Raw genomic sequence first — 115,217 nt, 5'->3', positions numbered from 1 at the left:
ACGTCGTTTGGACCCAGAAAGATTACGTGAGGCAAAAGCAGAATTTGACTTACAAAAACAGCATTTGTAAAGCCTCGAAAAGCTGTTGGGCAAGCCATTTACATCTCGTAAAGAAAACAGATGGGAAAGGGCGACCCTGTTGGGATTATAGGAGCTTGAATGCTATTACCGTTCCTTATCGGTCAGGAACCAAGATCCCGTGCCCCACATTCAAGATTTTTCAAATATTTTGTATAACAGAAAAATATTTTCATGCATCGACTCGCAACGGGCATACCATCAAATACCTGTAGCTCCTGAAGACATACCCAAAACAGCCATTTCAACACCATTCGGGTTACTTGAATTTAATTTCATGACGTTTGGCCTTCGAAACGCAGCACAAACGTTACAACGGCAGCTGCATTCCATCCTTGGCGTTTTAGATTTTGTTTTTACGTATGTAGACGATTTACACGTCGCCTCCGATATCTAAGAATAGCACCACCAACATTTGCGCATACGAACGTTTGAGCAGTGGCGGATTAAGGGTATCGGGGGCCCTAGGCGGTAAAACGAGTTGAGGCCCCCTGTAAATAGTAAATGGTGTTCGGGGCAATTGATTCGCCAGCCTCGGTGCCCCAACGTCCATCCTTCCGGGGGCCCTTTTCGCTAGTACTCTGTCCATACGCCATACTATAAAATGGCGATCTACGAGGCCCCTAAATCGGCGGGGCCCCAGGCGACCGCCTAGTCCGTCTACCGTTAGATCCGCCACTAGACCAAGAGGAACAAAAATTTTGGACAATGCAGAAAGTATTTCTCTTTTCGTTGGGGCCAACTTTTCCGATATCTGTGGGGTAATGAAAATAAATTCAGCCGTAGCAGGATTCCACTTGATACCCAATGTTTTTATTATTTCGTTTGCCATGCTCTCGCCCAACACCGTAAATGAATCTCGATCTTCTTTCGGCACTTCACTCAACAACACTTCAGAATTAGACGCCCACTTTTGCAAATGCATCCCAGCTGAATCGAACAATTGAACAATCTGATGCTGCACCTCTAACAACTCTTCCACATGGTTTGCACTGAAAAGACTATCGTCCACGTAGAAGTTTTCCTTCACTACACGACTAACCATCGGAAACCGTAGCTGTTCATCGTCAGCCAACTGTAGCAAGATTCTTGTTGCCAAGAAAAGGGCTGCAGCAGTCCCTTAAGTTACAGTTGTCAATTCAAAAACATGAATAGGACTTGATGGCATAGCTCGCCAAAATATTCTTTGTAAGGGCGTATCCCTCGTGTCAACCTTGATTTGCCTAAACATTTTGGCAACATCAGCATTCAGCACGTATCTGTGCATCTGAAACCTCAGCTGAACTGAGAATAAATCAGCCTGCACAGTGGGACCCGTCGTCATAACATCATTTAATGAAATATCATTCACTTTAGCCGATGCATCAAATACAAACCGGCATTTGGTGGTAGTTTTGCTGAGGTTCAAAACTGCATGGCGAGGAAGGTACCACCTGTTTACTTCGGCTAAATCGAGCGACTCATCCTCATCGCGACAATGGCCCATAGCTTTGTATTCCTCCATAAACATGGAATATTGCTCCTTCACTTCTGGACGACGACTCAGCTGAGCTTCTAAAGCAAAAAATCTACGTAACGCCATCGAACGTGAGTAACCAAGTTGGTCAATTGTTTCCCTTAATGGAAGCTGAACGATATATCTACCGTCCACATCGTGTTAATGACTTTTCTTAAAATGTTTCTCACATTGATGCGCTTCCGTTTGAACAACGCGCTCGTTAGAAATCTTCTCAATTTCAAAAAAACCTTTGCAATAACTAATCTAAATTATCAGAAACTGCTATGTTCGTATGAACACCTTCACCATTGTCACTGCTGTCGATAAAGCCACCAATCATCCATCTTAATTCAATATCCATCACAACTGGAAGTTCATTCGAGAATTTGACGAACCCTGACTTCACGATGAAAGGTAAACGATCCATGCCATTTAGCAAATCTATGTCAAGATCACTTGGTATTTTCAGATTATCAATACTGAAATATGAAGCTGAAAGTGTTCTTGTTAATTCATCATACACAAGACAACGCAAGCCAACAGTAAAGTTTCTACACATTGATTTTACAATCACCGCACAAAACTTATTTACTGGTGACTTAACGTTCTCGATCCCTGACACTGGCATGTTAGTATTCACCATTCGACACACCAATTTATTCACAAGCTTCCGTGTTATGCAGCTTATCTGAGAGCCGCTATCCAACAATGCTCGGTAACGCACTAACCATCCACCATAGGCCCTAGATAACGTTTACTAGAGCTGTTTGTAATATTACACGCACTCTCGGCAACGTTGAAACACTTGAGTTTTAGTTCATACTAAACACTACTACATCGGAATCTGGCAATTCATCGGATGTTGTTTGATTCACTACACTCTCCGCTTGATCGTAATGCATGATTGTATGATGAAAACCCGTACACCTTTCACACTTGATCTGTGATTTGCACCGATTTTTCTAATGACCGTACTTAAAGCAAACAAAACACAACCCTTTTTTCTTGAGCAAAGCTCCTCGTTGTTTCACATTCAATTTGCTTAGTTCGGGATACTTTTCCGTTTCATGTGCATCCTTACATAGCGTCCATCTTTGCTCAGTGATAGCCGTGTTTGCCTTGCATCTAGAACGACCGGGTTTATGGATGAAATTCTTTTTTGTTTCTCCGATTTACCACTACACTTGCAACACTCAAGCACTGATACACGACCCTTCAGGAACATTATAGTCGGCCGTATCGGGGAGCTTGTTCGTCGAAGAACGTTCGTCGCTCATGAGTGGACAGGGTTGTACCACTAGGTTGGGCAGAACTAAACCTAGACGGTTTTCACATTTTTGTTCATAGAGGGCTATGATATGAGTGAAATTGAGTGTCGCGGCGAACGTTCCCGGGAACGAACGAGCTCCCCGATACGATTCACCCAATTTTCAGATTTACCCAACACTAATGCATTTACAAGTTGATTTTTATAATACAAAGCACTGTTGAAATCTTCATACTATTAACCAATAGTTCTAAAAACACGTGAAATACTGCTAATTGTAAGCGAAATCAAATCTGAACGATTTAACATCCATTTTTTTTATATAAGCCGCTAAGAATTGTACATCACAATATAAGGTTTATTTTGCCCTTAAAATAACTTACAGTTTTTATTTTGAGTGTATTCAAACAACTAAAGTTCAATCTCACGATTCTGTAGAAAAAAAATCGATTTTTTGCAGATAAACACTTAGTTTAATCCACGGTTTAAGAATTGAAACAAGCAGAGTGCTTTGATCCTATTTATTGCAAAGCCCAAAGTCTTTTTTTCACCGTGCTATCATGTAGACACGCACTCTGTAATGGGATGGGATCCGAAGCCCCATTGAGGGATAATACAGGCTCTCCCATCCAACTCCTATTCCGACACGTCCTCGTCATGCAGAGTGGTAACATGTGTCACCACATATCCAAGCTTGGGTACACGGGCTTGACCCAACCCCTTGGGCGGATGGTGGCACATGGCGAACCAGGAGGGGGGTGGGTATCCCGGGAAACTGGGTGCCTGAACGTCGGGGGGGCAACCCGACGCTAAACAAAACGGTCACGTGGGCGCGGGGCCAGTCACCCAGTCCCATGAATCAACGACTACGGAAAGCCACAGAAATTTTCGAAACGGACATCCCGATACCGACCATACGCAATGCCCCCGGACTACTCTGAAAATGGGCTCATGGAACGTACGCACTCTAAGCGAAGCCGGAGCCTTGAAAAAACTTGATGATGCCCTAGCCACACTGAGCATGGACCTCGTAGCTTTACAAGAGATTCGGTGGCTAGGGAACGGTGTGCACAACAGGCGTGGTAAGCATTGCTACGACATATATTACAGCTGCCACGACCGCCACCGCGTGCTCGGAACGGGTTTCGCCGTAGGTCCCCGGTTGAAACCCGCAATCATGGATTTCAAGGCTATAAACGATAGGCTATGCACCCTGCGCATGCGAGGCAAATTCTTTAATATAAGCCTCATAAACGTTCACGCCCCTACCGAAGATAAAGAGGAAGAGGAGAAGGACCTTTTTTACGGCCGCCTCGCTAGAATTGTAGATGCGTGCCCCAGGCATGACCTCATAATCATCCTGGGGGACTTCAACGCAAAAGTCGGTAGGGAGCCAATGTACCGCCAATACACTGGCTGTCACAGTCTGCATGAGCACAGTAATGATAATGGTAGTAGATTGGTCCAGTTCGCCGCAGCGAACAATCTGGTTGTAGGAAGTACCAAATTTGCGCGCAAAAAAATCCACAAGATTACGTGGGCGCACCCGGGTGGAGAATCCTTCAACCAGATCGACCACGTGTTAATAAGCCGCCGACGACAGTCGAGTCTGTTAAATGTCAGAACATATCGAGGAGCCAATATCGATTCCGATCACTACTTGGTTGGCTTAGTGATACGTTGTAGAATCGCCCGCCCCCGCACCAATGGGGGCGGAGAAAACACGCAGGCTCGGCTCAACACGGACTCTCTAAGGGACATTGCTGTCCAACAGGAATTCAAACCCGCTTTAGAAGAGTCTCTACTACCAGAAGACAGATACGAAACTACGAGCGAGAGGTGGAACGCTCTAAAAACAAAAATAATAAACTGTGCAAGAAATATACTCCCACCACGTCGTGGCAACACCAAATCTGGCTGGTTCGACGATGAATGCAGACAAGTGACCGAACGTAAGAATACTGCATACCGAGCAATGCAGCAACGGCATAGAACGCGGGCATGCGCAGAGGAATATTCACGGCTTAGACGCGAAGAGAAACGAGTTCACCGCTCCAAGAAGCATGCTTTGGAAGAGCAAAACATGCGGGAACTCGAGCAAACCAGAGAGGCGTACGGACCGACACGAAAGTTTTACCAAGCGATAGCAGGTCACCGAAACAACGTTGTACCTAAGGTAACCTGCTGTCGCAACAAGGATGGAGATCTGGTCAGTAACCAGCCAGAGGTCCTCTCGCGGTGGGCTCAGTACTTTGATGAATTACTCAACGACCAGTTTAGCGAACAGCTAGAAGCGCCACTAGCAGATAATGTCATGCTACTGCCACCTAGCATAGAAGAAACACGAAAGGCTATCCGTCGGCTGAAAAATAACAAGGCACCCGGAACCGACGGAATTGCAGCCGAACTGGTCAAGAATGGAGGTGCACGACTAGAAAACGAGATTCATCAAATTGTTACTGAGGTGTGGGATAGCGAATCGATGCCTTGTGATTGGAATCTCGGCATCATCTACCCCATATACAAGAAGGGAGATAGGTTGGACTGCAACAACTACAGGGGTATTACGGTGTTCAATACCGCCTATAAAATATTCTCCCTGATCCTTCAGGATCGCCTTGTCCCGCACGTCGAAGAGATAGTAGGAAACTATCAAAGAGGATTCCGAAACGGAAAATCAACCACTGATCAGATCTTCACCATGCGGCAGATCTTGGAGAAGATGGCTGAATACAAAAACGACACATACCATCTCTTCATAGACTTTAAAGCCGCATACAATAGCATAGCCAGGGTAAAACTGTACGACGCTATGAGCTCATTTGGAATCCCGGCCAAACTGATAAGGCTAGTTAGAATGACTATGACCAACGTCACATGCCAGGTTAGGGTGGATGGAAAACTCTCAGGACCTTTTGCTACCACCAAGGGTCTGCGCCAGGGGGACGGGCTTGCCTGTCTCCTATTCAACTTGGCGCTAGAGAGAGCCATCCGTGACTCGAGGGTGGAGACTACGGGAACCATCTTCTATAAGTCAACCCAGATCCTGGCATACGCTGATGATATAGACATCATTGGTCTGCGGCTCTCCTATGTAGCAGAAGCCTACCAAGGGATTGAGCAGGCGGCAGAGAACCTCGGATTGCAGATAAACGAGGCAAAGACCAAACTGATGGTGGCAACATCAGCGGGCCCGCCAACAAATAATCAGAATCTACGTAGGCGTGACGTGCAGATAGGTGAACGCACTTTTGAAGTCGTCCCACAATTCACCTATCTGGGATCAAAGGTCAGCAACGACAATAGCATGGAAGCTGAGTTGCGCGCAAGGATGCTGGCTGCCAACCTGTCATTCTACAGCCTGAAAAAGTAGTTCACCTCAAAGAACCTGTCGCGACGGACGAAGCTGGGACTATATAGTACCTATATAGTACCAGTGCTCACATACGCCTCTGAGACATGGACACTGTCCAAATCTGACGAAACCCTCTTAGCCGCGTTCGAGAGGAAGATGCTCAGAAGGATACTTGGCCCCGTATGTGTGGAAGGACAATGGAGGAGCCGCTATAATGACGAGCTATACGAGATGTACGGCGACCTCACTGTCGTACAGCGTATAAAGCTCGCCAGGCTCCGGTGGGCTGGCCATGTTATACGCATGGAAACGGACGACCCAGCCCGTAAAGTCTTTTTAGGCCGTCCACAAGGACAGAGGAGGCGTGGTAGGCCCAAATTGAGGTGGCAAGATGGTGTGGAGGCGTCCGCCATTAAGGCCGGGATAACGGACTGGCAGACGAAGGCGCGAGACCGTGAGCGGTTTCGGACACTTCTGAGGCAGGCCAAGACCGCAAAGCGGTTGTAGCGCCGGATAAGTAAGTAAGTAAGTATCATGTAGACAGTGTTTTGTTTATAATTGGTTGGCGGTGGCAGGTGCAAGTTCGATACGTATTATGCCGAATTCCGGCTTGAACCAAGGACATGTGTTTGTAACAGCGTTTTGTATTGTCCTAATCATTCTTCTTCTTCTTTTGGCTCAACCGTTGTGGGTCAAGGCCTGCCTGTACCACTTGTGGGCTTGGCTTTCAGTGGCTTATTGATCCCCCCCCTCCCCCCATAGCAGGATAATAGTCAGTCATACGTATGGCGGCACGATCCATTTGGGGCTTGAACCCATAACAGGCATGTTGTTAACTTGTACTAATTGACGACTGTACCACGAAACCGGCAGTCCTAAACATTATTCGATAGAAAAACATTCATTTCAGGGCTCATGTTTGTTTATTTCAGTGTATTGGAAATTGTGCATAAAATGGCAATGAAGTGCGCAACAATTGGATTTTTGAATAGGTTTAAAAATCAGTATATATTGGCATTATTTATCATTTTTATCCCTAAAAAACTAAACATACATTTTTAAAACAATAATGATGCATGCTAGACACAAATTACTAGAATAATGTGGTTTTATCCATCTCAAACATGAGAAATACATTGGCTGTTCCGGTAAGTGTGCAACAATTGGCAAATTACCCTAAAACAGTTTTTCAGGTTTCTTTGATTACCACTTCCATACGAACACAATACAGGGTTTTCCAATTCAATTTCCAATGTCATCAATATGTTTCATTGCTTGCGATATGCAAATAGATATCAAATATTGAATTTGCATCACAAACATTTTCCAGTTCTTTTACATGATTTTAAATACATCACAAACTGGACTTCAGTTCAGTTTCAGAGTTTGACAGTTCTTTTTGATGTGTTGAAAATTTGTATATTTGTATATTTATTAATTCATCGATTTATTTATTCATCATAAGCGCACTCTATATACACAGGGTACAGTACGACTATGTAAACACATGGTTTACATAGTCTCACATTTAAGCATAACGCATTACAAGGACGCTAGACATTCAGACGATATGCACATAGAAAATTGATACGATAAAATACAGTTGCAACCGTCATGCCGGGCTCATATGCATCAGATTCATCATTCGCATCATCCAGAGCATCACATATGCGCCAAAACGGGTCTCGGGAAGCGAAAGATATCCTTTTCTCCGGAATGCACAATGGGCAGTTTAGAACAAATTTCGGGATAAAATTATTTTTGCAGAAATTGTTAGTTTTTATCGTTTGTAGTAAAGTGTTATGATAGTAAATAACATTTTATATGTAGTTTGCATCCATACCACCAGGTGGCGCTCCATAAAATAGTGTTTTAAGTGTTTTGTGTGTTTTTATTCTTTAATTTGTTGTTTCTAATAGTATGAACCATTTTAAAATATACTTTAATGTTCCATAATATATGAAAAAAAAAACATAATGATTTTGAATAAGATAATTTTTTTGCTTTGTATAGGACAATTGTAGGTAATTCTTATCACGTTTACTCACATGTAGTACAAATGTTAAAAAAATTACATACAAACTTAGGTGGATGCTATTACAAGCTCCTGACGTTTAGTTGACATTTCTAAAGACATGAATAAAGGCATTTAAATAATTAGATAGAGCAGGTACATTGAAATAAAGTACTTCCCAAATTCGTAATGAAAAGCAGCACATAACAGGTTGGCTGATAAGTCCCCGGTCTAACAAAGAAAAACACATTTTTTTGTCAAAATTCCTTTTTATTATTCAACATAGTTCCCTTCAAGAGCGATACAACGATTATAACGACCTTCTAATTTTTTGATACCATTTTGGTAGTACTCCTTCGGTTTTGCCTCAAAATAGGCCTCAGTTTCGGCGACCACCTCTTTCCCTGCGATCATCCTTTTGAGGTCTGAGAACAAGAAAAAGTCGCTGGGGGCCAGATCTGGAGAATACGGTGGGTGGGGAAGCAATTCGAAGCCCAATTCATGAATTTTTGCCATCGTTCTCAATGACTTGTGGCACGGTGCGTTGTCTTGGTGGAACAACAAAATAACAAAAGTTGCTTGACAAAAGACGATCTGTCTCACAAACTAATTGACATACAGACGTCAAATTTTGACACGAATCATTTGAAGGTTGGTACTATATAAAAATAATATGCATTTAATAATAGCGGCGCCATCTATGTGTCAGACCGGGGACTTATCAGGCAACCTGTTATTGTTTGTCTTTGAATATCATCCAATACTTTTCCAAGTCCTGTACTGCCTTCAGAAGGGGTAATAAAACTAAAAATCCGATGTTCTTGGTTTTACAACTATCCAAAAAAAACAGAATTCAACGATAGCTACAAACAAAGTATTTACTTCATTTGTAAAGTTAAACTCTGTCTTTGTTTTAGTGTGTGTAGCTACTGATATTAAACTGGTTAACGAATAAGGAATACAGCTCATTATACAAAATGTCCTTCTGGATGCATTTTCTTTCTTGCAAAATATTACAGTCAACTCTCTCTTATTTGAGAGGCTGATTAATTACAGAGGTTGAAAGTGGATGAAAGGTCCATACAATCAAGAAAGAGACACAACATTTAGTATGCAGCTTTAACTGTTGCTATAGGAAACTGCGAACAGGATTGCCAATTTGAGCATACATTATTCAATAACCATGGCAACACCATACACAAATAAGAGAGATACAGATTTCTGAGTTTTTTCCAAATTAGAGGGACAAAAATGGACTGAAAATCAAGGGACAGTAGAAAATGTTCAATTAAGAGAGGTTTTTCAAATTGGAGAGGTATCAAATAAGAGAGGGTTCACTGTATTTATAGAATACTCCCCTCTATCCTTGTATTTAGTTTGTCATGACTTTTGGGAGTTTCTTCTCCCAAAACGCCAATAGATGCTGGTGCATTTATAACGTTTTCCTGTTATGTGTATAATTTTAGAATTATTTTCCTTACATCCGTCTATAATCTGGAGTAGGACCAAAAGGTATTTGGTTCTGATTTGCTTCATTGCTTCATGCTTCATCAGATAAGCTGAAACTAAGATACACAGCTTCGTAATGGATATTAAAAGTGATCAAAAGCAAGTAGAATATATTTTTGTAAAATACACTAAATGCGCTACACTAGGCACTAGGAGCCGCCTAGTTACGCATGTGTCTGTTTTTAGAAAAAGTTGATGTGAAAAAACTTCAACAAAATCCGCGTTCACAAACTTTATATTTCTTCACAGATTGATAGTATATATATTACACTATTATGAGACAAATATGAGACAACGCCACTCTACGCCACTTTCATAACGGCATCAAGTCAAAAATCAAAATGATGAAAATTTTTAGGAAGTTTCTACAGTTATTATCGTATATTTTTGCATTAAATTAACTTAACTCACAATCTTCAATGTATTTATAAAGCTGACTAAATATACTTTTTAAAATGTCTTAACTTATCAAAATCGGTTCATATTTGAAAAAGTTACAAAGGTTCAAAGTTTTCCAAAACAGTGAAAAAATTTCTTCGTTTTTTTAACAAGTCTCGACTTTGAGAGGTCTTTTCTAGAGAACCAGAAAAGATTAGGAGCTCATATTTGGTATTTTTCTTAGTTTAACCCTTAGTAATAAAACCTATTGTTTGGAATTTCGCTATTACAAAGATGATTTTTTGAATTTCATCCCGGCAAATGCCCATTGTGGAATGGCCAGCATCGTCCGAGGACAGAGGGTTCTTGCAGGCAAGTACAGATGAATCGACAAGAGCAAAGTTGGGCAGTCAATGCTACCATTCAGAAGCCTAACAATGAACGCCAGTCTAGCCTTTTGTATCTTGTATTTTGTATTTTGTGTAAATCATGTGGAAGAATTGAAATTTTATTGTGTTGCAAATATACAAAATTTTCAAAGCCATTTTATAATGTAAACATTGTGCAAAATGTAATCCCACATCGATCTGATACTACATTTCCATCATAATAGTTTTTCATCGGGGTTTGAAGCCGGATCCCATCACCCGTTAACAGGTTGACTATTACAAATTGCACTACAATTGGTATACAATTGCATTGAATGCAAGATGATAATTTATTTCGATCATCATATTTATTATTTCTTTGTTCTTTGTGATGTTGTGAAAATCATGAGTAATAACTGAAATTTCATTATGAAGCAAATATAGCATTTGACAGTTGTTGAAAAATATCTTGGAGGCGGTGAATAATTATGTCAACATTCGTATTTGACTTGGACATCCCAGTATCAATTTCGTTGGTTTTATAAATATGCAACTAACTGTAGCTAGATCAAAGATCGTTGCAAGCCTCATCGAATCGCAATTGAAAGTCCGGCTAAACTTCAATCCCTTCCAACAAGCGTCTGAATGACTGTAGAAAGGTAAGCCAGTCTTTTGCATACAACTTCCTTACTCTCGCTACGATTACACGTTGCGCTAGGAAGTTCGCGAAGAGTGAAGAGAGATACATGAGTAAAATGTATGAGTAAAAGGGTAAAAGCGAACGGCAACGTACTCTATTCACACAGCGCTGTCTGTCGTAAGCCAGCACTACCGGTACTGGTGGGACTTAAACCCACCGATCATAAGATGAACCGTCGCTCTGCCAGTCAGATCGCGTCCGTCAGCAGTAAAACAAACAGAAAACATATGCTCTCATAAGCTTTCGACCTATGCTGCTCCGCGAACCAGTTCCCGCTCACGTGTTGTGTAGTGTAGACTTTAATTTAATTCATAGACCGAATTTAAGTTCAGGGCATTTTCTGAAACTCATGTCATAAAAGTAAGATAGTGTGGTGAATTAACTTATGCTACTGTGAAGCTACTGAAATAACATTGTAAAGCTGGTGTTAATGTGACAGTAGCAGCATATCCCCAATATTAAACGTGTAATTCCAAAGAAGTTATGATGGTTTCAATTATGATGGTGTTCAAAGAAAGAACGTAAGATCGGCCAAATTTGCAATTTTGCTTAAGCAAAAATCAAGCAAATAAAATACTACGTAAACACCGTTTGTGAGGATTTCAAATGCTAGAAATCGTTTAATTTGTGATTTCTTGTAATTGAAATGCCACCGAGTAATTGAAGCAAAGGTAAATATAATAGCAGATGTTCTCAAATGAAAAATATTTAATACGAAAACACTATTTTTACAATTATCTCTAGAGAAAAACTAGCAACATTAATTGACGTATTAAAAAGTTTTATGAAATGTGAAGTATGTTAGACCGACAAAAATAAAGAAGAATTATTACAATTATGGCAATCTATGCTTTACACGTTTACAACGCCAAAATATCTCTTTTTACCGTTACCGGATCCTGCAGATGAAAATGAATAGAGGTTTAAATACTTTGTTGTTGACAGAATTCAATCGCGAACAAAAGCCTATTGATCTGCTACTGTATTACATGGTTTTCCTATGTCTATACGGCTACTTACGGCAAATAAACACTGGCCAGGCAATGATAACTAAATGCATACACCAAGATTATGTGAATCTCAAATTTTATCATTTCACTTTCAATTTTAATAGCGTTCCGTTTAATCTTTGTTTTTATACTTCGAGCTCGTATTCACACTATGTTTGTGACATTCAGTGCATCATTGTGTCATTCAGAATGAAATAGCTAATGAAAAAATCTAGTGTGTTCAATTTAGAGAAGTTTCCGTTTTATAGTTTGCATTTTAAATGATTGCTGATACTTACTTAATGAATCATTCTTTACAAATTATACGACAAAATGAAGAATATTCAGAAATAAATAGAAACATACAATTACAGTAAATTCACTAACTAGGAAACGAGACTTTTGTTTTCAATTTTTTATTGTCAACCATTATAAACCATTCAGAAACCCAACTATAGCTGGAACCCAATATTTCATCGCATTTTAGTTGTTATTTTAGTTCAGTTTTTAATTTAATGTCAATTTAATGGCTGACAGCTCAATCAAATAGCAGGTGTTTGTATCAAAAACCAGGTTTAAAAAAAATGCAGCGTCAAAGCATATTAAGAAATGTATTGTTTTGGAAATACGCGTCAACTAAAAAGCCTTCATTAGTCAACTAAAATCCATTGAATTTATAATGGTTGGCAAGTAATCGCCATTCAATCAATGGAGGCCAACTGTATAAGCCTCCAGCAAATGCCGGTGAAAACATTACACTTGAGCCTTTTATTGTTGTTGTGTTAGTAATTAGTAATGTAAACAAATCCCAGTCAGCAAACTCTTACTGTACTAAAACTACCCCTTAATCATATAGCAAACAGAGATCTACGACATATTTTTAGCTTCACTCCACAATTTTTATTTATACATTTTATGGGTTGAATTTTGGTTATGTGTAAATCCCTAACTATGTTTACAAACAAGAAACAATTATTATCTTTTAACTATTTCATTTATATAATTTAAATTTAGTTGACTATCCATAGAGATGGAAAGTCACTATCTTCATAATCAGGTTTAACTGGATGTAGAGAAATAATTAGCTTTCATGATACGCTGCTGCACCTGCTGCAACTGAAGAATACGTACAAGCTACACCTAGGAGATAGAAACTTTAAAAGCATGATAAACAAATGCAGGAAAATGAAACAGCTCCTGGAGGTGTGGAATGTTATTGACACAAATAAAAATGATAGAATTATTTTATGGTTATCCGCATAATGAAAAATACTTACTGTGATTCTTTAATCCAACTGTTTTGAATGGCAGCTAATTAAGTATAGTATCACCCCGCAAGATAGATCTGTTGTAGTTGGATTGCTCATTAGTTGGTACCTGAATATCGTCTGCCAATCAAATAAGGAGCTTTGACATGCATTATACAGAATGTTTGTCATAAAGCTCTTGCTTCATAATTGCTCTTGCATTTCATTTATAAACATAAATTTCTTGTTGGTATGCATTAAAATCTCATCCAGAGAGGTCATTCTGTCCTTGTAATGCTGTAGAAACTTATGAAAACTGTATTATTTTTAGATAGGTAGATAGATAGATAGATAGACAGATAAATAGATAGATAGATAGATAGATTTGAAATGAAACTTGCCTACAAGTAAATGTATGTGTTATGGGTCTTAAGATCCATCTATGTAATGATAAATGTTTCACACTTATACCTTGTTATTTGAAAGCGTTTAAAAATAAGGTAGGATTTCAGATATTTAATTTTTTTAGACGCATAGAGCATGTAGGCTTCTTTAATCTTAATACCTAAATAATAAGCAATTTTCTTCCTGCAGCCACAAGATCCGGGATCGAATAGTTGAACGTGTTTTAGTTGACATTCTTTTAAGATAGATGTTAGATAGTTGGATGACAGTACAATGAATTACATGAGTTTATATGAAAACCCCGATCTAAAAAATAAAAAACAGTTTTATTTAGTATCGAAAAACATGCCAATTAACAACTACGAATTTGATAATTGGCGGGCAATTGAAGACCAATAAGAGAGTTCGGACTGTATTATCTGTGTCATCAAAACACCTTTTAAAACATTTCACTTTAATCCAAGAAATTTGAGCAGAGCAGATTTAACAATCTGAATAAATAGACATGCAACTGTAGACAAACTAACAAAAAAAGATTTGATGAACCCTTACACTTACAGGTGTATATATGCCTCAACGAAATAATAAGAAAAGCCGTATCTAAACGCCGACGTGAAATGATTCAGCACGGTTTCGCGCTTACTTAAGGTAACCTTGGTAATGAAGGGTATTTCAGCACGTAAAATAAAGGTAGCTAAGGCCAGCATGCTATGTACTTTCGCTTTCACTATCAGTCTAATTCTTCTGTTCACTAGCCACAAATGTGTGGGAAACTTATTTGTTCCATGATCATGCTTCGAACACGAAATGCGATTGAGATGATGCTGCACTGCGGATGAACAAACACGTTTCATTTAGGTCGTGTGTGATAGGTTTGACTTTTAGCTCGAAAAAATATCAGGGTGCATATTTGATATCCAAATTACTGATCTAACTGTAGTGGTTATCTCGATCAATGACAAATCTTACTAGATTTTTGAACATAGCTTTTTAAAAGTATACGTAAAGTAAGAATTGAATAATATAACCTAAAATCATATCATGTACTCAGAGCCCTTTAAAGTGCCGTGAATTTGTTGGGTTCATTCTTATACGACGAGTTAGAGCAGATTGTATCATTTTTTTTTCTTCATATTTAATTACAGAGCCATGGTTTAACTGTGATTGAATATTATTATGTTTGTGATACGTTATTACGTGTCATAGTTACCAGAAAAAGCAGCTGATAAATCATATATTTGCGATTGACTGCTCTTGTCTCCGATTTTTTACTGGTGTCACGCAGAATCAAGCAAAACTCGGATACTTCAAGATACACTGGAATTGATCAGTCTAACAAACGGTGCTTTCACGGAAATTGCATTGCACTACCATCCAGATTCTCCTGAAAACGACGAATGCAATAGCACACGACATCTAGCTGTAAAATGCTATCAGAGAATCACTTTAAGTTATGTAAATTGTATGCAAAACAGTAACCATTCCCGTGTTGCACTCATCTGAATCACAACGCTATTCACATAGTGAAATTCGCGACACTAAATAGGAGGTGAAATGAAAACAATAACAATTTAAGATACAAACACGCAAACGATTAAAGTAGACTTGTCATGCAAGCAAACAAATCCGGAAGTCTACCCATGAGGAAGTAATGGTTGTTACGGAAACCATCTGAACTGAGCACGAGAACGAAAAATCACTGCCTCGATTAGTACATCAACATGTGTTGTCATGTAGCACCAGTTCAAACACGATGAGAGCGGATTTAAAGAAAAATAAAACAAAGAAGACGAAAAAAGTGGTGAAAGTGAATCTCATATCGTAATCATGCAACTGCAGAAGTAACAGAATTTCTTCAATTTCTTTATGAAAACACTGGTCCAAAACTGTTGTATTACAGCATTGTTACAATCGTTTGCAAATACAAGACAACAAAAAGCATTATAAAGGATATAAGATCAGTCACAAAGATTAACGAAATCAAAATGCAAACGTACTTTTACGATCAACGTAACGACAAAGGAAATTATGTTCCGGTTTTGAATGAATATAATTAATAAAATTCTACATGTTGCTAAAGGAATTGTATAATCACGCAGCGAATAAATCGCGTCTCAAACTGGATCTCATTTCGGTGCAAGATTTTAAAATTAACTTTGCAGTCCCTTTCTTCGACGACTATAGCAATCGGCAGCATCAAAAACAGCGGATACAAAAAACACTCTCGGACAAAAGAATCATGCAAAATGCACAAAAAATGTGTATAGTCTATTTTCTGTTTGTCGTGGGTTTCGTTGGAGCAGAAAACATGCTATTTTCAGGTGAGATTCTTGATTACTAAGATGAATGATTTTCTATATATTGTGAACTTTTTTTCTTGTGGAAACATCGCAGTTTAATTTTAAGTAGAGTCTTGCTGGCACATCTATGATGCCTCATTTCGGTATAACACTCTGACAAGTCCTACAGGGTGTATGATGGAGTTTTGAGTAGCTGCACGCTTTTACTGCAGGCACACAACCGATGTTGATAAGCTATGTCTTTTTGAACAAAAACATTAAATGGAGTATGGACTAGGTGACATAGATTTAAACAGACCGGTGTTAGCTATGACAACCTGTTAAAATCAATCAATTATAATGCAGCTGCATTGACTTCAAATTTGAAACGCTGTAATTTCTCATTTATATATAAGTTATATTCGTTTAATAATTGTTTCATTGTCGTTTCATAATTGTTAATAACTTTTAGTTAATAATAAGTGTTATGGCATAGCAGTTCTTCCTAAAGAAAAAAAATGTTGAACTTATGTTTGTCACGACTATATTCAACTATGTAAAGAAATTTTTAATAAATTGAATAGAGTGCTAATTTGTTATATCTAAGAATGCATTCATATGATCAAAACTAATATATGTACTTATCATCTTCTACAAAAGGACCGTTATGAACTATTGTTCTCTGTATGCAAGCTAATAAATACGCTTACTAGTTTATATGCCGAATTATCTTAAGCTAAGCTTTTTCAATACATATAGTCTCTATTGCTCTAATTTTTCCAAACATCGTTATTTATGAATTGGAGTTGCCATTTAACAGCATGATCGTTATGAGTTCGATGCCCGTATGGACCGAGCCTATATGGGTTTAAACTGCTCATGCGTAGGACCTCCTACGTAGTACTTAGGGTACACCACAGCCCATCTTACAACTAACAGGAGATTCACACTAACAGGCATGCAGTCCACGTAACTTAAAAAGCAATATTTTTTACTAGTGAATAATTGCTTACACTAGATTTCAACTGTTCTTGATGTACATTTCTTGCTTGTGGCGCATAAGTCGATTGAACAGTTATTTCTATTTTCTTCCTACATGCTTTCAAATATTCAGGCTGCAGCATTCGGTGCAATCCATGTATATAAAGTAGGTTACTATTACCATGCTTTCCAGTAGCATACGTGTTTGGTATGATAGCAGTTTTGTGTTATAAACTTTAATATCATCTTTAATATTGCTTGAAGATAAAAAAATAACCAAACTTTAATTTAAATCATCATTCTAAGTCCAGAATGTTTATATACACTTGCACATAAAACATTAACCAACATCAAAATCGTAAAAATACTACAAAACTCAAAGATTCATAAACTTGATTTAATCGTCCAGTTAATGAGAAAATATATGTAGTTCACATATAAAAATGGAGGGTTGTGCTCTACACAAAGAAAATTATCTTTCCAATCCATGACCAAAGAGTTTCATTGCTTGTGTTATTTCGCATTCGAAAGCCTTTGGTTATCTTCTCGAATCCACCAATCAATGATTCTTTGTAAACACCTAATAAAAACGAAAATAATACATGAACTACTTCGCGAATCATAACATCGTTTTAACCTGGGCATTGTGGAAACTATGACTCTTCACAAATAAATTCATAGTTATGCTATGCGCTGTTGTATAAACGTGGTGGTTTGGTACGGGAGTATACCATCTGCATATTAATTAAAATATATTAAAGATCTTTGGTTACGCCTTGTGGTCCTCACCACAGTTTCTCTCGCGACTTTCGCTCGTACACCTCTTTGAGCGAATAGAATGGCCGAGCATGAGGGTAAGGAAGGGTATGTAAAACCAAAGTTATGCACAACCTTCCAACCTACAGCCTAGGCTCTCACAATGTGGACAGACGATTATGTAAACTGTGTTACTTCATACAAGGTGCCTATACCAGAAACTTTCACTGATTCACCCTCTCCTTAAGGCCTATTCTTTAAGTACGGTCGATGCTTCCGCTCGTCTTTGTTGGTACCTTCGATGTATGGACGGAAGTAACATGCGGATTTTCGCATGAGGCAATAAAAAATGGCTAATAAGCACAGTACAACCAAAAACTGAAAACCGGATCGACATATTATACTAATAAAATGTTTCCTTTCAGTCATGCCCTCTTAGTGCCTTGATTGTAAAGCTTAAGTTTCTTATAGCCATAACTTTAGGAAATGAGAGTCGATACTGTACCATTATCATCATTGATTAGTAAGGTAAACAACTCTTTGTTTATACTATAAATTACTAACAATACAGAGTTTTCCAAGTCAGTTTCGAATGTAAACATTGTTATTCACCGCGTACAAGATGTTGTGCCACATCGATATGACATTTCATTTCCATCATAATTTTTAAATTCTACAACATGATTTGCAACACGACTTCACCTGGATTGAGTATGACAGTTCTTTGTTATTTGTTGAAAATCATGTGTTCAAACTGAAGTTGCATTTTTATACAAATAAACCACTTGACAGCTGTTGAAAAACATCATGGATGTGGTGAATAACAATATTTACATTCGAAACTTACTTTAAAAACCCTGTAAATTGTACTCGAGTAGCTTATCGGTTCATTCCATGAATTTCTATGAAGCAACACTGCCTCATAGAAAGTGCAACCGCTTTCCTGTATGTCTAAAGGTAAACTGAGCGAATAATAAAGACCCATTTACAACGTGTATGCTTTTCAGAAGGGTTAGGTAATACAGTCGATCCTCGCATAACGGGTTTGATCCGTTGCAGTGACTCACTTATTATGCGAGAGGCTCTTTTCCATTTTATGAATAGTTAAATAACTGTATTCAAGACCGCAGAATACCACATCAAAATGTCTGAAATACAAGAAATTAAAAATATCACCATAGTTCCAACAATTGGGATTCACTGTTTCATTGTCATTATTTTTTATCCTTCTTCAAAAAAGAATTTAGCTCAACAACCGTTGTCGGTCAAGGCCTGCCTATACCACTAATGGGGTTGTCTTTCAGTGGCTTATGGATTCCCCTGCTTAGCAGGATAGTCATTCTTACGTATGGTGGCGCGGTCCATTCGGGGCTTGAACCCATGACGTGCATGTTGTTAAGTTGTTTGTGTTGACGACTGTACCACGAGACCGGCTTAATATACTTTTTTATCCACTTTCTTTAAAATCAGAGTCTATCGGTCTATCGTTGTAACCATTCCTTTCATATTTATTTGACAAAACTATTCTTTTCACACTAGGTCTTGCTTGTTCTGAATTATTGATTTAATTTTCCGGTATAATCATAAATCAAAACCATTTATTTGTCAAAAAGATCTGTTAGAAATATTAAATAACCACACACTTGTGCAACATACGACGCACCTAGTGGCAATAGTTTTATATTAAACAATTCTTAGTCTCGAAACTATCATCTGCTTGAGCTACAGGCAAAAATAAAGACTCAACGTTAAATCGTGATGTGGATTTCACATCTCCACCACTCAATTATATCAGGAATACAAATGAAATAGCAAGCTGTGCAAGATTTTACTCGTTAAGAGAGGTATTTGTTACGTATTAAGATTTTCTGACAATAGGGCCCTTCCCGTTTTAAGTTCGTAGGCTGAAATTTCAGCCTGACAGCTGTTTGCTTTGTATAGCAGTTTTTGAGCAGCTATCAAACAGAAGTTTTCAACCATCCGGTCAAAACGTGATATTTAAATTTGGTTATAAAAAACATGCTATGAGACCACCTGGACTACATACACTGTGTTTCTGGATTCCAACACCTGATCTCTTTCATTCGCCTTGGGATAAATGTAAACATTACCTTGTTTAGTCATTTTCGAGCAGGTACTCGAATCTAATTCTAGCTCGCTACTAATTCTACTTGTGGATTAGGGTAAAAGAACATAACAGAGAAATGAAATGGATGGCCTAGGCCTAACACTAAGGCCATATTGAATATTGAATATTGAGGCTCGTAGACATTGCTCAGATTGTGATTGATTTTTTCACCAAATCAAATGCGATTTCCCAATCGAGCACTGTAAAAGCACTGTATCTTTGGGATCATTAGAATTGTTCACGGAACTGAATAATAATTTCAAAAAAAGTCCTTTAACAGTAAATAGTACTATAGAAATCAGCTGCCCAAGAAATAATGATTTCTCTTAAGGCCCAGAAAGTGAAGATCAGCAGTTTTATTTACCTTTTCCTCAAACGAATCGCAAAAGAGCAATGATAATACCAATACAGTTACCATGTATGTACCTGTTTATTTATGTATGTATGTATGTATGTATGTATGTATGTATGTATGTATGTATGTATGTATGTATGTATGTATGTATGTATGTATGTATGTATGTATGTAAGTATATATGTATGTATGTATCTTTTGATGCATTTTTTTAACAACAATAGCCGGTATCGCGAATAAAGGAACACATTTTAACAGCCGTTTGAAGTTCATAATGGTTTAACCAAGTTCATTTGATGTTCATTCCTGTTAAAATAAACAATCGTTAAGACAGTTAACGACTGCTCGATATCGCAAATAGGCAAAAATCGAGCAACATAATTAAACGACTATTAATGTGTATCGCATTTTGAGTTACGTATTGTCATTGCCAATGTTGAAGCGACTTCTTGCATGTAGTCCAACAAGGCTGCTGTCGACAAACCTGGGATATATCGGCAATTTTTATTGATTACTGGCTTACCCGTATACTTTTGGTCCTATAGTGTTCCCGTACACAGCGTGCTAAGCTAGATCTGCCTATATCATAAATAGAATGTTTCAAAAAGTTCAAATGAGTTTTCAAAAATTCATAATGAATGAACAGTAACCCGCTAGTAACAGAGTATAGAATTTTAGTATAGAATATGGAATACCATTTACGTAAAAAGCTTCGGCTTGAATGTTTGAATGAAATAACCATATGAGTGAAACATAAATTTTCAATGTTTGACAATTGCCCTGCAGAGTTCATGATCATCTCCAATCCTACCCTTTACCAGAAAAGTTTTCCGATCCCTTACCTATACACCTGATCGCTATGTACAAAGAGATAAAAAGAAGAAATATGAAACAAGTAAACAAAACAAAAAGCTGATCTGGCTGTTGTAATCGACATAGTAGAGATTTTTTCACGGTGAAAAACTTCCTGCTAGAGCGGTTAGACGGATGAAAGGAAAAGTAAATGTTCATGGATTAATGATTTGTTCATCTTCTCCATTTATGAGTCTTTTTATGAATAATCATCGAATCATCATGCTGTCGCATTTATGTATTCGGGATGCAACGTTGTAAGGGATGCATTTTTTTATTACTTTCTTCGAATAAATGTCTTCAAACTGTTGGACAATGTTTCAGTACCCTATACTTGACGGTCATTTAAAATGTTTTATAACTTATCGTTACGTAGCAATTTGCATGCGTTTCCAATCTTTCTTTGGTCTGTTTTAAATACTGAGCCAAACATTTAAGTTTGTGTTGCTACGGTACCGCTACGGCACTGCTCATTTATCATGATGCAATCATATGCTAGCATCACTAATGACAAGTTAGGGGTGATTTTGCAAGGTTTCATTTAAGTAGGCTGATGAGTATACCTAGCATAACGATCGTGGTTAGAAGTACTTATACGTTCCCTCCCTTCCCCTGAATAATCTGAAGGTTTATAATAATCAAATACCGTACGGCGTTGTCAGTATGCCTATACAATTCAGTTTTTATCTTTTATCAAAGATTAAAGCTCTAGTTTTTTCATCCTAAAACGGTAAAAAATTATCGTTTTATCATAAAAGCCATTGATCTCATGTTTTATGTTATGTCTTAAAGCCTTTTCGGCTGCCCTAGTTTGATATTTGTACTTAGAAGGCAACAACAAAATTATTGCTAATAGAACAATTAAAGAAGACTTTTTTAAATAGTTAAAACATTTGTCGGCGTCGTGAAAGAAAAGGTTAAAAATTAACAGTTGTTAAAAATTCACCAAAAAGTTAAAACCTGCTCGACATGATATCGTTGATATCGTGAACGCATTGAAGAGTTGTTTCAGTCCAGTGCACTTTGAACTATTATAAACTACCTAGAACAGCGGTCGGCAAAGTCCGGCCCGCGGGCCAAATGCGCCCCACCGCAACAATCAATCCGACCCGCGAAAGATTTTGACTGATTTTGAAAGATGGAAAGAAACTATTCGTATACATTTTACTGTATATCTTTTAGAATAACATTTTATACCATAGTACTCTTTCAATTTTAATTAAAGTACTATGGAATGAAGTCAATTTTAATTAAAGTACTATGAAAAATCGATGGAACACATGTGACGGATGTTGTACCAGTTTGCGGACTAGGGTGTCATGTCGAAATTTTGCCGAAACTTACCTAATATGAACGCATTGAGTTTTGGCGTCACTGTTTGCCATTGTGAAACCAGTGGACGCGATTTCTGCTTCCTGATATATGTGTTTATGTTTCCCAAGCACTATTTCACTGTTTGGCGGGTTGCATCGATCTCCCGGCCCAGATAACCCAGTAATGTAGCCACTTGTACCTCTGTCTTCATTTTTAGCTTTTTTGAAACCTCAATAATAGGCTCTCTTGCGATGCTTTGATGGTTGACTAATAGTGTCAAGATGTTGGTGACCAAAACGCAGAAACGTTCTCATGCGACGAAAAACTTCTGTACGCAGTCCAAATAAGACGCTACGGGGTGTCATTCGTTGATCGCGCACGCTTCTAAGTTGGTTGGTTTACTTTTTTGGTCATCATGGTTAGAGCTTGACTGATAGAGGTGTCAAGGTCAAGTGACTGGTAGAGGTTGCCTGTTGTCTAATGGGATACTACTATTCAAAATGCAATTAACGATTTGTTAGAACGGGTGATTATCTATGATAAACCCATGAATTTGTCAATTTTGTAAATGCAACCGTTAATTACATAACGGTTAACATTGTATCAACACGACAATAAGACTTTCGGAATGAAGGTAATCGCACACGAAATTTTATATTGATGAGATGCACTAAAGACTGGTTGCAATAAATTTATTTAAAGTTTTGCATGCGACTTTGCGATGGGAGAGCTTTTGACTTTTGCCAACGCAAAACATGCAATACAAAGTTTTAAATATAGTGAAACAGATCCATACATTTTCATGAGATTTTTTATTTTTTTTTTATTTTTTAATCGTTCCTCTTAATTTCACACAAATCAGTTGGTTTCCCTTTAATTTTCTTTTGCGGATTTTTCGATCGTATTTGAAACCAAAACAAATAATAAAAAAAAACCCTTGTTGTTTTAACGAGAACGACGATTCCACACTGTTGCTGTTTACGAGTACAACGTTTGTCAAAGAGCTTTTTCATAAGGAATCAGTTATCAATTTATCTGATATGGCATGACTTGTCCATAAAGCATTTTTAAGGGTACTGAATCTATGTTTGCTTCGATAATTTTTTAGCCTTTCAAACTTTTGTATCATCCCCGGAATATCTTCAATATTTTTTAGGGCGTGGGAAGATGGGGTCTTCAAGAAGCGATATTGATCCCTTTTTTATTATTTTTTTTTTTGACTGATCAAATTGTTGGCCATCTATTGCTGATTTTAAAGTGATTAAAGATTACAATTAGTTTTTAAAGAACATATCTTTAATTTTGAACTTTGCTTGGATGATATAATTACAGAAAAACAACATTAATACCTAAAATGTTTCTAGATCAAAACGTAATAATTTAAGCGTAATAATAATAAAACCGCATTCTCCTGGCCCGCGGCACTCGATCATTTACTAAAGTTGGCCCTTTGCCTTAAAAGTTTGCCGACCGCTGACCTAGAATCCTTTTTAAATGAAAATGTGAATGCAATATTCAAACATTTTGTTTAGTAACATGATTTAAAAGGAAAATAGCAAAAATGTTGATTTGTTATTTTTAACGACTGATAAGCTGCCTTAAAAAAAACAATCGTCAACTGCGTAGGCGATGCAAATTAACAGGTTGATCGATCTGCTCAGTCGTTAAAATTTTACCAGAGTCGTTAAAAATTGCTCGAATTTGGCATCGCGAACGCTTTTAGTTCATTTAGTTAAACAAACGATCGTCAAGACCGTATGCGATACAAATTGACAGTAGTTTATTCATGCTGCTCTATTTTTACCCTGTGTTTGCCTATATGCGATATCGAGCAGTCGTTAATTGTTTTAACGATCGTTTATTTTAACAGGAACGAACATCAAATGAACTAGGTTAAACCATTATGAACTTAAAACGGCTGTTAAAATGAGTTCCTTTATTCGCAATACCGGCAAATATCTCTTCAGCGAATAGCGTTTTTTCGATTGTTTGAATGAATATGTTCTGAAGTTAAAATTAATTGTAATCGTCTACTTGACCATGTCTTAGCCAACCTTAACAAGGCAGCAATATGAACTTGTAAATATTATACCGTCTATGATCAAAATAGCATTAAATTTGCCAATTCCTCCATCTAGACCGAATAGTCGTCATAAGGCATCACACGAGAAAACCTTGAATTATGATAAGTTAAACAGATTACTTGCCTTGCAAGAGAGGATTTTTTTTAACATACGGACATATCAATAGACGATTGCATTGAGTCATTTGTTAATACAGCTATTCCCCTTTTCCCCAGTGTTGTCCTTTTCTCACACCACTCCTAATCCCCCTTGGTCGGACAGGACGCTGAGAGCTTTGACGTTACGTGACAAAAATTGGGCTACTCGTACATACTGGCATACTCGTAACAAGTGTTGGGTGAAGTAACACAATTTAGTGTGCTGTGCGCACAGTGCGCACTTCGAACCAGAGTACTGTTCGCACAGTGAGGTCCCAGCCCGCGTACACACAACGCCCACGGGCCTGCCCATGCCCGAATGTAGTGCCGATAGTATACGATTACATATTCACCATATTCATCACTTATTGACAGTTGTCAACATAGCGTGTCTACTGCTATCGCTCCGCATTTATCCGCTGTTTTATTGGTGTAATCTGGTTTTGCTATAATCAACACGGGATTTAGTGTGTCCATAAGTGTAGTCTCGCGACCCTGCCATCGTGTTCCTGACGAGAACCACCGTGTTCGCGATATATTTGGATTTTATTTGTGGCTCCCTCGACGTTCATCTGCAGTGGCATCTAAGATGGAGGATGTGTGTTATGCATGTTCGGAAGCACTGGGCCCGGTTGAAGGGTCAATTACGTGCCTATATTGTGAGGGTACATACCATCTGGCGTGCACTAAGGTGCCTGTATCGGTCATCGACGAAGTGAAACGGATGGCTTCCCTGCACTGGAGTTGCATTGGGTGTACTAACGCCATCGGGAATCCGCGTAGCAAGGCGATCAAGGGCATGGGTATGCAGGTTGGGTTTCAGGCAGCCCTCACAGCTGCTGTTGATGCCATGAAGGCTAGCTTGGTCCCACCGGTAATACAGGAGATTCGGGATGGCTTTGCCGGAATCGCCACGGCCCATTCGGCATCCTTGCAACATAGCAATCAATTGCTCCCAGATGCACTACCAAACGGAAAAAGACGTAGATTATTTCGTGATGCAGTTGCATCCTCAGATGCCGTGTTTGTTGACAGTGCAGCAATCTCAAACGTCACAAATACAAACAACACTCACCGGATCGATCGTCCTTCACTACCACCAATAATCACAGGTACTAATACAACCTCCGCTTCAATACCAACTGTTTCACAGACACCAAGAACCGATTATTTGTGGCTGCATCTTTCAAGGTTGGCTGCGTCCGTCACGATAGAGCAAGTTATCTCGTTGGTGTGTTTGCAGTTGGACACTGCAGACGCAATTGCTTTTAGTCTGCTAAAAGCAGGAACGGTTCCTAGCCCATTGAGTGCTGTATCGTTCAAGGTCAGAATCCCTGCTGCCCTTCGTAGTAAGGCACTTAACGCAGCCTCCTGGCCGGTCGGGCTCGGTGTGCGTGAGTTCATCTCGCTCCCGCCGCGATCTCTACATTCACGAACACAACACACGAACACTTACACACCGATACCGCAACAACCCCGTAATCAGCAGACACCGGCACCACTACAGCCTCGCACACAGCACTCACAGGCACCACAGCAGCCTTGTACCCAACGCAATAATCCCCACAATAATCCGTACTCACCTGCACATATCCATGAACCCGCACGAACACAAACCGAACAATCACCAACCGATATGAACTGCACTCTCCCTTCACCCACTCTTCCGTCCACGTCACGTTCAAAAACACTTCAAACTACACTGGTTCAATTTTTTCCGAAGTAACCGCACTACAGCAGCGCACCCATATTTTGCGCATACGGCTCGAGCAAATCCTTCGACAACAAACACAATACACTCACCTTCTACGATAAGCTCGCTCAATTGCAACACCACAGCGCCTACTAACACTATGCAACAAGCACCCACTGATCGAGCGGCTTGTATCACTGTGTACTATCAGAATGTGCGTGGCCTGCGTTCTAAAGCCGATGAGTTCCGTTTGTCGGTTGTTGAGACGGAATACGATGTATTGGTACTCACTGAAACTTGGCTCGATCCCTGTATTCCCACCGCTCTCCTCCTAGGAGATGAGTATCGTGTTTACCGATGCGACCGGGATGCCACTAACAGCTCTCACTCTCGTGGGAGTGGAGTTTTAATTGCATGCAACGTTTCTCTTCTCTCTTATGTGCTTCCTACGTTGCCGCAACTGTTAGAACTCACTTGCGTATGTATTCAGTTATGCGACCACCGTTTGTTTATTGCCGCTGCCTACCTGCCTCCTAACCATAGCATGAATGAGGAGAAAATAAGTGCATTGATCGACTTCGTTGCTAATATCAGCACTACTCTTGGTCCGAGAGACAGGTTCATACTTATTGGTGATTTCAACCAGTCTACGCTATCCTGGACATCGGCGTCAGAGGAAAATGGAGCTGCTTTTGATTTCTATGAGCCTCATGCACGCTCCACGCGCAGTGTCCAGTTCGTTGATGGTTTGCATCAGAGTGGACTATACCTGCTTAACTCCAATACTAACTCATCGGGGCGAATACTTGACCTAATTTACGCAAATTGGCCAGCTGCATCTACATGTTCTTCAATACGTGTCTGTGAATATCCCCTTACTACTATCGACGAACACCACCCTCCGCTTGACTTTGACTTGGACAACGTAGCCCCAGTTACGATCGCTACAGCCATTGATGCTGATAAAAGGCTGAATTATGCTCGTGTTGACCTTCCAAAATTGGAGCGATTGATTTTATCTTTTGACAATTCTTTTAACTGTTCGGACTATTCAACCATTGACGATGCCACAGAGGCTTTTTGTGAGTTCATAAGATCTGCTATATGTGAATGCACTCCTGTTAAAATTCCTCGTCGTGGACCACCATGGGCTGATCGCACACTAAATGCATTAAAAAAAGAAAAAAGAAAAGCCTATTCTGATCAACGAGCAGAACGAAACAGCACGTCACGTCTTTATTACAACAGAGTTCATTCTCTCTATCACCGATATAATAGATCCTGTCACCGAAGTTATTTGAAACAAACTGCACGTTCCCTCTGCAAGTACCCTAGGCGCTTTTGGAGTTATATGGACAAAAAACGAAAATCTGCTGGGCTACCAAGCATTATACGTTATGACGGTGACAGTGCCTGTTCCCTGCCAGAAATGTGTAAATTGTTTGCCTTGCGCTTCAAAGACAACTTCGCTTCTCAAACTACTGGTCCAGAAGATGTGGCCGATGCTCTCTCTAACACACCTGTTGGTACACTGCTCCCTATGCTACCAGTCATCACTGTCGATACGATCATCTCTGCCATCAAACGTGTCAAATCCTCATATACCCCTGGTCCAGATGGCATACCGGCCGTTATCCTAAAGTGGTGTGCTTCTGCGCTTGCTCCCTCGCTGATGAAGATTTTTAAGGAGTCCCTGAGGTGTGGAATCTTTCCTGCCACTTGGAAATCTTCCTGGATGACACCCATCTACAAGAAGGGCTGTAAGAATGATGCTGTAAACTATCGTGGCATAACCTCACTCAGCGTGTGTGCAAAGGTGTTCGAAATGCTAATCTACGAGCCATTGTTGGCCTCGGCCTGCAACTATATTAGTGTGAATCAACATGGTTTTGTACCCAGGCGATCTACAACGACTAATCTACTAGAATTTGTTAGCAAATGCCATAAATCTATCGATAACGGTTTACAACTAGATGCTATTTATACGGATATCAAGGCAGCATTCGACAGTGTATCGCACTCCATCTTGCTAGCGAAACTCGACTTACTTGGTCTCCCAAACCCTATGATAATGTGGCTTAGATCGTACCTTACAGATCGTCAATATTCTGTGAAGTTAGGCCCGTACATGTCAAGTCCAGTACATGCATCTTCTGGAGTCCCGCAGGGCAGCAACCTGGGTCCTTTGCTGTTCCTTCTTTTCATCAACGACGCGACGTTGATCCTTCCGGCTGATAATCATCTACTGTACGCAGATGACGCGAAAATTTTTCGTGTTATTCGTGAACCAGAAGACCACGCCCGACTGCAAACTTCCTTGCATGAGTTCCAGTGTTGGTGCAACCGTAATGCTTTATCCCTATGCACAGATAAATGTGAAGTCATCACTTTCAGTCGTTCTCGCTGCCCATCATTGTATGAATATGCGCTTGATGGACAGTCCTTGGTGCGAAAACTATGTGTTAAGGATCTAGGTGTTTTGCTCGATACAAAACTATCATTTAAGGATCAGCTGGATCACGTAGTAGCCACCAGCAATAGAATGCTAGGACTAGTTATCAATATGACTCGCGAGCTTAACGATATACCTTGCACCAAGGCGCTCTATTGCTCACTTATCCGGTCGTTGATGGAATATGCAAATATCGTATGGTGGCCAACTGCAGCGCGTCCGTTAGCTCGATTGGAATCAATCCAGCGCAAAATTTCATGATTTGCACTTCGCTCATGGAACCAAAGGCTCGATTACCGGACTAGGTGTTTACTACTCGGGCTACCCACCCTAAGTGAGCGAATACGAAAAGCCAGGTTGTCGTTCATCACTGGACTTCTCGACGGCCGTATTGACTCTCCGTCACTACTGGCTGCCATCAACCTGTACGTTCCGGCCAGGCCGCTCCGGACTCGGGCAATGTTGGCCCTCGACGACCGTAGAACGCAATTTGGCTCCTCTGACCCGTTCCTACTTATGTGCCGTGCTTTCAACGCAGTCAGCGACGCTTTTGAGCCGAGGATTTTGCCAACTGAGTTTAATGATCGTGTTTCTGTGTTAAATTTGGTTCCATAGTGCACATTTTTATGTTCTATGTTATTGTAATCCATTGTAAAGAACTCATTGTAAAACATTGCTAAAATGGTTCGAGAGGGCTTTATTGTCCATCGATAGACAAATAAACATAAACATAAACATAAACATAAACATAAACATTAACGTAAGAGGGATAGGCTTATACCACGAACGTACCCGAAACGTATGCATGCTTCACTCATCAAGATCTAATGGCAAGGACATGAGCCAGGAGCCTTTTCTCCTGGGCCAGATGGCATCCTTCATAGTTCCCGCTGTCCCAATTGTAGCTCATTTTGTCTACCATCTTGATCCGTTTGTTTAATAAGTCTCCGAGAAGTGGCTGTTTGCCAATGGCGTCATCCATCAATTACGTAACGCAAAAATTGCAAATTTTCGACACCCTCAACCCTAGTGTAACAAACTGTAACGTTGGAAGAAACCTCCCTCCTCCAAGATACGTAGCAAACTGACTCCATCCTCCTGCAATAGCTTAGTTTATGGAACAAAAATAATTTTTTTTTTTGAGAATTAGTATTTTTTTTCTTTATTCTAGTGTATTCACAATTTATTAAATGACAAAAAAATTACAACATATTTTGTGTAAAGAAAATCGTTACACAAAATCGAATCGAAAACGTCGTTTACGTGTCCGCCCTCCTTTGTATGTTACGATTGGCAGTGTTTGCTATGGGCAGGATGATCCGCTTTTAAGAGCGATCAGCAATTTTAATGAAACCTCTCACCTGTTCAATTTCAATGTTTGCTCTGTTCAGTTCCATACGAGTCTTCGCACCCCAAATCAATAGATGTCTTTATATTTGTTATCGTTGTTGTACAATTATCATTTCAATGTTATTTCCCATAACCCTAATAATTGGTGGTTTTTGCATTAAGTTAGGATAGATTAGGATATAAAGAAACATAGTGAAACCTTTTTAATAATTGGCATTTTATTACAAGATCATATGCAATAGTGTTTTGTACTCTTGAGCATGAAAACTTATTCACTATAATTAAAAAATCGCTTAACTTGATATTTTGCATTACATTTAGAACTACACCCTGAAAAAAGATATCGTGAATCAAATAGATAGTTGATGATATTTAGAACTAACGTGACAATCCCTATCCCTATGAAACCAGCGTGAATAATCTTTCATTTTTATCCTATTTGTGTAATCATCACTAATGTTTGCACCTTTAGAATTCTTGTATAGTACTGCTTGTGAAGTAGTTGTAATTTTTATATCCGTCTATAAGGGTTCAGGCCACACTTTCAAAGGTATTTTCACTTCCAAAGAAGGAGCAGCACTAGCGTGGTACTCTCTTACTACTCTCTTATAGAGAGTACTCTTATTTGTACTCTCTTACTCATGTGAGATCATTTTGTTGAAAGTTCTTATCAGTTGTATAAAAGGTCTTTCTCGGGAAGTCATATGTTATTAAGATTATAGAAGTGTTGTTTGTTTTATTTTCTGTGTTAGTCTGTACAACTAACAACTCAATTGGTAATGGATGTGATAATTAATTTTCTTCGATACAAAAAAAGGAAAGTGTATTCAATAACATCATCCCATCAAAGTTTCTTTTAGTAGATGCATTCTAAAGCCAATAGTTAACCATAATATAATATGTATGGTAATAAAATAATTATATTACGCCAATTGATGTTACGATGACTATGTTCGTCGTGTTAATGATAAAGAATTTATTTATCATTAAACCGGAAGGTCTTACGCGAATATCATTTAGGATAATTATAATAGATAATCACATATCATAATAAGATTGATGAGCTGACCATAGTAAAAAGCAATAACATCAAGAAAAAGATGTTCTATTAATTTAAACTTGTGATTACATAACTTGTTCTATGTAAAAGGAAAATATGTTTCAAGACATTTTAAAGGAAGTGACAATACGAGAAATATTTTTTGGAAGAATCGATGGTCCATTTTCATACATATTTATGCAAGTTATTTGAATCTTGCGCGGCTAATACTTAAAAGGTTTTTTATCAAGGGTGCTCATAGTTGCGGAACACTTTCTTGATTCATTCTTATGGCCAGTAAGCTCTATATGATGGGCATTGGATTGTACGACATCCATTTTGGATAAATCTCACAGGAATATCCAATGTCCAATCCAAAGACTGCTGCGGAGTCCAATTTCATTCACATATACTTTACTTCCCCTCAATAAAGAGTAAAGAAAGTGTCCCACAACTATGAGATCCCATGAAAAAACCCTGTACAAGCATAAAAATAATCAAATGGAAAAATAATCGAAATAATGGAAAAATTAACATGGGTGAATGAATAATTTCAACATGTATATGTTTATATATTTTCTTTATATCTTTATAGACTGTGGCGTTAGAACTTCACGTCGTCAGCCTCGTAGTAATGCGTCTAAATTAACATCTATCACCAACTCTACCTCTCCCAGTCTGACGCCGTTCGTCCGTAATCCAAAAATAATGCACGGAACACCCACAGTTGAAGGTCAGTATCCGTGGCAAGTATCTTTGGAATTGCTGCATCCGTCCTTCGGTTTTATAGGACATTGGTGTGGAGGAGTATTGATTGATCGTAATTGGGTTCTATCTGCAGCTCATTGCATCCACAAGTACGTATTATTAATTGTTAATCATTTAAAAAGGTAGTGTGAATATTGAAAATTTAGTTAGATCTAATTTGTTTTTTGATACAAAACTCAAGTTTTATGCATAAAAATACAAAAAGATAAAAGATAAAAAAAAAAACAAAATAAAAGATACAATGGATCAACAATGGTTCCACAATGGATAATCATTATTTTCAATAAGTCTAAACTTTTGTTAAAGAGCTTAGAAACTTTATCAAACTTTGACGCATTTTTATTGATGGTTTAAAAAAGCATACTTTCCTTGTTTTTTTGCATGTTTAAATAAATGTCGTGCTACCTAACATCATCCTTCATACCAATCTTATAATTGATTGGAAATTACTCTAGGGTTAATGTTTTCATTGTGGACGTAGTACCAATTGCCACATTGTTCAGTGCAAATCCTATTGTAGTAAAGTAAAATACGTCATAGTGAAAATAATATACTATTATTGTGCAAAATACCATGATGTAGAAGGAGTTATTCTTTTTATGCTAGTAAAAACTGTTATCTGGTCGTTTGTATGGATATTAAAAGTTAAATGATGCTAAACCGGTACATTTTCTTTTTTTTTTTTATTTGGGTTAACAACCTTTGCGCTCTAAGCCCACCAAAAATAAGGGGAAGTGGGGCAAATGGACATGTTAGGCTTCTTCTTCTTCTTTTGGCTCAACAACCGTTGTCGGTCAAGGCGTACCTGTACCACTTGTATGGGGTTAGCTTTCAGTGACTTTTGGATTACCCCCCATAGCAGGAAGATCAGTCCTACTTATGGCAGTACATTCTATTTGGGGCTTGAACCCATGACGGGCATGTTCTTAAATCGTACGAGTTGACGACTGTACCATGAGACCGGCTAGGAGCACATGTTAAGCAGTTTAATGAATATTTATTTGACTGTTCCACGAAACACAAATGTTCTTCCACTAAGGCTGGAGGACATTGTCCGTACTCGCTAGTGTAGTTGTTATTATCACTAGCGCATCTGGCGACGACCAGCGCAAGCTAAATATAGGTATAATTTATGGGTCAAAATTATTTATACTTGGTGTTACATCAAGTTTCCACCAGGCTACTTGTATGCCGTTTGAAATGTTGATAAACGTCCATAAATTGCAACAAAGTAGGCCGTTAATTGTTGTAGTTGGACAAATCGTCACCTCGAAGCCACATGAGGTGAAATATACAGCGAAATGAACTATTTGACAGGCGAAATATCTGACGGATAAAGCATCACAGCAACCAGCTGATGTGCAATGTAAACAAATAACGTGCACAAAATCATATTTAAATCCATTAAATAATTGCAATATCGAGTACCTCGTCAATTTTGAATCAACAGTTCATAATTTCTTCCAATTAGGGAATGTTCTGCTCAAGAAGATATTATTTTGAATAGAATTTCGAAAGCGGGTGTTGTGTCTCCCCCAACCCTTTAGCTGAACCTGTCAGATATATCACCAGTCAAATAGTTCATTTCGCTGTATAATTCACCTCATGTAGCCGCGCGGTCATTCATACAAAGCGCTGGGCAACATTTCTCCGAATCTTCCAATACTTATCCATCATTGGGCCTGATCGCCAACGAAAGTCGATAAAATTTATCCGATCGGTTAATATTTTCCACCGTTGGATAATTTTCTCCACTGGTGGATAATTCTTTCCGATTCGAGTAGCCATTGGTTTTTCCTATTTGTCAATCACACTTTTGTTTACATTTAGAGGTGTTGTTTGGCGGAATGGTTAAAATCAATGTGTATGAATACCAGGTGGTCTCAAAGACTGTTTTTTATGACCAAATTTGAACGTCACTTTTTGACAGCATGGGTGAAAACTTTTCCCCAAACAAGCTTTCTGGCGACTTGCCGAATACACAAACAATCGTAGCATCTTCGTTATTTGCACTGAAATACCTTAAAAAAACACACAAAATATTTCTTATTGTAAGCTAAACCAAATCTGAACTAATTAAAATCCATGTTTGGATCAAAATAATGCCGCGGATGAGGACACCAATGTGTACTACATATGTGTTGCTAAGAATAAAGCGAACGGTTCCTATGGAAATTCATTTTACCCATTCTGTCAAAAGGAGCTTTTTTGATTCCGAAATTAGTTGTCAATTTGTATGGGACGAGACCACCTTCATACACTTTGATTAAAATAGTAAATTTGGCTTGTTTATGGACCATCTAGTGAAGAATCCACACCAGAAGTGGCCTTAGACAGTACCGACTCTAGGCGTGTTCAAACAATCCGGGTAAAGTGTGAAACGGGTGGTTGCCTGAACAAGTCTAGATGATCCAAAATCGTATGAACTGGAGGACGAGGTTTGAATCCTTTCTGAACTTGCCGCCTTCTCTGACCCTTGTGCTGTGCCATGTACCATGTGCGCCCATCAACTCCAGCCACGGCGAACGTTGGATCCGTGAACGTCCGTATTTTACGCTCTTGTGCAAAAATATTTTAAAACAACATGGTATAATTATTTCGTGCAATAAGGAGTGTCCAAAGCCGCTCACAGTCTCTCGCCCTCGCCAGTCCACTATCCTGTTCTTAATTGATGACACCTCCAAATCATTTGGCCACTTAAATTTAAACCTAATCAGGCTCATTGGGTAAAATTATAGCCTCCTCGACCCAAAACATTTTTGACAGATAAATTATACCAGCATTTAGCTTCCACCCGTCACCGCTAGATGGTCAAAAATTACACTATGGAGTACGATCAATGTAGTCCGGCCTTCAGAAGCGTTTTTCATCCAGCCATTTTCCTGGCCCTTCATAAATATGTCTATCTTTCCAGAAATGTTTCTTTGGCATTAGATATTGTATCATCATCAAATTGATTATTCTATTTCACTAGGCATCTAGGCACAGGGCCGGTCTGGTGATACAGTTGTCAATTCGTACGACTTAACAACATGCCCGTCATGGGTTCAAAAATCGATACTGGTTGCAAGAATTTTAGCTGCATTTTCGATGTATTTATAAAATTACTACCAATGAACAACTCTGACACTCTGAAAAAATGGCTGACTGAATTAACTCCATCTCCAAATTGTTTGAAACTAATTGGGTTTGTATGGAGCTTGGATTGGTATTTTCATCTTTTATATGACTTTGCGGCACCATGGCAGTTCCCTAGCCCAGTGCTATCTAAAGGCCGAGGGACACTGTCCGTACTCGCTAGTCTAATTTTGATTTTCACTAGCGCATCTGGCGGCGGCTGGTGGAAGTATTTTTTTATCATCGAGGGAATGGTCGTGCCGGATCTCAAAATTAAGTAGTTTTTCCATCGTTTTTTGTCATGAAAATGGATGCAATGCATGCAGAACATGTGTATCTACATTTTACAAAACGTTTCTTGTCCGATTTAAGAAAAAAAACATGAAAAATAACATATTTTCTTCAGCCGCTCCAAATTGTTGGGCAAAATGCTTCGGTCAGCCGCCGCCAGATGCGCTAGTGAAAATTACAAAAAATTAGCGAAATTACACTAGCGCGTACGGACAATGTACCCCGGCCTTAACGGTTATAAGCACAGCAATTCAAAAAATATACCAATTCCGTCTCAATGACAACTTTTAACTGTCAAAATCAAAATCGTCGTATCTGCGAATCGTCGTAACTCGAGGGGGTCGTAACTCGGGGGACGCCTGTAGTAATTATTCTATCTAAATAATGAACGACGGCATTGAGGCAATTAGGTCTTTAATGGTAGATAAGACAATAAATTTCCACTTCTCATTCATTTCTGATACTTCCAACAGTTTAAGTAACTCTAAAATTATGATCCTACTTTTGGTGGAACCTTCTACCAACGGTATTGGGCTGATTTAGACCGTAGAGCGCTCGGCCTAGGCTATGCAATACGCAGATGACCACCCAAACATCTTCTACTTCTTTGGCACAACAACCGCTGTCGGTCAAAGCCTGCCTGTACCCACTAGTGAAGTGAGCTTGGCTTTCAGTGACTTATTGCTACCATAGCCTGATAGTCTGTCCTATATATGGGGCCACGGTCTATTCGGGACTTGAACCCATGACGGGTATGTTGTTAAGTCGTACGAGTTGACGACTGTATCACCAGACCGACCAAAACTAGGCGATGGATTTCTATTAGCTGATATCAAATGGTTTAAGAACCATATTGGTCAATATTGACATGCTACGTGGTCATTTTGCTATAAAATGAAGACAGTCCGACTTTCAGTGTCCGGGATAAATTTTATACCTTTTCTCACATTTATGAATGGTGTTCCGAGATTTTAAAAGTTATCGGTCTGATTTTGAAAGTTATGATCGCATGTGCACAGCTAAAGAGTGTCCTCAAAAACGTGTAAAGAAAGTTTTCCGAAAAGTGGTCAATGGAACCATATTGCTGAAAAGTAAAATAAAAGGTGAAAATATGAGCTGTCCGACTTATGTCTTAAAGCCGGGGGACATTGCCCGTACTCGCTAGTGTAATTTCTATTTTCACTAGCGCATCTGGCGGCGGCTGATCGAAGCATTTTGCCAAACAATTCGGAGCCGCTGCAGAAAATATGTAATTTTTCCATAATTTTACATAATTCGGCCTGGAGGCTTTGTATATGATAGATGAATATGTTGTGCAAGTATTTCAGCCATTTTCGCATCGAAAAATTATGAAAATAATTCTTAATTTTGAGATCCGGCATGACCATTCCTTCGATGATCCTAAAAAAGCTTCCACCAGCCGCCGCTACATGCGCTAGTGAAAATGAAAATTACACTAGCGAGTACGGACAATGACTCCGGACGACTCTGGACAACTCCGACGACTCCGAACGACTCCGAACGACTCCAGACAACTCCAGACGACTCTAAACGACTCCGGACGACTCCGGACGACTCCGAGTGACTCTAGACGACTCCGGACGACTCCGACTCCAGGCAACTCCTGACGACTCCGAACGACTCCGGGCAACTCTGGACGACTTCGGGCGACTCTGGACGACTCCAGACGACTCCGGGCGACTCCAGACGTCTCCGATTCCGGGCGGATCAAATGGTTCCATTTTGCCGGAGTCGGAATCGGACTAACAATAGCCGGAGTCGGATCGGAGTCGTGGGTGCGCTCCATACAGTACATCACTAATCTGAACCAGTTTCTCTCTCTCTCTTTCTAAATGCCGGTTATACATGAAAATCTTCACTAGCTAACATATACAACTCCTGTCAAAGTTGTAGTTATCTCAATTCACGGTACGATGGGTTCGATGGATGAGTGTTCTATCACTTACGGGAATATAGTTGAAGGGTCTGATGGGTTTTTAGGGGTGCCATAAATGTGGTCCCTAATTTTTTAAAGAAAGGATACGCAACACGCTTTGCGAACTACGTTTTACGTTTTACTAGAGTTCGGTTTATTCGTTTTTTTACTAAGCCGCGGAACGGTGAGTTCGGGAGAGACGCAAAAATTGCTGTTGTTCGATCGAGAGTTGCCGGAGAAGAGAATGTATGTATTTGTTAAGCCGGACGGATATGCGCGTGTCGATGTTGAAACGTTTTAGAACGAGAGAGAGCGTGTATGGAGCAAGCCACCGTTTTTATAGCTGCGGTGGAGCATGCTACCACTGTTTGTCCTGCTCTAGCTTTGTGTGCAGTCCCTGCCTAACTAGCCCGTTAAACATTTTGGTCGGTACTTCTAGGTGTGCGCACCAGATAGCGCTCTGGTCGCTACAGGTTCGAAAGAGCTTACAGGGTTTCACACTTTATCTCAAGACCGCGGGACCCCTTCCCGAATCTGTCTTAGTCAAAGCCAAGACTGCGGTATGATGCTTGAAAACGTTGATGATACCTGAATTCATCGGATGCAATGCTGAATCTGCGGCACATTTCTCAAAACACACTGGTCCGCGTCGAGGACATGCGGTCAAATATTTTTTTACACGGATAACCTTTGTGTACATCAGTGTACTGAAAACAGTGAATTATTTTTTCGTGTTTTTACCAGAAAAGATGATTTAAACAGTTTAAACTACTTTCTTAACACTTGTAAATATTTTAATTAAACAAATATGCATTCACTCATTTTATTAAATTGTCTTTTTTGGTAAAAAAACGAAAAGGATAATTGAGTGTTTCTAATAGACTGATGTACACAAAGGTTATCCGTGTAAAAAAATATTCGACCGCATGTCCTCGGCGCGGACCAGTGTGTTTCGAGAAATGTGCCGCAGATTCAGCATTGCATCCGATGAATTCAGGTATCATCAACGTTTTCAGGTATCATCAACGATTTCAAGCATCATACCGCAATCTTGGCTTTGGCTAAGACAGATTCGGGAAGGGGTCCCGCGGTCTTGAGATAAAGTGTGAAACCCTGTATATAAACACACCATTAGAGGCACTTGGGACTTGCTTTGTTTTTTAAAAAATGTGCGTATTCTGATGCTATTAAATATCCCCAAAATTATATTGGTTAATCCTGTAACCGGGCCAAAATAACATTTTGATTCTTGTGATTTATGGTTCATGGGAAGTAATGCTCGTGTTAGCGGTATCGTGGTACATTCGTCAACTCGTACGATTTAACAACATGTCCGTCACGGCTTCAAGGCCCGAATAGTTGATTAGTGGCGCAAAAGTTGAACTCCCCACATTTTCACACATTTTCAGACTTTGGGGTTTGCTGGTTAATACACAAATAACCAGAATATCAAAATACAACATCAAATTATCGCATACTTCACTACACACATTATTAGGGTACTTTATCGATATGCTTCTACAATATCAGGCCGATATATTAAATACCCATTTAACATGCTAATGTTAGCCGATGTAATGCTTTAATTATGAGATATCGTTATTAGTCATTCTGTTGAAAAATGAATGCATTTGCACTTCGTGTGCCTATTAAATGACATATGATTAGAATTCAAGTTTCGAAATAGAATACTTGGTTTGCATGAGAGATTTACATACTGGTTTAATGTTTTGCACTCGCATAGCCGAAGAGTATCCTCATAAATGTATGATGTATGATATGTAAGGATTAAAGAACAGTAAAGAAAGCCTCAAAGTAAGCACATATCTGTAGCAATGCATACAAAATCAAAAAAATCGAATTGAGGTGACTGCTATTGAAGGTATAAGTAATTATCATACTTTGCTTACAATACTTTTAAATTATAATTTTCATTTTCATTTTTATTGAAGTTCATTTACTATTACTTCCTCTATTATTTATATGTCCTCTTACATCTACATAATTGGTACAACAAGGTCCAAGGATATGTCCGTCGTGATATTTGAACGAAGGCACCATATGGTTTAGTGGGTGAAAAAGAAACGAACAGTTGATCAAAAACACAAAATTATCAATATATTTTGTTAACGAAATGGTACAACAAACATGCAGTTACCCTTTTAGACATTCATAAATGAGAATCTAAAATTCAATAAAATCCACAACCACTCCATCCGTCCTGCCTGTCTTATTATGTTTTAATAAGGATAATTTAGGATTAGTTTGGAAATTGGGATGTTATTTCATTCTTTACTAAGCCTGATTCATACTTTACAAGACCCGAACAGAAATAACAGTGCCCAATTGAGGGCTTACGTCACACGAATAAGTATTTACGCTGACTGATAATGCTTTTACGAAATCGGATTGGCTGGCAACCCCTGTATTATTGACTGTATTGCTGCCCGCGACCATACAAGAGTTTGACATCACTGGATTAGGGCAGCGATATCTAGATGGCGGATCTTAACAGTTCATATATTTCATAGAACGTTCACACATTTTTACTCTTGCTATAAAAATTTTGATCTTCACGTGAAACTCTACAAACATTATTGTAGAATTTGACTTTTTCGGTAGTTTGTTTTCCAGTTGAATTGAAGTGTGTCTAGCATTCATTTGGGTATTTATGAATATGTATGCATGGGTTAGCATACTCCAAACGAACAACATCCCCGTCATGGTTTAAACCCCCGAATCGCCCGTGCTTCTATACGTAGTCCTTTTCTCATACGGACTATCCTGCTATGGTTAAAAATATGTCACTGAAAGACAAGCCCACTAGTGGTAGCGATCGAACCTGAACAGCAACAGTTATTGTGCCAAAGTAGATCAGGAAGGAAAAGAAAAAAAACGATTGTTGAATGAAATGTTGTACAAAGGTGTAACCGTTACGTAGCCACTTGTCTGTAGTCTATGTGCCCACTTTCTTCATTCAGCAATACAACTACTGCACGGTCTTGGCCTGTTGCAAGAGTGTCGAAAACTACACCACCAGACTACATTTTGATCTATCATTTTAAGCCTAAGGCGGAGAATGAAGCCTTTAATGTAGTCGGTGGCTCGAGAATTAAGGCTAAATGTTAAATTTACACGCTATGACCCTGCGCGGTCGCTTAGTTTTGATCCGCCTTAAACCTCCGGGAACTTCTACCAGCAACCTGGAGTCATTCGGATCGACTGCAAGGTTTAGTAGGTACAATAAAACATAAGCGCCTCCGAGGTCGGGTTTTAAAAATGTCTAAAACAGTTTTAGTTTAGTTTAGTGTCTATTGTTCGATGGACTATAGAGCCCTATCGAGTCAATTTTTTTAAAAATATACATTAGATAACGAACAGAACATTTATATATTGTTATTGTTGGACGCATTTTGAACACTTAAACGTGAAGTCTGTTTTGCTGAAGTCATTCCAGGCTCATAGATATCGTTAGCTGAATTTAGTAGACGGCACATACAAAGAAGGGGGTTGCGAGAGCCAAAGGTTGTTCGAGGTTCGGCGACTGCCAGCATTGACCGGCGACGGAGTATTCTGGCAGGAACATAGAGGTGAATCCTTCAAAGCAGCTCAGGACAGTCGATGGTTCCGTTTAAGATTCCCGTGATAAATGTCAGTGTGGCGTGCTCAACACGTTCAGCGAGGGACGGGAACCCAAGCAGCAAACACCTAGTTCTACAGTCGAGACGACGCGGCCAATCACGAAGGGCGAAGCGCGTTGCCTTCCGTTTGATGGACTCTAGCCGCGCAAGTACCCTATTAAATGAGGCCCACCAAACAATGCTAGCGTATTCCATCAGTAATCTGATAAGTACGCGATACAGTGGCTGGTATTATTGAATCCGTTCGTAGCGGTGGCGTACATCCCGACACTCATTTTTCTACCGTACTAGATGATTGCTACAGTTATTCACCGCGGTGTTGTAGGACAGGGCTCAAGAAATGTGTTGCCATCCCTAGAATTTAATGTGAGCGCCGTACGTTCCCGCTTCGAACGGATTCAATAATACCAGCCAGTGTCATGAAACACATAGAATCACGATACTCGCGCGTCATGTTTATGATCAAGCCAAGTAGCCGATTGCCACTAGCGACTACTTGGTTCATCTGTTCTTCGAAGGAGAATTTAGTATCCAGGAGGACTCCTAGGGCCTTTACACAGTTCACTCTTTCAAGGTTATGACCTTCAAGCGTATAATTAAATAGCGCTGGAGCTCTTGAACGGCTGAATGAGATTACGGCGCATTAATCAATACAGACGCTTAGTGCGTTACGCTTGCACCATGATACAAACTCAGTCACGCTGGCTTGAAGTTGAAGATGGTCCTTGGGCTCACGGATTTGGCATTATATTTTGCATCATCTGCGTAGAGTAGACAACTATTATCCGGGAGTACCGTGCACAAGTCGTTTATGTAGAGCAGAAACAACAGAGGCCCCAGGTTGCTGCCCTGCTGTACGCGGGAAGAGCCGACAATAGATTTAGACAGGTGGGAGCTTAATCTAACTGCTGATGATCGACCACATAGATACGATTTCATCCATTTAACCAAAGGGTGTGATAATCCGAGTCGATCAAGTTTTACCAGAAGAATATTGTGGGACACGCTATCAAAAGCCGCCTTAATATCCATGTAAATGGCATCAACTTGCATACCATCATCAATAAACTTATAACAGTCGCTAACGAATTGCATCAGATTTGTCGTAGTTGATCTCTTGGGCATAAATCCGTATTGGTTAATGCCGATGTATTTGCCGGCAGATGCTATTACTGGTTGATAGATGAGGAGCTCGAACACTTTGGCGCAGGCAGCCTCGCAGTAGTAGCAGGCAGTAATACCTCGATAGCTCAATGCTTCGTTTTTGCAACCCTTTTTGTGGATGGGTGTTAACCACAAGACCTTCCACAGCGATGAAAACGTTCCTTGTGCGCAGAGATTCGTAAAAAATCTCAGTCAAAACAGGAGCTACCGATAGAGCACAACGCTTGAGAATTGTCGCTGGGATACCATCTGAACCCTCGGAGTAAGACGACTTGAGACGCTCGATTTTTGGGTAACCAGGGTGTCGGTGACGACAGGTAGAGTTACATGAATTGCATCTACAGAAGTATTCACGAGTCCAGAGACAACAGCCTCCGGATGTGTGATGTGTGAAATGAAGCTATCCTCGAAACGCGTGGCGAACAACTATCATTTTCCTAAGATTGGTGTTCAAAAATACATCATTAATACAAGAACAGGATTACAGTACAGTAAGATACTTCATTAAGTAAATCATTAATTTCATATTGTCCATTTTGATCATTTTGCTGGCAGTTTTTACAGTCTGTTTGATGTATGTTACAAACAAAGTAGGCATTGGAGAAGTATAGAATATGGTTTCGACTGGCTCACAAATTTTTATTTTTCTCTCAAGTGATTGTATTATTTATAGTGAAATTGGTGATATTTGACACCAGCATTGTCGTTTTGTGTATCGACATATGCATTGTTGTGTTCTGATCAAGTTATAAATGAATATTCAGCAAAATCAAAAGTGTATTATTGTTTCAAGTTTCGGCAGGAGCCCAAAGCTCCTTGACAAATTGATCTGTCTCAAATCAACATTTACCGTGTACTTATTTTCGGAAGCATTTAAAGTGAATAATTACTTGTGTTTCGTGATTTTAAAATTCCAAACAAGTTACAATAAATTCTACTTTTAAATTGACATTTTCATTTTCCGTTTTATGTTCATTCATCTACTATTATGTCCTCTATTACCTACATGTCCTCTTACTTCTACATAATTTTTCATAAAAACCACACATTCATTGTTTTCCTGCTCTGGTTCTCTTAATTACGAAACATAACGAACTATGGACTAACAGTAAATCTGCGCAATCTGCTAAATTATAATATCAGTATATCATATTTAACCTTTATATATCAAGACTAACTGCGGAAAGAACGGTACATGACTTAATATAAGAAGAAAAAATACATTGCATGTGCTACCATCAAACAAGACTGCGTAAAAATGTTTTCATCATATTAAAACTTGAACTGAAATCGACATTATTTCCTAAAACACAATAAACATTAACCATTTTACCCAAAGGATCATTACTTCCAAAAGTTGTTGATCTGAAGTCCGTGCTCAAAAGAGCCCTGGGTCTCAAAACCCTACTAGGTGCCTGAAAGTTTACCTTTTCAAGAACTGACGGGGCGTCGATAGAACCGCAAAAAAGGTAGTGAAAAATAGGCACTGTGCCGCCATTCTCCTATGTTCAAGAGGCTCAAGTCTACATAAAAGACACCTAAATGTGTTTAAAATTTTCCACGGTTTTACGAGAAAAAGAGAAATGTTAATTTGCTATGAGCCTGAAATCTTAGTAGCAGAATGACTGTTGCGTTTTAATATCCAAATACAGTTCACGGTCGGTAATCCACACTTGGCTGAGAGCGGAATATCAAATGACGTATTAATGTGTTTTAAGCGTCTTATTTTTGATTGGTTCCATGAGTAAATTATAATATATAATATATTTTAGTGTTTTACAAAGAAAGTACATAATTTAAAAAGTATAAAGGTTAAATGTTTTTAATTTTAATAGGAAAAATATTTCCGTTAAAAGTATTTGGACTGTATTTCGAAATAGAAAAATATCCATTTTCAAACTTTTTTTTTTAAATTTTACCTTACCTTTATAAGCCTTAGTTGAGCCGTATTTAACTCATCTATAAAATACTAAAGATACATTCAACATTATGTTCAATTTTTTCTGATATTAGTGATTTGTTCAACCTTCCGCTTCCTGCTCTTTGGACAGTGCTTCTTGGAGAGTATGACCGACGTTCCGAATCTGGTTTTGAGCAACGCATACCAGTAGATAAAATAATTTTACACGAAAAATATCAAAACTTCAAGCACGATCTTGGTAAGTGCATCACTTCATGTACCATAATTTGTGTGAAATGTAATTAGTTCAATTTAACAACATTCGCAATTAAACGTTGTACTGTTTTTTTTAGTATTGCTCAAATTGGGAAAGTCGGCTAACACATCCCCAAACTCACGAATAAGAAAAATATGTCTTCCGTTTGCTGACTTTACGGTTAATAGCATGCCATATGATGTACGACCAACTCAACAACTAAAACAGGATGCCAATTACAAACCGGGATATTACTTCGACGTGGAACAGAGTGACGAATTAGAAACAGACTCTTTGTCACTAGACGAAGAATCAGATGCCGTTTCAGGGCCGGTCCCATTCAGGGATGACAATTTTTTGAGACACTTCAAAAAATTGTTTCAAGACGCATCCTCTGATGACCGAGTTGTACATTCACGGACAGCAAAATACCTGATCAATCAATTGGTAGCGGGGCGGCTGCGATCTCATTTAACCAATCGAACGAGTTCAGATTTAGCAAATGATCAAACGGTGCTGAAGACATCAAACAATGCATTATCGGGTCGATTAACTGAGTCTAGAAGGTCTTCTAGGCGTCTTTTCTCCGTAGATATGTTCAAAGTAGACAATACCCGTTCGCGGGTAGACAAGAATGGAAAACGATGGATCAACCACCAATTTTCAGGGAACTTCCTCTTTGTGAAAAATGTACCACCCAACCGGCATCATCACCGAGAGAATATCAACAGCAAATTCGGCAACAATAGACGACGAAACGATAAATTTTCTCATGCTCCAGTTTTCTATCGCAAAGATCCTAACTACCGATCTGAGGACGCTATCAATCCCATGCCTCCTGAAGGCAATATTCCGTTCGAAGATTTCGCTTCTGTTGCTCAAACAGATCATGGATCTCCTACAAATGCATTGCCTGATACATCACAGTATGTGGATTGCTTGGCAACAGGTTGGGGGAAATCTACAATCGATGATGAACTAACAGATGTGTTATTGCAAACACGGGCACCAATTCAAAGCACTAAGAAGTAATTACCCTGATCTTATATCTTTAACAAACTCAAAATTATGTTGATTTTTATATTATTTAACATATAATGCATTTCAATAGGTGTGAAGAAGCTTATGGAGATTTTATCAAACTACATCGTGGTCATCTTTGCGCTGGAAACCTAGATGGAGCTGGCGGAACATGTGTGGTATGTATACGTTTAACAAAAACTGAATTGCATTTGCGTTGAATTAAGGATCAGCATTTGTTAAACTTACTGGAGACTTCACATGGGAAATAATTTAATAAAACTTACTTTTTATAGGTAGTCAGTTAGTAATCGTCATTGGTAAAGATATAAAAAATGACATTATTTTCTTCATTTTCATCCATAGGGAGACTCTGGAGGTCCATTACAATGTCGTATCAGCAAGCGAGGTCCGTGGGTACTGGTTGGAATAACATCATTTGGATCCGGATGCGCGTTCAAAAATTATCCTGATGTATACACAAAAATTTCATTCTACCGTCAATGGATAGTCGACACTATCCAAAACAATTAAACTGCGCACTTTTAAATTTAAATGTAAAGAAGCAAATCGATTGTGATATTATTTTAGATACGTTATGATGTAGATTGGTGTAAATTGAGAGATTCATAAGTTCATAATAATCTAATATATAAATTCAACAGAAAACCATTTAGTGCAACGTACAAATTGTTAATTTTTTAACAACTCGCCCCTTAGAGCTAAAAAAACTTAGCTGGAAATTTCATACCGTCGTTCTCTTCCAAATTAAGTTGTCATTATATACATTGATGAACTTACCATAATATGACCATTATTTTCTCGACAAATTTCCCGTATATATCGCTAACATTATTAATAGACTTGAGACTTTCACAATGCTGGAAATCACATACGCATTTTGTTCTTAAACACAACTTTTCTCTGGATTTACTGGCTGCAAAAAAATAAAAAATAAACTCGACTTTCGCATTAATACACAATTTAGCGTCTAGCTGCATTTTGCGATACTCGCTACTTAATAATTTGCGATTCAAATTATTAGAATTTGTGAAATAGCTCCTTACATTTTTCTCACCTTATACTATTATTTTATCGAATATACATTCTTCTTAATTTCATAAAAAATCGCTTGTTTCATATGATCTATTTCAAGAATTTTTTTGCTACTTTTGAAAACGAAAACGAAAAATGAAAAAGCCTGTTTATTATTTTTACGAGTGCGACGATAATACACTGTTGCTTTTTACAAGCACAGCGATAGTCAAAGAGCTTTTTCAGTCATCAATTTGTGTAATATAACATTACTTGTTCGTTAAGCATTTGTACGTTTTTTATAATATTTCTACTGTATTCTAAAACATCACCAACAATTTTAACGGGGGCAGGAGAAAGGGGTAATCAAGAAGCGATATTGCTCTTGCTTTATTTTTTTGACTGATCACACTTTTTTGTCCTCTGTTTTTAATCCTTAACCCTTTCACGACCAAGGGAAATATTTTTCCATCCACAAAAATCGTTTCCAATCGTTCATTTATAAGAAAAACAATACTTTTTAAACGAGACTTCAGAATTAAATGTATATCAAAGGTGGCAAATGTCTTCTTGAACGAATAAATAAAGAAGAACTGTAAAACAAATTTAACCAAAACCAAACAATTCCAGGGATGAGCTAGTAATATTTTGGAAGTATATTAGGTTTGAGTAAATCAAATAACTGTGTTTTATCACGTGTTTTTATTTGGATGGTTAGTATAATTGTATAGTATAATTATGATCATTACAGAATAAACTGCAGAATATTAGTACAACTAGTTAATTTGACCCAGTAACAGGATTAGGCAATGTAATTTTGGAGATAATTAATAGATTCAGAATTCAGGCACAGGATTCAGGCACAGGCTAGGTTGTTTGTAAAAACAACGCAAATCCCAAGTGCCTCTTATCTAAACTGTCGCTACTGAAGATTCAAATCGCTGCTGAAAATTCTTACAAGGTTTCCCAAGATTTATTGGTTGGTTCCCATATTTTTTTGGTGTGTTCTTACGATTCTTTTCCGATTACCAGAATTTTTTGGTTCAATTGTATTGAGATCCAATCGGACGATACCAATAAATTATGGGAACGAACCAAAAATCTATGGAATATGATGAATAAGTCATGAGACGAGCCCACAAAATTATGGGAACTGACCAATAAATCGTGGGAAGCCCTGCATGAGTAACAGGTGGTTAAAGAGAGACCCTGGTTCCAACCTCAATAAATAAATAAATAAATAAATAACCTCATACAGATCCGTGTGATGTTGTTAAACCCATGTCGTTCCTGGAACTTTTACATAACCCGCACCAAAGCAGAAACTGTTTCCAGATCTTAGAGTTGGCCAATCACTTACATAAGCCATTACATCTCGAACCCATACCTGCCATGGGCATGATCCTGTTCCCATACCGTTTCCATAACTATACCAGAAATATCACTGAACCCATGCCAGTCCTGGAACTGATTCCGAACTCATACTGTTACTGGAATGTGTTATCCAGATTGCTTATCCTTGTTGTAAATGATTTCGATACCGTGCCAATTCTGGAAAAGACCTGACCTGTCTCAGTCTAGATCCGTCAAGGAACTCTCGAGCCCAGTGATTTTCCGTTTTGTTTATAGATCAAGAGGCACACAGTATTGTTTTTACCATGTAACATGTGTAGAAATGTTGCCACGCCAGGTTCATACATCCGGACTTTCAGTGGCGGCAACGTAAAGTTGAACGCCTCATATTTTCAATTATCCTCTGAGTCTGCGGCATTTTGAATAGCTCTTCGAACATTACTTTGTTATCTGGAAAATCTCAGACAATCTCAGACATGCCTAAATATTAAAAAAGGCTTGAACCTATGAGGGCCCCTGAAACTCGGGAAATCTACATTCCTTAGCAAAATGACCACAACTTTGTTCGAAGCGGACTTGATCGTTCAGTCGGTCATACCAGTACGCTTGTAAACGTCAAAGTGAGAGGACGTGTTTTGACCAATTTGCAAGCTATCATGAGCAAGTTTCAGCGGTACAGAAGTAACACCTTCCGTATCGATTATTCGGAAGCCCCTATTAGACCAACGCTAGACGAAACAGCAGATTTTCTGTTTACCGTTCTTAAAACTGGTGCGGATGTCTAGATGGTGCAACGGAACACTGCACAAAGTGCAGTATATGTTACCATGCCAACACTCGAACGTGCATTGGCCATAGTGAACGCGCACAACGGGATTCACTTCGTCACGCACGAGGGAAAGCAGCACAAGATCGCAATCGAGATGGTGGATGATGCGACAGAGGTAAAAGTGCGCGATCTGCCACCAGGGATTCCCGACGCGGATGTTGTCGCTGAACTGGGCGGTTTTGTTGAGGTACTCACGATTGTTCCCGGCGTTTGGGGCTCAGAAACGCGGCTAGCTGGAATCCCGTCGGGTGTGCGCATAGTCCGCATTAAACTGGCTAAGCCCATACCATGTTGAGGCCGTATCACTGCATCACATCACGTATCACGGATCACATCATCACTGCAATGAGGCCGTACACCACGATCTCAGCTGCATCCAAAACAGTGTGTCACTTTCGGAACAACGAAAAATCATACGCTGGAGCCGTACGGCAGACTCCCACACCAACAGAAGTTACAACTTCACCATCAGTGGCAAGCACTAACACTAAAGGATGCGGACGTGGAGGAAAGGTAAGAATCACTACGCTTACTAATACAACACATCCCTCGTCAAGTGCTGCTCAAAACGCAGCTCCGCAACGTCCAGCAGGCGCATCAAAAATAGCTAACCGACTGGTGATCCCGATCGTGCCGGTTTCTAACGTTCGGCCGTCAAGCCCCAAACCTAACAAAATAGCCAAGGAAGAGCAACCCCAAGGAAAAGCGAATTTTAATGATTATGCTTCAAGCACTACGGTGGTTGCTATGCATGCTGCAGTTACGTCTGCCACAGCATCTGCCGCTGCTCCTGCCGCTGCCTCTTCCGACACTCCTGCCGCCGCTCCTGCCGCTGCTCCTGCCGCTGCTGCTGCTGTTGCTCCTGCCGCTGCTCCTGCCGCTGCACCTGCTGCTTCTGCTGCCGCTTCATCTGCTGCTTCTGCTGCCGCTGCCGCTGCTGATGCAACTGCTGCTTCTGCTGCCGCTGCTGATGCCACCGCTCTAGCCGCCACGGCACACAAACATATGAGAGTGGACTGCACGGCTAAAATGTTCAAAGTACCGCTCATAATTCCTTCCTCCTCCTTTCCCATCTGCTCCTTAGATGAACAGTTTGCAGTAAAACGCAAACAATTTTCGGAGACGGATAACGAGAGTGACGCCTCAAGATCATCCACACTTAGCTTTACGAGCGTGACCAAGCGTAAGCCTGGTCGGCCTCCCAAGGGGCTCACCACTACACAACCATGATCTTAATTTTGTCGCAATGGATACAAACAAATCATTAACCCTTCTATCTGCGGAATGCATGTGATCATGTTATACTCGCGGGCGATTTCAACTGTGTGTTGGAATCGAAGGATGTGACGGGCGCGATAAATTTCAGCCTTTCTTTGCGAAACGCGGTAAATAACATGGGTTTGTGTGACAGCTGGGAGGCTCTCCGAGGATACGCGGTAGAGTTTTCTTATGTCACCAGTGGTTCTGGATCACGTATCGATCGGTGTTATGTTTCTTCCTCACTGAAAACAAAGTTAAAAGTGTCCGGTATGCATGTCCTTTCCTTTTCAAAAAAAATTGATTCCGTCGTACGACGAAATCGCACGTCCGACGTTATCTGTCAAATTTCATATAAAATGTTGACAGGCCTTCCGATAAAATCACATCCGATGGAGCACAGACACGGGCCTAACGTAGATTACAAGCTTCTGTCGCGGATTGTCAAACACAGAATCGATGGCATCATCGGTAGGTGGGAGATAATCTCGACAGCGCAAAAGTGTTGTAATAAACTATGCAACATTTTTCAGGCTGTTCTTTCCGTTAAGGAGAGGGTGATAGATTTGCAGAGGAAACGAAAGTGATCTCGTCAATAGAGACTTTCTCTTCAACAATATGCTCTCTTGGGGTTTCAATTCGGGACTAGTGGGGTTTTTGAGAACAATTGGTGAACGTTCCACCTCCCGTATCCTTATCAATGGAATCCTCTCTCCTTCTTTCCCGATCCTTCGTTCCGTCCGTCAGGGAGATCCTCTTTCCATGCACCTTTTTATCCTCTACCTTCAACCCCTCATCACAAGATTATAAAGTATTTGTTGCGATCAGGATAACCTGATCAATACATATGCCGACAACATCTCGGTGGTGACAACATTTCCCGACAAAATAGAGCGTGTGCGAGAACTCTTTGAGGCATTTGGCTGTGTCTCTGGAGCCCGTCTCAACGTGCAGAAAACCACAGCGCTCGACATAGGACTGACCACACCATCAAGGATATCTGTTCCGTGGCTGCATACCGTGGAAATATTGCGTCTGCTTGGTATATTATTTTCTAATAATATCCGTGACCGGTCTCGTAGTACCGGGTTTGAGCCGGTCTCGTAGTACAGTCGTAGACCGCGCCGCCATACGTAGGACTGACTATCCTGCAATGGAGGGAATCAATTAGTCACTGAAAGCCAAGCCCGCAAGTGGATACAGGCAGGCCTTGACCGGCATTGGTTGTTGAGCCAAAGAAGAAGAAGAAGAATATCCGTGACGATATGGGACACAATTGGGATGCCGTGATCCAGCACTTCGCCTCGTTAGTTTGGCTGCATCGCATGAGGAGTTTAAACATCGTGCAAAAAGTGCTACTCTTGAACACGTTTCTACTCCCCAAGCTATGGTACGTGACTTCAATATGTGGTGCTCGAGCATTAGACACGGCAAGAGTCTCCATCATAATAGGAGGATTTCTTTGGCATGGCAATGAAGGAATCCGAGTTCCACTACAGCAACTGGCTTCACCACGGAAGCGAGGTGGACTGAACCTGCACATACCAGGAATAACTGCATATGCCCTCTGGACAAACCGATACCGAGCAGAGTGCAGCTCCCTCAAATACAGCGAGCCTCATATCGTCCAAGCTGGTATTCCGCCGAATCTGGCCACCATTCCAACCTGGTATCCCTGCCTAAAAATCGTGGTAAGACAACTGGCATATATACCCGCTGAAAATGTCTCAAACTCCTCTTCAAGTAAACTTCGTCGCATGCGTGTGGACAAGCTATCAGATGCCAAAGTAGCACATGTAAATCAGCAACTTTGTTGGAGAATTTGGGATGATATTCAAAGTTTTGATTTATCAGCACAACAACGAGCCACACTTGTACATGCTGGCAAATGGTAAAGTCTAACATGGAGAGCTCTTGTTTCGGATGGGAAGAAGGGCTTCCAATCAATGTTCGTTTTGACCTCAAATGGAAAGTCTGGAACACAAATTTGCTTGCTGTAGAAGAGTGACGGTGGCTTGGGCACTGCTGCAGCAAGAAATTGTGGCTCCAGGAGGCCCCTATCTGTTCTCTTGTCACTTGTCACTCATAGCCAAGATCTATTAACACTCTAGGCGCTGTGTGGCTTTGGAATCACAGCTTTGTTCACTCCTCTTCTCTGTGATTGGTCTCTCAGCAACTCTCAGCAGAGCGCATTGCAGCGGGAAGAAAGAGAGAGCGCATATTGCAGAAGTGGCATCGTATGTGAGGATCGGAAAGAGAGTGAACGATCGTAAGCCAATGAAACGCTCTCATCGCTCTCTTATCTTGTACTGTTTTCTCTGCAGAAACCCAAGCGAGTCAACACGCTCGAAAGTAGCAAGGAAAGTAGAAATGAAGTAGCCTTCTACTTCCCTTCTACTTTTGTTGCTTAAAATCAGAAGAATGTAGAAACATGTGGGTTCCAGGAAAGAGCAAAAAATAAGTTCTTGAGTGTACACACACGCACACGCGACGACTCACGCTTACGTTCTTGTTCTATGCCCCTCCCCCTTCTCACTCACCCCACAGATCTATTTTTAGATCATCACACTTCCATCGACGGCGTTCGATGTGACGATGTGTGTCGTCGCGTGTGTGTTGTCGATTTGGTCAGAATAACTTTTTCTTCACACCAAATCTCTGACATGGAGCGTCGGCGTACCGATTGAACCATCGCGACTTTGATCAGTGCGCGTGGTTAAAACGACCTTTTGTATTGTGTTGTACGTAGCGTGCGCGCCAAAATTTTAAGAGTGCGCGGAGAGTGAATGTGGTTTTTGGGGGTGGGGGAATGAGATACAGAGACAAATTTCGCTGCACATTAACACATACATTCTCACTGCACGGGTTGAACTGCGAATGCTCAGTTCTGAGAGAATATACTCGAGCGCTCGCGCATGAGTGCAAGCAAGCGCGGTATAAAGGATAGAGCGAGACAAACGATTATTTTGCTCCAAGCTTTCTACTTTTGTCCTGTTGGGAAGCTGATGCAAAATGCCAGCGCCCAGAGTGTTAAGGAGAATAGGTCGATGCAAAGCCCGTTGCTAGGTTGCCATTTTCAGCTCGCTTTTGACAGTTTCATGAAAAAGTGTTTACAAAAAAACGGCTAATAGTTAACGTGGAAAAGTGGACGAATTTTCTATTAGGAAAATTATATTGGTTAAATTTCTTGCGATCAATCACTTCTGGAGAATAAAGGAGAAGTAATTGCAGTCTACTCTGTATACAGATAACCATTCCGTGGCCACGAATCACTACCGTTTGCAACGGTCTTGCTGGAAGAACGAAAAGTTTAACAGGCATAATACAGCACAGTACATGTTCTAACTGGGTAACAGAAGTCCTATTTACTTTCATTTAAACACTGAGAGTAGAATGAAACATCGAATCGGCACACACAAATACAATATGCATACCGTCTTAATCCAGCATACCGTCGTGCGTTAATCACTTCATTCCTACTGGCGTATGAAAATGTTTCTCTGCTTGATGGAATGTCGGTAAACGGTCTGCTGCAATTATCTGGCATAAAAAATATACGCGGAAGACAATTGGACCTTCTATTTGCCAATGCTGCCTTCTTGGAGCGCTGCTCCCCCGTCATAGTTTCGCCTGTTCCACTCGTCGCGCTAGACAATCATCATCCTGCTCTTGAGACAAGTGTGCTCCTTGCGCACTCTCGCCCTGCATCCTCTCAACGAATACCTACGGCTCGTACGTTCAATTTTAGGAAGCTGGACTACCAAAAGCTTCATCGTATTTTAGCTGATACCGATTGGTCCTTTATTGGTGCTGACTGTGACATAAATCATGCTGTAGCTGCGTTTACTAATGTAATCACTTCCGCCTTCCCTTCCTGCTGTCCTCTCCTTAAGCCCGCTCCTAATCCTAAGTGGTCGAACAGAACTTTCTTCTTCTTTCTCTTCTTTTTTGGCTCAACAACCGATGTCGGTCAAGGCCTGCCTGTACCCACTTGTGGGCTTTGGCTTTCAGTGACTAATTGATTCCACCCCCCATAGCAGGATAGTCAGTCCTACGTATGGCGGCGCGGTCTATTTGGGGATTGAACCCATGACGGGCATGTTGTTAAGTCGTTCGAGTTGACGACTGTACTACGAGACCGGCGAACAGAACTTTACGTCTATTAAAATCCGAAAAAAACCGCGCTCAACGCGCCTACCGTTTAAATAATACTTTACACAATCTTTGTGTATATAAATATGCGGCTAAGGCTTATCGTCTTCTTAATCGCCATCTGTATCGTCGCTACATCCGGCGTCTTCAAATGCGCTTCTCTATTGATCCTGGGTCATTCTTTCGTTTTGCGAACTCTAGGCGAGGCTCTGCTAGCCTTCCATCCACCCTGTTTCTTGATCTGTCCTCTGCTACGTCCAATCCTGATATATGTAACCTGTTTGCCAAACATTTATCTAGTGTATTTGTCGATCCCAGTTCTTTTAAGGTTCCTTTGGACGTAGGCTTGTCTTACACGCCCTCTGATGTGATATCATGTAATTAAGTCGTTGTAAGCGAAAGTCTAGTAAAATCCGCTTTATCCAAACTTAAAACTTCGTTTTCACCAGGCCCCGATGGCATCCCTGCCTGTGTTTTGAAAAAATGTGGCAATACCCTCACTCCTATTCTTACTCGTCTTTTTTCTCGCTCGCTTAGTGCAGGGATTTTTCCTAGTCAATGGAAACTAGCTTGGCTTGTTCCCATTTATAAGAAAGGTGATTGCACACTAGCATCTAACTACAGAGGCATTTCTATTATTTTTGCGTGTTCTAAAATCCTCGAGTCAATTGTCCATTTACACCTGTTCTCACTTTCCTCTGAATCGTTTTCCGGTTGCTATGGATCACAATCCATGAGAATGGATCGCAATCAACTACGTCTGAATCGTTGTGAGCTACGTTTGGATCGTTTTCAGCTACGTTTGGATCGCTCTCAGCTACCTTTGGATTTTGCGGTAGCTCGCGCAAATTTCATTGCAGCGCAACCGTTTATTCAGTGACCGCGGGACACATTTGCATTCCAAGGAAAGAATTAAATAATTAATGCATTCAATTGTAAAATCTAATCACTTTTTTATGTGAAGCTTACATCACCATTCATACTTTATTGATTATTTGACCAAACTTTTCCAAACAAACATGCACAATCTTCTTCTTTTTGACGAGACGACCTACGTAGTCATTCAGTACTGTTTAGGCTTTCGAGATTTAGCCGGATATTCCTTCTTTGCTATGGAGGGACGGTCTGGTTGGGAATCTATTCTGATGCATAGAAGCCGATAAATTTGTCAAATGTTATTCATTGCTTAAAAATGGGGTTTCAGAATTCAATGAGAAGATCTCAATTTTGTTCAAACATAGAATAATATGAAATTGTTGCTTTTCATATCGTCTGTTATGATGTGAATCGTGAGGTACGCCAAGCGGTTACTAAAAAAACTATGCGCCGCAACGAAATTTGCGCGAGCTCACGTAAAATCCAAAGGTAGCTGAGAGCGATCCAAACGTAGCTGAAAACGATCCAAACGTAGCTGAAAACGATTCAGACGTAGTTGATTGCGATCCATTCTCATGGATTGCGATCCATAGCAACCGGATAACGATTCAGAGGAAAGTGAGAACAGGTGTATCTGTAATGCCTTGTGTAAAAAATTTTATTTCTACGGAACAACACGGCTTTATGCCCAATCGCACAGTGTCCACCAACCTAATGTGTTTTTGTCTTCTCTATATCACAACCTGTCTAGTGGTTAGCAAGTAGACACTGTCTATACCAGTGGCGCGTTTAACGGTAAGCAAAGTAAGCAATTGCGGGGGACCCCGTCAATGAGGGGCCCCGGAATCTTTAGTCCATTATCTATAACAGTTGAATATAACTCTGTATTAGCAAGGAAGGCCCCGTGGGTTATGGACGTTGGTGCCCCGCGCTAGACGAACCCTGTGTCCCAACCCCCCCCCCCCCCCCCCCCGGCAGCAACAAAATGTAAGTTGAAATGTTACATAATCAAAGACGGATGCCGAGTACCCCTCCCCCCCGTACAGAGGGCCTCAACCATGCTTACTGCTTAGGGCCCCTGACACTGTAAACCCGCTACTGGTCTATACCGATTTCAAAGCGGCATTTGACAGTATACCTCTATCATTACTTCTTGCTAAGCTTCGAAAATTAGGTTTCGGTGGCTCTATATTGCCGTGGTTCAACTCCTATCTTGAGAATCGTTCATATGTAGTTAAAATCTGTGGCTCTTTCTCTGAATGTTTTCTTAGCTCTTCGGGTGTCCCACAAGGTAGTGTCCTTAGTCCCTTACTGTTCATTCTCTTCCTCAATGACTGTACTTTGATCCTTCCTCCTAACGGCATCTTACTTTATGCGGATGACGTTAAAATTTTTCTTCCTGTATCTTCTACAGCTGATTGTCTAGTCCTTCAATCCTGGCTCTGTAAATTCTCTACATGGTGTACTTCTAACGGTTTAGTCGTGTGTCCTGAAAAATGTTCTGTCTTGTCTTTCTTCCGATCCTCTACAAGTATAACTCATGCTTATAGTGTCTGTGATGCCCCTATTCCCCGTGTGTCCTTGTCTAAGGATCTTGGCGTCTTCTTTGACCCGAGTCTCTCTTTCAAAGAGCACACGGACTATGTCATCAACAAGGCCAACAAAAGTCTTGGTTATATTTGTCGCATGTCCACTGAAATTCGTGATCCTTTTTGTCTTGAGTCCCTTTATTGTTGCTGGGTCCGTTCCGTACTAGAATATGCCTGTGTCATCTGGTCTCCTATCCAACTATCTCTGCTCCAAAGGATTGAGAGGATCCAGAGACGTTTTACAAGGATCGTATTTCGTAGGTCGCTCCGCTTCCTTCGTATTCCGCTTCCTTCGTATTCCGCTTCCTTCGTATGACGATAGATGCACCCTATTAGGCCTTACCAAGTTGGAGCACCGCCTCTCGGTCGCTCAGGCTTCTTTCGTTGCTGGCATATTGCTCAATACGACTGATACTCCTTCCCTTCTATCGCGCTTACATTGGTATGCACCTTGTCGCACCTTACGTTATCGTTTTCGTCTCCAGTTACGAGCAACTAATAAAATAAAATAAATAAATAAATAAATAAATAAATAGTCTGCGATTTCCAGAACTAGCAGGAGTTAGTCTGGGAATACGAATATGTATTCTTAGGTTGTTTGCTAACTACATTTTCCACATCGTTGATAACAACGATGATGAGATAGAGTCGTCCTTAAGTGTGCACTACTTTTGTAAATGTAAAGCTATATTAGAATTTTTTGTAAATATCTACCCTAGTAAATAGAAATTATTCTGTACACGCAAATACACCTGTTTCCATCTACGTTCGAATCTCGTGCCGTTTGCATCGAATCGCAAACCGCCTGCTTCGAATCGCATGCCACTACGATCGAATGCGTGCACCCATGGTTGAATCGCGTGCCAGTACGGTTGAATCGCGTTCCACTATGGTCGAATCATATGCCACTACGATCGAATTGTGTGCCGCTACCATTGCATTTCTGAAAGCAAGAGCATAGTAAACTGTTTGTTTACGTTTGCAAGCTATATCTTTCTTCGCCGACGGCATTTCGTTTGTAAAATAGTACTAATAAAAGGCAGTTATTCACTGATTACACGTAAAATCCTTGTTATCGACGAATATCCCCTGATGTTGATGGTAAAATCCTTAAGTTCAACTAATATTCGGTGTTCGTTGTTGATGCTAAAATCCTTGGTTTCAACCAATATTCGTGGGGTTTACCTATAATCAGAGAATAAATCCCATTTACACCTGTTTCCATCTACGTTCGAATCTCGTGCCGTTTGCATCGAATCGCAAACCGCCTGCTTCGAATCGCATGCCACTACGATCGAATGCGTGCAACCATGGTTGAATCGCGTGCCAGTACGGTCGAATCGCGTTCCACTATGGTCGAATCATATGCCACTACGATCGAATCGTGTGCCGCAACCATTGGATTTCTGAAAGCAAGAGCATAGTAAACGGTTTGTTTACGTTTGAAAGCTGTTTCTATCTTCACCGACGGTATTTAGCTAGTAAAATACTAATAAAAAGGGATTCTCTGATTACAGATAAATCACGAATATTGGTTTAAACCAGGGGCCTCCAAACTTTTCAGCCCGCGGGCCGCATTGCTTCAAAAATCACCATGTTGAGGGCCATTTGATGTTCCCTATAATTGATGAGTGAACGTTTAAATCTCATTTTTATAACAAAATACTAACGATACTTGAACAGATTCGTGTTACTAAAGCTTGATTTTTGTCTAAGAAATGTAAAAAAATACAATTTCTTTTGAAAAAGTCAAAATAACCTAATATTTATTCTAAATCTGGCAAAGTCATCGGGGCCGCATTTTAAGCACTTGAGGGCCGCATGCGGCCCGCGGGCCGTAGTTTGGAGCCCCTGGTTTAAACCATAGATTTTACCATCAACAACGAACACCGAATATTAGTTGAAAACATGGATTTTACCATCAACAAAGGACCATGGTTTGAACCAATATTCGTGATTTACCTATAATCAGAGAATTCCCTTTTATTAGTATTTTACAAACTAAATGCCGTCGGCGAAGAAAGAAACAGCTTTCAAACGTAAACAAACAGTTTACTATGCTCTTGCTTTCAGAAATCCAATGGTAGCGGCACACGATTCGATCGTAGTGGCATATGATTCGACCATAGTGGAACGCGATTCAACCGTACTGGCACGCGATTCAACCATGGGTGCACGCATTCGATCGTAGTGGCATGCGATCCGAAGCAGGCGGTTTGCGATTCGATGCAAATGGCACGAGATTCGAACGTAGATGGAAACAGGTGTATGTATTAGTATTTTACAAATGAAATGCCGTCGGCGAAGAAGGAAACAGCTTTCAAACGTAAACAAACAGTTTACTATGCTCTTGCTTTCAGAAATCCAATGGTAGCGGCACACGATTCGATCGAAGTGGCATATGATTCGACCAAAGTGGAACGTGATTCAACTGTACTGGCACGCTATTCAACTATAGTTGCACGCATTCAATCGTAGTGGCATGCGATTCGAAGCAGGCGGTTTGCGATTCGATGCAAACGGCACGAGATTCGAACGTAGATGGAAACAGGTGTAAATACATTAAAAAAATACAGGATACCTTTTATCCGGCTTTCCGTTTATCCGTGCTGTTGAAATACAAAGGTGACATTGCGTTGTGAGGAGGATATTTGAAAAAGCGGTGAAAAGAGCACATTATCGTAACAAAAAACACTATATTTCATGGCAAATTACAAATTTTCTCGTTGAGCAAACATGAAGGTAATAAAAACTGGGTTATTTTTATCAAAAAATAAGCGAATTTTCCACAACTTAATCAGGAATTGGGTACAAAATATATCATTTGACTCATTATCCGTGTTATTCGCATATCCGGGCGTGCCCAAATAACCAAGATACCGAAAATGCCACCAATTTCCTGTACTAAAAATCCAGTTGCATCGAACAAAGCCAAAAAACTGTCAGTTTGGTGGGTTAACCCTGTCACTGGCAACCAAAAATACAGGCGATCCCCGAGATACACGGTTATTGGGGACCGAAAACGGCCGCAAAATACCGCGTATCTCGAATTTCCGCGTAAGTCGAATCTCGTGATTTCCAGCCAAAATATCACAAATTTTCGTGCAATTTCGCAAGTAGGGGGTGGTTTTAGCCCCCAAATTAATTATTTGATATGTTTCTGATGAATTGAACAGTTTTAAACCTTTTTAAATGGTACAGGCGGTCCCCGAGATACACGGTACCTCTTTTACGCGGATTCGCAGATACGCGGTTTTCAAAATTTGACAGTTCTTGGAGCAAATTGTACTGATTTGACACATCCATTGTGAAATACCAAATAATTTCCGTGTTGATCGAATGTAAAATACCATTTAAAAAGGTTTAAAACTGTTCAATTCATTAGAAACATATCAAATAATTAATTTGGTGGCTAAAACCACCCCCTACTTGCAAAATTGCACGGAAATTAGAGATATTTTGGCTGGAAATCACGAGATTCGACTTACGCGGAAATTCGAGATACGCGGTATTTTGCGGCCGTTTTCGGTCCCCAATAACCGTGTATCTCGGGGACCGCCTGTATTTTACATTCGATCAATACGGAAATTATTTGGTATTTCACAATGGATGTGTCAAATCAGTACAATTTACTCAAAGAACTGTCAAATTTTGAAAACCGCGTATCTCCGAATCCGCGTATAAGAGGTACCGTGTATCTCGGGGACCGCCTGTACATCATATTCCAGGCAACCGGTCTACCCGGGTATCCAGCGACTTTGGAGGCTTATAACTTTTGAATGCGTTATTCAATATTGGTGCAATATTCTGATGAAAATTAAAAAAACTAATGCAGTTTCTATAACTGTGTATAGATTGGTTCAACTCGCTACCGTTTTTTAGTTATAGCTTTTCAAAGTTGGCAGGATTTTTTTGAAAATAATTACAAAATGTGAAAAATATTTTTTTCAGTACTTTACAAAATTTTCACAGCCAAATGGCTCCAAAAGCTTTGAGAACTGTATGTTACACGTATTGTATAAATTTTTCAGAATTTTTCTATGAGCAATAAAAAAGATAAAGGAGTTTCCATTTGAATAAAAACCGTTACATTATTACCCTTGCTGGTAGAAAGACACCAACATCAAATAAACTTCACACTTATAGTTTTATTTCAGTGTCTTCACAATATATAATCAACATAACTTACCAATAGAGACCATTTTATCAAGTTTTTCATTTGTCGCAGATGTGCATTTTATAAAATTATTATGCCCACTGTATTGTAACGGTTTTTATTCAAATCAAAACTACTTTATCTTTTTTATGGCTCATAGAAAAATTCTGAAAAATTTATACAATACGTGTAACATACAGTTCTCAAAGCTTTTGGAGCCATTTGGCTGTGAAAATTTTGTAAAGTATTGAAAAAAACATTTTTCACATTTTGTAATTATTTTCAAAAAAATCCTGCCAACTTTGAAAAGCTATAACTAAAAAACGGTAGCGAGTTGAACCAATCTATGCACAGTTATAGAAACTGCATTAGTTTTTTTAATTTTCATCAGAATATTGCATCAATATTGGATTACGCATTCAAAAGTTATAAGCTTCCAAAGTTGCTGGCTACCCGGGTAGCCCGGTTGCCTGGAATATGGGTATTGAAAAATTTAATTCTAAAAAACAGGTTAATTATACTCAAAAAATTCTACGAAAAATTTCAGTAAAAGATGGCTATGAATTACACACATATTCCAAATTTCAAGTCAATCGGATTCCTAGAATCAGAGAAATGACCAATCAAAATCGATTTGGCTACCCGGGTAGCCGGTTGCCTGGAATAGGGTTAAACCACACATCTACAGAAGCGGTACTTGAATGTTTGTAAAGTCAGTTTTTTTATGCACGGGTGATTCATTTGCTCAACATGTATCACTCCAAAATGTGTTTAATTGTGCAAAGAAAGCAATGAAGCTTGTGTGTTAAAGTTCTTTTGTTGTGAAACATATTTGTGTAAGATGCGGATGCGTGTGTTTGTTTACTTGCGAATGAACTCTTCCATTTCGCTGGTCAGTGCATAGTTTATAGACTAATAATATTGCCGAAGTTATGCTGTGATGTAAGTGAATGAATTTAATCAATCGAGGAGTTAAAATCCTGTTCAGCATATTGACCTTAGCCAACCCTTGACCAAACTTTTCCACAAAGTTTTTTTTATTTGGAAAAGGTGGGTAAGGTTGGGCAAGGTCAATACATCGGATCGGAACTGGCAGCTCCGATTGTTCTAAAATTTGGTGGGTTAACGACTGAGGCCCGTGGCAACGCTCATCGGATGCGATTTTATCGGACGAGATTTATATGGGTTTTGACAGATAACGTCGGACGTGCGATTTCGTCGTCCGACGTTATCTGTCAAATCCCATATAAATCGCGTCCGATAAAATCGCATCCGATGAGCGTTGCCACCGCCCTGAATCGATCACCACAAACCCAAGTGCCACGAATCCACTAAACGACCACTAAACGGCTTCTAAACGACTCAAGTTCTCTACCTAAACGAAACGGATGCATTCTAAAAATAGCAAAAAAGCTGGTGGCGCTCTCTGTTGGTGGGATACCCCAACCAGTTGAGCTTCATCGCTTGGAGGAGAGCTTTCTCATTTCCTCTGTACTGTTGTATGGTTTCGCATTGAAGTTATGCATCACTAGAACTAGAACGGCGATACGATTGTTTAAATACAGTGGAGCGCCGTTTATCCGGGCTTCTCGGGACTTGAGTTTGCCCGGATGAGCGAATAACAAAGATAATGAGTCAAATGATATATTTTATTACCAATTCCTGATTATTTTTTGGAAATTTTTCTTATTTTTTGATAAAAATAACCCAGTTTTTACTAACTTCATGTTTTTTCAAAGAGTATATTTAAAATTTGCCATGAATTATAGTGTTTTCAGTTATGACAATCTGCTCTTATAACCGCTTTTTCAAATATCCTCCTCATAACCCAATGTCACTTTTATATTGAACTGTCATTTCTCAACAGCACGGATAAACGGAAAGCCGGATAAAAAGTACCCGGATAAACGGCGCTCCACTGTACTAAACTCCAACGGAAACCACCAGCACTGAAGCAAGTGAGATTTGAGTAATGGTCGTTGGTACCCACGAATCTGACCACACGACCATTCATATAGATTTTTGCTCAGAAAGTTAGAAGGATATATAGGTCATGATTAGAGATGAAACTTGGCGAAACACATTGCAAGAAAAGGACAGCAATATATAATGATGAGTTGTAATACGCCATCTATTGAGCAAACCAATGAAGCTAGAGAGCTTTCGTTTTTTTTCTATGGATATTCGAATTTCCAGTCGTTTAAGCTTAATCTGTGGCGCTTGGGTAAACTAAACTTCTTAAATTCGATTAATGTAGGAAGGGCATAGTCCTATCCAGATAGTTTGACCGAATCTGACTTCCTATGATCGAAGTTGGTTTTAGCCTTACAGGCGGTCCCCGAGATACACGGTTCATGGGGACCGCAAACGGTGTTAACGGACAAACATAGAACGACGTAGTTGTACACCGAAGAACCCTGCACAACAAATGACACCATACACCAATATGTCAATCTGACAGAATATATTTCTCTTTGCTTTTGTTAACTGAACCGAACGCACGTGTATTTAGGCGGCGCTCTGGGACCAATCGAACGAGACAAACAAACACGACTCTGTTCGATAGGTGCTCTGTCAGCTGTTCGATGTCTTATAGACCTGTCATGATGCACTGCACTATGCCTATCTTATCATCTCGAAAATGAAGCATTTTCATAGTTTAAATGAACATCCATCTGCAGGGGGAAGATTCAACAAATAATTTACTAGTTATTCATATCAAAAATAACATAAAAATCATTAAAAATTTATTATTGAAAAATGTAAACTAACGTCCATGCCAAAACACATGCATTGTGTACACGTAATAGTTTTATACGTTTCAAACCTGTATATTTGATGTTATAATTGATTGTGAAGCATTGCAAATATTATTGATAGCTATTCTAAATATTTTGTACGCAATTTTAAGAAGAAAAAGAGACAAACTACGTAAAAAAAAACTTGAAAATGTCCCGCATTGAATTCTATCTACTGCAGCTGTGAAGCGTTTGACAGCCAAGGTACTCACAGCACAGGTGGTTATCGAACATCACAGAGAGAATCAACTGACATGTTCGACTCGAGGTTTGACTTGTTTGTTTGTTTGTGTCTCACAGTGCACCTCCATATGATTATATGGGTTTGTTCGTGTCTTATGTCGTGTTCGATTGCTGCTAGAGCGCCGCCTTACTTTGCTCCGCATATCACATTTTCCTTCGCTCTGCTTAAACGGCCGCAAAATACCGCGTATTTCGAATTTCCGCGTAAGTCGAACCTTGTGCTTTCCAGGATAAAATATCACTAATTTTCTTATAATTTTCAAAGTGAGGGGTGGTTTTAGCCACTTAATTACAGGCGGTCCCCGAGATACACGGTACCTCTTATACGCGGATTCGGAGATACGCGGTATTCAAAATTTGACAGTTCTTTGAGCAAATTGTACTGATTTGACACATCCATTGTGAAATACCAAATAATTTCCGTATTGATCGAATGTAAAATATCATTTAAAAAGGTTTAAAACTGTTCAATTCATTAGAAACATATCAAATAATTAATTTGGTGGCTAAAACCACCCCCTACTTGCAAAATTGCACGAAAATTAGTGATATTTTGGCTGGAAATCACGAGATTCGACTTACGCGGAAATTCGAGATACGCGGTATTTTGCGGCCGTTTTCGGTCCCCAATAACCGTGTATCTCGGGGACCGCCTGTAATTATAAGATATGATTCTGACTGAACCCAAGTGCCAGAAATCCACTAAACGACCACTAAACGGCTTCTAAACGACTCAAGTTCTCTACCTAAACGGAATATAGAAAGACTTCGTTTAGCAGACGGCAAACGACTCATACATTCCCTATCAGCATTAAACGGCTTTGAAGGCATTCAGAAGGCATTTAAGGCCTTAGAAGGCGAATAAAGATTTCAACCGAAACTTTCGAGGCTGTAACGGGTTCTCTTCGAAATATTTCAACTTTTTGATTCAAGGAGAACAGATAGCTTGCCGCCATCTTCGCTTGTTTATATACTGGTTTTGCACCCTTACTAATGTAACCACCGACAAACCGACATGACACTTCGAACAAAATGATCTACATAAGTTGTCTCCTTATTTCAAATGAAAATACGTTAAACACTAGCGCCATCTCTATAATGATTCGCTTACTACACTGACACAGAGAAGAAACTGCTAAACCCTGTGGTGATTTCCGAAATATTATTTTTATTAATAACAGCTTTTTATTTTGTCCAATCGAGTAGTTGCATCCATCCTTGCTAAGATCAATTACAAGACTGACGATTTTCTTCCTCTCCTCGAAAAGCCTCCTATTTTGACACTTCCGTACGAACGGATGTATCTCATCTCGCTATCTCACTCTCTCTGCGATTAACCTGATTTTTATTTTGAATGCACCGATACTTTTCGTTAATCGCTATTCTATCGTAACTGTTTTCATCTTCTACTTAATAAACTTATATTTGTATGTTCCTATCTGATTATCTGATTATCTGATCATCATGAAATGGTTGTTACTTGCACTATTCGAATCTATGATATATATTTATTTTCCTTCCTGCTCTCGATCCCTACATTCTTCTCCTCCCCTACTCTTTATGTTTTAGTAGTTGTAGTTTCCGAATATGGGTTTGTAGAATATTATTCTTCAGTTTAATCTCTTGCTTAAATTTAATCTACTTTACTTTTTAGACTACGTATATCTTGCGATAACTTTGATTTTGTTCATGATTCTATGGCCTTGGTTTTTATGAGTAACCCAGACCATAGTAATCTCGTAAAGATTATATGAAATATATAATAAAAAATACTACCTTCTGCTGCTATTTCCTTATTTTCCTATAAGGAAAATTTTGCTTCCTCAATTTGCCTGAAGTTGTTTTTTTGTTATTTTCGTGATTTTTGGTTTTGTAATAGATGATAAAATCAGTAACAATGTCCGCCATTTACATCAATCCTGACTTCGTTTTCCCGAATATGGCGCTGATCTTGCAAAAAGCCGTATAATAGTCATGACATATTTCCTTGAATTCTTGAAAATCTCTATCTTGTTGTATATCCATGAGTCTTATTTTTGAATTCATGATCCTTGTGCTGCCCCCGCATTGCTCCATTATGTCTTCATAATAAAATGTTGTTGCTATCCTTCCATCGTGAAGACGTGATGTCGGTGTCAATTTTCCAAACTTTATTTGGCTGTCCTTACTGAAAAGAAAGGATAACGTGGATTATGAACATATGAATTTTCTAATACAATTCGTTTCTGTTAACGTTATTTTGGTTCCTGGTTTCCTCTATTTTGGTCCGTTCTTCCTGGTTCTATGTATCGCAGTAAATATTCAATTTCCGTTGAAGCTTGCTGTTCTTGTCGATTTTTCATTCTTCTGCTATTGTCATCGGAGTAGATCTTTTATATCTGTAATATACAATATAAACTGTAGTTTTTATTGATACGTTATATTGAAAAATGTGATTTTTCGATGTCTGTTAGCTGTAACCATTCCGCTTGTAATCATTTATTTTTACTACGAAGTCGTTGTGGAAAAAGATACTAGTTTTGTTTCCATTCGTGTTGGAATTCCCTGTCCTCTTTGTATTTGAACAATTTTGTTGTTCATTAGCTAACGTCGGGTTAGGTGCAGGCAATATGGCATACTACACTCAATATATTTTTAATAAAACTAATTCACATCTGTTGATACTCTAAATCATTATCCTACTCATTACTTGAGGGCACAGGTACAGTTTAAACCTGGTAATCTATTATATGTAAATTTTCTCTAAATTTGTTCTAGTTTTCGAATCTATGCCTCTCTCTAAATTATTTTAGTCATCAACATTTTTATCTAAAGCAACCTCGTTCGTTATGTGCTTTACTAGTTGTTATATTTTCGTTTTCTTTCGAAGAACGCTAAGAAACGTTAACGCGTTACTTCCTTCAAAACGATGGGATTGGAAAGTCTTTGTTTATTATTAATAACTCGTAAACAATTTTGCTACCACTTTGTTCCACGACCTTTCTCAAGCGCGCGCCATATCTTTCTCCTCGATCGGCACTCACGCATCGTGCCGAGCGCGCGTTCGCTGACCTCCCGATAGATCGCACACACACTTCGATCTACGCCCGATGAGTGTCCTCGGTAGCGATCTACGGGATCATCAGGTTGGCCCATAACACTAGTGTTATTCTCATTTCTGTATTGCTCCATTTAAGGTTCCATTGCATTTAAACATCTAAAAAAATAAATTATATGCGCCGCGTTCGATCATATACCCTAGTTAAACCAGAATCCACGTCCTTCTTTGTACATTGTATGATGTTTATAATCTGGTATATAAACACAAAAAAAAGAAGAACTACTTCTTAGATAGCATCTACTTGCACATTATTTTTAGGAAATTTTCATTGATATTCCAATATTTTCACCATAGGATTGACGAACAGACAGTTATTCAGCAACCCCTTTATATCTATTAGCTTTGTTGTAAGCGAAAACTACGAATCCCTTGTAGACTATTCTTTTGTTGTCTCAATTCATTTCATTAATTTTAATTAATATTTCAATAATGTTGTGTCAATAACTGTTATCTTTTACTAGATGTTAAGAAGTTTATATTATTCTTTGTTCTTGAATTATATTTTAATTAACGTTATATTTTATCGATTGAGTAGTCTGATTGTTTTGTCAAACACTTGAAAATTATTAGCCAGCCATCAACTCTATCTCCAGAGTCTTATTGTGATTACCTTGCTGAAACAACTATTTAGACAAGTTCTGCACCGGTAAGGTGAATACTATAGTGACTCTAACTGGCTCTTCAATTTGCCTAATTTCTATTGGTTGTTTCACAGCTCTTTCAATTCCAGTTCATCTTAGAAAAGATCTCAAAACTGTATATTCTTAATTTGTCCACGGTAATGCCAGTAAGCGATTCTGTAAAGGCCTTATTAGTAGTTACCGATCTCTGGATGTTAAACATTTTTCTTTGCCATTACCTATTCTCAATATTAATTAAAATATCTGCCATAATTTTTGATGACAATTCAAGGATAAATAGATTAAAAAATAATTTCATACATTTTAAAGTTTTTTTTTTAATTATGATTATTGACCATCAACTGGGTAACATTGCAAAAATCCATCCCGTTTGGATTCAAGGTTAAATGAAAGATGCTTTCTTTACAAAATATCAACTTAAAATATATAATTTTTCATGTTCATCGTAGGAATATATTCAATATGCGATCAATTTACGGCTAAATATAGAATTATTTCAGTCCAATTCCAACAATATTCCTACCCAAAAAAGATGTCTAAAGTAAACCATCTCGAGCAAAGCCACAATTGCTACTATGGATCGCATTAATAAAACCTCAATGGATGAACCCATATCCACTCTATGTATCGTGTTTGTACGTTAAATCAGTAACTCTAGAAGTTTCTCCTCTAGTCCTCCTAGTCCATGTTTTAGTTCAATGTTTGAAATGTGATATTCAAGCAAACTCAGATGAATATAATGTAAATTATGTAATCCTGGTACGTCTTACAGCATCAATAATATTTCTTTCAATATTTTTTATTATTTCTATATGTAGTGCTCCCAGAGGCGTCATTGTATAACTATTTTTTTTTTTACTTCATGTAGCCCTCCCAGAGGCGTCCATGGTTTTGTTCTTTATTGCAAGTAGAGCCCTCTCAGAGACGTCATTGGCTTTTACCATTTTTTGATTATTTATTCTTATTAATTTTCGGTCTTAATATTGTTTCTTTCATTTTTTTAAGTATAACTACATGTAGCCCTCCCAGAGGCGTCCATGATTTAATTTGTTATAACAAGTATAGCCCTCCCAGAGGCGTCATTGTATAACTATTTTTTTTTTACTTCATGTAGCCCTCCCAGAGGCGTCCATGGTTTTGTTCTTTATTGCAAGTAGAGCCCTCTCAGAGACGTCATTGGCTTTTATCATTTTTTGATTATTTATTCTTATTAATTTTCGGTCTTAATATTGTTTCTTTCATTTTTTTAAGTATAACTACATGTAGCCCTCCCAGAGGCGTCCATGATTTAATTTGTTATAACAAGTATAGCCCTCCCAGAGGCGTCATTGTATAACTATTTTTTTTTACTTCATGTAGCCCTCCCAGAGGCGTCCATGGTTTTGTTCTTTATTGCAAGTATAGCCCTCTCAGAGACGTCATTGGCTTTTACCATTTTTTGATTATTTATTCTTATTAATTTTCGGTCTTAATATTGTTTCTTTCATTTTTTTAAGTATAACTACATGTAGCCCTCCCAGAGGCGTCCATGATTTAATTTGTTATAACAAGTATAGCCCTCCCAGAGGCGTCATTGTATAACTATTTTTTTTTTTTTACTTCATGTAGCCCTCCCAGAGGCGTCCATGGTTTTGTTCTTTATTGCAAGTAGAGCCCTCTCAGAGACGTCATTGGCTTTTACCATTTTTGACTTATTTATTCTTGTTAATTTTTGAGTCATAATATGGTTTCTTTCATTTTTAAGTATAACTACATGTAGCCCTCCCAGAGGCGTCCATGATTTAGTTCGTTATAACAAGTATAGCCCTCCCAGAGGCGTCATTGTATAACTATTTTTTTTTTTTTACTTCATGTAGCCCTCCCAGAGGCGTCCATGGTTTTGTTCTTTATTGCAAGTAGAGCCCTCTCAGAGACGTCATTGGCTTTTACCATTTTTTTATTATTTATTCTTATTAATTTTCGGTCTTAATATTGTTTCTTTCATTTTTTTAAGTATAACTACATGTAGCCCTCCCAGAGGCGTCCATGATTTAATTTGTTATAACAAGTATAGCCCTCCCAGAGGCGTCATTGTATAACTATTTTTTTTTACTTCATGTAGCCCTCCCAGAGGCGTCCATGGTTTTGTTCTTTATTGCAAGTAGAGCCCTCTCAGAGACGTCATTGGCTTTTACCATTTTTTGATTATTTATTCTTATTAATTTTCGGTCTTAATATTGTTTCTTTCATTTTTTTAAGTATAACTACATGTAGCCCTCCCAGAGGCGTCCATGATTTAATTTGTTATAACAAGTATAGCCCTCCCAGAGGCGTCATTGTATAACTATTTTTTTTTACTTCATGTAGCCCTCCCAGAGGCGTCCATGGTTTTGTTCTTTATTGCAAGTAGAGCCCTCTCAGAGACGTCATTGGCTTTTACCATTTTTTGATTATTTATTCTTATTAATTTTCGGTCTTAATATTGTTTCTTTCATTTTTTTAAGTATAACTACATGTAGCCCTCCCAGAGGCGTCCATGATTTAATTTGTTATAACAAGTATAGCCCTCCCAGAGGCGTCATTGTATAACTATTTTTTTTTACTTCATGTAGCCCTCCCAGAGGCGTCCATGGTTTTGTTCTTTATGGCAAGTAGAGTCCTCTTAGAGGCGTCGTTGTCTTTCACCATTTTTGACTTATTTATTCTTGTTAATTTTTGAGTCATAATATGGTTTCTTTCATTTTTAAGTATAACTACATGTAGCCCTCCCAGAGGCGTCCATGATTTAGTTCGTTATAACAAGTATAGCCCTCCCAGAGGCGTCATTGTATAACTATTTTTTTTTTTTACTTCATGTAGCCCTCCCAGAGGCGTCCATGGTTTTGTTCTTTATTGCAAGTAGAGCCCTCTCAGAGACGTCATTGGCTTTTACCATTTTTTGATTATTTATTCTTATTAATTTTCGGTCTTAATATTGTTTCTTTCATTTTTTTAAGTATAACTACATGTAGCCCTCCCAGAGGCGTCCATGATTTAATTTGTTATAACAAGTATAGCCCTCCCAGAGGCGTCATTGTATAACTATTTTTTTTACTTCATGTAGCCCTCCCAGAGGCGTCCATGGTTTTGTTCTTTATGGCAAGTAGAGTCCTCTTAGAGGCGTCGTTGTCTTTCACCATTTTTGACTTATTTATTCTTGTTAATTTTTGAGTCATAATATGGTTTCTTTCATTTTTTAAGTATAACTACATGTAGCCCTCCCAGAGGCGTCCATGATTTAGTTCGTTATAACAAGTATAGCCCTCCCAGAGGCGTCATTGTATAACTATTTTTTTTTTACTTCATGTAGCCCTCCCAGAGGCGTCCATGGTTTTGTTCTTTATTGCAAGTAGAGCCCTCTCAGAGACGTCATTGGCTTTTACCATTTTTTGATTATTTATTCTTATTAATTTTCGGTCTTAATATTGTTTCTTTCATTTTTTTAAGTATAACTACATGTAGCCCTCCCAGAGGCGTCCATGATTTAATTTGTTATAACAAGTATAGCCCTCCCAGAGGCGTCATGGTATAACTATTTTTTTTTACTTCATGTAGCCCTCCCAGAGGCGTCCATGGTTTTGTTCTTTATGGCAAGTAGAGTCCTCTTAGAGGCGTCATTGTCTTTCACCATTTTTGACTTATTTATTCTTGTTAATTTTTGAGTCTTAATATGGTTTCTTTCATTTTTTAAGTATAACTACATGTAGCCCTCCCAGAGGCGTCCATGATTTAGTTCGTTATAACAAGTATAGCCCTCCCAGAGGCGTCATTGTATAACTTTTTTTTTTTACTTCATGTAGCCCTCCCAGAGACGTCCATGGTTTTGTTCTTTATTGCAAGTAGAGCCCTCTCGGTGGCGACATTGTCTTTTACCATTTTTTTGACTTATTTATTCTTGTTAAATTTTCAGTCTTAATATTGTTTCTCTTTTTTAAATTAAGTATCAATACATGTAGCCCTCCCAGAGGCGTCCATGATTTAGTTCGTTATAACAAGTATAGCCCTCCCAGAGGCGTCATTGTATAACAAATTCTCACTTCATGTAACCATCCTAGAGGCGACCATGGTTTTGTTTTTTTTTTTTTATTACAAGTATAGCCCTTCCAGAGGCGTCATTGTATTTAATCTTTTTTTTTTTTGTTGAAATTATTCATTGTGGTTCATTTAACAGTATTAATATTGTTTGAACTATTATTTTATTTATTATTTCTGCATGTATCCTTCTAAGAGGCGTCCAGGGGTTTGTTCTGCATTGCAAATATAGGCCTGCCAGAGGCGTCATTGAATTTGAACATTTTATTTGATTCTGTGATTAGTTATTAGTTAGTTATTTAGTGTTTAATATTTGTTAATTTATTTATTATTACTTCTTCTAGCCCGCCCAGAGGCGTCCATGGTTTGTATGTATACATTTTTCAAAAACAGATGCGTTCATATGTCGCTCTCGAGTGAGCAAGTAGGCACTCTAGCCATATTTCAAATATCCCATTCAGAGGCGTTGATCAATTCTTTAGTACAATTTTAACCTTACCATAGGCTTAATTTCAATTGTTTCAATAGGCAATAATTTCAATTTCCGTTATTTAACACATTTTTGTTTTGTTTTTTTTTTTGACTTTTTTTAAGATTTGAACTCTTGTTTTACCATAGTGATCAATTTGCATGATCGGATTATGACCATTAACATCACAACTGTGCGATCAACTCCAAATGTCAAAATAATCTTTTGTTTGCCGTGCTTCGTCTCCCTAGAAGCAGTACCGCATGCAAATTTAACAATTCTTTACCATCAAACACAAACCGATCCGTTTTCAAAACTGCACTAAAACAATGAAACTTCCACTCCGTCACAAGAAGCAAAGAAAACAAGGAACGTACATACCAATTTTCGTCATTTCGTCGCACAATTCCACCACCAGCCATCTTTGAAATGCCGTGGCAACAATGATGCATCTATGAACCGTTTGATGCGAACGTACAGCCGGTCTCCGTATCGATTCCATTTTCTCAATCCGCTGATCATTTTTATTGTTTTCACCAGAAGCGTTCGATGTACCAACTTGCGCCATTGTGGTGATTTCCGAAATATTATTTTTATTAATAACAGCTTTTTATTTTGTCCAATCGAGTAGTTGCATCCATCCTTGCTAAGATCAATTACAAGACTGACGATTTTCTTCCTCTCCTCGAAAAGCCCCCAGTCAGACAGCCTTCTGTTAATTTACCCATTCGAGCAGTTTTGTGTCTGTCATAACAGTAATTTAAGAGCAATTTAGCGGTACGAAGTGTTGTCGTTTGTTGCAGTAAAAAGATATAAATAATAACACAAAAAGTATTGTCTTAATGATCTTTTAGTGGAAGAAGACGTCGGTGGTGTGTTCAAAACTGTTAAATGTAAAATACAGTCGAGAAATTGCGTTTATTAGTGCTATTTGTGCATCACCTTCTCCGGGTGAAGCGGCTGTTCAAGTCGAGTTTGCTAAAAAAAATTCATTGTAATCGTGTGTATAAGTTAAGGAAAATATTGAATATAACCATTAAACAGTAATATAATAAATTTCGTGTTATTTATTAACAATTTGGCCGAAAAAAATAAAAATAAAATAGAGGAAGGAATAGGATCTGTAAAAACTGCTCGAATGGGTAAATTAACGACTGCTAATTTACCATTAAATTACTCTTAAATTACCTGTAATTTAGCGGTAAGATAGGGGTAAATTAAGTCCGATTTGTCTGACTGGGCCTCCTATTTTGACACTTCCGTACGAACGGATGTATCTCATCTCGCTATCTCACTCTCTCTGCGATTAACCTGATTTTTATTTTGAATGCACCGATACTTTTCGTTAATCGCTATTCTATCGTAACTGTTTTCATCTTCTACTTAATAAACTTATATTTGTATGTTCCTATTTGATTATCTGATTATCTGATCATCATGAAATGGTTGTTACTTGCACTATTCGAATCTATGATATATATTTATTTTCCTTCCTGCTCTCGATCCCTACAAACCCCCTTTTTGTTTTTCTTCGCAAATTCCAATGCGTATTGTTTTATGTACTTCTCACATCTTTTGCATTGATTTGAAAACTTATAAAATGATTTTCCTGTGTGTTTTGTCCAATTATTCTCACAAAATCTTGCCTCACACTTCCTTCGCCATTTGTATTTAGAAAAGTTGTTTACATCGAAGCAGCAGTGAACAGACCCAGTCAGACAAATCGGACTTAATTTACCCCTATCTTACCGCTAAATTACAGGTAATTTAAGAGTAATTTAATGGTAAATTAGCAGTCGTTAATTTACCCATTCGAGCAGTTTTTACAGATCCTATTCCTTCCTCTATTTTATTTTTATTTTTTTCGGCCAAATTGTTAATAAATAACACGAAATTTATTATATTACTGTTTAATGGTTATATTCAATATTTTCCTTAACTTATACACACGATTACAATGAATTTTTTTTAGCAAACTCGACTTGAACAGCCGCTTCACCCGGAGAAGGTGATGCACAAATAGCACTAATAAACGCAATTTCTCGACTGTATTTTACATTTAACAGTTTTGAACACACCACCGACGTCTTCTTCCACTAAAAGATCATTAAGACAATACTTTTTGTGTTATTATTTATATCTTTTTACTGCAACAAACGACAACACTTCGTACCGCTAAATTGCTCTTAAATTACTGTTATGACAGACACAAAACTGCTCGAATGGGTAAATTAACAGAAGGCTGTCTGACTGGGGAGCTTACTTTGACATAAGTGTTCGCCTCACTGGTAAATGACAGTACTTTCGTGTGGGATACTTTTGTAACGCCAGTGTCACGTCGGTTTGTCGGTGATGTAACTGCCAAATAGAGCAGTGACAATGCTTTTGGTTCCGAACCGAGAAAGCGTGTGTTCAAATCCTGATTTTTATGATCTTTTTTCTGTGCTTATTTCTTTTTTTATTAATATTTTCTTGCTATAATTAATATAAACAAAATTTTTGTGAAGCAAAATGAAAATAATACCTTTTTAAAAATCTTAATAATTACACTATGTTCACCCTTCATTATCAGGATGGGAGAAATATGTATTTAATTTCTCCTTTTATTACAGTTATCGAAATGAGTTTGATATATTAACACCTTTCAACGGGTTGGTCTTTAACAACCGAATAATGCAGACCATCTTTAATAAAGTGAAATAGCTCAGAGCTTAACGCAAGAGAACATAACACGTAAATCGTGGTATCGAATCTCACGCTCATATCTGGAAACACTACAACAGTGCAGTGCTGAAGACGCTTGTAAGGTTTTCTTTTGACAGTTGCAATTTCAAATTTCAAATGAAAAGCGAAATTTTTCATTGACATATTTCAAAGGCATTTAATTACTGCTAAATGCACTGCTGATCGCCTTCAATTCGCCGGCGATTACAAGGCGATTAGAAGGCATTTAACCGAAATTTGCGGGTAGGGTTCTAAAAAAAGCAAAAAGCTGGTGGCGCCATCTCTTGATGGGATACCCAACCAGTGGAGTTTTCTCGCTTTCTCATTCCCTCTGTACTGTTGTATTGTTTCGCATTGAAGTTATGCATCGCTAGAACTAGAACGGCGATACGATTGTTTAAATACTAATCTCCAATGTACACCACCAGCACTGAAGCAAGTTAGATTTGAGTAATGGTCGTTGGTGTTGATACCCACGTATCTGACCACACGACCATTCATATATATTTTTGCTCAGAAAGTTAGAAGGCTATATAGGTCATAATAAGATGAAACTTGTCGTAACCACGTTGCAAGAAAAGGATAGCAATATAATGATGAGTTGTAATACGCCATCTATTGATCAAACCAATGAAGCTGTGGAGCTTTCATTTTTTTTCAATGGATATTCAATTTTCCAGTCGTTTAAGCTTCATCTGTGGCGCTTGGGATAACCTTTCTTGTACCAAATATCACCAATTTTACGACAAAAAATGCACTAACTTAAGAGAAAAATAAATATTTGTGAGCCAGTTCGCACCGTACGCTATAACCAAGGTGTGTTTATTAAGGAGGTGAATTGTTAGCCCGTTTTCCGGGCGCCATCATTGAGTATTGTTATGTCAAATCGCATACAATTTTCTATACCCCCCTCCAGCCCTCCCCGATTTTAATATCGGAGCCCTCAGTATTGTTATGTCAAGTCATGAAATGTCAATTTGCTCTGAAGCACTTCACCTCCTAATATCCATACACCTTGCGCTATAACCATCAATCTGTCAATGGCTGCTCTGTTTAAACGTCGCATCAAAATGGCTGTCAAAACGGGCCAAAATAAGCAACATAAAATTACTACTTAAAGTGCTTTTTAACACCAATCTTAGGAAAGTAAGCGTGTTAAATTGCTTTAAACATTTTTTTGTACATATTCACATTGATACAAACATTTTCTGAACCGTATTCGCGCTGCCGAAAATAGGAACACAGCCTGCCGAAAATAGGAACAAACTGCCGAAAATAGGAGCTAAATCAATGTTTGCATTTTCACGAATATTTATGAAAAAGGGCTTTGAACCGGCAAATAAAAAATATTGTAACATACTATGATAGTTTATCAACCAGAATAACAACACTTTCAAGAAAAATAATGAAAAATATTGATGTGTGAGCAATTTTTGTGAAACTGCCGCACTAGTCTGCCGAAAACTGGTACAGCCCAAGCGGAAATTTTCGGACGATAACTCATACACTCTCATAATTTGACAAGCAATATATGATTGTATGTGTGGTTCTTCCATTCGTAACACTTCGCTCTCCAAGCCAAGCGTTGAAGCAGGTTATGTGTATTTCTTTTTGTGTATTACGTTTAGTTTGCATCAGTTGTGTTCTTTCGTATCGTATCATTCATATAAATACCAACAATTTAAAAACTATTTAACCTCAAAATGTGTAACGCTAGACGTGCAATGAAGATAGCAAATATGCCATTGCACGCTGTTGTGGTTATGTGCCGAAAAAAGTCTGAATCTCGTACACTGTTTCGTTTGTCAAATCGTGCACGAAATATCAATCGAAAAAACAGCCGAAAAGTGACATTTTCACTCGTTTGGGTATGTGCCGAAAAAAATCTGAATCTCGTACACTATTTCGTTTGTCAAATCGTGCACGAAATATCAATCGAAAACACAGCCGAAAAGTGACTTTTTCACTCGCTTGGGAGTTACCCTACTTTGCTCCGCATGTCACATTTTCCTTCGCTCTGCTTTTAAACGGCCGCAAAATACCGCGTATCTCGAATTTCCGCGTAAGTCGAACCTTGTGCTTTCCAGGATAACATATCACTAATTTTCTTATAATTTTCAAAGTGAGGGGTGGTTTTAGCCACTTAATTAATTATTAGATATGATTCTGACTGAATTAAACAGCTTTCCCAAGCGCCACAGATGAAGCTTAAACGACTGTAAAATTGAATATCCATAGAAAAAAATGAAAGCTCCATAGCTTCATTGGTTTACTCAATAGATGGCGTATTTCAACTCATCATTATATTGCTGTCCTTTTCTTGCAATGTGTTTCGACAAGTTTCATCTTATCATGACCTATATAGCCTTCTAACTTTCTGAGCAAAAATATATATGAATGGTCGTGTGGTCAGATACGTGGGTATCAACACCAACGACCATTACTCAAATCTCACTTGCTTCAGTACTGCTGGTTTCCGTTGGAGTTTAGTATTTAAACAATCGTATCGCCGTTCTAGTTCTAGTGATGCATAACTTCAATGCGAAACCATACAACAGTACAGAGGAAATGAGAAAGCTCTTCTCCAAGCGATGAAGCTCAACTGGTTGGGGTATCCCACAAACAGAGAGCGCCACCAGCTTTTTTGCTATTTTTAGAATGCATGAGTCGTTTGCCGTCTGCTAAACGAAGTCTTTCTATATTCCGTTTAGGTAGAGAACTTGAGTCGTTTAGAAGCCGTTTAGTGGTCGTTTAGTGGATTTGTGGCTCTTGGGTTAAACCTTTTGAACTAGTTTTTAACATTCGATCAAAAGGAAAATTATTTGGTATTTCACAATGGATGAGTCAAATCAGTAGAATTTGCTCAAACAACTGTCAAATTTGGAAAACCGCGTATCACCGAATCCGCGTATAAGAGGTACCGTGTATCTCGGGGACTGCCTGTATGCACCAAAAATGTATTAGGCCGCAAATACACGACGCGCGTTTCCGCGGGCGCGTTCAAACGCGTATAACAGTTCCGCAGAGATATCCAGCAAGAGCATCTCTGCGTTTCCGCGGTAGCGCGTTCGAATGACATTTCATTTCTATGGCCAGATTGTTAAACGCGTTTCTGCGGGCGTGGAAACGCGCGTCGTGTATTTGCGGCCTTACATGTGCTTAAATTCCAAATTTAGCGAATGTCAACAAAACGCACACTGCTGCTGTATTTCATACACCGGATTACCATGACCAAGATACAGTAGAACGTCGATTATCCGGGCAGCTCTGGACCGGACGGTTGCCGGTTAATCGATTTGCACGGATAACCCTACCAGCATTAAACGGCTTTGAAGGCATTCAGAAGGCATTTAAGGTCTTAATAGCCTTAGAAGGCGAATAAAGACTTCAACCGAAACTTTCACGGCTGTAACGGGTACTCTTCGAAATCTTTCAACTTTTTGATTCAACGAGAACAGATAGCTTGCCGCCATCTTAGCTTGTTTATATACTGGTTTTGCACCCCTACTAATGTAACTGCCAAATAGAGCAGTGACAACACTTTTGGTTCCGAACCGAGAAAACGTGTGTTCAAATCCTGATTTTTATGATCTTTTTCTGTATTTATTTCTTTTTAAATTAATATTTTCTTGCTATAATTAATACAAACAAAATTTATGTGAAGCAAAATGAAAATAATACCTTTTTAAAAAACATAATAATTACAATTTCCCTTCATTATCAGGATCGAAGAAATATGTATCTCATTTCTCCTTTTATTAGAGTTATCGAAATGAGTTTGATTTATTAATACCTTTCAACGGGTTGGTATTTAACAATCGAATAATGCAGACCATCTTTAATAAAGTGAAATAGCTCAGAGCTTAACGCAAGAGAACATAACACGTAAATCGTGCTATCGAATCTCACCCTCATATCTGGGAACACTACAACAGTACAGTGCTGAAGACGCTTGTAAGGTTTTCTTTTGACAGTTGCAATTTCAAGTTTCAAATTGAAAGCGAAATTTTTCATTGACATATTTCAAAGGCATTTAATTACTGCTAAAAGCACTGCTGATCGCCTTCAATTCGCCGGCGATTACAAGGCGATTAGAAGGCATTTAACGGAAATTTGCGGGTAGGGAATGGTCCAAGAAATGTCAAATTAATAAAAATTAAAAAATTTACTACAGTCCCCTACCCGCAAATTTCCGTTAAATGCCTTCTAATCGCCTTGTAATCGCCGGCGAATTGAAGGCGATCAGCAGTGCATTTAGCAGTAATTAAATGCCTTTGAAATATGTCATTGAAAAATTTCGCTTTTAATTTGAAATTTTAAATTGCAACTGTCAAAAGAAAACCTTACAAGCGTCTTCAACACTGCACTGTTGTAGTGTTCCCAGATATGAGCGTGAGATTCGATAGCACGATTTACGTGTTATGTTCTCTTGCGTTAAGCTCTGGGCTATTTCACTTTATTAAAGATGGTTTGCACTATTCGGTTGTTAAAGACCAACCCGTTGAAAGATGTTAATATATCAAACTCATTTCGATAACTCTAATAAAAGAAGAAATTAAATACATATTTCTCCCATCCTGATAACGAAGGGTGAACATAGTGTAATTATTATGATTTTTAAAAAGGTATTATTTTAATTTTGCTTCACAAAAGTTTTGTTTATATTAATTATAGCAAGAAAATATCAATATAAAAAGAAATATGCACAGAAAAAAGATCATAAAAATCAGGATTTGAACACACGCTTTCTCGGTTCGGAACCAAAAGCGTTGTCACTGCTCTATTTGGCAGTTACATTAGTAAGGGTGCCAAACCAGTATATAAACAAGCGAAGATGGCGGCAAGCTATCTGTTCTCGTTGAATCAAAAAGATGAAATATTTCGAAGAGAACCCGTTACAGTCTTGAAAGTTTCGGTTGAAATCTTTATTCGCCTTCTAAGGCGACTACGGCCTTAAATGCCTTTTGAATGCCTTCAAAGCCGTTTTATGCTGGTAGGGTCATTATCCGATAAACGCTATCGCACGGGACCGAGCGCAATAGCGTATCTCGAGTTTTCGCGTATAGCGGATTCTTATGGAAAAATAGTTTACACTACCGGTTCAAGGGTTGAAATATAGCGTCACAGAGTTTTGCATTGAAGTTTTTGTTATAAAACAGGTATCTTTTGCACAAATTTAATGCAAAATGCATTAAGAACACTAAGGAAATTCAAAAAGAGCATAAAATATTTCAAATAATTAAAATATTTGCAAAAAACAAATGGAGCTGTCAAATTTAGAGGAATCGCGTACTGCGAATTCGCGTATATCGAGTATCGCGTACTGCGGATAATTGCTGTAGTTTTATAATTCATTCACTTTGAATCAATCGAATAATCGTTAGTAGAATATTATTTTAATCAATTACTATAGGTTTAACAACTATTCATGAACAAAACTGAGTTTCGAAAATACTACTAGACACTACAGAGCTGCACAAAAAACTGGTTGCCCATTTGACTATCGCTGCAAATGTTCGTCGTACGTTTGAACAGCTGTCACATTTATGTGCACGGTTAAGGGCTTGGTACTTGTTTCGACGCAGCGTATTGCAACGCATTGCGTGACGCACGCTGGTATCTGTTCGCTGCGTTCTGCATGGATATGTCAACACATTTTACAAATAAAAACATCAACAAACAGCAATAATGCCTCTTATTTAAAGGTTCTGATGTGATTATGATGTTAAATTACAACTGTAAAATCATTTCCAGTTCTGCTCAAAACAGTGCAAAGCATGTTTTCGCTTTTTTATTGCATATTGCAAACTGACCCGCACACACCTGTTTTGCTGCAATTACGAAATTACTTTCTCTACATTTATATTGTTTTGTTAAAAAAATTATTTAATAGTTCAATTACATGTCCAATTGCGCTCAAAACAATTTAACGTGAAAAAATATCGATTTTCACCCGGTATCAAGGTGTTATAAATGACAAGGTTAAGTTGTTCAGAGCAAAATGACATTTCTCGACTTAACATTTCTCTTCCGGGGGCTCCGGTATAAAAATCGGGGAGGGCTGGTGCGGGGTAATGAAATTTGTATGCAGAGAGTGACAGATGTCCCCCACAATGTCGCCCAGCAAAAGCGATAAAAATCAACCTTCTAAATACATTATCCTTGCCCGGTATGGTTAAACCATTTTGACAGACGCATCACGACGTGCGTCGAAATAGAAATTTTTCTACTTTGACGCTGCGTCGTGCGTCGTTAACGCATGCGTCTGTCAAATCCCATACATTTTGGCAAAATCGCAACGCATTGCGTCGGAACAAGTACCGCTCTCTAAGCCGCCCGCCGGTTAATCCGCCCCCGGATAATCGACGTTCTACTGTAAATAGAAAATGTTACCAGACAAAAATCAAATTGGTTTGAATTTGGCTGGCAACAAAGTTGCGCTAGCTGTCAAAATCCATACATTTTGCCAGCAACAATGTTGCGCGCAACAAGATTCGACCGATGCCTAAGTCTCATTACTGTGGTAATACAGAAACCGGTAAATAGTGTGATAATCAGCGCGATTTTCAAGAAAATATACTGAGCGATATGTGAATCCGACACAATCTGAGATTGCGCATCGTGTATTAATACGGTCAGATTGCGCCAAGATTGCGCATAAATTTTCAAGATTATTTGTCCGAGATATTTAATTTTTTTTACAGATAAATATATCAAACCGATTCGTTTTACAGATAAATATATGCGCAATCTGAGATTGCGCATCGTCTATTGTTACGGTAATAAGGCCTTTAGACATCAAACAGCTAATAGGGCACCTATCGAACAGAGTCGTATTTGTTTGTATCGTTCTATTGGTGCCAGAACGCCGCTTTACCTGGCGCTCTAGCACCAATCGAACACGACATCGATCATGAAAAATGTGTGGTATTTGATGTTTGGTCTGTTCGTTTGTTTGTGTCTGACAGTGCACCTCCATATGATTATATGGGTTTGTTCGTGTCGGATGTGGTGTTCGATTGGTGCCAAAGAGCAGCCTAACCCGGCGCTCTAGCAGCAATCGAACATGAAAAATGTATGGGATTTGACATGTTTGTCTTGTTTATTTGTTTGTGTATGGCAGTGCACCTCCATATGATTAAATGGGTTTTTTCCAAGGACAATGTATTTAGAAGATTGATTTTTATCGCTTTTGCTGGGCGACATTGTGGGGGACATCTGTCACTCTCTGCATACAAATTTCATTACCCCACACTCACAGTGGCCAGATTATTTTTGCGGTTTTCGGTAGGCGCATCAAAATTTTATCGGTAGTTTTCGGTAGGAGTTTAAGATTATTTCGGTAGTTTTCGGTAGGTTTTGAAGTGTTGGAAGCGGGGGGGGGGGGGGGGTTGTCGTAGATGGAAGCTAATCTGTCCCATGAGGAACAGCACGAGAAAATTACATCTTTCATTTATTTAAAGGAGATAGTTTAGATTTGGTTCATAGCGCCCGCTGCGCAAAGCGACGGAAGAAATCAAGGCGTTCAGAGAATTTTATCATGCCTCCCGCTGCGCAAATTCGAGCAGTTTTCTGCGTAGTTTTTTGCGTCGTTTTGTGTCAAAAAATACGCAAAAAAAATACGCTAGACTTCAGCCAAAACTACGATAGCCAGCGTATTTATTGCAGTTTTTAGGTGCGGAACGAGCGCCATCTGTTGAAGGAATGGATGAACTATTTCAGACGGTGGAGCAAAAAAAACGACCAAAAAATTCAAAAATATTGGCGCCCATTCCTTCCTCCTCCTCTTCCTCTAACTCCCTTCCCCTCCCTGCCTTGCCTTATACTTGCGCTTCAGCCCGTGCCTTTCGCCGTCAGCTGATTGTGTGTATGCGTTGGTGTATATGTACATTGCGGTTGTGTATTGTAATTGGTGGGTGTTAGCATTTATTTATTCGTGTGTGACCTTGACGATGCGGGAGAAGCTGGTTCATTTTGGGATTTAAAGTGTTATCGGTGTATTGATGGTTTATTTTATTTCGTGCCGCTGCTGATGAGGCCATTTAATGCCCGTGCCAATCGAGGGTGAAGAAGCCAATTTCAAACAAGCGTACGAGAACGTCTAACACTGATCTAATTTTTTTTTTAAATCTGAACATGTTTGATGCTTCAACGACATTCTAAACATCATGTAGCACGGTGTATAGTAGCAATAAAAAAATTTTTTTTTCAATGTGCCGGAATTTGTCTCGAGTTTTCTGGCCACGACACACACACACACGGACACACACACAGCGCAGGGAAAGTGATCGTCCACTCTATTATGCCGCGATCCCCCTCCCCTCCCGGTGCTTTGGATGAGGATGCGCTACAAGTTAAGCCAGCAATTGGAGTTGCACTGGGTGCACCAATATCCTGAAAAATCCGCGCTGCCGATCAGTCAAAGAGATCGGGGCTCAGGTCGGTTTTCAAGCTGCTCTCACCTCAACTGTTGCGGCTGTGGGGAAGCTTATTGAACCGATTATCGCCGAGGTGCGCAGTGGATTTACTCTACTGCAAAATGCACCCATACCTCAGCTTTGCAATACCGATCCTCGGCCCGTTGCGGGTAGAAAGCGGCGGCGTATCATCGAGGATTCTATGTCCCCTGATGTCAACAAAAACGTAAACATTCGTCAAAATAACATGTATGCAGCGTCATCGCCAAGCGCGTACACTAACACTACAGTCGGCATCCCACCCCCGTCTACGCTACCGGAAGAACTCATGGGAACCGATTCGCTATCGTCACCGCTTCGAGCAGCGTTTCCCCAGCCGGCCACAGACAGAATATGGATCCGACTATCTCGCTTGTCCACTGCCGTCACCGTGGAGCAAGTGGTCGCTTCTGTGAAACGCCGTTTAGCCACCGATGACGTCCTAGCATACTGCTTGCTGAGGAAGGGAGTCAGTGTTGACAGCGTAAACTGGCTTTCTTTCAAAGTGAAAGTACCGGCCGCCCTCCGTGACGCAGCACTCGCCCCATCGTCCTGGCCTGTCGGTATTGGTGTACGTGAATTTGTACAATCCCGTCAACGAGAGCATGGACACTCATCGTCACCAATCACCATCAAACACCGTTCTCTCACACGCACACCTGTTGTCATCGATCGCCGTTCGATGCCTCGCACACCAACATCCACTGTCTATCACTCACCGGCAAACGCATCAACTTCACAGGCTCAAACACTAACATCACCACAATTGGGAGAACACACGCTGAATGACACCACTCATGGTCCTAATTCAACACTCATTGACGGCCCGCTTTTAATTCGCCGCACTTCCAACACCAACTTACAACAGACCACACTTGACCGTTTCTTTCACGAATAGACGAACCTCTGTTAAGTCTGCACAAACACCTACCTGTTATGTTCCTGCTGCTAATGCGCTTCGCACTACCCGTTCCACTGCCTCTGTTTACTATCAAAACGTGCGGGGACTGCGCACGAAGGTCGATGAGTTTCGCCTGTCGGTGTTGGAATCCAATTTCGATGTAATAGTGCTTACGGAAACCTGGCTCGATCCTAGTCTACCTTCGGCTTTGCTGTTTGACGATAGCTTCCGAGTCTACCGATGCGATCGTAGTGTTGACAACAGTACATGTTCCCGCGGTGGAGGTGTGTTGATTGCGTGCTCTCAGTCTCTGACGTCACGGGAACACACAACGGTGCATCCATCGCTTGAGCTAGTGTGCGTTGTAATACAACTAGGCAATTCCCGACTATTCATCATTGCTGCATACCTCCCGCCTAGACTTGCCGCAAATGCTGCCACGCTCTGTGAAATCGAAAACTGCATTCGCTCATTATGCTCAACTATGCATCCCGGAGACGGTTTATGTTTATGTTTATGTTTATGTTTATTTGTCTATCGATGGACAATAATGCCCTCTCGAACCATTTTAGCAATGTTTTACAATGAGTTCTTTACATTGGTTTACAATAACATAAAACATAAAAATGTGCACTATGGAACCAAATTTAACACAGAAACACGATCATTAAACTCAGTTGGCAAAATCCTCGGCTCAAAAGCGTCGCTGACTGCGTTGAAAGCACGGCACATAAGTATGAACGGGTCAGAGGAGCCAAATTGCGTTCTACGGTCGTCGAGGGCCAACATTGCCCGAGTCCGGAGCGGCCTGGCCGGAACGTACAGGTTGATGGCAGCCAGTAGTGACGGAGAGTCAATACGGCCGTCGAGAAGTCCCGTGATGAACGACAACCTGGCTTTTCGTATTCGCTCACTTAGGGTGGGTAGCCCGAGTAGTAAACACCTAGTCCGGTAATCGAGCCTTTGGTTCCATGAGCGAAGTGCAAATCGTGAAATTTTGCGCTGGATTGATTCCAATCGAGCTAACGGACGCGCTGCAGTTGGCCACCATACGATATTTGCATATTCCATCAACGACCGGATAAGTGAGCAATAGAGTTAGGAGACTCGAGGAGTGAGGTTTACTCGTGTTAGGAGACTTCAACCAACCTCTCGTCTCCTGGTCAGCCGCTCAGCATGATCCGGATTTGCCATTTCTGCATTATGAGCCACGTACGCGATCGGCTCTCTCCGCTCTGTTTATGGACGAGATGCATCATAGCGGACTTTTCCAGATCAATGGTCATCTTAACAGCAGCGGACGCGTCTTAGACCTGGTGTTTGCAAATAATGCAGTTGCTTCTGTTTGCCTTCCGCTTGAACTTTGCCTCACCCCGCTGTTAGCAATTGACACCTATCACCCTGCGCTTGAGTTGGCCATCCCGCTACCACGAGAGGAATCAGCCGTTCCTGCGCTAACATCACGCCTTGACTACGCGCGGACGGACAGGCTCCTGCCGATGATCGCCTCGTTCGCGAATGTCTTCGATTGTTCCCGTTACGCCACTCTTGACCTCGCTGTGAAAGATTTTGAGCGGTTCATGTTGCAAGCCCTGAATGAATGCACGCCGGTGAAACGACCTAAACGAGGCCCCCCTTGGGGTGACAGAACGCTGCGCAGGCTCAAAACGGCTAAAGCTGCCGCGTATCGCGATTATTTGTTGCGTAGGTGTCCCGCTGCATTGCGCAACTATAATACTGCGCACTCTCTCTATCGGCGCTATAACAGGTTCCGCTACCTGGGGCACGTACGGCGTACGGTTTTGCGCTGCCGCGGCAATTCACGTGTACTGTGGAACTTCGCAAACAATCGTCGGAAATCCTCTGGTTTTCCTAGCTCCGTCAGCTTCAACGGGCGCAACGGCAACAATCCGTCTGCAGTATGTGATATTTTTGCCTCGCGCTTTGCCGCCACCCAAGAAACATTTCCTATAGCTTTTACACTTAAACATGTCTAAAGAATGCTTTACTATGAGTGTACCAAGCCTTATAGTTTTAACATGTATTTTGAAGATGCTTAACAGTCTTTGAAGTTGTTAAAACTTTAAAACGTTCTGAAAGCGATTATAAGACTGTTTGTTAAAACTATAATAGGAGCCACATAGTTTTAACATGTCTTTTAAAGTTGCTTAACAGTCTTTAAAGTTGTTAAACCTTTAAAACGTTCTGAAGGCGATTATAAGACTGTCTTAAAAGACTTAAAAGATGCCTAGCTTTAACCATCCAGCAAACGTATTCTTAAGCATGTTTTAAGACTCGTTATTTTGAGACTGGGACATCAAGATCAACTGATCTTAATCAATGCTTATTAAGTCTTGAATGAAGGGACCTTGGGACAAACTATACAGGCTGCATCTAAGATACGCTTGTAGCGACCAGACCGCCATCTGGCGTGAGAATCGTGAGCGATCGTGACATCCAGGGACAAAGACACGGATCTCCGTGGAGCGCACTCACCAGGCACACGAATGTGTCAAAGTGACGTGCGCCGCGTGTCCAGCGCTACACTTCCTGCTGTCAGCGAGCACATTCTCTCTCTTGCGACCCAACCTCGAAAGCGAACAGACCTCTTCCTTCGCTCCGCGCTCGAAAATTCCTCAACGTGAAACCCTCTCGAACGAACGTGCGCAACCGTTCATATTATAGTGTAAAATAAAGTTCATTATTACCTACTCACGAAACCCAACGCGTTCGCGACATAAAAATAGGGACAAGATTAATCCGAAATAAATCGACCCCCCTAAACGCTAATAACGCAAAGCGTGAAGAAGCGGTTTTCAGCCATTATATATTTAAGCCATTATATAGTTAAACCTACTTGCAGTGGGTGGTTATTATTCAAATTCTAAACAATTTTAGTTTTTTAATCATGTTTTTCTCAACTGATATTGTACCAAATCAATAAAAATTTGTGCAAAGAACTGTCAAATTCAAAAATCCACGATTGTGTAAATTTGCGCGTATTTCGGACACTACCTGTACATGGAGTGTCTTAAAACTTGTTAATCTGCACAAGTGCTTACTAAAGCTATGTGCTGTTTAAAACTATCTTAGTCACACATACAGCACTAAAAATCGACTGAACTTGTGATCAGGAAAGTCCTCTTGATCTTAAGCCAATGGAATCCATTTTAATGCATGAGATTGTTGATTTGTGTATCCAAAATGTGTCAGCCATGTTGATGTGTAGATAAACCAATTCATAATTTACAAGACAAATAGAAAAATGACTATTTTCCAAACGTTTTTCCCGTCATATTTATTATGCCACATCCTTGAAAAAGCTTTTTGTGCAAATTCAGGGCGTTTCAATGAAAACTATATATTTAAAATAATTTATTTTTAAACTAAAAAGTAGCTTATTATTGAGGCGCTTTGATATTTTTAAAATTATTATTTCAACAGTGACATTTTCTTGGCATGGATTTCTGCTCATACGCGAGCGATTTCAGAATCAGAAAAAAATATTAAGACAACATAATAATTCTCAAATAATTCTCAACAATTATAATGACTTCATAATCATTACATCATTGCCGTCTCAAGAACATATCCATAGCAATAAGCTGTAATTTTGATAATTTATTTACGCCTCACATCTTAAAGGTCTAGAAATGGTTTTCACAAGTAGTCTTAACAGAGTTCTGTAGATGGGTCCTTTCAGTCTTAAGTGTGTTTTATTATAGTCTTATTAGTTCATATAAGACATTCAAATGAAAAAGGGAGGCTTAATAGAATAACCGTAACAACAACGTTAAAACTATGATAAGATTTAAAATGTTACTTGGGCACCTTCCTTCCAGCTGTAACTGATGAGAGGCAGATAGCCGACGCATTATCAAACGTACCGGTGGATGCTATGGCCCCAAACTTGCCGATCATCGATGAGTATTCAGTCTCGAAAGCGATTGACAGGCTGAAATCTTCGTTTGCTCCAGGGCCTGACGGGATCCCGGCTTCCACGCTTAAGCGTTGTGGCACCACCATCGCGCCTATCCTGGCCTCCATTTTTCGCGACTCGCTGCGTTTGGGCATCTATCCTGCCTGCTGGAAAACTTCGTGGCTTGTTCCAGTGCACAAAAAGGGAGACAAATCAAATGCATGTAATTACCGTGGCATTACATCGCTTTGTGCCTGCGCTAAGGTCTTCGAGCTCCTGGTGTACGAACCTCTCCTCGCAGCTGCCTCGAACTACATTAGCACAGCTCAACATGGATTTGTCCCTCAGCGTTCAATCACCACCAACCTGGTTGAGTTCGTTAGCCTCTGCCACAGGACCATCGATGCCGGCTCGCAGATCGACGCAGTCTACACGGACATCAAGGCTGCCTTCGATAGCGTTCCGCACGCCTTGCTGCTCGCAAAGCTCGAAACGCTTGGTCTGCCCGTGCAGCTGCTGGCCTGGATGCGCTCCTATCTTGCTGGTCGCACATACTGCGTGAAGATGGGACCCCATACGTCGCGCCGTATCTATGCTTCTTCGGGGGTGCCGCAGGGGAGTAACCTTGGACCGCTGCTGTTTGTCATTTTCCTGAATGACGTAACACGGTTGCTCCCTCCTGACGGCCACCTACTGTATGCAGACGACGCGAAGCTGTTCCTGCCTATCCGTGACCGGTCAGACCAACTCCGCCTTCAAGCCACTCTAAGTGCCTTCCAGTCATGGTGCTCTTTGAATGGTCTTGAATTGTGCGTCGAGAAGTGTGTTGTCGTTACGTTTGCGAGAAAGCGGTGCCCCTTAGTGTATGACTATGCGTTAAATGGATCTACCATTGGTCGCAAAAGCTGTGTCACGGATCTAGGAGTGCTCCTTGACGAAAAGTTGAGCTTCCACGACCAGCTAGAGCACGTTGTCACTAAGGGTAACCAATTGATCGACTAAAACAAATAGCACGAGACATCACTGACCCGATATGCATCAAGACGCTATATTGTGCTTTGGTGCGACCAGTGTTAGAATACGCTTCAGTAGTATGGTGGCCTACAGCTGCTCGTCCCCTAGCTCGTTTAGAGTCGATCCAGGGCAAATTCACGCGGTTCGCTTTGCGCTCCTGGAGTGTCCAACTGGACTATGAGGGACACTGTGCGTTGCTTGGCATCGAGACGCTGAAGCAGCGGAACTGCAACGCTCAGAGGCTGTTTGTCGCGGGACTTCTTGACAATCGGATCGACTCGCCCGCGCTTCTTTCGAGGCTCAACATGTATGTCCCGCCGAGATCGCTCCGAGCTAGATCGCTACTTGACGTGGAGGAACGCCGCACTCGCTTTGGCTCCTCTGATCCGTTTATTCGTATGTGCCGTGAGTTTAATGTTATTTGTGATCGTCATCAACCTGACATGTCGCGCACCGCATTGTTAAATAGTATTCGTGTCGTGCGACCTTTTACATGTTAATTATGTTACTTAAGACTAAGCGTGACAAATGAATGACCGAAATGTGACTATGTTATAATGAATGAATGTAAATGAATTCGCTTCAAGTGGGCCACTTACGGTCCGTTGAATTTTAATTAATAAATAACAAATAACAAATAACAAATTCTACCGATAAGGTAGCGGAAATCGATCGTGCGTGTACGCGCGTTCGGGGGTGCGTTCTCGCGTACGCGCGTGCATGCGTGCGTGCGCGTGTGTGTGTGTGCGTGCGGGAACCCCAAAACTGTTTGATTCTGATGCGTGCATTGTCACCGGCTGCGTCTACACACTCCATGCATTATCAGAAAACGCACTGTACGCCGCCCGGTCGATTACCGCTACCTAGGAGACAATACAACCATTTAATTGGCACCACCATCTTTGCGACCGGTTCTGCTGTTGGGGGTATTAAAAAGACAAACGATCGAAGCAAACGTGCATGTGATATGTTACACATTTCTTTCCAGTTCCGCTAGCGGACGCAAGTGGAAACAAAACTTGAATTGAATTCATACAAAAGAGAATTCTGGTTTGGTTTATTACGGTGCGCGTATGATACTGCACCTGTCCGTCCAGAATCTGGTGGCTTGTTGGTTTTGAGTCGGTATCATGACGCCGTGCGACCGGCACTGCCTTGGAATTGGTTCGGATCGGTAGGTTCATGTTTTGGTCGAGTGCATTCCGTGCATTTGTCGCGTCATGGCGGTAGCCCGGCAGCAACAAAGTCAAGACAAACTCTTACCCGGGTGTGGACTGCTATGCTAAGTTCTTTTTATTATTATTGGCGTAATAGCCAACGCGATCATGCCGGCCTTTTCAGGACTTAGGTACCACGTAGCCGGAACCGGTGACTAACCCCTTGCTACGGCGGATGGTTCATACGCGATTAGAACCCACGACGGGTATGCAGATGTGCGGAATGATGGCGGTGCCGCGGGCCCGCTCTTATCCAGTGTGCAACTTGCATACTGCCACACTGTCTCCTGCCCGGTGCATACGCAGCAGGCAGGGGGAAGGATGCACCTCCACCATAAAAAAAAACCGTCATGAACCAGCGGTGGATCTAACGGTAGGCGGACTAGGCGGTCACCGATGATCTCTAGTCTTTGATATGCCGTATGTCTACAAGTATTAGCGACAAAGGCCCCCGGAAAGATGATCGTAGGGATCCCATGACCATCCCCCTCCCTCCCCGCTGGCAATTTAAGTATACTGTTCAATCTTCCAACAGCTGTGTGCCAGTACCCCCTGCTCCCGGTCATGCGCAGCGGGAAAGGAAAGGTTCGAATATGGAGGTGGAAGGGAAGGAAGGGAGAGTGGGAGGGAGGGAGGAGGGAAGGAGGGAAGGAGGGAAGGAGGGAAGGAGGGAAGGAGGGAAGGAGGGAAGGAGGGAAAGAGGGAAAGAGGGAAAGAGGGAAAGAGGGAAAGAGGGAAAGAGGGAAAGAGGGAAAGAGGGAAAGAGGGAAAGAGGGAAAGAGGGAAAGAGGGAAAGAGGGAAAGAGGGAAAGAGGGAAAGAGGGAAAGAGGGAAGGAGGGAAGGAGGGAAAGAGGGAAGGAGGGAATGAGGGAAGGAGGGAAGGAGGGAAGGAGGGAAGGAGGGAAGGAGGGAAGGAGGGAAGGAGGGAAAGAGGGAAAGAGGGAACGAGGGAACGAGGGAAGGAGGGAAGGAGGGAAGGAGGGAAGGAGGGAAAGAGGGAAAGAGGGAAAGAGGGAAAGAGGGAAAGAGGGAAAGAGGGAAAGAGGGAAAGAGGGAAAGAGGGAAAGAGGGAAGGAAGGAAGGAGGGAAAGAGGGAAGGAGGGAATGAGGGAAGGAGGGAAGGAGGGAAGGAGGGAAGGAGGGAAGGAGGGAAAGAGGGAAAGAGGGAAAGAGGGAAAGAGGGAAAGAGGGAAAGAGGGAACGAGGGAACGAGGGAACGAGGGAACGAGGGAACGAGGGAAGGAGGGAAGGAGGGAAGGAGGGAAGTAGGGAAGGAGGGAAGGAGGGAAAGAGGGAAAGAGGGAAAGAGGGAAAGAGGGAAAGAGGGAAAGAGGTAAAGAGGGAAAGAGGGAAGGAGGGAAGGAGGGAAAGAGGGAAGGAGGGAATGAGGGAATGAGGGAAGGAGGGAAGGAGGGAAGGAGGGAAGGAGGGAAGGAGGGAAGGAGGGAAGGAGGGAAGGAGGGAAGGAGGGAACGAGGGAACGAGGGAACGAGGGAACGAGGGAACGAGGGAACGAGGGAACGAGGGAAGGAGGGAAGGAGGGAAGGAGGGAAGGAGGGAAAGAGGGAAAGAGGGAAAGAGGGAAAGAGGGAAAGAGGGAAAGAGGGAAAGAGGGAAAGAGGGAAAGAGGGAAAGAGGGAATCCCTCCTTAAATTGCCGAAAATTAGAATACTTAAATTGCCAGCGGGGAGGGAGGGGGATGGTCATGGGATCCCTACGATCATCTTTCCGGGGGCCTTTGTCGCTAATACTTGTAGACATACGGCATATCAAAGACTAGAGATCATCGGTGACCGCCTAGTCCGCCTACCGTTAGATCCACCGCTGGTTCCTGACGGTTTTTTTTATGGTGGAGGTGCATCCTTCCCCCTGCCTGCTGCGTATGCACCGGGCAGGAGACAGTGTGGCAGTATGCAAGTTGCACACTGGATAGGAGCGGGCCCGCGGCACCGCCATCATTCCGCACATCTGCATGCCCGTCGTGGGTTCTAATCGCGTATGAACCATCCGCCGTAGCAAGGGGTTAGTCACCGGCTCCGGCTACATGGTACTCAAGTCCTGAAAAGGCCGGCATGATCGCGTTGGCTATTACGCCAATAATAATAAAAAGAACTTAGCATAGCAGTCCACACCCGGGTAAGAGTTTGTCTTGACTTTGTTGCTGCCGGGCTACCGCTGTAACGCGACAAATGCACGGAATGCACTCGACCAAAACATAAACCTACCGATCCAAACCCATTCCAAGGCAGTGCCGGTCGCACGGCGTCATGATACCGACTCAAAACCAACAAGCCACCAGATTCTGGACGGACAGGTGCAGTATCATACGCGCACCGTAATAAACCAAACCAGAATTCTCTTTTGTATGAATTCAATTCAAGTTTTGTTTCCACTTGCGTCCGCTAGCGGAATTGGAAAGAAATGTGTAACATATCACATGCACGTTTGCTTCGATCGTTTGTCTTTTTAATACCCCCAACAGCAGAACCGGTCGCAAAGATGGTGGTGCCAATTAAATGGTTGTATTGTCTCCTAGGTAGCGGTAATCGACCGGGCGGCGTACAGTGCGTTTTCTGAGAATGCATGGAGTGTGTAGACGCAGCCGGTGACAATGCACGCATCAGAATCAAACAGTTTTGGGGTTCCCGCACGCACACACACACGCGCACGCACGCATGCACGCGCGTACGCGAGAACGCACCCCCGAACGCGCGTACCCGAGAACGCACCCCCGAACGCGCGTACACGCACGATCGATTTCCGCTACCTTATCGGTAGAATTGCTGGCTTAACTTGTAGCGCATCCTCATCCAAAGCACCGGGAGGGGAGGGGGATCGCGGCATGATAGAGTGGACGATCACTTTCCCCGCGCTGTGTGTGTGTCCGTGTGTGTGTGTGTCGTGGCCAGAAAACTCGAGACAAATTCCGGCACATTGAAAAAAAAATTTTTTTATTGCTACTATACACCGTGCTACATGATGTTTAGAAGGTCGTTGAAGCATCAAACATGTTCAGATTAAAAAAAAAATTAGATCAGTGTTAGACGCTCTCGTACGCTTGTTTAAAATTGGCTTCTTCGCCCTCGATTGGCACGGGCATTAAATGGCCTCATCAGCAGCGGCACGAAATAAAATAAACCATCAATACACCGATAACACTTTAAATCCCAAAATGAACCAGCTTCTCCCGCATCGTCAAGGTCACACACGAATAAATAAATGCTAACACCCACCAATTACAATACACAACCGCAATGTACATATACACCAACGCATACACACAATCAGCTGACGGCGAAAGGCACGGGATGAGCGCAAGTATAAGGCAAGGCAGGGAGGGGAAGGGAGTTAGAGGAAGAGGAGGAGGAAGGAATGGGCGCCAATATTTTTGAATTTTTTGGTCGTTTTTTTTGCTCCACCGTCTGAAATAGTTCATCCATTCCTTCAACAGATGGCGCTCGTTCCGCACCTAAAAACTGCAATAAATACGCTGGCTATCGTAGTTTTGGCTGAAGTCTAGCGTATTTTTTTGCGTATTTTTTGACACAAAACGACGCAAAAAACTACGCAGAAAACTGCTCGAATTTGCGCAGCGGGCGGTCACATGAGGCCTTTCTGAACCCAAGTGACATTTGCTCGAAATTGTTTTACCACATCTGCTCGAATAGTACTCGATACGCCTGAAATTGTGGATTTGTGTGTGATCAAGTGTGATGAAAGCGCCAAGATTTGGTGTGATCATAAATTAGACGTTCCCCTATCGATGGACGATGCCGTCGAGCTCGTTTTTCATTCATAGCTATGGTTTTTTGATGAAAAACAAAAGCTAGTTTTATGTGACGTTATTCTATAAAAATGGGTATTATTTAAGTATAAAATGGGTACATGACCAACTATAACGATAGGAAACATAGTTTCCGAGCGAATCTAGAAGAAAGTAACGAAAAAGCCGCATCACATTTGATTTTAAAGAACTTTTTCTAAATTCCCTTAAACTGGTGCAGTTTAAGGGAAGTTTAAGGCTCCAGTTTAAGGGAATTTGCTCGAATTCCCGATTATTCGTGCTATAAAATGTCAGTTGGGAAGTGTTGGTCGGAAAATTGTACTAGGGAATTTAACCCAACAAATGATTGGGACGCTCTAGCAGCAATCGAACGCGATATCGAACATGAAAAATATATGGGGTTTTACATTTTCGATGTGATAACACCGACAAACCGACGTGACACTTCGAACAAAAAGAGCTTCAAAAGTTGTCTCCTTATTTCAAATGAAAATACGTTAAACACTAGCGCCATCTCTATAATGATTCGCTTACTACACTGACACAGAGAAGAAACTGTTAACTCCCCTTTTTGGTTTTCTTCGCAAATTCAAATATGTATTGTTTTATGTTCTTCTCCCATATTTTGCAATTGATGTGGAAACTTATAAAATGATTTTTCTGGGTGATTTGTCCAATAATTCTTACAAAATCGTGCCTCACACTTCCTTCGCAATTTGTATTTAGAAAAGTTGTTTGCATCGAAGCAGCAGTGAACAGAGCTTACTTTGACAGAAGTGATCGCCTCACTGGTAAATGACAGTACTTTCGTGTGGGACACTTTTGTAACGCCAGTGTCACGTCGGTTTGTCGGTGGTGATAACCCACAAATCGAACATGTGAACCCAAGTGCCACAAATCTACTAAACGACCACTAAACGCCTTCTAAACGACTCAAGCTCTCTACCTAAACGGAATATAGAAAGACTTCGTTTAGCAGACGGCAAACGACTTTTAGGGGCGCCACAATGGACCCTAATTTTTTAAAGAGATACGCAACACGCCTTGCGAACTACGTATTAGTAGAATTCGATTTATTTTCCTCTTTTAAGCCGCGGAACGGTGAGTTCGGGAGAGACGCGAAAATTAGTGTTGTTCGTTCGAGAGTTGCCGGAGAAGAAGTGTGTGTTGGGTAAGCCGGACGGATATGCGCGTGTCGGTGTTGAAACGTTTAGGACGAGAGAGAGCGTGTATGGAGCAAGCCACCGTTTTTATAGCTGCGGTGCAGCATGCTACCACTGTTTTTCCTGCTCTAGCTTTGTGTGCAGTCCCTGCCTAACTAGCCCGTTAAACATTTTCTGTCGGTAGTTCTAGGTGTGCGCACCAGATGGCGTTCTGGTCGCTACAGACTCATGCATTCCCAATTGACATTTTCGACCACGAATAATCGGGAATTCGAGCAAATTCCCTTAAACTGGAGCCTTAAACTTCCCTTAAACTGCACCAGTTTAAGGGAATTCAGAAAAAGTCCTTTAAAATCAACTGTGATGCGGCTTTTTCGTTACTTTCTTCTACATTCGCTCGGAAATGATGTTTCCTATCGTTTTAGTTGGCCATGTTCCTATTTTATACTTAAATAATATCTTTTTTTATATAAAATAACGTCACACAAAATTAGCTTTTGTTTTTCATCAAAAAACCATAGTTTTGAATGAAAAATGACCTCGACCGCATCGTCCATCGATAGAGGAACGTCTAATTTACGAACGCACCAAATTTTGGCGCTTTCAACACACTTGATCACATACTTATCCAAAATTTCAAGCGTATCGAGTACTAATCGAGCAGATATGGGAAAACAATTTCGAGCAAATGTCACTTGGGTTCTAAAAATAGCAAAAAAGCTGATGGCGCTATCTGTTGGTGGGATACCCCAACCAGTTGAGCCTTCATCGCTTGGAGGAGAGCTTTCTCATTTCCTCTGTACTGTTGTATGGTTTCGCATTGAAGTTATGCATCGCTAGAACTAGAACGGCGATACGATTGTTTAAATACTAAACTCCAACGGAAATCACCAGCACTGAAAAGCAAGTGAGATTAGAGTAATGGTCGTTGGTGTTGATACTCACGTATCTGACCACACGACCATTCATATAGATTTTTGCTCAGAAAGTTAGAAGGCTATATACGTCATGATAAGATGAAACTTATCGTAATCACATTGCAAGAAAAGGATAGCAATATAATGATGAGTTGTAATACGCCATCTATTGATCAAACCAATGAAGCTGTGGAGCTTTCATTTTTTTTCTATGGATATTAAATTTTCCAGTCGTTTAAGCTTAATCTGTGGCGCTTGGGAAGTCCTATACATTTTTCATGTTCGATGTCGTGTTCTATTGCTGCTAGAGCGCCGGGCAAGGTGTATGGATATTAGGAGGTGAAGTGCTTCAGAGCAAATTGACATTTCACGACTTGTCATAACAATACTGTGGGCTCCGGTATTAAAATCGGGGAGGGCTAGAGGGGGGTATAGAAAATTGTATGCGATTTGACATAACAATACTCAATGATGGCGCCCGGAAAACGTGCTAACAATTCACCTCCTTAATAAACACACCTTGGCGCCGGGTTACATTATCTGTCAAATTGCATATAAAATTTTATCAGCGCGTTCGAGTTCATGAAGTGCAGACACGGGCCTTAGTTGTCTCTGTTGAAGTTCTGGTTCTGGTTGCTAGTGATTTCCATATAGAGTTTACTACATTAAGTGATTTGGGAAATGGTAATATGACTTTTTGGTCAGTATTACGAAAAAATCTGTGATTTTCGGTAGGATAAATGAAAAATCGGTAGTTTTAGGGGGCTCATCTGTGAATCGGTAGGCATATCAAAAATCGGTAGGAATACAGATAAATTGGTATTTCTGGTCACTCTGCCCACACTAGCCCTCCCCGATTTATATACTGGAGCCCAAGGTGGATTTAAAAATATCAGGTGGTGGACTCTAGTGCATTTTGGCAATTCGTCATTTGACGTAAGGTCCCCAGGATTCAAACTTTGTTTACATTAATTAAATTTGTTCATATAATTTATCTACCCCATTTTTTCGAATAAATATTCTTTAAAAATATATTTTGGACTTTGTGAGTTCTTATTTAACATTGAAACATACATTAAAGTGTGTTATTTTGTGTTATTCTGTGAATTTATTCTAGAATTCTTTGTGTTTTCGACATTTTTGATGATAAAAATGAAGAAATCATTATTTTTTTCAATTTTTACCTTAATTCCTCATTATCTACGAGCCGCATGGACAATTTACTTGAGATTAGAACTCATGCTAGCATGATTTTAAATTTCGTGCATAAACAAATCATCAAATCTTTTGTTAATATATTACGTTTTTTCGATAAAATCAATAGACACACTAAAATGCACATAATAACAAAGAAATCTGTTATATTTGCTAAGCTTTGTGTGCGGAAACCAATGGTCAACGGTTCTAAAATGACGTAAAGTCCCTCAACTATGGCGACCCCCCAAAGGCCCTAATCCACCACCTGATATTTTTAATCCACCTTGACTGGAGCCCCTGGAAGAGATATGTCAAGTCGAGAAATGTCATTTTGCTCTGTACAACTTCACCTTGTCATTTATAACTGTAGCAATAGACGATGCGCAATCTCAGATTGCGCATATATTCGTTTTATCAAAACATAAGTCATTTCGCGTAGCCAACCCTGAGCTATAAACGTCATTTCCATACATTTTCAGATTGCGCCAAGATTGCGCATAAATTTTCAAGATTATATGTCCGAGATATATATATATTTTTTGACAGATAAATATATCAAACCGACCCGTTTGACAGATAAATATATGCGCAATCTGAGATTGCGCATCGTCTATTGCTACGGTAACACCTTGGTTTTTTCGTGTTGGATGTGGTGTTGTGGCGTGTTAGAACGCCGCCTTACTTGTAACACCCATAGTGCGTTTAAAAATAAGTTCTGTATTGCTTAGCGGAAAGTGGGGCAAAATGGGCATTTTATACAATTTACTGAATATTTCTTTGAATATGCCACAAAACACGATTTTTCTTTCATTATAGTATGCCTCCACTCTTTATCTATGTATTAAAATTGTCACATAGAATAAAAACAACTTAAAATTATTAAAACAATTTAAAATAAAAGTTGATGTTTGACGAGATGCTAATTTAACATGCGGGGTAAAATGGGCATATCTCTGGGGCAAAATTAACCTTTAACTGTAGAGTTGGCAACCAGATTTACACACGTAAGTTGGCAACCGGCATACCCGGATATTCCACACGTTTTGATGCGAAAAATTAACGATTATCATAGGTAAACAATGCTTTCGATATTTTACAGGGTTTCACACTTAATCTCAAGACCGCGGGACCCCTTCCCGAATCTGTCTTAGCCAAAGCCAAGACTGCGGTATGATGCTTGAAAACGTTGATGATACCCAAGGTGAATTAAAAATATCAGGTGGTGGATTAGGGCCTTTGGGGGGTCGCCATAGTTGAGGGACTTTACGTCATTTTAGAACCGTTGACCATTGGTTTCCGCACACAAAGCTTAGCAAATATAACAGATTTCTTTGTTATTATGTGCATTTTAGTGTGTCTATTGATTTTATCGAAAAAACGTAATATATTAACAAAAGATTTGATGATTTGTTTATGCACGAAATTTAAAATCATGCTAGCATGAGTTCTAATCTCAAGTAAATTGTCCATGCGGCTCGTAGATAATGAGGAATTAAGGTAAAAATTGAAAAAAAATAATGATTTCTTAATTTTTATCATCAAAAATGTCGAAAACACAAAGAATTCTAGAATAAATTCACAGAATAACACAAAATAACACACTTTAATGTATGTTTCAATGTTAAATAAGAACTCACAAAGTCCAAAATATATTTTTAAAGAATATTTATTCGAAAAAATGGGGTAGATAAATTATATGAACCAAGGACCGTAAAGATATCAGGTCAAGTTATAAGCCCGTTTTGACAGCTAGGTGGAAGAAGAATTGACGAAGAAAACTGACAGTTAGTTTTCCGCTTTTGGCGAACGCTTAAAGTTCTCGAAGAAAAATTTCCATTTTAAATCACGGACTGTGTTCTAATAAACTAAAATATTCACCCAAATTGATCTCCATCAAATATTGACCATGCAAAACGTAAACAATCCATCAATACATATACAAGCGGAAAACCATCTGTCAAAATCGGAGCCCAGGGGGGGGATCGCCAAAAGCGCTATAACTACACCTCATTATACATTCCACCTTGATATGAACAAATTTAATTAATGTAAACAAAGTTTGAATCCTGGGGACCTGGGGTCCTGGGGACACAACGGATAACCTTTGTGTACATCAGTGTACTGAAAACAGTGAATTGTTTTTTCGTGTTTTTACCAGAAAAGATTATTTAAACAGTTCAAACTACTTTCTTAACACTTGTAAATATTTTAATTAAACAAATATGCATTCACTCATTTTATTAAATTGTCTTTTTTTGGTAAAAAAACGAAAAGGATAATTGAGTGTTTCTAATAGACTGATGTACACAAAGGTTATCCGTGTAAAAAAATATTCGACCGCATGTCCTCGGCGCGGACCAGTGTGTTTCGAGAAATGTGCCGCAGATTCAGCATTGCATCCGATGAATTCAGGTATCATCAACGATTTCAAGCATCATACCGCAATCTTGGCTTTGGCTAAGACAGATTCGGGAAGGGGTCCCGCGGTCTTGAGATTAAGTGTGAAACCCTGTAATGCTGTAAGCAAGTAATGTCGACCATATATTCTCTTCTATTTCATTTATTCGTTAAGTTTTTTTCATCTTATGATAAAAATAACAGTCAAATTGAAATTTAGAATTGCTTGAATTTGACTCGAAAATAAGCACAATACGAAAAGAGGAAGAAGAGAAACGTCATTCTCCATACAAAATGTATGGAATACCCAAAGTGGGTAGAAAGGAGGTGTCGTCATGTAGAACAATTGGACATCGAGGCTTTAGAAAAAATCACAAAACCAGGATCGACGGCAGTTGTCAAATGCGACGAATGTTGCTGGTATTTAGATATGATATATGAATTGTTTTCGTTTAATACATATTTTTTTAGCTTTAAAAATTCGTATTTTGCATCCACACTCCATAAATCAACATTTTACACGTTATAATGTAGCTGCTGCCTGTAAACAAATATCGACGGCTGTTGTCAAACCGAATCTCAAAATGGCAACATGCCAAACGCTAAGAAGACACCTCCTCTATATTCCACCTTGTGGAATACCCGGGTATGCTGGTTGCCAACTTACGTGGTAAAGTTTAACAAAAATTCAAAATAAAATACTTACAGACTGTTTAAAATTACAATTTATGCACCAAAAAAAAAAAGAAATTAAAAGTTGGGAGGCTACGGAAAATTCAGATCAATAAAAGTGTTACCGTAGCAATAGACGATGCGCAATCTCAGATTGCGCATATATTTATCTGTCAAACGGATCGGTTTGATATATTTATCTGTCAAAAAATATTTATATATCTCGGACATATAATCTTGAAAATTTATGAATTGTATGCAAGGTGTTATAAATGACAAGGTGAAGTTGTTTAGAGCAAAATGACATTTCTCGACTTGACATTTCTCTTCCGGGGTTTCCGGTATAAAAATCGCGGAGGGCTGGTGCGGGGTAATGAAATTTGTATGCAGAGAGTGACAGATGTCCCCCACAATGTCGCCTAGCAAAAGCGATAAAAATCAACCTTCTAAATACATTATCCTTGATTGTATGGAAATGACGTTTATAGCTCAGGGTTGGCTACGCGAAATGACATATGTTTTGATAAAACGAATGTATGCGCAATCTGAGATTGCGCATTGTGTATTAATACGGTTATGGAGGTGTTTTAGGGCGAATTACGGAAAGTGTGCCAACCTGCGTATACAGTTCGGCTCTCACTGGCTGGTCACTCAGCGAGCCGAGAGGCCACTCAGCACGATCGTAAGGACGATCGTGCTCTCTTGGAATAAGGCGGCCGAGCGGGACCCCGGGTAATCCAGTTGCCAACTTACCCGGGTATCCGGTTGCCAACTTAAAGGTTACTTAAAGGGATGACGGGGACGTACCTTCCAGAGGATTCGGATCAACCCCCGTATCAGCGAAGCATTGCTACAACGCTGCATCAGAACATAAAAACTTATACAGTAGAACGTCGATTTTACGGGGACGGATTAACCGGCGGGCGGCTTAACCGTGCGCATGAATTTGACAGTTGGCGAACATTTTCTGCGATGAACCGGTTAGCAAAACATTTGTTGTGCAGTAATCTGTGATACTTGCTAACTTCATTTTTGATAAAAGACAATTTTAAATCTATTGTTATTGATTCAAAAAATATTCTACTAGTGATTAATTGATTATTTTGATGTGAATTTCTAGTAAAACCAAGGGATTTAAAAAAAATTTGTATGAATTTGACATTTCTTGGACCATTATCCGTGGAAATCGATTTACCGGCATCTGTTCGGTCCCGAACTGCCCGGATAATCGACGTTCTACTGTATATATTTTAGGCCTAAAATACACGGACCGGAATTTCGCGGCCGCGGAATTCCGCTTGCTGAAAAATGTATGGATATGACAGTTCGGGAAAGTTGCTGTTGACACTTTGTATATGGGTTTGACAGCAGGCGGAATTCCGCGGCCGCGAAATTCCGATCCGTGTATTTTCGGCCTTACACATTAATTATGTTTCCTTTGCTCTTGCTGGCCCTAGCTTCTTCTTCTTCTTGACTTCAATAATGCTTATTGTATAAAAAGTATGTACTGCACCTTACTGCGTACAATTTTAGAATATGCGTCCGTTTTTGTCCATATTTACTCTAGCGTTTGTTGTGTTGTTTAAAACTTATTCTCTTTATTTTAAACGCCACACATTAAATTCACTTTTTAACAATTAAATAAGCGTAGCACGCACGTCTGACCCTTATCGCGGTCCGTAGGAGAGAGCCCCAGTTCGTGTATCGATCTCTTGCATCATGCAGAAGACCGATCACCGATTATCTCTCCCGATCGGCACTCATCCTGTCGGCTTCCAGGGGTAGGCAACCTCTTTTGTCGCACACAACAGCGTTCACCTCGAAAAACTTGAAATGTGTTTTTGATCCCTTTCAGCATCTAGCTAATAAACTAGCCGTTTCATTCATATTTCATACTCTTCCTTTCAAGCCTTACTAAAACCTCGGAACGATTCGAATGAACATATTATGATTAAGTCTACGAAAACAAATAGATGGTATTCGCGTGAACTTAAATCACTAAAACAAAAACGAGATAGGTTGTACAAAAAATTCATTACTACTAATTGTGAAATATGGTGGCATCGTTATGCATGTATAAGAAATGAATATGTCAAAAAACTAAATACAACTCGTCAGAAATATAATTATGAGGAAATCAACAAAAACAAGGGAAATAGTAAACAGTTGTGGAAATTCTTAAAATCTTTGATAGAGCCTGAGAAAAAATCCACATCAGTAGTAAAGTTTAACGGTCTAATAGAAATAAATGAGTCTGCTATAGCAACAAAATTTAACGAATATTTCATTACCAGCATAAAATCAATTAATGATAACATCCAAGTGGTTCCTAAGCCAAATCAACTAATACATACTGAAGATCCGAGACATTTGTTCAACTTCAAAACAATATCCCTGAATGATTTAAAAACAATTTGTTTCAATCTAAAAAATACAGCGGCTATAGGGAAAATAAATTCAAGAGTGATTAAGGATAGTTTTGATATCATTAGTTTTGATATCAATAATTAACGAATCTTTGGTAACAGGTATATTTCCAAAAGTGTGGAAGATATCCAAAATAATTCCTATTCCAAAAGTTCCTGGTACTATTAAGGCAGAAGAATTTCGGTCGATTAATATCTTGCATATATTTGAAAAAATATTAGAATTGGTAGTAAAAGAGCAGCTAATGAATCATCTTTCCACTCATGGCTTATTGATACCAGAACAATCTGGATACAGAGAAGGACATTCCTGTGAAACTGCACTTAATCTTGTATTGTCTAAATGGAAAAGTTTTATAGAACAAAAATATGAGGTGCTTGCAGTGTTTTTGGATATCAAACGTGCGTTTGAAACTATAGCGAGACCTTTATTATTGGACACCCTGCAATCTTTTGGTATTCAAGGAGTTCCTCTAAAATGGTTTACAGATTATCTCGATGGAAGAACGCAAATTACCTCTTTTTTAAATAGTTCTTCAGATCCACTAGAAAACACCCTGGGAGTTCCACAAGGAAGTGTTTTAGGGCCAATCTTGTTTATCATGTATATTAACGACATAAAGAAAATATTGCATTATTGTGAAGTAAATCTGTTTGCCGATGATACAGTATTATTCATCGCAAAACCTAATTTAAAACAAGCAGAGACTCTATTAAATCTAGAACTTAATGTTTTAGATGGCTGGCTAAAATATAAAAAACTGGCTCTAAACATTAATAAAATCAAATACATGATCATATACAAAAAACAAAACAACACACAAATACATCAAACAAAAATAATCAAGAACAGCTGTGTATTTCAATAAATCAAGAACAAATAGACAATACTGCTGAAATAAAATATTTAGGGGTTATAATTGACAATAAATTAACGTTTGGGCCCCACATAGATAATGTCATAGCGAAAGTAGCAAAAAAAAGTGGTGTCATTAGCAGGCTTAGCAAAGATTTAAACTTTTTTGGTAAACTGCAACTTTACACATCGCTTATTTCACCACATTTGGATTTTTGTGCTTCTATTCTTTTTCTTGGCAATAAAACACAGATACAAAGATTACAACGTATCCAAAACAAAATTATGAGGGTGATTTTGGGTCTTGGTTCAAGAACTTCTTCTAACGTTATGCTTGACATCCTGCAATGAATGTCAGTAAAACAAAGAATAATATATCAAACAATGATTTTCATACATAAAATATTGAATGGAATGTTACCAAGATATCTCGGGGAACAAATAGTTCTAGGAACGGATGTCCATCGTTACCCTACTCGTAGATCAAATGAACCGAGAACACCAAGCTACCTTTCATTAAAAGCACAGAACTCCTTATACTATAAGGGAATTCGAATGTATAATTCGATGCCAAGAAAAGTTGTTAACGCCACAAGTCTGGGAAATTTCAAAAAGGAATGTGCACTGTATGTGAAGCAGGTTATTTAGTAATGTGGTCGTGAAGTGTTTTAGTATAGTAGTATAGTGTAATGTAGAATGTATACTTCTAGAAGTGCTTGCTTGTTTGTATTGTGTAATAGTATTTAATCATAACCGCATTTATCTACTTGATGATGATGGTGCATTTTTTAATTTGTTTTTGTTTAACAGCTTATATGAAAAAATAAGATAAGTTAGAATAAAATTAAAAAAAAATAATGTGAGTCTTCAAAGATTCGAGACACGCGCGCGTATAGTGGACTTTGGGGTTTAGACCCACTGGTTGTAAGATGATAGGACTTAGCGGCACCTTATCGGATTCATTAGTGGGTCGAAAACATTCAATCATCCACTCGAGTGTTATGTAGAAATATTACTTTCAATTTTATACCTAAATATCTTTAAGATAATTTCGTCCTTCTCGAACCTTTGAAGGGGAAAGTGGAGGGACCATCATCATCATCATCATCATCATCATCATCATCATCATCATATTTAACCTTGTTTTCGATAGTCCAACATAATTCTTTCTTTATTGATTAGTATTATGTTTTTCGATGTTTTATTTTTCATCCATACAATTTCATAACTGCATATGCATAAAAAAACGTTCCTTTAAAATATACCATTTTTACACCACCATATTCGCTATTTGTACATTTACATTGAAATATTCTACTAACATAAATCTTTAATTTGATTGACTAAAGCTGCATTATTTATCAAGCACTATTATTCCTTTGTAACAATTGAAAAATATTTTGTAAAAATTTACCATCCTCATTGAAACAAGTTTATTTACCTAACTATCATAATAGTATCACAATGATTCTTAAATAATGAGTGTTCGAACTTCTTCGATGTGTCACAGGATTTCAAATCAAGTAATTTGCAATAAAAGTGCTGTAGAAATTAAACTTTGATTTTTTTAAGAACCTCGTGATGTTTTATGAGTTCGGGGTAGTAACATACACGTTGTTGATGTCGTAGTGCAAAATAATGACACATACAGTAGAACGTCGATTATCCGGGGACGGATTAACCGGCGGGCGGCTTAACCGTGCGCATAAATGTGACAGCTGTTCATACGTACGGCGAAAGTTTGCAGCGATAGTCAAGTGGGTAACCAGTTCTCTTGTGCATTTCTGTAATGTCTAGTAGTATTTTCGAAATTGATTTTTGTTCATGAACAGTTGTTAAACCTGTAGTTATTGATTAAAATAATAATCTTTTAACGATTAATCGATTGATTCCAAGTGAATTAATCATAAAACTAGTGAATTTCATAATTTTTATATGCGTTTGACATTTCTCGGACCATTATCCGTGCAAATCGATTAACCGGCAACCGTCCGGTCCCGAGCTGCCCGGATAATCGATGCTCTACTGTATGTAATTGTAATGTCCTGCTATTGAAACATTTTTTTGTTTTACATCTTCTACCCTACTATATCTTCTCTGCAGCAACATTTCTCCTCATATTTGACTATACATATTTAAATAGTGTCCTTCATAGTCCTACCTTGTTATCAAATCACCCCTCCCTCCGTCTTTAATTTTCTTCGTTAAATCTATTTCTAAACACCTGTCTCAAATGACTAAAGATAGACGTTTGTCAAATAATTTCTTCAAAAACTTTGAACACCCCATTATAAATCTACACCTTCGTTTAAGTACGTCAGATGTTGTTCAGAAGAAATAATAAAAAATGATGTAGAATCGGATAGGATGTAAGAAATACTTACATAGTGAATAGTTAGTCCTACTACATGTAATTGCGCATTAATTACGATTTCCTAATAACGATCCTAAAACAAGAGTTTATACACCTTAAACTCATAATACATCACGTGATTCTTAAACATAAATTCTATAGCCCTTCAACCGACCGCTCCATAGCTGGATGAAGGTCAATAAATTATTACGAGTTGGCCCGTTCAGTGTACATTGACAAGTCTTCATTTGTCAGCTAGGGAATCCAAAGATTCAAACAAAATTGGGAAGCAACCCTTACTCCATATCTACCAGTCCGCCAATCCAACGAAATCGCTATACATTATGGCTTGATAGTTGAATGCAAAACTCCATACCTGTTTTGAACTCTTCTCCAGAGCGTTTCGCATACAACGAACAGATTCAGAACAGATTGACAATTCACGACTTGACATAACAATTCTAGGGGCTCGGATATTAGAGTCGGGGAGGATAGGAGATCGATAACATTCGTCATGATATGCGGTAGGCAAACGCGATAAGACTTCACCTTCTTAATACATAATCCTTGCTCTCTAACCTGAGACCTCTCCAATTCGAAATCCCCCTCTTATTTGATCATTTCCCATTCCATCATAGTCTCTTCATTTTTAGTAGATTTTTGCCCATGAATTTAGAAAACCTCTGAAATCTGTGTTTTTCTTACCATACACAAACGGTTCTGCCATTGCCATTGAATGATGTACAGCAATTACCCGCGGTACGCGATATTCGATATACGCGAATTCGCAGTTCGCGATTCCTCTAAATTTGGCAGCTCTGTGTGTTTGCGATTATTTTAATTCATTGAAATATTTTATGCTCTTTTTGGATTTCCTTAATGTTCTTAAAGCATTTTGCATTAAATTTGTGCAAAAGATACCTGTTTTGCAACAAAAAACATTAATGCATAAATCTGTGGCGATATATTTCAACCCTCGAACCGGTAGTGTAAACTATTTTCCATAGGAATCCGCTATACGCGAAAACTTAAGATACGCTATTGTGCTCGGTCCCGTACGATAGCGTTTATCGGATAATGACTGTATAAGGATTCAAATGCGGACCGGAGGCAATCGCGTATCTCGAATATTCGGGTACATGGAATTTCGAAGTTTGCAGTCAAACTATAGAGAATTTTCGTGTAATTTTTCTTTAAGTAGTTGGTTTTAGCCACTACATTAGTTATTAGATTTGATTCTAACGGAAGATAACACTCTTGTACCTTTTAAAATGATTCTTGAAATTCCACCGAAAGGAAATTTATAGGACTATTGATTTGCATTTGGCTATTGATGTGTCAAATCAGTACAATTTGCTCGAAGAACTGTGAATATCACGTATAACGAATTTGCGTATATCGAGTATGGCGTATATCGGGGAATACCTGCATCCTCTTACTGAAAATCGTGTTCGCAGTTTCCTATAGCATCAATCAAGGTTGCATACTAAATATTCTATCTCTAAATATTTCTAGCATTTATGAACTTGTCTTTCACTTTCAACGTCTCTAACAAAGTCTATTTAATACAGAGGTCGATTCATCCAGAACATATGATCAAAAAGCGTGGGAAAGTTTTGACAACTAGATGGAAAAGCTTCAATAGTTTCATCGCAGCTTGCATTGAGGTTTTAGTTGTTGTGCATACAGTGGTCTGAATGCTTTTTTGGTCATTTTTACAATGTTTGTTCACAATGTATGTACTTAAAAAACTACTTCATGCCACGTACATGAGAAGGAAATTTTTAGTTACACTAGGATTTGTAGAGAAAATGCACAATTGGCCCTAAACAGTGTTTGGCTATGTGGAATCGTTTGTGAACACCTTTTCATATAACTGTCAAAAACAAGCTTTGAAAATGGTGGACCAAAATCAAGCGATCCATCGACCTCTCAATTTTATATACTTAGGTCTCTAATTTGAAAACCCATCTTATTTGACAATCCCATCGGCTTTCAAGTAAGAGAGTTGGCTATATTTCCCTATATGCTTGCAAACCTCCATAGCAACGTTGATAACTTTCCCGAACTATTTGAATCATTTCACCGAGTAGATTAATTAGTACATTATTTGACTCAAAACCCTTTAAACCATATGGAGGAATTGGTTACTGTCCCTTGTTAGAACCGTGGGCGCAGGTAGTAATCTATTCTATAAGAATAGAAATTCAGTCCTTTTCCATCACAACTATTTCGTATTACACATAGAATCGCAGAGCAGTAAGCCTTCACGATCACATCAAAATCATGGAAAACATCATGCGACATTTTCAATAAGTAGCGGCTCGCGACGTATAACTTCAGTTTCTCCATATTTCTCTAATTCTTTTCTCAATGGATATGGGATTATATTTACAGTAGAGTATCTGATAGACTTCCTTGGATCATATTCGAATGTAGTCGCATCAGATGAGCACAGCAATACTAACGCCGCAGTTGCAATTAAAGAGGCTCCCAGCAATGCTAGTACGCAAACGAATCCTGTTTGCAAATAAGGTGCAATACCGAATAGTAAGTTGAGCAGAAGTATTAACTCTGGCGTGAGCTTTTCTAAAGACTGAAAGGACATATGAATTTATATGGTTAATGAAATTAAATGTAATATATCAAAGCTTGTTTGTCTACTGTCTTACCATTTCAGCCCATATCAACGGAATCACAGTATTGTGGAATGGTCTTAGCTCTGAATTGAAGCTTACGTTTGTTAATAGGCTGATCTGTACACGAATGTTTGCTTTCATAGGAATACCGAGTTGCTGTCAAATGATAGAGATGGTGCAATAGTTAGTGGAAAAGGTACAGCTGAGTTTAGTTGCATCATTTTGTTATTGTTATAACTAACCGGTTGCATAATGATAACAGCGTCATGTTTTTCCTTGTTTGGGCTTAACCCATCAATCGCTTGAGAAAGAGATGGATCCCCTTTGTAGAAATGCGGCAAGGAGACCGCTACGGGTATGTCTGAAACATTTTGAAAGCAACTTGTTAAATAGAACTAATCTTTCTATGGTATATCATTAATTTACTTACTGTACCAGCAGGGACTCAAATCCCCTAGTCCTTTTGGTAAACATCGATTGTTTTTACAGTAGCACGATGTGTACGGATCATCCATAGAGCTTTCGAATGCATTTTCCTTAATTGAGAACCAGTATGCCTTGATGCCATCCACTTCGCCTTCGCGTTCGAATGCTATCGGTAAGGTGCGACAGAAAGCTTTACGATACACCTTAAATACTTCTGTTTTAGAAATGTTTCGAGGAAAAACTGAGCCATCATATGAACCTTGTAAAGTATTACATGGTGTGTTTCTAAAAAAAATATATATATACAATTCAATTGCTCTATTTATTTAAGCAAATGTTTGCTTTACCGTCTATTCGCATCCCAATGATCCTTTGCGACATAACCCCAATGAGCTAGACCAGGAGATCCATTCCAAACGTCAATTGAATAGTCACGGATCAGTTCTTCGGTTGTTGAACGCGATATTATATCATGATAATATTCTTCTTCTAAGCCTACGATCGGATCATCCGAGATATCTTCAGGTAATATGTCGATATCCGCATCGTGTCGTTGGTTATGTACCGATTGGGGTAAATTTATGGTGACCGTATCGAATCCATCGTCAAACATCTACAACCATAGAATGAAAAGCCTAAGTATAGTTTGAAAAGGTCAATATCAGCGTTAAATATTCCGTTTGATACAGAATCAAAGATAGGGCTCTATTAAATGGCGTAACTTACCCGATCTAATACGCCTAATTTTTGAAAATGAATTATATCTGGCAGCAAGGTTGAAGCAATCCTTACCAGAGGATCATCGTAGCCCCAGAGGAGATCATGAGTAGTAATGTTTAGAATAGGCGACATGCCGAGAGGCTTGAGAGCAGCGGCTACGGCAAATGCGGCAAACGTAGACATGCGATAGGCAGCGCTTGACACACCTAACAACGCTATGTTCGGTATCATAATACGATCTTGCTTCGGATCACCCACCGATCGTTCCGGTACAAACACCTGTCTTCGCACGGGTACAAAGCTAAGCGTACCATTCTGGTTGAAGGTAGAGTTGCGGTGTTCCAAAAATTCCTGGTATACGTATGGCCCTATTTCCTGTACACGTAAGCGCTCCTCGCCCCGCATGAAGGCCACCGGGTTGGTAACATTGAACACGTAAATACTGATGAAAACCTCTAACGGTGGCTTCTTCCATAAGCGGTTTAAATAGGATCCTTCATACATGGACAGTTTCTAAACATATGTATATACAGAAACATGCAATATTAACATTAAATAAAGGTAAGACTCAGTACTAGAAATTACACATTTTAACACATACATCTTCGACAATTACTTCGGTGGGATCTATCACAATGACTGCATACGCTAGTGTCAAGAACAACACTCCAAGGCAACATAGCTTAACAACACCTATGAAACATTATTACAAATTGTCGATCAAGGAAAGAGAAAAGAAAAAAGAAAAAAGATTAAAATAGCCTTTTTAATAATTTAACTAATCAAAATGTGCACTCATTTCAATCCACTTAAAAAACACAATTGCTGATTCACCGAATAACAAGTATAGCTTCTCAATGTCATTATTCAAGGCAAGTGTTTATTTGTGTTGACTCCATAGGTTTAATGCCCTAAGACCGGCAGAAATGGGAAATCAACCGAATGCGTGTCAACCAATGTATGACGAAGTGGGACAAGATGATCTTGGTCACGTTTCAAACAAGTGACTGAGGCCTTTAACTTCATTGAACTGAACAATCCTCATCTTCAGCCGGGTAAGTCAAAGGCTTTCTACAGTAAAAATAAAGTTGAATGTTTCGTACCCTTGAGACCAAGTGAACCGTATAAACAATCCATATGAACCCTTTTCACCTCACATAACGTTCCGTCTACGTAATGATGCTGATTATATATATTCCCATCTTCCATTTATCAGGTAAATAGTAAACATTTTCATTTACACTTTTATTTGATTTACTATGATTTACTATTGATTTACTTATGCACACAACTAGCATATCGATCTGCAATGTTTTTTTTTTTAACTAACTGCCTGAAGATGTTAGCACTGTACTGAAGATAAAAGTACTGCATCGCAAACCTGTGGTTATGATTTTTGCATATTTTCCAGCCACAAGCTGGAATATGATTCCCATGAACTGTAACAGGACGTTCCCTGCAAATCAATCTAACGCATCAGTTGTCTGCATGTATAATCAGTGTTACCATGAAGCGCTATGAATCCAATATCAAAAAGAGTTGTGTTGGTACTAATATTCCTGAAGGAACTACCTGCTATAAACATTTTAAGTGCACGTTTCCCTCAAACTTATAATATAGTATGATTATCAAACTTCTCATATCGTAAATTGCACATTTAAAACCTGTAAACATATGCGACTGAAAATAACTGTAATTGTATTACTACCGGTATTCCATACCACATCATTACACTGACTGAAACAGCCACTCTACAACGAAACAGAAAAATTTCCTGCATTCAAATCTACCACATGTTTCGTATACTTTGCCTTCCGATCAAGATACAAGGAACTAGATAATCATTTCACTTCCGCAACTGACCTGACACATGACGGTTAATCATAGACGACGAACCCGACCTTAGCATCAGTTTAGTTATGTGACCTATTTGAGTTTTTCTCAATGAATTGTGGTTAACTCTTTGTTTATATGAGTGATCAAACGATACAAGCTTGTTGTTGTCGGTGTCGAACACGTTGCAATAGCTCGTTTTTGCACGTGAATAGCTCTTGAGTGATCAACCCCGTAATCGAAACAGAATTAAACGACTATAAGTTTACCATTTATCGCATGCTTTTGTCCTATATCCTGTAGCACAAAACTCTTCGTACGGCGTTAACAATGAACTACTAAACCGGTTACTTTCACAGTGGTCTGGATCGATGGCAAAATGTCTGATATCTTGCACGTTTTATTATCCGCCCCTTTTGCACAACTTTCTTGTTATTTTCTTGTATGTATGAAATACAATGCTAATTAGACTATATCACATTTTAATAGCTAGCTTCACTCAGTTCATGATTAAAGCGCAAGATACGTACGCTAAATCAAGATTTACACGAAGTGCGAAATTTTGCTGCCTATATCAAGTAAAAATTACACTTGCTTATTATTTTAAATGGCTTGAAAAATCCTTGCTCAGATTCTTTTCGACAAATGTTTTTAAAAACAATAGGTACCTAGAAGACCATATCCATCAGTAGTATGTTCATCATAAATAGTTTTAAATGATCCATCTTGAAAGACTTTCATATCCCATACTTTCGAACTAATTATAACACAAAAGAGACAAAACATATCGTATGATTGCCTTGATTTTCATAGTACTAATTGATTATTCTCAGATATTAGCTCCTTCCTTCTTTGTAAGATTGATAAGAGTGTGGAGTCATATCAGTTTGTGAGATAGACGGTGAGAAAAGATAAATCTTGTAATAAATTCAATGATTCTTAGGCATCTGTATTCTCATCATACATTCCCATTTAATTGAGGTACTGATATCTCACGAGATAAAACTTTCGTACTCGAACTGATTTAAAATGCTTACGAAAGCAATATAATACACATTCAGAGCTATTATCGATATCTGTAGGTGTGTATGGCGTTAGTGTAGTATTGCACAACGGTCAGAAGGACAAGGCGTCTAGAGTTTCAAGGATTTTTAGACTTACATGCACTGACTGACATACACACTAAGCTGAACTTAACGATCAGATATATATAGTCCCATGATGCTAGACTTTTAAGTTTCTTACATTATGCAAGTGAGATCGTTGGCTTACTATAATATGGAAACAATAATGAAGCAAACTAATTTTCATACACTTTTTACTAATTCTGAAAAAGATCTAATCCTTTGCGAATAATATAAAATAGATGAATTAAACATTCAAACACCTCATTCGTTTTATTCCACAAATCATTCAAAACAAATTCTAACAATAAGCTTTACGGAGAGTGTCCAATATCTATTCTACAATCGCGTAACATAGAACGAAATGTGCTTTACTCTTATCCCTCTCGTTTAAGACAACAGTAAATCAAACACTTGATACTAGACAAAACTTGACTACTACACAAAGCTGCAAATCTTTGTGGCGAACACTGTAGACTGTGTAATTAAATTTTACGTTTTGTTTAGTAATGTGACAATATCTAGTTTTTTTTCCGGGAGACAAGGCTTTGCATTTCGTTAACCTTTGACCATCATTAATATTGCCAAGAACATATAGCAATGTGAGTAAATGTAGGTTCGTCCTCCACTGTAACCATTCTCAAGTAACATTGAGTTTGGTCGTTTTTGTAAATTTATTAAAACAGTCTTTCTAAATTATCCCTTTATCTTTGCTCTCGCATATCACACAAGTGAGCCAAATCTCAGAGGTCAGATACTCAGAAGAAACACAGGGTAATAAACACACACGATTAACATACGTAACGTCTTTCGCTGTACTTACTATAAACACTGAGGATTTTTTAGCGGACTATTCAGTGCAAAAAAATAACTTCACGTTAAATATGTAAGTGCTTTAAAATAAGGTGAACCGTTTTTAATCTAACTATACACCCTTTCAACATTTTACACTAGACTTTGAATAAAAAAATGTCACCCATTACATTTTTAACTGAATAAGGCACGTGAAACAAAAAAACACAGAAAAAGTTACTTACGTTTTTTTTTCGAGACGATCGCGAATGCTGGCGTTGTTGTCATTTTGAATCGTTTTCCAATGGAGATTGTCGTATTTAAACCATTTAACAATTGCAATGTTTTTCTTAAATAAAAAAAAAAACAAAGAAAATAGGCATGCACTCAACAATGTACCAGTTTTGCTATAACCAAACTTAAACCGTTAATAAATTATGTTTTGGATCAGAAATTATATCAGAGTTTTTTTATCAATAATTATCATATCATTAATTTAAATGTAATTACCCACACGTTTCCAATGGGGTTTCCATATTTTCGCATTCTAAGAAAAATCACCAAGAATTTTGAAATCGAACCAACAGTTCAACTGTAGTGTAATGAATTCTTGTAGTAGTATGTAACCCATCTACTAATTTTTGTAAAAAAAATGTTTTTGTTTTTGTGTTTTGATTGATCTGGTCATAGTTAAAGAAATATTAAAAAAAAAATCTTAAATATTGCTAGATTGCATAAAAAGAAAAATAATTTGTTTTTTTGTTTGTTATGCTATATTTTTATGAGTTTCGTTCGCTGTTCAGGCAAATAGAACATATTATTCTAACTTTTAAATATTACTAATAACAATATTTTGTGTTTAATCGTTGAAATATATTGAATACTAATGAAAAATAATTAATTGCTGCCAAGGCTGGAAGTTGCATTACTGCTATTACTTGAGTACTTAGCTACTATTAGGGACTCACTTTGCACCTTTCACTTTATCACTTTTAACATTCACTATAAATTAAGATCAATTTTTTACACAGTTTTCAAAGTTTATATGAAGGTCTAATACACATTTCACTTGAACTCAACTATCACTCAACACCACTTCTACTCATTAGATAACGGACTACATTTGAAGCACATTAAACATCATTGGATACACTTTTTATCAATATATCAATGCACATACGATTAACGCTTCTGGAAATTATCTTAGTTTTTGTAATGATTCAAAAATTACTTTTGCATCATGTTCAACGAGCTAGAGATCTTTGCTGATAGTGGTGTTATTACAAACCCCTGCAACAGAAGATCTTGTACGCTGGAGAGTAATAGTGCAAATAGGATCAGAGCAAATGTTCTGATCTTTATATAAGCTCCAAATGCAGCTACTACGTGTCGCCTCCACCTCACTGCGCTGATCGTTACCTTCCTTCGTTCTTTCGTTATTCGTTCGTTTACTTGTTCGTACGTTCGTCAGCACACGAGATCGCGACTAAAAGCCGATGCTCATCCGTTAGCTGATTAGTATCTGTAGCTTGTGCTACTCAAGAAAAAAATTAAAATCAAATATTATTCTGTTTTAATTTTTTTAACAATTTATTATTAATTTAACCGAAAAGTAATTTTAAAATAAAAGTTTAAAAAAAAGTTTAAAAGCTGAATATAGCCAACTATAATTTTCAACGCAAAGAGAATGTCGGACGAGAAGATCTTTCACATCTGTTATTGTTTTTTTTTCTAAATGCATGTACCGGCACATTTATTGAGTTTTTTTTAACGGAATATTATTATCCTACATCTTGTATAGAAATTTACAAATAAAA

General features: G+C 39.3%; 3 protein-coding genes and 1 long non-coding RNA gene across 10 annotated transcripts; 2 read left to right on the top strand and 2 right to left on the bottom strand.

The window, feature by feature from the left end:
- Positions 1-11,336: 11,336 nt before the first annotated feature.
- On the top strand, positions 11,337-47,638 carry LOC1275879 (trypsin). Of its 5 annotated transcripts, XM_061644633.1 has the most exons (8): positions 11,337-11,838; positions 14,369-14,456; positions 14,954-16,129; positions 31,824-32,085; positions 44,159-44,304; positions 44,399-45,329; positions 45,413-45,500; positions 45,688-47,638. In XM_061644633.1, exons 3-8 carry the CDS (start codon positions 15,877-15,879, stop codon positions 45,853-45,855), a joined length of 1,848 nt encoding a protein of 615 aa, XP_061500617.1. In that variant the 5' UTR covers positions 11,337-11,838; positions 14,369-14,456; positions 14,954-15,876; the 3' UTR covers positions 45,856-47,638. The 5 variants fall into 5 exon arrangements, with proteins under 5 accessions (XP_061500617.1, XP_061500616.1, XP_061500619.1 ...); XM_061644632.1 differs by lacking the exon at positions 14,369-14,456; XM_061644635.1 differs by lacking the exon at positions 14,369-14,456 and having other exon boundaries at positions 11,338-11,838; positions 31,824-31,961.
- Positions 47,639-48,370: 732 nt separating this feature from the next.
- On the top strand, positions 48,371-50,404 carry LOC133391317 (testis-specific gene A8 protein-like). The gene has a single exon (XM_061644637.1). It carries the CDS (start codon positions 48,827-48,829, stop codon positions 49,766-49,768), a length of 942 nt encoding a protein of 313 aa, XP_061500621.1. The 5' UTR covers positions 48,371-48,826; the 3' UTR covers positions 49,769-50,404.
- Positions 50,405-64,840: 14,436 nt separating this feature from the next.
- On the bottom strand, positions 64,841-72,746 carry LOC133391377 (uncharacterized). Of its 2 annotated transcripts, none has more exons than XR_009764882.1 (2): positions 72,247-72,746; positions 64,841-65,987 (listed from the first exon to the last, which is right to left on the bottom strand). It is a non-coding gene; the product is annotated as an uncharacterized LOC133391377 (long non-coding RNA). The 2 variants fall into 2 exon arrangements; XR_009764881.1 differs by having other exon boundaries at positions 72,251-72,746.
- A 31,900-nt stretch (positions 72,747-104,646) lies between these two features.
- LOC1275872 (scavenger receptor class B member 1) lies at positions 104,647-114,744 on the bottom strand. Of its 2 annotated transcripts, XM_061649899.1 has the most exons (9): positions 114,369-114,743; positions 113,646-113,749; positions 110,253-110,344; positions 109,658-110,164; positions 109,279-109,544; positions 108,936-109,216; positions 108,748-108,866; positions 108,539-108,661; positions 104,647-108,462 (listed from the first exon to the last, which is right to left on the bottom strand). In XM_061649899.1, the coding sequence occupies exons 2-9, from the start codon at positions 113,686-113,688 to the stop codon at positions 108,163-108,165; spliced, it is 1,731 nt and encodes a 576-aa protein (XP_061505883.1). In that variant the 5' UTR covers positions 113,689-113,749; positions 114,369-114,743; the 3' UTR covers positions 104,647-108,162. The 2 variants fall into 2 exon arrangements, with proteins under 2 accessions (XP_061505883.1, XP_061505884.1); XM_061649900.1 differs by lacking the exons at positions 104,647-108,462; positions 108,539-108,661; positions 108,748-108,866; positions 108,936-109,216 and having other exon boundaries at positions 109,426-109,566; positions 114,369-114,744.
- Between the last annotated feature and the right edge of the window lie 473 nt (positions 114,745-115,217).

The sequence above is a fragment of the Anopheles gambiae genome, chromosome 2 (genome assembly GCF_943734735.2).
Source record: "Anopheles gambiae chromosome 2, idAnoGambNW_F1_1, whole genome shotgun sequence".
In the NCBI taxonomy this organism is placed as follows: domain Eukaryota; kingdom Metazoa; phylum Arthropoda; class Insecta; order Diptera; family Culicidae; genus Anopheles; species Anopheles gambiae.
Note: the sequence above shows the minus strand (reverse complement) of the source record. Positions and strands in the feature narration are given on the sequence as shown.

Excerpts from the sequence above, each read along its gene's own strand:
- LOC1275879 (XM_061644632.1), top strand. The coding sequence starts at position 15,877 with ATGTTGCTAAAGGAATTGTATAATCACGCAGCGAATAAATCGCGTCTC. Across the intron at positions 16,130-31,823 it reads AGAAAACATGCTATTTTCAG|ACTGTGGCGTTAGAACTTCA; the intron begins GTGAGATTCTTG and ends ATATCTTTATAG. Across the intron at positions 45,501-45,687 it reads GAGCTGGCGGAACATGTGTG|GGAGACTCTGGAGGTCCATT; the intron begins GTATGTATACGT and ends TTTCATCCATAG.
- LOC133391317 (XM_061644637.1), top strand. The coding sequence starts at position 48,827 with ATGTTGAGGCCGTATCACTGCATCACATCACGTATCACGGATCACATC.
- LOC1275872 (XM_061649899.1), bottom strand. The coding sequence starts at position 113,688 with ATGACAACAACGCCAGCATTCGCGATCGTCTCGAAAAAAAAAC. Across the intron at positions 108,662-108,747 it reads CTGTTATCATTATGCAACCG|CAACTCGGTATTCCTATGAA; the intron begins GTTAGTTATAAC and ends ATCATTTGACAG. Across the intron at positions 108,463-108,538 it reads CGTTGATATGGGCTGAAATG|TCTTTAGAAAAGCTCACGCC; the intron begins GTAAGACAGTAG and ends ATGTCCTTTCAG.